Genomic DNA, 135,437 nt, shown 5'->3' with positions numbered 1-135,437 from the left:
AGTTATATAAGATTGGTATCATTTCTTCATTAAATTTTCAAAAGAATTTACCAGTGAAGTCAGTTGGGACTGAAGTTTTTGTAGAGGGACTGTTTTTAATAACAGATTCCATTTCTTTAAACGATATGAGAATACTCAGATATTACACTCCTTCTTGTATCAGTTTTTGATAAATTGATTTTTTCAAATAATTTCTCCATTTTATCTAACCTGTCAAATTTATTGACATAAAGTTGCTCTTAATTTCCTCCTATTATCCTTTTCTTATCTGTAGGATCTGTGGTGATATCTAAGTTTTCATGACTGGTATTGATAACTTGTGTTTTCATTCATTTTTATTCATCAGTCTTGTAAACATTATATTATTTTTTTAATCTTTTAAAAAAGATTGGTCATGTTGATTCGTGGTCGTGTTGATTCTTGTCTATTGCAGTTCTGTTTTTCCATTTCATTGATTTAGGGCCTTTTTAAAAGTATTTCTTTCCTGCTACTTACTTTTGGTTAAATTTGCTCTTATTTTTCTAAGCCTTTTCAGATTGAAGTTTAGGTAATTAGCTTTCACCTGGTCTTCTAGTTTGCACATTAGAACAATATATTTCCCTGTCCAGCCCTGCTCTGGCTATACCCCACACATGTTGATGGATTATATTTTAATTATCATTTCAAGTCAAGATATTTCTAATCCATTGTGCTTTTTCTTTAACACATGGGTTATTTAAGAATGTGTGGCTTAATATTTACAGATAACTAGTTAGTTTTTGTTATTGATTTCAACTTTAATTCCACTATAGTAAGAGAATATTCTCAGTGTGATTTCAATCCTTTGAAATTTTTTAAGACTTGCTCTGTTGCTCAATGTATAGTCTATTTTGGTGAATATTTCATGTGCACTTGAAAATAGTGTGTATTCTGCAACTGTTAGGTGAAGTGTTTTATAAACATCAATTGGGTCAACTTGAGTATTAATGCCATTGAAATCTGTGTTCCTACTGATCGTTTTGCCTGTTCTATTAGTTATTGAGAGAGGTGATTGTAGATTTGTCTTTATTGTGATTGTGGATTGTTTATTGCTCTTTAATTTCTGTAAAATTTTGCTTTTCATATCTAGAAGCTATGTTATTAGATACACATACATTTGTGATTCTTATGTCTTCCTATTGAATTCACCGTTTATATTGTGAAATGTCCCTCTTCATCACCACTAGAACTTCTTGCCTTTCCATCTTTTTTTGTGATATTAATTTGCCAGACCAACCTTATTTAGCTAATGTTTACAGAGTATGTAATTTTCCATCTTTACACTTTCAGCCTAACTCTGCCTTTATATTTAAAGTGTAACTCTGTGAAATAGTATATAATTGGATCTTTTCTTATTGAGTCTGACTATCTTTGCCTTTGAATTATAATTTGATCCATTTTAATTTAATGTCTGATATGACTGAATTTATGCCTCCACCTTGCTATTTGTTTGCACTTATGCCGTCTGTTCCTTGTCTCTTTGTTTCTTTTTCTTTTACTAATTTCTTTTGGGTAAATCAAAGAAATGTATAACTCCATTGTATTTCCTCGATTTTTTTTCCGGTGTCATCATTTTGTGATTTTAATAGTTTAAATGGACACAGATTCTTGATAAGCAAGGAGTGTGGTACTGAATAAAGAATCACATGGAAAAGTCATATAATTTGTAGGAGCCATCTTGTTGGTGAGGATGGTGTAGCAGAGAGACTCAGCATTGTGAACAGCAATGCAGAGCTGATCTTTGATGGCTTGGAGAAGTAAAGGCTGAAAGATTACATTCAGGCACACAGCACTTTGTCTAATATTCAGGAACATAACTCTGGCTCCTCCTCCATCTAAACCTTCTGAAATTTGTTGTCCATAAAAACTTCTGTTTATTTAAGCAAAATTCACAATTTAAAACTGAATTAAAATAGAATCTATGTAATTATAGTGCCATAAGTACATGATGAAAAGAAAAAAATGGAAAATAAGAAACATTAAATAGAAAAATATTGCCATGGAGCAGATGAAAATTGTGACAGAGTAGGTGAAATTGGTTCTGAACAGATAAAACTGAACTACAAAAGCCTAATTAGGCTGTTTCCTCTGTGATACAAAAACACAAATAGACATGTAAGAGCTCAGGGAAGTGTCCATACAAGCCAAAGAAATGAAAGCTTAGAAAAGAAATTGAAAAAGTAATCCTAGAAGTGAAGGTCCAATTAAAAGCAACACAAAAGAGAATGAACACTATGAAAAATATAATAAAGCATATAGAGAATAAGAAAGAGAAAAGCAAGAAAAAATGAAATAAAAAAGAATAAGTATTTTAAAAGGATTAGAGAGAATATGTTTTACATATGGAAGACAAAGAAGATCCAACCTGCATAACCTTCATACCATTAGAAAAAACAAAAAAACAAGGGAGGAAGGAGTGTAGAGAAATATTTAAAGATATAATTCAAGACAACTTTCCAAAAACAAAAGAGAAATTCAACCTGCAGATTATAAGGAATACCTTGTTCCAGAAAAAAACTCACAAAAAAAGATAATTATGAAGACATAATCTCTAAGGTTTCTGGTCTTCAAAGATAAATAATTCTTTAGACATCCTGTAAAAATATCATGTTATCTATATGTAGAGTGACCGTGTAATTTGTTGTCCTAACTGGGACAGTTGTGAGTGAAAGTGGGTGGGCATTATTCATCATTATATTGGTACAACAGCATAAACTGTAGTTGTCCTCAGGTGGTGAATATATATATATATATATCTGTATCTATCTAACCTCAGACTTCTCCACAGTAACATTCCATGAGCATTCCTAGCATTCTCAAGGAAAGTATGCATAACCTAAGAATTTTACACCTAGATCTGTAATTCCCATGAGTGCTGTTTCAAGAAATTACACAGAATGAACTTCAGCCAACCAAGAGATAGCAGAATCACATACAAAGCATTAATGAGCATTAAATCCATTTAAGAATATAACAGAGAGATTGTATATAACAAACTGAATAATAACACTAAAAATCTTAAGACTATAGAAGTGAAATAACTTAGAAACTAAGTGTGGGCAATGTGGAAAGAAGATGGAAAATAGGTTTTTTAAATTTTTTTTTAACCAGGGATAAAAAGATAACATCATTTAAACCTATTAAATGAGGTATAAGCATATTTAAATATATAAAAGTAAACATGTTTTAAAAATCTTGTACTTAAGTAGAATTACATGGTGGAAGGGACAGGGGAGATGAATGAAGTGAAAATATACTAATTTCTTATAGTATGCTTATAGTATGGAGTCAACAATGTGATATCTACAGAAAAAATATTCTCAGTTTGGATCACTAAGCCAAACTGTCTACAGGAGACATACCTAAAACTCAGTGACTCAGAAAGGTTTATTTGTTAATTAATAAGAGAAAGGAAACCAAAACAGACAAATCCTCTCAGGAAAAATGCCAAGAGGTTTAACCATGGGATTCAATCAAATAAACCCTAAAGGAATGGATAACTCAATTCTATCCAAATTGTTAGATTATAAAGTGAAGGAAATCTCAAGTCTTTTTGTGTGTGTGTGATATTAGCTTAATGTAAAACAAAAACCCAACTATGATAGCATAAACAAGAAAACTACAAAGAAATACCTTTTAAGACTGACAGCACAAGAATTCTAAATGAAACCTTGCATGACTATTACAATGACCAAGGAATTAAAGGGTGTGTCCACATTTTAAAATCTATTAAAATAATTCACAGTATTAAAGTATTAAAAGAGAAAAATAATTGACCATTTCTATAGATTTTGAAGAAGCATTTGATAGCAACCACTTTGAGCTAAGTTATCTTTTGTATACAGGAAGGCTACCGATTTCCTTATATTAAAATTTTACCTGACCACCTCACAGAATTCTTTTATTCTTCATGATACTTTTTCTTTTGATTCTCTTGGGCTTCCTCTGTAAACAATCATATAATCTGCAAAAATTTTGCATAAGTAGGACCCTCAGAAAACTGTCAAGTAATAGTTATGATACAGGACATCTTTATCTTGCCCTGACTTGGATGGCAATGCTTTGAGCATTCTCCATTAAGCTTCATGCTGCATATAGGTAGAGATTTAAGTTCATCATATTGTGGAAGTACCCATCTACTACTTTTATTGAGTATTTTTTAAAAAATCAAAGTGGCAAATATATAGTAAAGGCAGAGGATCAACCACTTAAATATGCTAGGACAAAGATTAAAAGACAAAAAACTGTAAAATCAACTATAACTACAATAACTAATAAAGGGACAAACACGAAGATGTAAAATATGACATCAAAAACACAAGAAGTGGAGGAGGGGGTAAAAAATGTAAATTTTTCAGAATGTGTTTGATCTTAAATGACTACCTATTTAAAACAAGTTGATATAGTTTTAGGTCAACATATATGAACCCCATGGTAACCACAAAACAAAAACCTACAATAGATACATAAAAACAAGAGAGAAAGGAACACAAGTATACCACTAAAGAAAATCATCAAACCACAAGGGACTAAACTAAAAGAAGAAGGAAAAAACAGAGAAGAACTATAAAAAACAACCAGAAAACAAGTAACTATACGGCAATAAGTACATACCTGTCAATAATCACTTTAAATGTCAATGGACTAAATGCTCCAATCAAAAGATATAGAATGACTGATGGAATTAAAATGACCCATCTATTTACTGCTAACAACAGACTCACTTCAGAGCTGAAGACGCGCACAGAGTGAAAGTGAGGGGATGGAAAAAGATATTTCATGCCAATGGAAATGATAAGAAAGTGGGGGTAGCAATACCCATATCAGATGAAATAGACTTTAAAACAAAGTCTATAAGACAAAGAAGAGCATTAGATAATGATAAAGGGATCAATACAAGAGAATATAACACTCATTAACATATATGGACCTAATACAGGAGCACCTAAATATATAAAGCAAATATTAATAGACATAAAAGGAGAAATTGACAATAATACAATAATAATAGGGGACTTTAACACCCACTTATAGCAATGGACAGATCAGCCAGACAGAAAATGAATAAGGAAATAGTAGTCTTAAATGACACATTAGACCAGAAGAACTTAATAGATAACTACAGGTCATTTCATCCCAAAACAGCAGAATACACATTCTTTTTAATTTTTTTTAAACTTTAAGCTTTTTTTTTTTTTAAGATTTAATTTTATTTATTTTTGACTGTGTTGGGTCTTCGTTGCTGCACACGGGCTTTCTCTAGTTGCAGCAAGCGGGGGCTACTCTTTGTTGCATCGTGCAGACTTCTCATTGTGGTAGCTTCTCTTGTTGTGGAGCATGGACTCTGAGTGCACGGGCTCAGTAGCTGTGGCTCACGGGCTCTAGAGGACAGGCACAGTAGTTGTGGTGCACGGGCTTTGTTGCTCCACAGCACGTGGGATCTTTCCAGACCAGGGATCAAACCCGTGTCCCCTGCATTGGCAGGCAGATTCTTAACCACTGCACCACCAGGGAAGTCCTACACATTCTTTTCAAGTGTACATGGGACATTCTCCGGGAAAGATCACATGCTAGGCTGCAAAACAAGTATCAACAAATTTAGACAGGATAGAAAGTATACCAAGCATTTTTCTGACCACAGTGGTATGAAACTTGAAGTCAATTATTAAAAAATGGGGAAGACCGAAACATATGGAGACTAATTAACGTGTTACTAAAAACCCGATGGTTCAATAAAGAAATCAAAGAGGAAATCAGAAAATACCTCAACACAAATGAAAATGGAAACACAACTTTTCATAATCTATGAGATTCAGCAAAAGCAGTTCTAAGAGAGAAGTTTATAGCAATAGAAGCCTTCCTCAAGAAATAAGAAATATCTCAAACAAACAACATAATCTATCCTCTAAAGGAATTAGTAAAAGGAAAACAAAGCCCAAAATCAGCAGAAAGAAATAATAAAGATCAGAGAGAAAATAACTAAAAAAGAAACCAAGAAAAAAAGAAAAAAATCAATGAAACCAAGAACTAGTTTTGTGAAAAGATAAATAAAACTGATAAATCCTTAGCTAGGCTCATCAAGAAAAAAAGAGAGAGAACCCAAATAAACAAAATAAGAAATAAAAGAGGAGAAATAACAAATGATATCACAAAGATACAAAAAATCATAAGAATATTACAAACAGTTATATGCCAACAAATTGGACAACCTAAAAGAAATGGACGAATTTCTAGAAATATGTAACCTTCCAAGGCTGAATGAGGAAGAAATACACAACCTGAACAGACCAATCAGTTGTAGTGAAATTGAACTTGTAATTTAAAAAAATAATAATAAAAAAACTTTCAGCAAACAGAAGTCCAATACTGGGTGGCTTCACAGGGGAATTCTACTAAACATATAAAGAAGAGGTAATATCTAACCTTCTCAAACTATTCCAATAAATTGAAGAAGACAGAACAACCCCAAATTCATTCTATGAGGCCACCATTACCCTGATACCAAAACCAGACAAAGACTCTACAAAAAAAGGAAAATTACAAGCCAGTATCTCTGATGAATATAGATGCAAAAATCCTCAACAAAATACTAGGAAACCAAATTCAACAATATATAAAAAAAGGATCATACACCATGATTAAGTTGAATTTATTCTAGCATCACAAGGATGGTTCAACATACGCAAATCAATCAATGCGATACACCACATTAACAAAAGGAAGGATAAAAATCACACGATCAACTTAATAGATGCAGAAAAGGCATTTGACAAAATTCAACATACATTCATAATAAAGAACTCTCATCAAAGGTGGTATAGAAAGAATATATTTCAATATAATAAAGGCCATTTGTAACAAACCCGTAGCTAACATGATACTCAATGGTGAAAATCTGAATGCCTTTACTTTAAAATGAGGAACAGGACAAGGATGCCCACTCTTGCCACTTTTATTCAACATAGTATTGGAAGTCCTAGTCACAGCAATCAGAAAAGAAAATGAAATAAAAGCATCCAAATTGGAAGGGAAGAAGTAAAATTGTCACTATTTGCAGGTGACATGATAATGTATTTATTTATTTTATGTTTGGCTGTGTTGGGTCTTTGTTGCTGCACGTGGGCTTTTCTCTGGTTGTGGCAAGTGGGGGCTACTCTTTGTTGTGTTGTGCGGGCTTCTCATTGCGGTGGCTTCTCTTGTTGCAGAGCATGGGCTCTAGGAGCACGGACTTCAGTAGTTGTGGCTTGCAGGCTCTAGAACACAGCCTCAGTAGTTGTGGCGCACGGGTTTAGTTGCTCCACAGCATGTGGGATCTTCCTGGACCAGGGCTTGAACCCGTGTCCCCTGCATTGGCAGGCGGATTCTTAACCACTGCGCCACCAGAGAAGCCCCAACATAATACGGTATATAGAAAATCCCAAAGTCTCCACCAAAAAACTATTAGATCTAATAAATGAATTCAGTAAAATTGCAGGATACTTTATCAATAAACATAAATCTGTTGCTTTTCTAAATGCTCATAGTGAACTATCAGAAAGAGAAAGCAAGGACTTCCCTGGTGGCACAGTGGATAAGGCTCCGTGCTCCCAACGCAGGGGGCCAAGGTTAGATCCCTGGTCAGGGAACTAGATCCCGCACGCATGCTGCAACTAAGGAGCTAACATGTAGCAGCTAAGGAGCCCTGGAGCAGCAACTAAGGAGCCCACCTGCAGCCACCAGGACCAGGTGCAGCCAAATAAATAAATAAATAAATATTTTTTAAAAAGAAAGAGAAAGCAAGAAAACAATCTTGTTTAAAATTACACCAAAAAGACTAAAATACCTAGGAATAAATGTAACAAGGAGGAGAAGGACCTATACTCTGAAAACTATGAAACAATGATGAAAGCAACTGAAGATGATACAAAGAACTGGAAAGATATTCCAAGTTCATGGATTGGAATAATTTATATTGTTTAAATGTCCATAATATGCAAAGCAATCTACAGATTTAATGCAATCCCTGTCAAAATACCCGTGACATTCTTTTACATAACTAGAACAGTGGAGCCACAAAAGACCCCAAATTGCCAGAGCAATTTTTTTTAACTAATTAATTTATTTTTATAGAAGTATAGCTGATTTACAATGTTGTGTTAGTTTCAAATGTACAGCAAAGTTATTCAATTATACATACATATATATCTATTTTTTTCAGATTCTTTCCCCTCATAGGTTATTTGAAAATATTGAGTATGGTTCCCTGTGCTATACAGTAGATCCTTGTTGGTTATCTATTTTATATATAGTAGTGTGTGCCTGTTAATCCCAAACTCCTAATTTATCCCTCCCCACCCTGCCAAAGCAATCTTGAGAAAAAAGAACAAAGCTGGGAGTATCACCCTCCCTGACTTCAGACTATACTGCAAAGCAACAGTAATCAAAACAGTATGGGTGCTTCCCTGGTAGTGCAGTGGTTAAGAATCCACTTGCCAATGCAGGGGACACGGGTTCCAGCCCTGGTCCAGGAAGATCCCACATGCCGCAGAGCAACTAAGCCCATGCGCCACAACTTCTGAGCCTGTGCTCCAGAACCCGCGAGCCACAACTACTGAAGCCTGTGCACCTAGAGCCCATGCTCTGCAACAAGAGAAGCCACCGCAATGAGAAGCCCACACACTGCAATGAAAAGTAGCCACCACTCACAGCAACTAGAGAAAGCCCACGCGCAGCAGTGAAGACCCAACACAGCCAAAAATGAAATAAATAAAATAAATAAATTTATAAAAAAAGAATTCACTTGCCATTGCAGGGGACACGGGTTGGAGCCCTGGTCTGGGAAGATCCCACATGCTGTGGAGCAACCAAGCCCATGAGCCACAACTACTGAGCCCACGTGCCACAACTACTGAAGCCCATGCACCTAGAGCCCGTGCTCCGCAACAAGAGAAGCCACCACAGTGAGAAGCCTGCGCACTGCAACGAAGAGTAGCCCCCACTCACCGCAACTAGAAGAAGCCCACATGCAGCAACGAAGACCCAATGCAGTCAAAAAAACAAAAAACAAAAAAAACAGTATGACACTGGCACAAAAACAAACACATAGATCAATGCAACAGGGTAGACAGTCCATAAATAAACCCACTAATAGTCAGTTAAAATACAACAAAGGAAGCAGGACTATACAATGGAGAAAAGACAGTCTCTTCAATAAGTAGGGCTGGGAAAACTGTACAGCTACATGTAAAAGAATGAATGAAATGAGAACATTTTCTTACACCAGATACAAAAGTAAACTCAAAATGAATTAAAGACCTAAATATAAGCCCTAAAATCATAAAATTCCTAGAAGAGAACATAGACAGAACACTCTTTGGCATAAATCATAGTAATATTTTTTGGATCTGTCCCCTAAGGCAAAAGAAACAAAAGCAAAAATAAACAAATGAGACTTCATTAAACTTAAAAGCTTTTGCACAGCAAAGGAAACCACTGACTAAACAAAAAGACAAATTAATGAAAGGGAGAAAATATTTGCAAATGATATGACCGATAAGGAGTTAATATCCAAAATATATAAACAGCTCATACAACTCAATATCAAAAAACAAACAGCTCAATTAAAAAATGGGCAGAAGACATGAACAGACATTTTTCCAAAGCAGATATACAGATGGCCAACAGGCACATGAAAAGATGATCAACATTGCTAATTGTCAGAGAAATGCAAATCAAAACCACAATGAGCTATCAGTCACACCTGTCAAAATGGCTGTCATCAAAACGTCTGCAAATAACAAATGTTGGTGAGGATGTATAGAAAAGGGAAGCCTAGTACACTGTTGGTGGGAATGTAAACTGATGCAGCCACTATGGAAAACAGTATGGAGTTTCCGCAAAAAAAACTAAAAATAGAACTACCATATGACCCAGCAATCCTACTCCTGGGTATATAACTGAAGAAAATGAAAACATTAATTTGAGAAGATACATGCACCCCAATGTTCATAGCGGCTTTATTTATAATAGCCAAGATATGGAATCAACCTAAGTGTCCATCAATTGATGAATGGATAAAGATGTGGTACATATATATACAGTGAAATATATCTCAGCCATAAAGAAGAATGAAATTCTACAATTTGCAACAACGTGGATGGACCTGGAGGGTATTATGCTAAGTGAAATAAGTCAAACAGAGAACAACAAATACTCTATGTTATCACTCATATGTGGAATATAAAAAATAAAGCAAACAATTGAATATAACAAAACAGAAACAGACTCACAGATATAGAGAACAAATTAGCGGTTACCAGTGGGGAGAGGGAAAGAGGGAGGGGTAAACAAGAGTAGGGCATTAAGAGATACAAACTACTCTATGTAAAATAAATAAGCAACAAGGATATATTGTATAAGATGGGAAATGCTATATATTGTAAATCAACCATGCTTCAATAAAAAATTAAAATTAAAAATTTTTTTAAATCTTAACTAAAAATCTATCATCAGATGGGGAATTCCCTGGCAGTCCAGAGGTTAGGACTCCGTGCTCTAACTGCTGAAGGCCCAGGTTCAATCCTTGGTCAGGGAACTAAGATCCCACAAGCCACGTGGTGCAGCCAAAAAATATATAATAATAATATATATCAGAAAAATAAGAGAAATATTGTAGCCATGAATCAAGAATAGGATGCTTAGGGGCTTCCCTGGTGGCGCAGTTGTTGAGAGTCTGCCTGGCAATGCAGGGGACACGGGTTCGAGCCCTGGTCTGGGAAGATCCCACATGCCACGGAGCAACTAGGCCCATGAGCCACAACTACTGAGCCTGCGTGTCTGGAGCCTGTGCTCCGCAACAAAAGAGGCCGCAATAGTGAGAGGCCTGCTCACCGCGACGAAGAGTGGCCCCCGCTTGCCGCAACTAGAGAAAGCCCTTGCACAGAAAAAAGACCCAACACAGCCAAAAATAAATAAATAAATAAATAAAATAAAAATAAAGGAATTCCTTTAAAAAAAAAAAAGAATAGGATGCTTAAAAGGGAACTAATTGGAGAAAAAGAAAGAGTCCTTGAAAACTGAAAATACGATAGATATAAATACATATGATAGCAAAAAAGAAAAAATAGTAAAAGAGCTGAAAGATATCTCTCTGAAAGTAGAAGGAAAAGAATATGTTCCACAGGAGAAGAAAAAGTAAGAAAATTAGAAGCTCAATGTGGAAGCTCCAATCTGGCTGACAGGAGTCCCAGAAAGATAGACTAGAGAAAATGAAAGGAAGGAAATTAGTAAATAAATAGTTCAATCAATTTTCCCAGAAGTGAAGAACACAAGTCCCCAAATGAAAAATTCCACTGAGTGTCCAGCGTGATGAATAGAAAAAGACTAACATCAAAGAACACCATGCTGCAATGTCAGGACATCAGATGGAAGGAGATATCCCAAGAATTTTTAGAGAGAAAAAGGTTACAAAGGGTCAGGAGTTGGAATGGAATTCAACTTCTCAACAAAACACAGATATCTATAAGATAAGGAAGCAAAAAAACCATGGGATCCAGGAATCTGGGATGCAACACAAGAGAGATGCTGTGGGAATTTGCAGGGTGGTGGTGAAGGAAAGTCCCATTTAACTGCAGAGCAGCAAACCTGAGGAGCACACAGTCCAGAGCCAAACAGGTGCTGGGGGAGTTCCACATCAGGTGTCCTCAGAAAGAAAATGGAACTAATACAGATGATGTGTGGGGAAATGGCTTTGAGTGGGATCTTACAGAGCTGTTATCTTTAGGTGAGAAAACACTTAACAATAGTTCATAAAAAGCAAAGCAACTGAAGAAATAAAGCAATTAAGTCAAATTAAAAACAGGTCGTTTTTACAAATCAGGAACTGTCATCATTATATACTCACTTGTTTATCAGTATATGGCCTTACGTCATTTAGTCATGAGTGAAAAGGTCAAATATGGATCTCACCACAAAAGAGCTAAAAGTGTCACCTACTATACTAGAAAGTTATTAGATAGATCTAAAATTGTAGACTCAAGAAATAGCAGTATCTGCATTTATTTTTACATTTGGAGGTACATACCAGAATAAGCAACTAAATACGTTGAAAGCAGATATCCTGGGAAACAGGAAGTGGGCAGAAACAGGAGACCACATTTTTTGTAGTGAGATTTTTCCCCATTAGAATTTTATCTCTGACTTTTATCTTGAAATTTTTCAAATCTATATAAAAGTTAAAGAATACTACAATAAGTAGCATCCATATACTCTTAACCTGGATTCCACGTTCGCTTTATCTCTCCCTCATTTTTTTCTGCACCACTTGAAGCGAGCTGAAAACATCACAAAGCTTCATTCATAAATACTCCAGCTGGTGTCTCTTGAGAAAAAGGACATTCTCCTCCATACACAGAATATCATCATCACATCTAAGGAAATTAACAATGATCCCCTCTGTGGATTGATAGACAATCCACAGTCAAATTTCCTTGATAGTCCCCCAAGTGTTGTTTGTATATCTTTTTTTTCCAGCCAGGATTTAATCACATTGCAGAGTTTGCATTTGGATGGTTTATCTCTTTGGACTTTTAAATGATAGAATGTTCCCTGCCCCACTAGGACTTTTCTGTTCTTTATGACACTGTCTTTTTTGAAGATAGAACTCTAGTTATCTTATAAAATGGCTCACATCTAGGTGTTTCCTCATGATTAGATTAAGGTTCCTATTGAAACTGTTCCTATGGGCATATATTACTTTAATATACAAAGTAAAACGGAAAAAATGAAGATGGTATTTGCGTACATTTACGAAAAAGACAACTCCTTCTCTCTTAGGTCTCCTTTAGCTGGAGTTTGATGCCTTCCCTGTGTTAATTAGGTCAGCATGTGCTTACTAAGTGTTCCCAACACAAGTCACTCCAGGAAGCAGGTTAAACACCTTTTCTCAGAGAGGCATAGTTTTCACAGCTTTTCATTTTAAACTTGTCCTAGTGGGGATTTTTTTCCCTCATCTACCCAAGAAATTCTGTTACTGAAAATTCTTGTGTCGGTTATCTCAACCACAAATGGAAGTTGTTTCTGCACAAATCCCTTAGTAGCTGAATAGATTTGATTCTCCGGTGTGATAAAGCAAGATGCAAAGACAGAGAAATGCGGAGGCCTGGCTTCTGGGCCCGGATCTGCCATTGACGCTTCAGGCGACCTTGAGCCAGACGGCCGCCTCTCTAGGCTCCAGTGTTCTTATCTATAAAAAGAAGGGGTTGGACCAAGTTGATAATGAAAGGTACCTTTCAAACAACGATCCTGAGGTGAGCAGAAAAGAAAGAGCTCACGGGCAGATAGCCGTCTGCACACCCAGTGGGTGTCTCTTTTTACCTTCCTGCCAGCCAGACGTGACCGCCCTCTGTACAAAACAAGTTGATCCTGGGGACTTCCCTGGCGGTCCAGTGGTTAGGACTCTGTGCTTCCACTGCAGGGGCACGGGTTCCATCCCTGGTCAGGGAACTAAGATACTGCATGCCACGTGGCTCAGCCAAAAACTAAACAAAACAAACAAACAAAACAAGTTGATCCTTGGTTGTGATGGGGAGAAGAGGCAGTAGGGGATGGTGCAGAGAAGAGCAAATAAGGGGCAATGATGCAAATACGAGTGCTAAAGTGGATGACAGAAACCCCCTGCCTTCCAGAGTAATCTATCTGATGATAAGGTGTGAGGCATGAACTTTGAGAAACAAGCCTGATGTTAAAAGCAAAAGAAACCTCCAAGTATCCTTGTGACATAGAAGTACTCAACAAATATTTACTAAATAGTGAAGGAGTTCAGGACACGCCACCCCAAAATATGTTGCTTTGGGATATTGATTATTTTGAGCTGAAGCCACTGGAAAGACAGCTCACGTGGGGAGATTTCTGTGAACTCCCCTCATCTGCCTAAAGTCAGATTCTCCTAAAGAAACTCAAATGTCATAAGTGCCCCCCCCCCAGAAGTGTCATCAGCAGGGAAGACTGACCGTTATCCCAGGAGAAGAGACCAAAAGTCAACACCACACCCAAACGTCCTCAGAAACTATCATATCTCCCATCTGTTCCTCTAAGGGCCCCTTCCTCTCTCCTGAAAATCATTTGCTCTTGCCTAAGTTGGCTACATCCTCCCTCCCCTTCTCCTGTTGATGGTATTTAAGCTCAAATCACACCAATTTACTGAGTATTCACTTTTTTTCTTGTGATGCCCCATGCACATAACATTAAAAATAAATAAGTGTGTACAGCTTTGCTGCTTACAATCTGCCTGCTATCTGTTTATTTCAAAGGCCCAGCTATCAAACCTAGGAAGGTGGGGGGAAAGGCCTTCCTCCCCTACAGGGGAATCTCCAGATTCAAGACTGTTGGTGAGCTCAGGCACCTTCAGCGCTGGTGTTATTTCCTTCAAATTGCTGCAAACACTTTGTAAATTCTCTCTCAAAACCTGATGGAAGGAAGGCAGAAGAGATGGAGAGAGCCCTGGACTGGGCATCAGGTGGCCTGCCTCTCCCCCGACTCTGCAGTTAAGTGGGTCAACTTGGGGCAAATCTCATAGCCCCCCTAGGCTGCCATTTTCTCATTTGTGAGAAGGACAGAGGTGGGAGGCGTAGATTGACTCACCTCTCCAATTCTTTACTGCTAAAAACTCAATGAGCCAATTCCTGAAACTTTGGGGTAAGCAAGAGATGATATTTGTTGCATGATGATTTGTACCATCATCCTATTGAATAACTGGCTGGATACCGACTTGATGGTGTTTCCCCATCTTCCTTTACTTAAATGATCTACTCCCTAATTGTTTCCCGCTCTTAAATGGGTATTAAGGAAATATTCAATTTTTTCTCTCTTGGCTTACAGCCATGGATTCTTGTCCCAGAGGTTTCTCAGCCTGTGAATAATTATCTGCTTTAAGTTAAGGATGCCCTGAAGGTAATAACATTGCTCATGGTTCAATTTTGCTTGTACCTCCTGTGTAAAGCTCTCCTCTCTAAAACATTCTGCAATGATAACATTACCAACAGTACCACTCTTCATTTACACAGAAATTTCCCCTAGAATGTCTCCCACATTTCTTATACCAGTGATCAGTACAGGCTCTCGTTAAGGAGTAAGGACAAGTAAATGTTGGAGGGGTTTTTTAAAACAGTTTTCTCATTCACTCCTAGATCCTAACGTCTTTGCTAGATCCTCAGAGTCTTTGGATTCTGGAGAGAAGGGAAGAGGACGGTACTCAGAGGTAGAGCCCTTTTTCAGGCAGAGGGTGGAATGCTGAGTCCTAGGTCAGACCTGTAGGAAGCGGGGCGGGGGAGATAATTGCAGCACTCATAGATATTTTTTAAAAATTTTTATTGGGGTATAGTTGATTTACAATGTTGTGTAGCACCCATAGATTTTAAGTCTTAAGAAATACATCAGTCAACCACAATGAATGGGCCTTTTTTGGATCCTGATCCAAACAACTTGTTAAAAAAAATTACAGGACAATGAAGGAAATGACTGGTTTGGGATGAAATTAAAGAATTGCTCTTATTTTAAGCCTCCATCATGATGTTAAGGTTCACGTTTTCTTTGAAAAGTTTTTAATCTTTTAGGAATTCTGACTGACATGATAATGCTGTCTGGCGTTTGCTTCAAAATAGTCTGAGTTGGGGGAGTGTGGGGGGGTTATATATGGAATAAGACTGGGCAAAAGCTAATAAGCGTTGAAGCTGAGGGATGGGTACATGGGCTTCGTGATAGGATTCTTTCTAACTTTATATCTGTTTGAACTTCTCCAAAACAATTTTTAAATGACAACCAGGAAAACAAATCTTTTCACAACTGAACAATAAGAGAATAAGGAAAAGCCAGATTTTGTGTCCCATTTTACATTAGGCAGCCTGTCAAGGTAGAAATAAACTCTTGCATTTTAAGGTAAATGTAAGGAATGGGAAATGGCAGCAGGAAGAAGAGTTCTGATGCTTTTATTTTCCCACATAACCCTAATATTGCCGTACATTTGAATAACGTTTTACAGTTTCAAAGTACTTTATATCTCATTCAATCTCAGAAAAAGCCAGGTATGTATATGTGTTGTCATATGTGACATCTGACAAAATGTCTTCATTATGTTGTTTTTGCAATTTTTTCTTTTTAGTGATTTACTTTAAACCTGTGAAAATATTCTTATTGCTGTATTAGTCTCTTAGTTGATACCTAAGGATTTATTTCTTGTTCTAGCTTTGCATGGAAAACTCAGCCTGAATGTCTATTTACAGTATTAGAATTCTTAAATGTTCCCCTATAATAATTTGGAGCAATTTTATTTTTCTTCTTAGTTTCTATTTGGAGGAATGTACGGTGGGGGGGGGAGTGGGTGGGAAACTTTCTTATTTTCTTTGAGTCCACCCAGCTGTTTTATTTTGTGTTCGCTTATTTCCCAGGCTTCCATTTGGAGTGTGAAGCCATCAAAAGTGTTCTGTTCTTTTTAATACTTTATCAGCATTTCCTTTATTAGCCACATTATCCTTTATCTCTTTCCTGTGAAAGCTTTTAAAGTACCAGTTGATGAAGCCATGTCTTTTGTTATTTAAATATTATTCCATCAACATTTACAAGTACATCATAAGAAGATTTAAGCACAATATCCTACCCTAACCCACACATTTTTAAAAATCTGACTTCTTTTCTCTTTTTCTGTGTATATCTCCCGTTCCAGGATTCCACCCACTGAGCACAGGAAACTACCAGAGGCCCTGGTATTAAAAATTCCAGACTGGTCACAGACCTTTAAAAGATCAAGAGAGGTAAACACTTTATCTTTATAAGGGCAACACATTCTTAAGTTAATACAAAAGACCTAGATGTGTTTTGCAAGCATTGATCTTGATGGAATCACTGGACAGCCATTGAAGGGGGCAATGAATTTCTATGCTGTACCAATACCATCCTATAAGGGTCTCTAAGCAGAGCCCTGGAAGAGAAGGGATCCCCAGGGTGAAGGCGTCTCTGGGCTCCAACAGAAGTTACTCTGTGACTCTGCAAATATTAAATATAGCTACATGAATCACACTACAAAATTCCAGTGTTGAAATCTGGTGTCAGGCATAACAATTTGTTCTCTCTCCTTGCTCATGAATAACAAAGAATCAATTGAAGAAATTTTGGTTTGTATAAAGAATTCTCTGATGCTTTTTTCCTCCCTCTGGAAGACACATTCTGCATTTGACATGACATATGCTTCTCAAGTGTTATTTTGTGTTTATTAATCTTTGAACTAAATTGTCAGTCCTTGTAACTAGAAAGACATTTCCCCAGAACCCTCCTGCCTTATGCTAAGGGTACACAACAGCTGATAAACTCCAGTGACCTCTGAGGGGACAGATGGGCTGTGTGGCTTTGAACATCCACGTGGCCTTCTGGACTATAGTTGACAGCATAACCCAGGTTAAAGTGGTTGGCAAAAATGATGAGGCTTTTTCCATACTTATCATGCTTATCACAGGGGTTGCGTCACCTACTCTATTGCTCTATCAAATCTCTTTCTTTATTATAACCTTCCTTGCCACTAACTTCCTCATTTGCATATGTCTGTGTATATTTTTCTTTATAATACAAAATAATCCATGCTCACTGCAATAGTAACAAAAGCTAACATTAATTGTTTGCTTCTAAGGTGCCAGACATGTGGCTAAAAGCTTAACTCTTGCCTCACCTAATCTTCAACAATTTACAGGATAGGTATTATTATCTTCATTTTGCAGATAAAAAAACATGAATATGTAGGACTCAGAAAGTTTATATCACCCATTCATTTTTCCTGAAAAATTTTCCTTCAGGCAAAAACAAGAATCCAAGAAAGAGAAGGAAATTCAAAACATATAAAAGTGGTGAAAAAAAAATGCTAGTAAAATTTATACTTAAATCTTAATGTTAAGACATTTAAGAAAGGATTTTTAAGAAATAAAACAGAAAAATGTAAAAAGAAAGTAAATGATAAACTAAAACTAAAATTTCATAGTATTGCTACAAACATGAGATGCTTAAGATCTTACCTTGCTCCAGAGGAAAAAGTTATACTGATTCACTCTAAATGCTTATAGAAAGGCATGTTTAAAAGGTTTTATTAAATTTAAGGGCCATCTCCTCAAAATGGTCAAGGTCATCAAAAACAAGGAAAGGCTGAGAAACTGTCACAGCCAAGAGGAGACTAAGAAGACATGACAACTAAATGTAATGTATCCTGGACCAGATAAAGGACATTTGACAAAAATTAAAGAAATATTGTTACCCAGAACCTGGGTTTGCCTATTGGTGGGTGTTGAGCCAAAAGACACAACGAAGGCAAAGATCAGGAAAAGGAAGGATTTATTATTATTTGCAGCAAGTAAGGAGCACACCGGGGATCTTCCCCAAAGCAGTGTCTCCCTAAACAGCAAAGTTGGGGAAGATTTAAGCTAAGGGCACATGCATATTCATGAAGGGGCTTGAGCAGAGGAGAATCCAGCATAGAATTGGGGCAAAGGACCACAGAGTCCAAGTTTTAGTAGTTTGAAGTCAGAAAAGGTCAACATCAGCCTTCCATCCTCCACCTGGATGCAGGCCTTAGCTCCTACAGAACTCAAAGGTATGTATCAGATTGTTACGTATACCTCTTGAGGAGGAAATACGACTCTGTTCTAATCACTTAACTATTGGTTTTTTTAAATTTATTTATTTGGCTGCACCGGTCTTAGTTGCGGCACACGGGATCTTCATTGCAACGTGCGGGATCTTTAGTTGCGGCATGTGGTATCCAGTTCCCTGACCAGGGATCGAATCCGGGCCCCCTGCATTGGGAGCACGCCATGGAGTCTGAGCCACTGGACCACCAGGGAAGTCCCTGAACTACTGTTTATTGACTGCTTTTCCATAGTTCCTGCCTTCTCTCATTTCCCTTAAGATCATTCATTACTGATCCTGTTCAAGGGAAAGCACTGTGGCCAGGCTTAGATCACAAAATGGCTTAGGCCAAAAATGGTTTCTCATCTGTCAAGAAAGCCATGCCTACCTGGTTCTCTTTCCCCGGGACCCCCTACTCTATCTGCTTACAATATGAATAAAAGTATGAACTTAATTTAATAAAATGTATCAATAAAAGATCATTAATTTTGACAAATGTACTACACTAACGGAAAATATTAATAATAAGGGAAACTGAGTATGGAGTATACAGGAATTCTCTGTACTGTCTTTGCCATTTTTCTATAAATCGAAAATTACTCTAAAATAAAAAAATTTGTTTAAAAATTAGAAACAACCTCATAGAGTTATTGTAAGAATTAAATAAAATAATCAATATAAAAAGATCTGCGGAGGGACTGGAATATAGTAAGCATTCAGTAAATATGAGCTTTTAATAAGGATTTAAAAATTAAGGGCTGTCAACAGAGGAATAGGAATAGCATGCATAACTTCCCAAACTATGGATGGTGGGAGGGGAGAGATAAAAAAAGAAAATTTAATTTATCCAATAAAAAACAGAAAAATTAAAGAAAGCAGTGTATTTACATAAAAACATAAAATAAAATATAAGGAATCATTAAATATATTAAATGCAAATGGGTTAAACTCACTATTTAAGGGAAAGATTCCACACACATTAAAATTTTTTTTAAAAAAAGAAAGAAAAAGAAAATAACAAGTGTTGGTGAGTAAAATGATCTGCATCCAATTCCAACAGGGGAGGGGAGAAGTTGGTTCCACCATGACCACCAAGCAATTAACTCAGTTCTGACAGTATTTACCCAGAGACAGCATCACTCCCACAGGTTAAGGGTTCAGTCTCACAAGATTGATTGCCACCCCAGTTCAGACACCAATTGCAAGTCCAGGTTGTCACCTCTGTTTCTGACCCACTGGCTAAATAGATGGGAGGTTCCAACACCCCCCTCCTTGGGTTCCATTAATTTGCTAAAGTAGCTCACAGAACTCAGAGAAACATTTTACTTACTTGATCACTTGTTTATTATAAAACGCTATAACTTGGGAACAGCCAGAAGAAAGAGAGATGCTTAGGGCAAGGTATGGGGAAAGGGCTCGGAGCATTCATGTTCTCTCTGAGTATGCCACTCTCCCCAAATCTCCACATGTTCACCAACCTGGAAGCTCTCCAAACTCCATCCATTTGGGTTTTTATGGAAGCTTCATTATACAAGCATGATTGATTGAATCATTGGCCATTGGCAATCTATCCAACCTCCAGGCCTTCTCCCTTCCCCGGTAGAGATGGGGTTGGGGGCAGTGAAACTGAAAGTTCCAACCCTCTAATCACCGGGTTGACTCCACTGGCAACCAGCCCCCATCCTTAGGTGGAGTCCAAAAGTCACCTCATTAGCTTAACAAAAGACCCCTATACTGCTCTCATCACTTAGGAAGTTCTAAAGATTTTAGTTCTGTGCCAGAAAAGGTGGACGAATACCAAATATATATTTCTTATAAATTACGATGTCACAGTGAAGATGTGGAGAAATTAGAACACTTGTGCACTGTTATTGGGAATGTAAAATGGTACAGCAACTATGTAAAACATTATGGAGGTTCCTTAAAAAATTAAAAATGCAATTATCATATGATCCAGCAATTCCACTTCTGGGTATTGTTGACAAAAAATCAATCAGTTGATCTAAGAAAGAAGTGGAAATATTTATTTGAGCCAAATTGAGGATTATAACCTGGGAACAGCCTCTCAGAAAACTCTGAGAACTTTTCTGTCGGTTAGGGGCCAATGTACAGTTACATAAGTTTTCTGAGACAGAGAGCTGTACATTAAATGACATATTATTGACAGTTTACACAATCTAGCGAGTAGTCCGTCATGGTTCATAGTGGCCCCTTACAAGATTAAGAAGGAATGTTATCCTTAAGGTGTTGTCTTGTTGGTACTAAGAGAATGTTGCTCGTTATGGCTGAGCAGGTATTTCTGCTGATAGGGAGGTTTGGTCAAAGCATAATGCAGATACACAACTCACAGTAGAGGGGAGAGAGGAGGCCAAAGGGCAGAGAAAGATTTTCCTGTTTAAATTTTTCTTGTCGTGCCATAAAATATGAATTTTATTTCACATATATATCCTAAAGAATTGAAAACAGGGTCTCAAAGAGTTATTTGCACACCCATGTTCATAGCAGCACTATTCACAATAACAAGAAGATGGAAGCAACTCAAGTGTCCATCAATGGATGAATGGATAAACAAAATATGGTCTATATGTGCAATGGAATATAACTCAGCCTTAAAAAGAAATTCTGACACAGGCTACAACATGCATGAACCTCAAACATATTATGCTAAGTGAAATAATCCAGACATTTAAAAAAAATACTGTAGGATTCCACTCATATGAGGTGTCTAGAGCAGTCAAATTTATAGAAACAGAGAGTAGAGTGGTGGCTGCCAGGAGCTGGGGGGAGGGGAAAATGAAGAATTCTTGTTTCATGGATATAGAGTTTCAGTTTTGTAGGATGATAAAGTTCTGGAGATTGCTTGTACGATAATGTGAATGTGGGACTTCCCTGGTGGCACAGTGTTTAAGTATCTGCCTGCCAATGCAGGGGACACGGGTTCAAGCCCTGGTCCGGGAAGATCCCACATGCCATGGAGAAACTAGGCCCGTGTGCCACAACTACTGAGCCTGCGCTCTAGAGCCCAAGAGCCACAACTACTGAGCCCGCATGCTGCAACTACTGAAGCCCACGCGCCTAGAGCCCGTGCTCCACAACAAGAGAAGCCACCGCAGTGAAAAGCCCACACACTGCAACTAGAGAAAAGCCCATGCGCAGCAATGAAGACCCAACGCAGCCAAAAAAAAAAAAAAAAAAAAAATATATATATATATATATATACATATATAATGTGAATGTACTTGACACTACTGAATTGTACAATTAAAAATGGTTATGATGGTAGATTCTACATTATGCATATTTTACCACAATTAAAATTTTTTTTTAAAAAAAGTATTCTCAAACTGAGTGACCAAATGAAAGAAACCAATCTGAAAAGGCTATTTACTGTATGATTCCAACTACATGACATTCTGGAAAAGGTAAAACCATGGAGACATTAAAAAAAAAAAAAAACAACGTGATTTTCAGGGGTTAGGAGAGAGGGAAAGATAAACAGATGGAGAACAGAGGATTTTTAGGGCAGTGAAACTCTTCTCTATGATACTGTAATGATGGTATATGTCATTACACTTTTGTCAAAACCCACAGAATGTGCAACACAAGAGTGAACCTTACGGTAAACTCTGGACTTTGAGTGATATTAACATGTATAAGTTCATCATGTTGTAACAAATGTAGCCCTCTGGTGCAGGTTGTTGATGGCTGGGAGGCTAAGCATGTGCAAAGGCAGGAGGTATGTGGGAATTCTCTCTACTTTCTGCTAAATTTTGCTGTTCTAAAAAATAAAGTCTATTAAAAAAATTTTTAACGCAGTAATATCATATTCATAAGACACATACTAACAAAAAAAAATTGAAAATAAGGGGTGATCAAAGGCAAATGCAAACTAAAAAGAAATATAGGTGGCAATATTAATAAAAGATAAAATATAATTTGATGACAGAGCACATTGACAAACAGATAAATGACTATTGTACATTGATAAAAGAGTCAGTCTCTCACAAAGGTATGACAGATGTGAGTCTCATCACATCTTATCAAAATATATCTATTTTAGGGCTTCCCTGGTGGCGCAGTGGTTGAGAATCTTCCTGCCAATGCAAGGGACACGGGTTCGAGCCCTGGGCTGGGAAGATCCCACGTACTGCGGAGCAGCTGGGCCCGTGAGCCACAATTACTGAGCCTGCGCGTCTGGAGCCTGTGCTCCGCAACAGGAGAGGCCGCGATAGGGAGAGGCCCACACACTGAGATGAAGAGTGACCCCCGCTTGCCGCAACTGGAGAGAGCCCTCGCACAGAAACGAAGACCCAACACAGCCATAAATAAATAAATAAAAACAAATACTTAAAAAAAATATATATATATATATATATTTTAAAACTCTTCTGGAGTGAGGTAAGAGAGAGTTTTCTCTTTTTGCCCTATACATCAGTATTGTATTCATATCTATAGTCAATCTACCATCCTAAATGTGCGCTCGTTTGGTGAAGGGGACTGAGTATTAAAATTTGAATAAACAACAAGGTCTTACTGTATAAGCACAGGGAACCATATTCAATATCCTGTGATAAATCATAATGAAAAAGAATGTATACATATGTATAACCAAATCACTTTGCTGTACAGCAGAAACTAATGCAATGTTGTCTATCAAATATATGTCAATAAAGAAAATAAAAAATAAAAAAATTTTTGGATAGAAATGTCAGTTTGTCCTCGAAAAGTGCTGTGCCAGTTAACATTTCTACCAACAAAGAGGGGTTTTCTCCATGCCATCTCTAATACTAAATAGTACCATTAAAAAAATTGTTAGCCTGACAAGAGAGAAAGTGGTATCTTGTTTTTATTTGCATTTTCCTGTTCAGAAGGGAAGTTGAGTTTTTTTCTTAGCCAGAAATGATAATGTAATCCAGTCGGTCACATTTTTTTCTTTCTTGTCTCTGGGTTTAATGTCTTACTTAGAAAGACTATTATGTGTATTCTCCTATATTTTCTGTTGGTACTCTTATTACTTTGTTTAGAATTTTAATTCATTTTAATTTCATTTTATTTATTATTTTTGAAGAAGCTGTCTATTCTACACAGTTCCCAGCTGGATATCCAATTATCCCCATACCACTTATTGAATTTACTTTACACCAAAGTTGAAATACCAACATTATCAAGTCAGTACATAAGTTTGTTTCTCTGCCTCTGTTACACTATTTTAATGACACTATTTTGGTAGTCCATTTTGAGAACTACTACAGCAATTTCTTCCTCATTAGTATTCTTTTCAAAGAAGTCTTAGAAGTTTTTAACATTTACTCTTCCAGATTAAGTTTTAAGTTTCAAAAAACTTCCTCTTGGGAATTCCCTGGCAGTCCAGTGGTTAGGGCTCTGCACTCTCACTGCGGAGGGCCCAGGTTCAGTCCCTGGTTGGGGAGCTAAGACCCCACAAGCTGCGTGGTGCAGCCAAAAAAAAAAAAACTTCTTCTTAAGATTTTGCTTGGAATTGCATTGACTCTATGACCATTTGGGGAGAAATGACATGGGAACATGAGACAACGATGGTTAAACAGGCACTAGACAAAGACAGCTTCTCTGCTTTGGCAAGTCAGTTCATCTCGTGAATCTTCAGTTTCTTTATCTTTAAAGCAGAGATGATAATAGTACCCATGTCCTAGGGCTATTATGAGAATTAAATGTGATAACGCATATAAAGTGAGTAGTACAGCACCTGCCACATAAGTGTTCAATAAATGTAACCCTCGTGGGGCTTCCCTGGTGGCGCAGTGGTTGAGAATCTGCCTGCCAATGCAGGGGACATGGGTTCGAGCCCTGGTCTGGGAAGATCCCACATGCCACGGAGCAACTGGGCCCGTGAGCCACAACTACTGAGCCTGCGCGTCTGGAGCCTGTGCTCCGCAACAAGAGAGGCCGCGATGGTGAGAGGCCCGCGCACCGCGATGAAGAGTGGCCCCCACTTGCCACAGCTAGAGAAAGCCCTCGCACAGAAACAAAGACCCAACACAGCCATAAATAAATAAATAAATAAATTTAATACTTGCTACTCTAACTAGCTCCTCTGACATCTCTCTGTATTCACTATAAAAAAAAATAAAAATAAAAATAAATGTAACCCTCGTATTCAAGTACAGAAATACCTTGGTTATATATTCTGAATGTCTTCTGGTAATGTTCAGTTTTCTTCACAGAGGTTGCAAACATTTGTTGTTGAACTTTTACTATATTTTAGCCCTTTGTTGCTATTGGGAATGGATTTTTTTCTTTCCTTTTAAGAATATTTTCTAGTTAGTTGCTGCTAGTATAGACAAACATCTTTAATGAAGTAAAGCATTTTTTTCTCTTAGCAGTTGGTATGGGGATGTATTTATCTAGGGATTGGTTACCTTAATGACCTCTACTGCTGGTGCCAATAGATTTTTAGTTTATTCTTTCAGATTTTCTGAGTAGATAACACTATGATCCACAAATAACCATTTGTTTTCTCCTCTTAAATATTTTCTCCTTTTGCATTGGTTGGAACTTTCAAAATGATTTCAAATAATGCCCTTAGTAGAGGACATCTTTATGTTCTCACGACTTTACTGGGAAATTTTTACATTCTCTTTTATTTATTTTTTTTAAACTTTTTATTTAATTATTCATTTTATTTATTTTATTTTTTTTGGCTGCGTTGGGTCTTCGTTGCTGAGAGCGGGGGCTACTCTTCGATGTGGTGCGCGGGCTTCTCATTGCAGTGGCTTCTCTTGCAGAGCACAGGCTCTAGGCGCTTGGGCTTCAGTAGTTGTGGCACGCGGGCTCAGTAGTTGCAGCATGCGGGCCCTAGAGTGTGGGCTCAGTAGTTGTGGTACATGGGCTTAGCTGCTCCATGGCATGTGGGATCTTGCAGGACCAGGGCTCGAACCCATGTCCTCTGCATTGGCAGGAGGATTCTTAACCACTGCACCACCAAGGAAGTCCCTACATTCTCTTTTAAAAAAACAACTCATGCTACGTTTAGAAGAGAAACAAATAGGAAATCAATAAACATTATGTAAAGGGTTTGGTTGCAAAAAATACTCTGATATTATGTTCCACATCAGAATAGATTCAGTCCAGTCACATATCTATACATTTTATTGAGCAAATAATGAAACTATAAAGAGCATAAGGTGTCAATTCATGAAATAAAGGTTAAACTATACTTGGTAGGTTCAGGTGAGGCAGGAACATAAAACCACACATGTTACTACATTCATTAAGGATTTTAAATTAACCTTTATAAAATTAATACATTCTCACTGAAAAAAATTTAAAAATACAGAAATATATAAAGAAAAGTTTCCCCTTCCTATATTCTTCATCCTATATCCCAGAGACATCCTTTGTTTACATGTCAGTGTGTATGCCTCTAGAAATTTTTTGTACATACACAAAAATGAGTAACATAATTTGGAAACATTTAACAACTTTGATTTAAAAAACATTAATTTTTAAAATTGAGCTTTAATTTGTAAACAAACACTGATTTAAGCATAAGATTAAATCCTTAGGCAGTCTGGTCAATTGGGAATTTAATAAAATCACAGCTAAATTTTGAGATGTTTTCCTGACAAAATCCTGTATTTAATATCTGCCCTGAGATTCTTTCTTTTTTAATTTATTTCAATTTTAAATTTTTTATATATATACATTCTTTTTTAAATTTATTTTTTATTGAAGTATAGTTGAATTACAATGTGTTAATTACTGCTGTACAGCAAAGTGACTCAGTTATACATGTATATACATTCTTTTTCATATTTTTTTCCATATGGTTTATCACAGGATATTGAATATGGTTCCCTGTGCTATACAGTAGGACCTTGTTTATCCATTTTATATATAATACTTTGTGTCTGCTAATCCCAAACTCCCAGTCCATCCCTCCCCCACCCCCTTCCCCCTTGGCAACAAGAAGTCTGTTCTCTATGTCCATGAGTCTGTTTCTCTTTCCTAGATAGGTTCATTTCTGTCATATTTTAGATTCCACATATAAGTGATATCATATGGTATTTGTTTTTCTCTTTCTGACTTATTTCACTTAGTATGATAATCTCTAGTTGCATCCATGTTGCTGCAGATGACATTATTTCGTTCTTTTTTATGGCTGAGTAGTACTCCATTGTATATATGTACCACATCTTCTTTATCCATTCATCTGTTGATGGTTGTTTCCATGTCTTGGCTATTGTGAATAGTGCTGCTATGAACATAAGGGTGCACATATCTTTTTAAATTATCTTTCTGCCTTTGAGAATCTTTTGCTCAGAGTGGAATAAGAAAGTTTTATTCTTAAGCTCTGATAATCCTGGCTCCTTTATAGTTTTTAAAAATTTTCTTGAAAACTTTTTTGCTCTCTATCTGTATCCTATCATTTGTGACCAAGTAAAAATACTTGGCACTTTAAATATTTTGCCCAGATAGCTCCTTAGGCAACTCCATTCAGTTTATGAGATGTATTTTCTGTTTCCTATATCACCACAGGGTATAGGTGTGCCAAACTTCATAGCATGAAGTTACATAAAAAGGGTTGCAGCATAGCAACATAAAAAGGGTTGCCTTTTTTTAATCCTCCACTAGTAATGTCCTCCCTGGTCTCCCACCTACAACAATATCTCCTCAAGGGACTTCAAGTTTATACTAATGATCTCCTCATGGGCCTTTCCAGCTTCTGCCCAGTGCTGGTCCTAAGGCCCATGCTGGCTGTTTTAGGTTTTTTGTTATGGGTAGCACCCCAATTCCAGACTCTACATTTCTGTCCCAGTTACTATTGCTGCCTAACAAATGAGCCCAAAACTTAGCAGCTTAAAACAACAATCTTGTTATGCTAATAGATTTTGTGGGCCAGAAATTCAGATGGGGCACAGTAACGATGGCTGTGTCTTCCTCATGATGTCTGAGGCCTCCGCTGGGAAGATGTTAAGGCTAGAGGGATTCAGAGACTAAGAGCTGGAGTCATCTGAAGACCCACTCACTTATAAGTCTGGTAAAGCTCAGAAGACTAGGACTGCTGAGCAGAACATCTGCATGTTGTCTTTCCCCTTGGCTTGATGTCCCCATGGCACAGTGGCCTGGGACGCAGCCCTTCTTCAGAAGCAGCTCAGGGATCTTAGCACGAGTGTGCCAGCAAACAAGACAGAAACTAAATCACCACTTATGGCCTAGCCTTGGAAGTCATACAGTTAAATTTTTCCCATACTCTATTGTTGAAGTCATCCCAAACCCACTAGATTCAAAGGGAGTGATAGACCTCATCTCTGGATGGGAAGAGTAGCCAGGACACATTGTTGAATACCCTGTGGGATGGAAGATATTTTTGCAGCTATCTTTGGAAAATACAATGTGTGACATAAATAATAAATTAGTAACAATATAGATGATTTGAACAATGCAAATGATGCAAATATATATACAGTGATCCACATAAGTTAATTACATCAGTTTATTTGCATGATTTGTATATACGTACATATTCGTATACACATGTGTGTGTGTGTGTGTGTGTATATATATATATATATATAAAACACTAAGTACAAAATATCCATTCTTCTGAAGTGTTCACAATATCTTTACCAAAAATGACAATATGCTGAGCATAAAGCAAATCTCAACAAATTTCAGAGGATAGTAATTATAAAGAGAATGTGCCCTGGCCCTAGTGAAATTTACCTAGACATCAGTAACAAAAAGGTAAACAGAGCATCCCCATATGTTGGAAATTAAGCAACACATTTCTAAAAAATAGATCAAAAAAAGAAATTCCAAGGGAAATTAGAAAATCTTATAAACTGAATGATTTTTTAAAATTAATTAATTAATTTATTTTTGGCTGCGTGAGTCTTCGTTGCTGCATGCGGGCTTACTCTAGTGGCAGCGAACAGGGGTTACTCTTCGTTGCAGTGCACGGGCTTCTCATTGCAGTGGCTTCTTGTTGCGGAGCACGGGCCCTAGGCGCGCAGGCTTCAGTAGTTGTGGCATGAAGTCTCAGTAGTTGTGGCGCATGGGCTTAGTTGCTCTGTGGCATGTGGGATCTTCCCAGACCAGGGCTCGAACCCATGTCCTCTGCATTGGCAGGCGGATTCTTAACCAGTACACCACCAGGGAAGTCCCTGAATGATTATTTAAATCATGCTTCTTATTTTATTATTATTTTTATTTTTTTAATTGAAGTATAGTTGATTTATAAAATATTAGTTTCCGGTTTACAACATAGTGTTTCAAAATTTTACAGATTATACTCTATTTAAAGTTATTGTAGGGAATTCCCTGGGGGTCCAGTGGTTAGGACTTGGCACGTTCACTGTGAGGGCCCCGGGTTCAGTCCCTGATCAGGGAACTAAGATCCCACAAGCTGGGTGGTGTGGCCAAAAAATAAAAATAAAATAAAAATTATTATAAAATATTGGATTTATTCCCTGTACTGTATAAATTACGATTTTTATATATCAAAATCTATAAGACTTCTGCTTTCTGCCATGATGGAGTAAATGGTGCCAGTCTAGCTTTCGCATTCCCCCATAAATGACTAGAAAACTTTAAAACATATATAAACCAAATGCTGTCAGATATCGCACAACAGTGCAGAACTGTGAGCCCTTGGAGAAAGAAGACAAACTTGTTCTGAACTGTGGTGCAGAGAAGGGGGGAAGGCAAGTTAGGATAGCCTTGCTGAGTTGAAGGAAACAGAGATTATAGTTCAGGAAGGCTGAAGCCAGGAAAGAGTTCTGGAAAGGAAGGCACTGTGCAGAGAAAGAACTCCTGCAACCTGTGTGGAGGCGCCACTGAGTCTTTGCTGAGTACTCGACTGCACATGGGGAGAGTGAATCCCCTTGAAGCTCCACAAAGAGTGACCAGAGAATTGTAATCTAAGTAACACCCAGAGCACACACAGAGCAGGAAGACCTTTCCATCTGTCCAGCCAGAGTAGAAATATGGGCAACATTCAGTGGAGACCCAAGAGGAGTAATGGTCAGTGTAGGGTCTGAAGGAGTCCTGGAATGAGGCTACTCTTAGTGGGTCAAGCAAAATTTAAAGACAGGCCTTGAAGGTATCGAACTGATAGCCTCAAGTAAACTAACTGCCAGCTGAAACAGTCTTTAAAAGATGAAAACTCAATCCAGACACTCTGCTTTGTGACACACACAATGTCCACCATTCAACTGAAAAATGCTAGATATGCAAGGGAGGTGTGACTATAATCAGGCAGTGGAAGGCACTCAGTAATGATGGATATGAAGGAACTAGTAGACAAGGACATTAAAACAAGTAATATAACTATATTTGAGAATTTAATGAATAAATGTGTATAATGAAGTGAGAAATAAAAAAGAAACAAATGAAACTTCTAGAGATGGAAATGCAATATATGAAATTAACTTTTCACTGGCTTGGACTAACACAAAATTAGACACTGCATAAGAAAATATCAGAGAACTTGAAGGCATAGAAATAGAATCCCTCTAAAATAAAATACATAGAGAGAAAGATGGGGAAAATAAAGAGGTTTTATAATCTACAGGAAATATAGACTGATTTAACACACATTTAATTGGAGACCCAAAAAGCAAGGAATGAGTAGGAAGCAGAAAATACATTTGAAAAGATAATGGCTGAAAATTTTTCCAAATTTGAAAACTATAAACACATAGACCCCAAAAGTTCAATGACCTCCAAACAGAATTCACTTACACACACACGCACACACACACACACACACACACAAACCAATTCAAATGTATCAAAATCTAATCACTAAAAATAAATGATAGAGGGAATATCTTTTTTTTTAAATTGAAGTATAGTTGATTTACAATGTTTTGTTAGTTTCAGATGTACAGCAAAGTGATTCAGATATACAAATATCTGAATATATATATATATATCTGAATATATATATTCTTTTGCAGATTCTTTTCCTATATAGATTTTACAAAATATCAAGTATAGTTCCCTGTGCTATACAGTAGGTCCCTGTTGTTTATCTATTTTATATATAGTATTGTGTATATGTTACTCCCAACTTCCTAATTTATCCCTTCACCCCCCCCCCTTTCCCCTTTGATAACCATAAGTTTGTTTTCTATGTCTGTGAGTCTGTTTCTGTTCTGTAAATAAGTTCATTTGTATCATTTTTTTAGATTCCACATATAAGTGATATCATATGATATTTGGTTTTTTTCTGTCTGATTTACTTCACTTAATAATGGTCATCTCTAGGTCCATCCATGTTGCTGCAAATGGCATTATTTCATACTTTTTTATGTCTGAGTAGTAGTCCATTGTGTGTGTGTGTGTGTGTGTGTGTGTGTGTGTGTGTTTGTACATATCTTCTTTATTCATGTATCTGTTGATGGATACTTAGATTACTTCCATATCTTGGCCGATAGAGGGAGTATCTTAAATGTAGCCAGAGGAAAAAAGAAAAAGTCTGAAGATAATACTACAGTAGATTTCTTGTCAGAAACTAGAAAAGCCAGAGGCAATTGGAAGGTATCTTTAAATATTAAAAGAAACTGTCAACTTAGAATTCTACACCCAGCAAAAATACACCCCCCCCCCCATGAGGGTGAAATAAAACTTTTTCAGACAAGTAAAAGCTGACCAAATTTGTCACCAGCAGACCTGCATTAAAATATTGAAGAAAGAAAGTTCTTCAGGCTGAAGGTAAATGACACCAGATGGAAACTTCGGTCCACACAAAAGAATAAAAAGCACTGGAAATGGTAAATATGCGTTTATGAGTTAAATATGATTTTCCTCTATAATTAAATTTTCATTAAAAGATAACTGACTGCCGAGAGCAGTGATTCTCAAGGTTTTCATTATAACCCTCCTAAGCAACATTTTTAGGCATTATCTAATTACCCCACGTGACAAGAATGTATGCTCTAGCACAATAATAATAACAATGTAGTGTGGAATTAAAAATATATGTAGAAGTAAAATATACAACACTAATCGCACAAAGGATGGAGGAAGTGGGAGTTTACCATGCTACATTCCCGAGGCGAAGTGGTCATTGTGGTCCTGACTTCTATTTGGTGGTAGTTGCAGATTTTCCATCTATATGAGTACATGATACATATCCACACTTTTTTTCTGACTGTTCATGAAGTTTTGAAATTAAATATAAGCAACAGATAAGTAATATCTAACATCACGATAAGAAATCCCATATAACCATGAGATATTTAGACTAGCATTTTCCAAACTTTTCTGCTTTAGAGACCAGTAAAATATACTGACCAGATTGTGTGGATTGGTATATGGCTATTAAGTTTTTACTTTGCCTATCACTTATATGTGGAATCTAAACTATAACACAAATGAACCTATCTAGGAGACAGAAACAGACTCACGGACATAGAGAACAGACTTGCGGTTGCCAAGGGGGAGGGGGTTGAGGGAGGGATGGAGTGGGAGGTTGGGATTAGCAGATGGAAGCTGTTGTATGTGGAATGGATAAACAACAAGGTCCTACTGTATAGCACAGAGACCTATATTCAGTATCCTATGATAAACCATAATGGAAAAGAATATTTAAAAAAGGAATGTATATATGTATAACTGAATCACTTTGCTGTACAGCAGAAATTTACACAACATTGTAAATCAACTATAGTTCAATAAAAAAATAAAAATAAAAATTTTTTTTACTTTGCCAAGTATGACTTTAAAAGACAAATAAAAATCAACGGCGCCGCCTCTTCCGGTGCCTGCCTGGACTCGGCGCAGGCGCGGCGCAAATTCCAGGCGCAGAGGCAGGCAGACAGCGGGACCTTGGCGGTGGGGGAACTGAGCCCAAGGAAGGGTGGTCGCGTTATCGCACCCAAGAAGGCCAAAGCTCAAGAAGGCGAGTGTGGGCGTGCGAGGGGAAAGAGATGGAGCGTGGAGGCTGGCGAGGGGCTGGGGAAGGAGAACTCTCCGCGCTGGGAGCCTGTTTTCCTCCTTCGCACAGTGAGTACGGAAACATTTCCTACCAATCAGCGGGCCTCCCAAAGTGAGGAATGGCGCGCACAAAGTGTTCAACCCAAGTGAGCTGCTTTCTCTATTACTGTCCTCCTTCATAGACCTCGAGAGGGAAGGCAGCCTGGGAAAGGAGTTACAAACCCCAGCTTTGCAAGAAGGCAGCGCTGGGTGCAAAGCACCGCTCCATCGACAGTTACTATTTCTTCACCCTGAGCCTCTTACCTGTGAAATGGTCGTACTGATAGCACTTTTCTCCTAGTGGTTCACAGGGCAGTGTGTGTTGCCTCTGGTTTTGACTGTCTTCTCTTCTCCCTAATAAGCTGGTTTATTAGCCAGAGGAGGCCCAAGTCTCATTGAAATACAGACCACTCTTCATATACGTGGGTCCCACGTTCACGAATTCAACCAACCCGAGGATCATAAGCTTAGTGCAGGATCCCTGATTGGTTGAATCCTCGAATTTGGAAACTGAGGATATGGAGGGCCCACTAAGGGATGTGAACATCCTTGGATTTTGGCATCTGCAGGGGAGTCCTGGAACCAATCTCCCGCAGATACCAAGGTACAACTGTAGGCTATAGTGGGTTTGGAAATAGAGCATGCATTTAAAGTCAATTGATTTTTGACAAAAGTGCCAAGACAATTGCATGAGAAAAGAATAGTCTTTTCAACAAATAGTGCTGGGACTCTAGGTAGCCACGTGCAAAAGAATGAAGTTAGAGCCCTACCTCACACCACAGACAAAAATTAACTCAAAATGGATCAAAGACCTGAATGTAAGAGCTAAATTATAAAACATTTAGAAGAAACCATAGGAGTAAATATTTAGGATCTTAGATTTGACAATGGATTCTTAGATACCATACCAAAAGCACCAGCAACAAAAGAAAAAATAGAGAAATTGGACTTCATCAAAATTAAAAACTTTTGTGCTTCCAAGAACATTATCAAGAGAGTCAAAAGACAACCCACAGGATTGGAAAAAAATACCTGCAAATCATATATCCAATAAGGGACTTGTATATAGAACATGTAAAGAAATCTTACAACTCAATAATAAAAAATTAAATAATCCATTTTTTTTAAATGAGAAAAGGACTTGAATAGACATTCTCCAAAGAAGATATACAAATAACCAGTAAACATATGAAAAGATGCATGACATCATTAGTCACTAGGTAAATACAAATCAAAACCACAACCACAATGAAATACCACTTCACATCATTGGGATGGTTATAAAAAAAAGGCAGGTAATGACAAGTGTTGGCAAGGGTCTGGAGAAATTGTAACCCTCATACTTTGCTCTTGGTAGTGTAAAATGCAGCAGTTGCTTTGCAAAACAGTCCGGCATTCCTTCAAAAAGTTAAACATAGAGTTGCCATATGACCTAGCCATTCCATTCCTAGGCAGACAGCCAAGAGAAATGAAAACAATATGTCCGCATAAAGACTTATACACAAATATTGATAGCAGCATTATGCATAATAGCTAAAAGGTGAAAACAATCCAAATGTCATCAACTGATGAGTGGATAAACAAAATGTGGTATATCCATACAGTGGAATATTAATTGGCCATAAAAAGGAATGAGTACTAATACAAGCTACAGCATGGATGAACCTTGAAAACGTTATGGTAAGTGAGAAAAGCTGGTCAGTCAAAAAGGCCATATTAGTATGATTCCATTTATATGAAATGTTCAGAATAGGGAAATCCACAGAAACAGAAAGCGACTTGTGGTTGCCAGGGGCTGGAAGGAGAACGGATTGGGGCTGACAGCTACTGGATGCAGAGTTTCTCTTTGGGGATGACAAAAATGTTCTGGAATTCGATAGTTGCAATGTTTACACAACTTTATGAACTTACACTAAATTTTATTTTATTTTGTTTTATTTTTACTTTAAAGGGGTGAATTTTATGGTATGTGAGTTATAAGTCAATACATTTTGTTTTTGACAACTTTTTTTTTTTTTTTTTTTTAATGGCTGTGTTGGGTCTTTGTTTTTGTGTGAGGGCTTTCTCTAGTTGTGGCAAGCGGGGGCCACTCTTCATCACGGTGCGCGGGCCTCTCACTATCGTGGCCTCTCTTGTTGCGGAGCACAGGCTCCAGACGTGCAGGCTCAGTAATTGTGGCTCACGGGCCCAGTTGCTCCGCGGCATGTGGGATCTTCCCAGACCAGGGCTCGAACCCGTGTCCCCTGCATTGGCAGGCAGATTCTCAACCACTGCGCCACCAGGGAAGCCCAGTCAATACATTTTTTAAAAAAGAAAATATAGTCCTGGTAATTCTGTGTGCCTGATGGTGATCCTCACATATATGAGACAGGGGTTTGGAAAAGCAGGTGGTTTCTCTGACCTGTTTATGTAAATCAGATTCTACTTTGATAATTACATTCTCTTAATCAATGTCTCAAAAAGTTTTGAGAGGGTGGGAGGGACAAAAGGGCACAAGGATATTCATACAGTAGAATATAATAGCAGTTAAATGAGCTAGAACACTTCATCAGCATGGATGAAACCTAAAAACAATAATAGGAAAGAAAATAAGTTGCAGCATAATATAACATTTGTTTTAAATTCATGAACATGGAAATCAATGTTACATATTGCTATGGATCCATACATTTGTAGTAGTTACACAAAAACCTGCCATGGGGACAATAATCACCAAATTCAGAATAGTTCTTGCTCCTGGGAGGGGTACAAAGAGGCCTTTGATTCCAGCTACAATATTTTAATTTAAAAAATAATCTAAAGTGGATACAGCAAAATGTTAGGATTTTTCAAATCCATGCAGTGACTACATGGATGTTTGTTATCACTAAATCCTCTATGTCATTATTTGTTAATAAAGCGATGTTTTCCCAACTTCAGGTCACTTTGCATAAGTGGTTTGTGAAATCAGCTTTGTGGCTCATAACAACACCTTTTAAAAAAAAAGAGAGAGAGGACTTCCCTGGTGGTCTAGTCCGGTTGGGGAAGTTCCGCATGCCATGCGGTGCAGCCAAAACAAAACAGAGAGAGAGAGAGAGAGAGAACATAACAGAAAATATCAGAATATTTACGGAAAAAGTTAAATATTGTTTTGGATAACTTTTAATTCAGAGTTTACTGTATTGCTATATAAAATATATTTCTTCCCGAGGGTACTGGACAAAATATTCAAAAGTCCTTTATATAATATATGAAGTTATAGTCTAAACATACTAAATAGGTTGAACAAAATTCTTCTTATGTCTGACCGTAAGCAATTTTACCGTGTTAGTCTTAAACAATTATATGATATGATATGATACTTTATTTCATAGTCAGTCACATCTGTAGAAGTACAATCCATAGAAGAAATTGTAGTTTGAAAGACCTTTGCATTTTTCTTTAAAATATTTTAAATTAAATATTATTTTAAGGTCTGAAGTACGCAACGTAATTAAAATTTAGCCTGGGTTGGGGATGTATTGATGTGAGGCCTCATCTATGTTTTTATTTCTTGTTAATAGCACCCTCACTGTGAAAGAATATGGCTCCATGGAAAACTGATGTCAACTATTAATTGGTTCATTGACTCAGCTATATTATTAGCTTTATTTTGGTGGTATAAATATTTCATATTAACAAGGAGATTTTTAGGTGCTATCTTTGTGATTCTAAACCTTTAGTCTCATTCAATTCATGAACACCTGGAGATGCAATGAAGGCAGTCATCAAGCTCTTAAGTGTAGAAATGGGTTTGGTTGGGGGTTTTGTTTGTTTTTTTTCCTTTTTTTGATCCCTGTATGTTTTGATGAAAACTGTCCTTGCAATGAACTCCTATTTCCATGAGGTAGAGTGGGTCTTCAGCACTTGGAACCAGAGGAGCCATAACTAAGGCAGTAGGATGAATTGCTTTGAGTACACGTGTGCTACAAGAGCAAAAGCCTACAGTGGAAAAACCAGTCAGGAGTGGAGTGTTGCAGAGTCCAATCAAAGTAAACCTGAATGGATAGAAGGAGCAAATAAAGCTGATGGAGGAAAGGACCAATGAAAAGAAATGGACATGCAGATCCTAAAAGGGCAGTTGGGGCTCCTGGCCTCAGGCAGACGCCCAAAAATGTGTCTACAGCGTGAGAGCATCCATATAATCAGGACAGCAATGGGTCATACAAGGAACAGATGGTCCCCTTGGGTTTTCCTACAGAGAACTGACTTTGACCACCTTGAAAATGGGTAGGGATGGAGGTGAAATGGACAATCACAACTTAAACTTTAAATACTTCTCCGCAAATCCACACCCCCGGAAAAGACCACTCTTAACCATAGTGAATATGTAAAGAATGAAATCAGATGCTCTGGAATACTCAACAAGCATCCTCCACCTCCACCTCCTACTCACTGCTCTAAATAAGAAGGTATGCATAGATACATGAAGCCTTTTAGAGCTACTGGAGAGCATCCAAGATGCTTTATTTTCTTGCACACATGCTTTCAACCTATTCGGAAAATATTCTACTTTGAGATAATGTTTCTTTTAAATCTACCAAATAATTTTTAATAAAATAAAAACCACTAGGTATATAGTCAAGTGTGTAGTTTTTTTAATATAAAAAAGCTATAGATCTTTGGATATTTTATTTTGGATTGCATCATCAGAGATGAATTGAACACAAACTCAAAGTTGCTATTTCCATTCAAGGGAAGGGGGGACACACACACCTGGTGTGTTTTTATTCACACACTAGCTGAACGGTGCTTGAGACCCACTCCCATTAGGGGTGACTGCCTTTGGAGTGACACGTTTAGATCTCTAATTTAAAAAGCTTCTTCCTACTTTTGAACGTTGATAGTTTTGTGTTATTTCAGAGGTAATCCCCTGAAAAACTTCCCATTGGTGTTTTTAGAATTTCTTTTTATGGAAAATTTTAAACATATAGAAAAGTAGACAGACTCGTACAATGAACCCCAGTCACCCAGATTCAACAATTATCAGCTCAAGGTCAACTTTGTTTCATCTGTACCCTCACCCACTTCCTGCCCTGTGGGATTGTTTAGAAGCAAATCCTGACATCATATCATTTCAAGCATCAATATTTCAATATGTAACTCTAAAGACAAGGACGGTTTTTTAAATGAAACATATTCATAGTTCCATTTTTGCACCTAAAAATTATTATTTCATAATTTCAAATACAGTCAGCATATTATAGTCAGTAATTCAAACCACATCGGTTTTTGAGGAAAGCTCTCATTTTGCACCATCAGGAAGACAATGTGGTCTGCCTTCCTGTCTGCAGAAGGAAGGGATGTGAGTTAAAACAAAGACAGGGATGGCCAAAGGGAAATATGATCGCACCTGGATTCGTGAGGACTCTGAATGCAGGGCAGAGCTGGATTAAAGAACCATAGAAGGACCCTTTATTCCAATAGTACTGGAGCATCTCAGGGGACTGAATGAAGCTCAGGAGGTCAGCTGGGCCCCAGAAGGGACTGAACTGGGAAATGAATGCAGTCACCCCAGGGGTGTCCTCTTCATCACACAACTCTCCTTTCTCCCTCCTAGATTTCTAGGCTGCTCCTTCTTCATGAGTAGAAAAAAGCAATGCTAAAGTTCTTGAGTTTTCCTCCTTCTCTGTATGAGAAACCAGCCCGCATTGAGATGGGAATATCTTAGTTATAATTGCAAGTTTCCAGGAAAAGGGGCTCCGATTGGGCCAGTTTGGGTAAAGTGTCCATTCTTGGTCTAGTCACCAGTTACTGAGGCAGTGGGTCACATGTTACAAACATGGCTATCATGTTTGTAAACATGGCTTACCCATGTGGTCTGGTGGGTGGGCAGAATCTCCCAGAGATAGCCAAGGGCCACTATCCACGGGCTGGGTTGTTGCCAAGGAGGATGGAAAGCAGAAGCATCTCTAGAGCTAAGGAACCCACGTGGACCACTGTGTGCAGGCAGGAGGGCATTTCTCTCTCCCCACGTGACAACAGGTGTCCTCCCCAGGGGAAGGGTTCTGTTCCGGGCTGGGTCGTCAAACCCAGTCGACCCTTGCTTCCCTCCCCGTCAGCAACGTTTCAGAACAAAGAATCCCCTGCAGTTTCCTCTCCAGGGATCCCAAGGTGAAGACCACCCTGCCGGTCAGTGAGCAAAGGCTTAGTCTGCCTCTAGTTCAGTCTTGTCCCATGGGGGTCGGTGGGGGGCATGAAAGAGAAAATGCTTTAACTACTATTTGTCTCCAGTCCAACACAGGTGAGACTCCTCGACCTGAAAGCAGGGCTAAGAGACAGGTAAAGAGGGCACAGTGTAAGATGTGGAGATGAAACACAGCTGGTGGTTTAGAAGGACTTTAAACTCAGCGGAGGTACCTAGGCAGCAAGGCCTTTACCTGCTTCATCTTCATCTTCATCTTCATCTTCATCTTCCATCTCCTTCATGGGGCACTCCTTATTCCCCTCCCTCCCTTCCTTCCTGCCTGCCTTCTTTCCTTTCTTTTTCCCTCCCTCCCTCCCTTCTTTCTTTTTCCCTCCCTCCCTCCCTTCTTTCTTTCCTCCTTCCCTCCCTCCCTCCTTCCTCCCTTCCTTTCTTTCTTTCCCTCTTTCTTTTTCTTTCCCGCTTTCCCCTCCTTCCTTCCTCCCTCCCTTTTCTCTTCTCTTCCCTTCTCTTCTCCTTTCTTTTCTTTTCTCTTCTCTTCTCTTCTTTTCTTTTCTTCTCTTTCTTCAGTGTTCCTTGACCTGTGTTTTGAGGACCATCAGCATAAAAATCCCCTGGGGGCTCATTAAAGAGTCAGACTCTGGCCTTCCTTCCCAGACGCCCAGTTTGGCAGCCTTAGGCCCCAGCCCAGGAACCTGACTTCTTAACAAGTGAGGAGATTTTTGATGCACACCCAAGTATGAGAACCACTTGCTGTGGACAGAAACACCAGTCAAGTTGACCCCAGAATGTTCCATTCATTCTTTGCCCTTTGAACAGGATGAATTTTCCTGATATAATTGCCCCACATTTCTGTGGTGGTAGGGATGAGTGTAGCCAGCATACCACAGTTGTTAGTGAAGGCATTTAAGTCTACACCCTAAATACCTTTCCTCCTGCCCTGGGAGCTGCCCTAAACAGCTGCCTGTTTCCAGAAAAGCCCGTGAAGCTGGGCTCCCAGTCATAACACCGTTCCCCCAAATCAGGGAAGCTTTTTGTTTGTTTCCCTCAATTTAACATACTAACATTCTTGAACGTGGCATTGGTACTGTGAATACACTAATATAATAAAAATTATGCTTAGAAATTGTACATTCTAATTTTGGAAACCTGATTTGATATAACAGTATCTAGATGTGTATGTCAAAGCACCCCTTTTGGAGAGATCCTCTCACATTTGGAAAGTACAATGGCTACCATGAATATTACAGGTGAGGCAACCTGTCTGTGCAACAGGCTGGCCCTGAAAGAATCATCTCTTTTAATTTCTCCTTTTTACAAAAACAGCTTTATTTAAAGTCAATTTAAACATCACTCTTATAAGGGTATGGTTGGTGAGTTTTAGGGAATTTATACATTTATGAACCATCACTGCAATCCAGTTTTTCTAACACTTCCATCCATCTGAAAAGCTACCTTTGCCTGTCTGCTCCCTGCTCCCACCCGTAGCCTCGGGCAACTGCCAATCTACACTGTCTCTATAATTTTGTGTTTGCTAGAAATTTCACATAAGTGGAATCTTTCAGTATGCAGTCTTTGTGTCTGACAACTTTCACTTAGTGAAAAGTTTCTGAGATCCATCCAGGCTGTTGTGTAGATCAGTAGTTTGTTCCTTTTAATTGCTGAGTAGTATTCCACTGGGTCGATCCTTTCAATGTCTTGATTTGCTCTCAACTCTCTGGAATAGCATGTTTTCACATTGATATGGTGGGAATCTTCTCAGGACTAGAAACTCCAAACCTAGACAATTCCTACCTGTCTCTGTGTTGTCAGTTGAGGAAACCTGCACATCCTTTTGATTGTGTGAATTGGCAGAGAATATGAGAGGATGTTTTTCCTAGTGTGGGTCCAACACTCAGCTGTGTTCCCAGATTTCAACTAAAGATACCTAGTTTTCAGTGAAAAATCATTGTATGTCTTTTTAAAAATATATAATTGTTTCTACAGGTTTTTTTCCTGAAACATGCTAGTGTCCTTTATCAGGTCTTATCACTTATAATATGCCTATGAGTTTGATCACAACCTTATACGTATTTTACTGTAAGAAGATCAATGTAAAACTACATGTCTGAGTGCAAACACATGTTTTATAGTTACCTTAATTCTTGGGTTCACAGTAATGGGCTGCAGCTCCTAAACCTGGTAAAAACTTGATATTCTATGGATGTGCTCCATGCATCTATTTTTGAGTGCATATTCTCTGGTTCAAATATCTTTGTGTGTATATTGCTTTGGAAATATTCTCTCAGCTTCCGAGGCATTCTCCAAACACTTTCTGACATAGCCAACATTCCGGGGTATTTGAGGAAGAGCTGCAGCTCTCTCACCACGATCCATTTCCGGCTGCACAGCTGAGTGGCCCAAAGAGGAAAGAGCATCTAGTGGTTTGGAGAATTTAGTTCAGTCGGCCCTGGAGGTCTTTATTTTTAACAGTATGATTAAACAATATTTCTGACAGCACAGGAAATTAGACACATATTTACTAAGTGCTTCTTTTGAAAGGGGTACAATGCTAGGGCAACAAAGCAATGATTTATATACTTCATTCATTAAAAAGAAATTTCAGCACCAACAATGTGCTAAGTGGGGTAGGAGATACAAAGTTGAGTGATTCTCATCGTCAAGGAGTGAACGACTTATAAGAGGAGATATGACTTTACTGTTATTCCTTAGCTGATTTGTGTTGCTGATGAACTTTGGACATCAACATGTTCTTTCTTTGGTTTGGTTTGATTTGGTTTGGCAGGAAAATAGTTTTTGTATTATTCTGGAGACAGAAATCTTTTGCTTCACCAGAATACAAGTTTCTTTCCAATCAGAAGAGCACAGGTTAAGTGGATCCAATTGTTTTCTGAGGGTGCATCTAAACACGTCTGCAGCTTAGGAGAAGCTCTTTCATCTTAACCTTGATGATATGAAACTTCTGTAACCATCACAGAGGACACATAGGATGCTGAGAACAACTTGGGTGCTGATTCCAGCTTTGCTGCTTATTAGCAAGGTGACCTTTGGCATCTACTTTGATCTCGCTGGGGCCTTGGTTATTTCATCTGGAGGAAACTCATGTCATTAAGTCCTTAGTTTCCTTTCAGCAAGAAGATTCCATGAGGCCTTTTTCACCGAGGGCACAAATCCCTGTCAAGTCCTTGTCTAATAATTATTATTAGACAACCTTCCTAAGGTTATTAGGTAACCTTCCTAAGGCTTTATGACTTTTCCATTCTTCAGGTGTTATACATCTTCTCTGTCCTTGAGTTTGTAATGGAGCAAAGTAAGAATCACATCACTGATACATATTGAAGTTTTAAATATTGATTTTGACTGGGCAGTAATGAGAAAATTAACTTTTATATTTCAGATATACACATATCTCCTTCTACCATGAAAATGAGAAAATCAGGTCATTAATGTAGGCAAATTAGAAGTGAGGCTTTTGGGTTTGTGTCACTCTGCCCGCCCCCAGTTTCAAGACTGGTAGACCATGAAGAAGGTGACAGAGATTGCACGATGTCCCAGTGTCCTGCTGTTCTTAAATAAGGGAAGGATAAAATCCCTGTCTTCATAATCTAAGAAGTAGTATTTGTTCATCCTTTATTTTCTTTTGTTTATTTGGTTGGTTCTGTTGGTTTGTTTGTTTTTTGGCTGCGCCGCACGGCTTGTGGGATCTCAGTTCCCCGACGAGAGATTGAACCCGGGCCACAGCAGTGAAAGCCTGGAATCCTAACCACTAGGCCACTAGGGAACTCCCATCCTTTATGTTTCAATGATTAACTTTTTAGGTGCCTGCAAAAGCTGCGACGAAGTCTTTATGAAGAACAATGGATGACAAAACACCAAATCATAAAAATTAAAAATTTAGTGTTTATCCTGCTGTATCCTTGTATATTCCTGTATCCTTCTATGTACATGATGCAAAGCAACTGGGCATAGGGAACACTGCTACGTTTTGATAAAATGTGGATAAAATTCAAATATTAGGTTTTATAAAGGTTTATAAATCTTCATTCTGATTAAGCAAATATCTGTTCTTCAATTTTTAAAAGGTGTATCAAGAAAATTGACCTGTAAGTTTAAATATAAAGTTTAGGTGTTAAGTCAGTCAGTCACCAATCAATTAGCCATGGAAAATATGATGATTATGTAATCAGAAAATATCCCTTTCTTGTCCGCATGCCTCAGCTGAAAATGTAAAGTGAAATGGCTGGATGTGATAAAGGCTTGGGATAAAGGCCAGTGTCCTAGAGAGGCAAGAGTTACCACAGAGAGGAAATGACCGGGGAGCATCTGACAGCCTGTGGGTGAGTTGGATTAAAGATGGAATCCAGTGAGTGATGAGCAAAGAGTTTTGCAAACGTGGATGTAAGTGGTATGAAAGTAAGTTTCAAGTAAATGTTGAAATTAGATCCTGCTGCAAATGACAGAAAATCTAAAGTAACACTGGCTTAAACATAATGTTTTCTCTTAACAGCCGTATGAAGGGTGCCTCAGTCAACAGGAACCCAGGTTCCTTCCACCTTGTTGCTCACCATCCTCAACATGAGGCTTTGCCTTATGGGCCAAGACAGCTCCTGAAGCCCCATCTAGGCAGCAAGAAGAAAGAGAGGGGCGGAGAAATGCTCTCCATTTAAGGACACTTTTCAGAAGTGACAAATACCACCTCCACTTACATCCCATTGCCTAGAATTTAGTCACACAGTCACAACTAGACACACAGGAGGTTGGGATTCTGGATTCTGGGTGCCTCGTGCTCAGTTAAGAATTGGGGTTCTGGGACTTCCCTGGCAGTCCAGTGATTAAGGCTTTGCACTTCCACTGCAGGTACTAAGATCTCACATGCCGCGTGGCGTGGCTGAAAAAGAAAGAAAAAGAATTGGGGTTCTATTATTGTAGAAGAGTGTATCTGTGTAGTGAAGAATTTAACCTTGCCCACAGAGAGGTCTGACCTTTGCCATCCGCTTCTGATAGGTCGCCATGCTCAATAGATGTGTCTTTGTTTAGGCTGGGGGCTGGCCATGGCAGAAAGTCTATGTAACTTAGGATGATTTAGGCAGGGAGCTTTGGGTGTTAGTTCAGCTTCGGGAGGGGCTTGGGGCTGAGATCAGCCATCTGATAAGTCAGCATTGCTACATGATGGAGCCCCAATAAAAACCCTGGCCTCGAAATTTGGGTGGGCTTTCCTGGGTGGCAATGTTCCACATGTGTTGTCATACATTGATGCCCGGAGAGTAACGCTATCCATGACTACACAGGGAGAGGACAGTGGAAGCTCCATGTTGGGTGCTTTCCTGGACCCAGCCCTGTGCGCTGCTTCCCTTGGCAGATTTTAAACTGTATCCTTTTGCTGTAAAAAACGATAGCCATAGGTAGAACAGTTTTCAGTGAGTTCTGTGAGACTCTCCAATGAATTATTGAATCTGAGGGTGCTTTTGAGACTCCCCCAAACTTGTAATTGGTCTCAGAAGTGAGAGTGGTTTTACGTGGATTATGCTGTCTCTAATTTCATGGCATCCCAACCGTTTCCTGGTGATGGCCCAGTGGAGCAAAAGGACAGGCTGTTTGTGGCCAAAGGCTGTATGTGCTCGAGGACTTACTCATCTGCCCTGAAAGTGAGGGTACCAATATCTGAATAAACTTGTAACTTAGTTGTGACATCCCAGCATGCTGCAGAAAAAGATATTCTGCTCTAGAAGAAGGGGAGGATGTTGGAAGAGGAAGGAAAACTGCCACAAAAGCAAACTTGCCCTTTTGCCCATATATCTATACACTTCTTTCTTCCCACACGTATACAGATGTATACCTTTCCCAAGAGCAGCAATTCCAACGTCCCTGCCGCTCAGAGACCTGCACTGTGGGTGGTATACAGAGCTCTCCATCGGTCCAAAGGGACTCTTTGTGGTCTGGAAACCCACAAACTAAAAGAAAAGTTATCTGCTTCAAAATGAGCAATATACAGTCATGCAGTAGGAAAAGCTAGTTACAATAAAACCTCCCATTTGGAAAAGGGGTTCATGGGAAACACCTGGAAGTCCTTGGCCCATAGCAGTGATCAAATCCTGTGGGAACAGGAGTGGTGAGAACCCCTTCTCTGCCAGCAGAGTAGATTCCTTGGTCAGCCCATCTGAATACCCTCTGCTCTGGACCAAAGTCTCTTCTTTTTTTTTTTTTTTTTTTTAATTAATTTATTTATTTATTTATTTTTGGCTGTGTTGGGTGTTGGGTCTTCGTTTCTGTGCGAGGGCTTTCTCTAGTTGCGGCGAGCGGGGGCCACTCTTCATCGCGGTGCACTGGCCTCTCACTATCGCGGCCTCTCTTGTTGCGGAGCACAGGCTCCAGACGCGCAGGCTCAGTAATTGTGGCACACGGGCCCAGTTGCTCCGCGGCATGTGGGATCTTCCCAGACCAGGGCTCGAACCCGTGTCCCCTGCATTGGCAGGCGGATTCTCAACCACTGCGCCACCAGGGAAGCCCCCACAGTCTCTTCTTGTTATCCTTCTGGCCCTGCCCGGCAGGAGGACTTCCCTGTCCCTTATCTTCAAAAACCACATCAGAAGTAAGCATTAGAGGGAATACACTTCTCAGGAGCTGAACAGATACGGGGTCCTAGGAGTTGCTTTACGGATTGCTGAGTCACCTGCGTTTGCAAGACAGTTTCTGGTTTCCTTAACAGTATAATGAACACCCTCACAAATTTAGTAGGCTTCTGATATGTTTGTTTCTGGTCTGTTCCATTTTAGGGTTGCCAGACTGAGCAAATTAAAAAAACAGAAAACACAGGATTCCCAGTTAAACCTAAATTTCAGATAAACAATGAAAAATACTCTAGAATTAAAATATTTGAGACATATTTTCCCTAAAAAATTATTCATGGTTTATCTGAAATTCAAATGTACCTGGGCATCCTGTGTTTTATTTGGCAACTCTATTCCGTGTTCAATTAACCAGAGCCCAAATACTTGCCTGGACAGTTTTTGTCTGAAGACTTTGGTCTTTTAGCTATTGGGCACTATGCTTCTCTTCAGCTTAATACCTTGAGGACACATGAAATGATGGGCTCGGTTGGGGAAGTAAAGCACCCTTACACTAAGGTTTACCTCTGCACTGGCTCTCACCATCGGGCAGAAAAATTGAAATATGAAGCCATTTGTAAAACTTGGAAGCCTCAGTAAAACCATCTTTCCAGGCTGCCTTTGCTTGGGGTATGGAGGCAGACCCCAAATTATCAGTTTATCAGTCAAATCAAATCGTAGACTCCAGGCAGGGAGGGCTTCCTTGACACGATAATATTCCTTGTTTACAGACTGGCTGACTTTCCCCCCAAGTTCACCTCTCTCTTGGACTTTGCAGAAAGTGGAAGGAAGCAGCCCAATGTGCTCCAAATTCTGATTTTTTTCAATCATTTTTCCCAGTGTGCAGCCTTGGTCAGCAGGTAATATGCTTTCTAAAGTAATACTGGGAACATGCCACCAAATGTCATTTTTCCTACTAATGGTTGTCATTTTTCCTCCCTGCAATATCTGAGCCCTCACCGTCCAATTGCTACCGCAGTGCTGCAACTTAGGTTCTGCCATGTGCGTCTTCCCATTTCTGGATACGCAACTCTGTATTAGTTATGACCAGATCAGCTGCCAGTGTTAGAAAGCACAAGATAACAGGCACTTAAGCAAGTGTATTAGTTTCCTGTGGCTGCTATAACAAATTACCGCATACTTAGTGGCTTAAAATAACACACATTTATTCTGTTACAGTTCTAGAGCTCAGAAGTCTGAAATGAGTCTTTTGCAACTAAAATCAAGGTTCATCAGAGCTAAGTTCCTTCTGGAGGCTCCAGGGAAGACTCTGTCTCCTTGCCTTTTCCAGTTTCTAGAGGCATTCTAGAACCTGCATTCTTTGGCTTATGGCTCTTCTTTGCATTTTCAAGGTGCATCACTCCAACCTTTGCTGCTTCCATCACTGCATCCCCTTTTCCTGTCTCTGACGTTCCTCTTCTAAGGACCCCTTTAATTAACTTGAGCCCACCTGGATAATCCAGGATAATCTCCCTCTTTCAAGATCCTTGACTTAATCACAGCTGCAAAGTCTCTTTGTAAGGTAACACATTCACAGTTTCCAGGGATTTGGATGTAGACATCTTTTTGGAGGGGAGAGGGGGTATTATTCTGTCTACTACAGCAAGAAAGAAGTTTCCTTCTCTCACACATAAATGTAGGCGGTCAGGGCCAGGATGGAGGGTCCATGGTCATGAAGAGCTCAGACTCTTTCTAAACTGTCTCTCTTCCATTCTCAGCAAGAAGTCTCCACCTCAAGGTCCAAGAGGACTCCTCAAACTGTAACCAACACATCCCAAGTTCTAACCAGTGGTGGGAGGAAGGGGGAAAAGAAGGATTTGCACCTTCTCTTTAAAGATACTTCCCAGGAGTAGCACACGTGGCTTCCACTAACATCCCTTTGGCCAGAACGTAGTCACGTGGCCACACCTAGTTACAAGGGTGATGGAGACACCCTTGTACAAATTCTTCTGGGCAACAACATACACAGCTGGGAAAAAAAATGGAGTTTTTACTACTCCAGAGGAAGGGGAGGACATGTACTGGGGGCATCTAGCATTCCCTCCGGTGTTCCTGACTAAACCTCTAAGATTACATGGACATTTTCAGAGAGTGAATTTAATTCACATGCAGGTGTGCTCAGTTCCAGAAGGAAGACAGTTTTTGCCTTGTTGCTTCTAGTCTCATGCAGATCTTTGGAGTAATGTAACAGGCATCCTTTGTGTAGCACCCAGACATCAATGTTCCCTTAAAAAAAAATCAGAGACAGTCACATAAATACCTTCCAGGGAAGAACATGAAATGGAAGTTTGATGTTTCCAGAAATAAACAGGAGTTTTCCCTCCAGCAACTTCCTGAATGATCTAGTGATTAGCAGTGAATGGGTCATTTGAGCTCTTACTGAATGGGGGCGCGGCATCTCAGAGTGGAAGGGAAGCTCCAGGGCCTGGAGAGCCAGGAAGTGGGCACTCTTCCCTGTGATGACTACAAGTTTCACAAAGGCCACATGGTCATACCTGCTGGGAATGCGGGTTTGGGTGAGACATGGGACCCTGAACCCCTCATGCATAGGGAGAACCCTTCTCACGCTCCCAGCTCATGTGTGAGCTCCCATCGGAACCAGCTACTAAATTGTCTCTGTTGGCCCACTTCTTTCCATCCTACATTATTACTATGATTATTGTCTAGTTACTAATATCTCTTGCTAAGATTACTACAGACATCTCCTGAGATGCTTTGTGTGATGTTCCTCCCCAATGTACTCTGCACACATTGCTGTCAGAAGGATCTCTCTAAAATGCAAAGCTGATCACCTCATGTTATAGGTTGCATTGTGTCCCTCCAAAAGAGACGTGTTAGAGTCCTAACCCTTAGTACTCAGAATGTGCCTTTATTTGGAAATAGGGTCTTTACAGAGATAATTAGGTAAAACGAGGTCATTGGAGTGAGCCCTACAATAATTCTTCACATTCTACTGGAATTATTTGTTCAACCATCTCTCTTCCTTTCTAGGCTGTAAACTACATGAAGGGAAGACTATATCTGTCTTCAGGATTTAGCATAATTCATAACTGGCACCCAGTAAATAGATGTGAGACAACTCACCAAAAGGAAGAGTAATATATGTTCCCTGTAAATTGTATAAGTATCTCTGCTTCCATTTTCACCCCAACTTTTATTTTAAAACTTTCAAACATAGAGAGGAACTGAAAAAATTGTACAGTGAACGGGCATTTACCACCTAGATTCTAGAATTAACACTTGGCTAGATTTGCTTTATCACATATCTATCTACCCATCAATCTCTCTCATATGATTATGAATTTTGAATCATAAGTGCCTTCAGGGTGCCTGGCAAACATGCTTGTTCAGTTTAGTAGATAGCTGTAGCACAGCAGACTACCAGTCTTCCTGAAAGTCATACCCTTGGCCCTTTGCACTAGTGCTAGGATCATGTGGATTTATAATTTTAAAATTGGAATTTTAAAAGTGGAGCTCTGCAGAGTTATCTAGCATTTCTTTTATTCCAGATCCTTACCTGTTTTCAGTTTTGGTGTGTATTTAGCAGAGAGTATCTAACAAAACATTTTGTTCTCAGTTTAGGATTAGTATGGGAACTACCCAGGAAAACCAAGAAGAGCTCCATGATGATGGAGAAAATAAACCAATGGGGCAAGATATAACAATTGTAAATATATATGCACCCAAAGTAGGAGCACCTCAATATACAAGGCAAATGCTAACAGCCATAAAAGGGGAAATCGACAGTAAGACAATAATAGTGGGGGACTTTAACACCCCACTTACACCAGTGGACAGATCATCCAGACAAAATTAATAAGGAAACACAAGCCTTAAATGACACATTAGACCAGATAGACTTAATTGATATTTATAGGACATTCTATCCGAAAGCAGCAGAATACACTTTCTTCTCAAGTGCACCCGGAACATTCTCCAGGATAGATCACATCTTGGGTCACAAATCAAGCCTAGGTAAACTTAAGAAAATTGAAATCATATCAAGCATCTTTTCCGACCACAATGCTATGAGATTAGAAATCAATTACAGGGACAAAAACTGTAAAAAATCATAAACCGATGGCACCATAACCGAGACAGAACAAAGGATAACTCATCTGGAGGATGAGCTCCTTGGGGGGCAGCCATTGGTCTGCTCAGTTAGGGTTAGAGTGGGTGAACCAAAAGGTGGAACTTACCTACAAGGCTGTGGTAGCACCTGATATCTCCTTGCCACCTGGCCTGCCTGGAATTCCAGGAAAACCCAGTAGTTTGTGGAGGAGACCAGCACACCACACTCCTGTAGTGGATACAGGAGCTGGAGTGGGGACCTGGCCACTGCCATATTTAAACCTTGAGAAGCTCCATCCCTGACAGGGCCTTAGGCATTCATGAGCAATGGCAGGAAATCAAGTTAACTTCTGTGATTTTCCTCATGAAAATCTTTTACAAGACATCTTGTTCTGTTCTCTTCTTAGTGGATTCACACTGTAGAATTTTGGATAACTCCAGTACACTAACTCTCAGGGCATGATGGTCCATTGTTGATACACTGTATGAAGTTTACAGTTGGCGCATCAGCAATATCTCCTTGGTAATTGACGTGGTAAACAGACACTCTACTTCAGGTAGGTAAATGGAAAGAAAATAACAAACCAGGAAAGGAGAAGCTTGGCACCAAATGTTAACTTTACACAATTTGAATTATTGGAAGGCTGTGGGAATGAAATTAATGTAGGAGATAAAATATATGGTCTTAACAAGTTTTCCTTTCCTTACAGCTTTTTTAATACCAAAAGTGTTTATGGTGTAGTATTCCTCAATTTGCCTATTTGAGAGATATTTTAGATGTCTCCCCCATAAATGGTAAGGATCTTCTCTAAGGAAGAATATCCAGAAATGAGTAAATTAATCTTGTGTATAACTTAACTCCATCTTGCCTTTCAATTACAAAAGCCAACATACCTCTGTTTGGCTTAGGATCATTTAAGTCAGTTTCTGGCTCTTGCAGTTGAAAGAATTCTGACTCTGCCCTTATCAATTCCTTTTTCCGCTTCTCAAATTTAATGGTAACTATTTTTTAAAATTTAATAGTAAATATGTTAAATTTGATGGCAAATATTTTTTAAATAATGCATGTTTATGAAAAGAACTAAAAAAGAACAAAAGGTACTCATGGTCCTAATCACCCCAGTACAGACACTGTTAATATTTTGGGGGCATTTATTTTTCTGCTAGGATTTCTGTGCTTTTTTGTTTGTTTGTTTAACTTAGAGACTTATGTTGCATGTATTTCTTTGTTTGCCTGTTTTTCACAGCTGTAATCATATTATAGCTAAAATTCTGAATTCTTTTTTAATTTTTATTTTAGCACAACCATTTTCTATGTTAGAATATGATCTGCGTAACTGTCTGACTTTTGAAGTCAACTTATGCAAATATATTTTATATAAAATAAGCCACACCCACCGTGTATATACACAGTTTGATGAGTTTTAACAAATGGATAACCTGTGTAACTAACTCGCACTCAAGATACAGATTATTGCCTTCATCTTAAAAAGTACCCTCCTGACTGTCTGTAGTCCGTCCCCCAACCTCCTCACAGGTGTCCACTGATCCATTTTATGTCACTATTGATTAGTTTGCCTGCTTGGAACTTATATTAAGTATGTAGTCTTACTCAGCATGTCTTGAGATTCATCCATGCTGTTGTATGTATCAGTAGCTTGTTTTTTAGTTGTTGTTGTTGTTTTGTCTTTTTCTTGTAATATTGTGTAGTCTTTTTCTGTTTTGTTTTTTTTTTTAATTTTTGGCTGCGTTGGGACTTTGTTGCTGCACGGGCTTTCTCTAGTTGCAGCGAGCGGGGGCTATTCTTCATTGCAGCACGCAGGCTGCTTATTGTGGTGGCTTCTCTTGTTGTGGAGCATGGACCCTAGAGCGCACGGGCTTCAGTAGTTGTGGCACCCAGGCTCAGTAGTTGTGGCTCTCGGGCTCTAGAGCGCAGGCTCAGTAGTTGTGGCGCACGGGCTTAGTTGCTCCGCAGCCTGTGGGATCCTCCCAGGCCAGGGATCGAACAACCCATGTCCCTTGCATTGGCAGGTGGACTCCTAACGACTGCACCACCAGGGAAGTCCCAATAGCTTGTTTTTTGTATTGATAAGTAGTGATCCATTGTGTGGATATACTGCTATTTGTTTGTCCATTCACCACTTGATGAATATTTGGGTTGTTTCCAGTTTTTGTCTAGTATCAATAATGCTACTATGAGCATGCAACTACAAGTCTTTGTGTAGACATATGTTTTCATTTTCCAGGTAAACACCTAGGAGTGATCATGCTAAGCCATATCATAAGGGTATGTTTAACTTTACAAGAAACTGCCAAACTGTTTTACAAAATGATTGTTTCATTTTGCATTCCCATCAGCAAGTGAGGGTCCCAGTTCCTCCACAACCTCACCAATACTTTTATAGTCAAACGCTTTCATTTTAGCTATGCTAGTGGTGTGTAGTATATCTCAGCATAATTTTAATTTGCATTTCCATAATAGTTAATGATGCTGATCATCTTTAAGTGTGTTTATTGGCTATTCATATTTTTTTCTCTTGTGAAGTGCCTACTGAAATCTCTTGACCATTTATTAATAAGGTTGTTTGTTAGACAATATAAATCCTCCAACTTTGTTCTTCTTTTTCAAAACTATGTTGGCTATTTTGAGTTCTTTGCATTATCGTGTAAATTTTTAAATTAGTTTATCCATTTTTATCAAAAACGTTACTGAGGTTGCTAAATGGGATCGCACTGAGTGGAAGAATGGACATCTTAATAATATTGAGTCTTGTACTCAATAAACGGAATATTTCTCCATCAATTTAGGTCTTCTTTTATTTCTTTAAGCATAACCATGTTTTTAGTGGCTGATAATTTCTCACTGATTTGAAGGTATAGTTTACCAAACCATGACTGTTTTGTCAATTAGGTTGTTTCCAATTTTTAATGACTAATAATTTGCTGTGAATACTGTGATGTTTAAGTTTTTTTTTTTTTTTCCAAATTTAGGATTATATTGTTTAGATAGACTTACAACAGTCAAATTACCGGGTCAAAGAATATTAACATTTAAGAAACTTAAGTATATATTGCCAAATCTTTTTCTACCTTTGTCGTACCATTCACATTACTATTATAAATGAATGAAGATGTTTGTTTCACCTCTTATCTGCCAATATTGAGTATTTTTTGCTAAATTAATCTCTGAAATGGAAGATTCTTACTAGCATTTCTTTGGGTTTTTTTTTTCTTTTAAGTTAAACATTTTTGCATATGTCTGCTTACTACTTAATTTCCTCTTTTGCAAATGTTATTCATATCCGGCATTTTAAAGTTCTTCTTATAGATTTGACAGTCAAAATCTTAAGAATGATCCCCCAATGACCTTCACCCTTGTATAATTTCATCCCTTTTGAGTGTGGGTAGAAGCTGTGAATACGATGAAATATCTCTCCCAGGATTATGTTGTTATGTGGCATGGTTAACCTTAAAATAGGGAGATTGTCCAGGTGGGCCTAAATGAATATCACAAGCCCTTTAAAAGCAAAAAGCTTTCTCTGGCTAGTAGCAGAAACGGAGTTCAAAGAGATTCAAAGCATGAGAAGGATTCGATGCACTGTTACTGGCTTCCAGGATGGAGGGGTCCCCATGCAAGGACCAGAGAGAGATCTCCAAGATCTGAGATGGTCCCTGCTCATAGTCCTACAACCACAAGGAACTGAATTCTGCCAGTAACCTGAACGAGCCTGGACGTAGATGCTTCCAGAGCCTCAAGATAATAGCTCAGCCTAGCAGACACCTGAATTTCAACCTTGAGTGACTCTAAGCAGAGATCCAGTTGAGCCCACCAAAACTTAATGACTGACAGAACTGTGAGCTAGTAAATGGGTGTTGTTTCAAATCCCTAAATTTGTGGTAATCTGTTACACAGCTTTAGAAAACTAATACAATCTCTATAATCAAGATACGATCTTTGCCATATATTTGTTGCATATCTTTCCCAATATGTTCTTTCCTTTTTATTATGGGTTTTCTCCCTTCATGTATCTTTTTTCCCTTTGTGATATTTTCTTATCAGTCAACCTCTAGTTAGAAAATCTTTCCATATCTATTCTCACCATATCAAAGTTTAAAAAATTCAATTATATTTTCTAGCTCTTCTGTGTGGCTTAATTTTTTTTAACCAAAATGTGGGGGGTTTTTTTGTGTTGTTTTTTTGTTTTTTTTACTGAACTAAAACATTTACATGGCCCCAAAGTCAAAATTCTATGGCATTCTGTGGTACATTCAGAGAAGTTTACCTTCCCCCCCTGTCTCCCCAACACTGTTCTGTCTTTCCTCCTTATTGAAGTTAAACATGATTTGGTTGCCTATTACTGTATCACAAACCATCTCAAAACTTAGTGGCTTAAAATAATAGCATTTTATTATTTGTCACAGTTCTGTGGGCTGAAAGGCTCAGCTGAGTGGTTCTTCTGCTGGTCTTACTTTGTCTCATTCATGTGACTGTAGTCAGATGGCAGTGGGGGTGGAACATTCAAGATGGCTTCATGCACCTGTGGAGCCCTTGGGGGAATGGCAGGAAGGCTAGTCTTAGAGCCTGGGGGCTCCTTGTAGCCCCTCAACGTGGTCTCTTCACCAGGGCCTTGGGACTCCTTATATGGTTCTCAGAGCTCCCAAAGTGCAAAAGCAGAAGTTGCCAGGCCTTTCAAGGCTCAGGCCTGGAATTCTCACCTCATGCTATTGGTTAAAGTGAGTCACATGTGCGAATATCTGTAAAATATGGCCTAGGCCTCTCCTTCCCACTTGCTCATTCCTTGTTGGGACTTTTTCTGGCTATTCTTGCTTATTTATTATTACAAATAAACTTTATAATCAATTAGCCTGACTCCAGGAATAAAGAGAAGATGGTATTGTTATTGGCATGGCTAAAGTTATAAATTAAGTAGGGGAGAATTAACACTTTGATGACATTGAACCTTCCTATCCATGAACATGATATGCTCTTCCTTCCATTCAAATCTGCTTTTAAGTCTTTTGCAAGACATTAATAGCTTTTCTCATACAGGTTTTTCACATTAAAAAAAAAAGTCCATGGGACTTCCCTTGTGGTGTAGAGGTTGAGAATCCACCTGCCGATGCAGGGGATACGGGTTCGAGCCCTTGTCTGGGAAGATCCCACATGCCGTGGAGCAACTAAGCCCGTGCACCACAACTACTGAGCCTGTGCTCTAGAGCCCGCAAGCCACAACTACTGAGCCTGCTCGCCACAACTACTGAAGCCCGCGCACCTAGAGCCCATGCTCCACAACAAGAGAAGCCACCGCAATGAGAAGCCCACGCACAGCAACGAAGATCCAACGCAGCCAAAAATAAAATAAAATAAACATTAAAAAAAAACTGTATTAAAAAAAAGTCTATGCCTAACTTGTTTTATCATTTCCTTTTATTATTATTATTATTATTTTGGCTGTACTGCACAGCTTGCAGGATCTTAGTTCCCTGACCAGGGATTGAACCTGGGCCCAGCAGTGAAAGAGCCAAGTCCTAACCACTGGACTGCCAGGGAATTCCCTGTTTTGTCATTTCCTGAACTCTTAATCCAACTAATTTTTGGCGGGAGGAGGGGATAGGAGAGCTTATGGTGAGATAGCAAAATCTAAATGAATTTTTCTTCTAACTATCAAGTCATTTAGTCTAATATCATTTGCTGAATAATCCTCTGTTTTCTACAGATTTGTGATAACTCGTTTATCATATATTAAAATCTTATATACTAATATATTGGTGTCTGTTCTGAGCTATCCTGTCCAACTGATCTTATGCCAGAATGATGTGCTTTTAACTCTTATAGCTCTACTTTGTGCTAAGTAGGACTCTTTTCCCTGCAATTAACTTTTTTAAAAGATACATCATTTTTTAGCATTCATTATGTTTTCAGAAGAATTTTAACATACTTTCATTAAATTTCCTCATTAAAAATTATATTGAGGGGAATTAATGAAGCCTAAAAATTAATTTTATAAGACTGGGCATTTTAAAGTATTTAGATATTCTATTCAGAAATACTATCCATCTCTCCATTTTTCATAATTCATATATCTTAATTCAGCCTTATAGCTTTATTCATGTAACTCAAGCATATGTTACATTCAAATTACTCCAAGTATTTTAGATTTTTATTGCTATTTAGAATACAATCCCCATTTTCATTTTATTTTCTAACTGGTTATTACTGTTAAATAGAAATGCCTATTGATTTTTGTATATGTAGCTGTTTTAAAATTTACAGGCACAACATATAAATGGCCAAAAAAGTAACAGTCTTCATTTCTCTATAAATTAACCCAGTTTAGCTCTCCAGCAATCATCTCTGCTGAGGGTGGGGGAAAAAAATCAATCTTACTGTTCAGTTGGAACTCAACTGATAGTATCTTACCTTCTCCTTTCACATCCCCATTCTCCTTCTTGGCTGGGATGGGAGAGCCGTGTGGTTCAAAAATGCCATGTACCACAAAAACAGAAATATAGATCAATGGAACAGGATAGAAAGTCCAGAGATAAACCCCTGCACCTATGGTCACCTAATCTATGACAAAGGAGGCAAGAATATACAATGGAGAAAAGACAGTCTCTTCAATAAGTGGTGCTGGGAAAACTGGACAGCTACATGTAAAAGAATGAAATTAGAACACTCCCTAATGCCATATACAAAAATAAACTCAAAATGGACCTAAATGTAAGGCTGGATACTATAAAACTCTTAGGGGAAAACATAGGGGAGAACACTGTCTGACATAAATCACAGCAAGATCTTTTTTGATCCACCTCCTAGAGTAATGAAAATAAAAACAAAAATAAACAAATGGGACCTGATTAAACTTAAAAGTTTTTGCACAGCAAAGGAAACCATAAACAAAATGAAAAGACAACCCTCAGAATGGGAGAAAATATTTACAAATGAAGCAACTGACAAGGGATTAATCTCCAAAATATACACAGAGCTCATGTAGCTCAATATCAAAAAACACAAACAATCCAATCAAGAAATGGACGGAGTATCTAAATAGACATTTCTCCAAAGAAGATATACGGATGGCCAAAAAGCACATGAAAAGATGCTCAACATCACTAATTATTAGAGAAATGCAAATCAAAGCTACAATTAGATATCACCACACACTGGTCAGAATGGCCATCATCAAAAAAATCTACAAACAATAAATGCTGGAGAGGGTGTGGAGAAAAGGGAACCCTCCTACACTGTTGGTGGGAATGTAAATTGATACAGCCACTATGGAGAACAGTATAGAGGTTCCTTAAAAAACTAAAAATAGAACTACCATATGATCCAGCAATCCCACTCCTGGTTATATATCCAGAGAAGACCATAATTTAAAAAGATAGATGCACCCCAATGTTCATTGCAGCACTATTTACAATAGCCAGGACATGGAAGCAACCTAAATATCCATCAACAGAGGAATGGATACAGAAGATGTGGTACATGTATACAATGGAATGTTACTCAGCCATAAAAAAGAATAAAATAATGCCATTTTCAGCAACATGGATGGACCTAGAGATTGTCATACTGAGTGAAGTAAGTCAGACAGAGAAAGACAAATATACGATATCGCTTACATGTGGAATCTAAAAAAATGGTACAAATGAACTCATTTACAAAACAGAAATAGAGTCACAGATGTAGAAAACAAACATGGTTAAGGGGGGAAGGGGAGGAGGGATAAATTGGGAGACTGGACTTGACATGTGCACACTACTGTATATAAAATAGATAACTAATAAGGACCTACTATATAGCACAGGAAACGCTTCTCATTACTCTGTAATGACCTATACGGGAAAAGAATCTAAAAAAGAGTGGATATATGTATATGTATATCTGATTCACTTTGCTGTACACCTGAAACTAACACAACACTGTAAATCAATTACATTCCAATAAAAATTTAAAAAACAAAAAAGAAAAGAAAATGCCATGTGTCTTGGCCAGCGACCCAGCTGCAGTAATTTGCAGTCCATTTCAGCAAAGGCAACACCACGCTAGAGGGCTTCTAGAGTAAGCTTGAGCTCTCTCCACCCAGCCCACAACGCACTCTTGCTGGATCTGCTCATCCTCTGCTCCTTCACGCTCACTCAGCCTCTCTGAGTTTTCCATCATTTTCTGCAGCCCTGTCCATCCCCATCTCCAAGTGGGCTGTTGACTTCAGAGGACAGATAGCCAGACCTCACCCCAGGATCTTTTTTGCTCCATTCTCTGTTCATACCCCTTCCTCTAGACCAGACACATTTCATATCTTTGGAAAAGTGCTCTTTATCACACATTTTTTGATTCAGGGTATAAATTTGATGTGAGGAATGTTGGAGGGCCCTACTAGGAATTACAGGGCATAAAAAATACTTCAGCTAATAGTTTAAAAATATTATCCCACTGCATATATTTATCTTGTCTTCTACTATGGAATTCAAAGATACATACAGAGCAGAGAGATGGTATAATAAAGCTCCATGTTCCCATCACCCAGCTTCAGTAATTACCAACATCTGTTTCAACAATCATCCTGCCCAGTCACAACTCCTCCCTTCTTCCTGCTGCTCCCCCTCGTCCTGGAGTTATTTTATAGCAAATCCCTGATTTCATATCATTTTACTCTGGCCAAATTTTCAAACAATTTTTTTTGTGGGGGGGGCTGCATTGGGTCTTCGTTGCTGCATCAAACAATTTTTAAAATAAATTTTCAAACTCTTTTTCTAATAATTTTTCTTCCTTTGGCTGTATCCCATAGGTTTTGATATGAAGCATTCTTACCTTGTTATTTTTTAGCTGGTTATTGTATTTTTATTTACTCCTTGACCTAATGTATTTGGGAAAGTATGTCTTAATCTCCAAGTGATCAAAGTTTTGGTGGTTAAAGTTTCTGTACTATACCTAGTTAATTGAATTTGAGAGTGTCTTTGTGACCTAGTGTACAATCAATGCTTATAAATGCATCATGGACACTCGAAAAAGTGAATTCCCTGTAATTCCATCTTATTTGCTAATTGCTCCTCTTAGTTATTTTGTTGAAATCCTCTATGTCTTTGTTTTTTATCTACTTGATCTCTGATACACTGTGTTGTGTTAAAATCTTTTACTTACTGTACCTATTTATCTTTATATGCCTGAATATTTTTGTTGTATATATTTTGTTACTATATGTTACAGGTTGAATTGTGTCCCCGCCAAATTCATATGTTGAAGATCTAACCCCCAGCACCTCAGAATGTGACAGAATTTGGAAATAGGGTCTTTACAGAGTTAATGGAGTTACAATGAGGTCATTAGTGTAGGCCCTAATACAATAAGACTGGTGTCTCTACATAAAGGAAGAATTTGGAGACATATACACATACAAGGGAGAACGCCCTGTGAAAGTCAAAAGACAGAAAAAGAAGACAATGTGAAGGGACACAGGGAGAAGACAGCGGTCTGCAAGCCAAGGAGAGAGGCCTGGAACTGATCCTTCCCTCATGGCCCTAGGAAGGAGCCGATCCTGCCAACACCTTGTTTTAAGACTTCCAGCCTTCAGAACCTAACATGAAAGAAAAATTTCTGTTGTTTTAAGCCACCCAATTTGTAGTACTGTATTTTGTTACAGCTGCACTAGTAAACTAATACACTATAAAATTCTGCCATAGTTTTAATAGTCTTCACTATCAATTGATAAACGACCCCCTAGTCCTTTCTTTAAAATCACCTTTGACTGTAACATTGTACCCCTGCTTGCTCTTCACATTTGATTGGCAGTCCTTTGCTCAGTCTTTTCATTAAGATCCTGTGCCTCTCTGCTATAACCCCAGGCCTTTGTTGAGCACACATTTGTGGCACGGTGATTGGTGATTGCATATGTGAGCTCTGGAATCAAACTGGGTGGCTGCCACTTGGTCGCTACGTGGTCTTCCAGTGCCTCAGTTTTTCCCTTTTACGAAGTGAGTAAACAGTACTTGTGCTTGTATTGTAAGACTGTTATGAAGATGGAATAAATCAAAACATTTAAAGTGCTTAGAACAGTGCCTGGCCCACAATAAGTACTTGATAGATATATGAGCTGTTATGAATCCTATTAACTTCCCTCTAACGAAGGTATTGTGAGATCACTTTACAGATGAAGAAAACTGAGGCTCAGAGAAGTTAAGTCAGGAAGCTAGCGTGACAGGATTGTTGCAGGAAGCAGGCTCGGGATGGAGATTAATGTTCAGGAAGCATATTAGGGGGTGAGCAACAGGTGTGGAGGGATAGGGTGAAGAAACAGGGTTGGGTTGGGCAGAGGGAGAAGTTGAACTGTCATGCAGTTACAACAAAGGCTCCCCATCCAATGGGAACTAAGTGGTTTAAAATATGTCCACAAATTTTTTGATGCTCCCTTCTAAAGGTAGAGCCAGATTCCCCTTCCTTCAAGTATGGGTTGGATTTAGTGACTCTCTTCTAATGAACAGAAGAAAAGTGAATGTGAGAAGTCAGGCCATACAAGGCACTGTAGCTCCCTGTTTGCTCTCCCTGTGGGATTGCCTGTTCTGGGAGAAGTTAGCTGCCATGCTGTGAGGACTCTCAAGCAGCCTGTGGACTGTCATACAGAGTGAAGTAAGTCAGAAAGAGAAAAACAAATATCGTATATTAACGCATATATGTGGAATCTAGAAAATAGTATAGATGATCTTATTTGCAAAACAGAAGTAGAGATACAGACGTAGAGAAAAAATATATGGACACCAAGGGGGGAAGAGGGGGGAGGTGGGATGAATTGGGAGATTGGGATTGACATATATACACCATTGATACTATGTATAAAATAGATAACTAATGAGAGCCTGCTGTATAGCACAGGAAACTACTCAGTGCTCTGTGGTGACCTAAATGGGAAGGAAATCCAAAAAAGAGGAGATATATGTATATGTATAGCTGATTTACTTTGCTGTACAGTAGATACTAACACAACATTATAAAGCAACTATACTCCAATAAAAATTGATTTAAAAAAAAAAGCAGCCTTTGGAGAGTCCCACATGATGAGGAACTGAGGCCTCCAGCCAACAGTCACGGGAGGGAGCCATCTTGGATCTCCCAGCCTTAGTCAAGGCTTTGGATGACTGTGGCCCTAACATCTTGCCTGCAACTACCTGAGACCTTGAGCCAGAACGACTCAGTGAAGCTGCTCCTAAGTTCTTACCCACTTTATTAACTGTTGGGGTAACTTGTTATGCACAGTAGATACTAATATAGGGAGCTTTGGAGCTGGAACTGTCCCAAACTGTGGTGAGGAAAAGAGGTCTTCATATCCTAAACTGACTAGTCTGTCCCCGCCCCCTCTCCCCCCCGGCTCCCCCCCCCCCCCCACAAGGGACCATGCCTTTGGGCAAAGCAGTTTTCTTAGCTGAGGGCAAGTTTTGAAGAGTGACTTAACTGAGAACTGCTGAGAGCAATACTCTGAGTAGGTCAGGGAACATGTCCTTCAGTCCTGAAAGAAGGTCTGAACAGAGCATCACAGCATCCACTAAAAGATGTTTAGTGGGGCCTCTCCTCTTGTCCCAGAACAAGCACTAAGCTCAAGGCTGAAAACAATATAGTATCCCATCTTCTAACAAAGATGCCACAATTGGAGACAGACACTTTCCCCACGGATTAATAAAAGCTGCAGATCTAGCCCTGCTTCCACGGAATACTTTCTCAATCCTCTCCTTCTCAGTCTATATCGGAAGGCAGGTGAAGGAATGAAAGGAGGTAGTTGGCCTTGGGGAGTGCTTCTGGTGGGAAGTGATGTAGTGGGGAGGCTGTACGATAATCTCTCCGCTATTCTAGGGCCTACTGGAAGGAGAGGCTGGTGTTCCATTTCCTACCTGCAAACCTGTCTAGTTAGCATTCTTGCTGATTTACTCCTGTCTGTGTTTCAGGAGGGAGCAAGAAGATGGAAGAGAGATGGCAGAGTGGAGAGCAGAGGCCACGGGCAGCCTCCAGTCTGGCCCTTTTGTGTGGCAAGGGTGCATGTTTCTCAAGAGTCAGGTGGACTCTGTGGAAGATAATTCGTCTCCAGCTTTCTTGCTGGACCCTCACCCAGAAGACTTGGTATACTGCTGGGTGCTGTCAGTGGGGTGATGGAAAAGATCAAGCTGAAGGTAGATCTTCCATGAAAACATATGGAGAGGACAAGGCCCATCAGGTCTTCCCATAGGTACCCCATGAAAGGAGTTTCAAACAAGAGCCAGTAATCCAGAGAAGCAGGGATCAACTAAGAGAGAACTCTAGCAGTGGCCAGTTGAGAAACTTGCCTCAACACAGAAGAAGCCAGGCCTTCAAGAGGATGTTGAGGAAGTGTCTGAGAGCCAGAACCATGACTTGTACCTTAGCACCCTAAGAATCTAGGACCCCACTCAAGCCGTGAGATCAACACTCTGACAGGGTCTGATTTTTAGTAACTGAATTGACCAGAACAGTATCACCTAAGGTGTGGTGAAGGGATAGAAAAGACTCAAAAGAGCAGCGATTGGAGAAAAATGGACTGTTCTTATGTTTGGAAGCCATCACACGGAGAGGGTCCAACAAACTGTTTACACTTATAACTGCCGGAACTAAAGCTCTTTGCAGTGCACCAGCATTCCAGAAAGATTGTGTGCAACCTACATAGATGAGTGAAATACAGCACACTTGTCCTCAACGAACAAGAAATGTTCTGTTACAAAATAAGTATAAAGCAGGTTTGCTGAAGCAAACAAGTCTGGAATGTGGTTCCTTGTAAGGTGTTTCTTTTCCTGTTTCCCTGCTTTGTCTACTGAGATTGACATTTTACCATTTGGAAATGATGGGTGAGTCTGGTGGAGAGGGATCCACGTCTTGAATTGCAAATAGACTAGACAGTGATTATTAAGTCCCTAATGAATTGTTTTAGAATTGCTGAGTTTGAGTTGTCAGGAAGATATCCAAGACCGAGACGAAGCCCTGAGGGCACAGAGGAGCTGAAAACTGAATATTGGGAAAACACCAATGTATCAACCTTCAAAAGCAATTGTAGCTATAGCCCCATCACTGTTGTCCTGTAAAGTACCTTACATTCCCAAGAGAGGCACTCGTGATACTAATTCAGGATACCGTTTTACGGAAAAATTCTCATGTAATCCTAAAAGTAACGCATTTAAAAAAACAAATATCAGAATTGTTTTTAAATAAACAAAAAGCACTGTATTAAGTCAGCTACCAAAACAATGAAAATTTACCTCTCTGCTTATTAGAAAATTTCTTGTTTAAAACATTGACAAGGGATTTTATTTCAATCAACGTAGCATGTTGCCTAGCACCGTACTGCTGCCCTGTCTGGAGGCAATCCTCCCACAAAGCAGTGTACTCCTTGTGTCTAGTCAGCTCTTGCTGGGAATAAAAGGAACACTAGGCAGGACCGTTTCTGCTTTGAGGTTTTCATTTCCATGCACTGCCGGGACCCAGGGCCTGCGAGCCGCGCCTCCCCACATTCTGCGCACGAATATGAATATTCAACACCCCATTCCAGGGCGCGCGCCGAGGGAGTACCCACAAGCCCCCGCGGCCCTGCGAGGCTGGGCGAGGTCACCCGCGCTCCCCGAGACCTTGGCCCCCGGCCCGGCGGCGGGGGCGGGGCGGCCGAGCCGCCCGCCAATCCACGCTTTGCAGGCAGGGAGCGCGGGGCCGCGGAACGGGCAAGGAGAACTGCCTAGCCGAGGACGGACACAAGGCCTCCGTCTTCAGAGCCCCCGAAAGAAAGCGAGGGAGGACGAGAGACGACGAGAGGAAGGGATGGGAAGGGAAGACAGCCCCCGGTTATCACCGCCTTAAAGCCAACTCAACAGCGTAACGCCTCTTTGCACCGCACAGCCTGACGGGAGCCTCAGCCTCTAGGTACAGGCTGCGCCCGCAACGCGCCCCTGACACCGCCCCCTGCCGCGGGGCACGCTGGGAGAGCCGAGTTTCCCCCTCCCTCTAGTAAATGGGCGAGCAGAAGGGTATTTCCGGTGTTAACGACTATCTTTACGGAAGGGGTGGGGTCAATCCTGTCCTGCCCTTCCTGGCCGGCGGGGCGAAGACTGACATTCTTCGGCAACCGCTAAGGCCCGCCCCTGCACCGGAAGGAGGAAGGCGGGGGAGTCGAACAGGCGTCAGGCGCGGGGTCACGTGTCGCAACTACTGGTGGAGAGAAGAAAAGGGCGGGACCCCGGACGGAGGGGCGGGGTGCCCTCCTTTCCCTTGGGTCACGCGCGGCAGGAAGTGGTTCCCGAAACGGAGTATTCGAGATGGGGACCGCCCTGGACATTAAGGTTAAAAGAGCGAACAAGGTTTATCACGCCGGGGTAAGTAGGGGTGGGTGTGCCTGCAGGTTCTGTTGTCTCCCAGGTCCCGCATACTTCTGGGTTTTCCTGGGCGGGGCAGGGCGCACCTCCAGGTAAGTCCCGGTCAGGTGCGGACCAACCAGGTGCATCCCTGCCAGGTGCGTCTCGCTTTAGCGGCTGGCTGCTTTGAGAACGGCCCCCGCCGGCGTCGCCGCCACGGTTGGGGAGGCATGCAGGGCCGAGAGGCTCCCCCAGGGCTGCAGCGCTAACCGTCGGGCCCCTTGAACATCCAGCTCGGCCTTGGGCCCCCCGGGCTTGAGCTGTCGCCTTGTGCACTGAGGGCGGAGGAGCTTGATGACCAAACGCCCCGTTCCTCACTTCTAAGTTCAGTGCAAAGGTCTAAGGCCAGAAAGGCAGAATTAACCTTGGAAGCAGAAATACGCACTTTAGGCCGTGCTCAGCTTTAACACCATACAAAAGTTATTCATTTCTCTGGTTTTGTTGTTTTAATAACATACAGAAGGAATAGCATATTAAAATGCAAGTCCAAAAAAATCTGAACTATGCCATTAACAAGTTTTGTGCCACTGGCTACTTAACCTCTTAGGGCGTCAGTTTCCTTATTTGCCAAATGAGGATGCAAGGTTCTAACTCAGGGAATCTCAACCCTTGCTATACATCAGAATCCATCACAAGGGAATTTAAAAATACGCTAATTGGGGTCTCACACCCAGAGACACCAGTGATTCTGATGTGCAGCCAGGGTTGAAATCACAGCTCTCACACTGTGTGGAATAAAATTGAGAGTAGTGGTTGGTCACGTGAATGCAGGGAGGTCTCAAAAGGGACGCTAAAGCCTTTCGGTGCAAGATATTTGCGGAAACCTAATACTTACGCAGATTCAATTGGTCATCTTCAGATTATTAATTACAGAGGGGAAAAGTTACCTTTGTAGTGGAGGAATCTGATAGTCACCATCCTAACCAAGACCAACAATGAATACCGCCTTTCCATCACTGTCACCACTAATGAGATTGACATGTTCTGGCATAATAATAGAGGGTTCTGCCATGAAAAACTGAGGATACAACTCACCTATGTAGCTTTCCTGCCAAAAATGCTTAGCTTCCCTCAGTTCATAAGGAAACAGGCATATTCATATTGAGAAACATTCTGTACAGTAATTGGCCTGGATTCTTCAAATATGTCAGTGTCATTAAAAAGAATTTTTTTAGATTCGAGAGATGAAAGGAATTTGAAAACCAAATACAGTACCTAATTTTTGATAAATTTGAATATGGGCTGTATGTTAAATATGAGTTTTGTTTTGGTGTTAATTTTCCCCAGTATGATATTCATATTTTGGTTATGTGGGAGAGTACTCCACATGCTGAAGTGCTTAGGAGTGAAGTGTCACAATAACTAAATTTTAAGTGGTCCAGCCATAGTGTGTGTGTGTGCACATGTGAGGAGAAAGAAAGCAAATGTGCCAATATATTAATAATTGGTGACTCTAGTTGAAAGTTATATGGATCTACTTTGTATTCTTTTTTTTTTTTTTTTTTTTGGCTGTGTTGGGTCTTCGTTTCTGTGCGAGGGCTTTCTCTAGTTGCAGCAAGCGGGGGCCACTCTTCATCGCGGTGCGCGGGCCTCTCACCATCGCGACCTCTCCTGTTGCGGAGCACAGGCTCCAGACGCGCAGGCTCAGCAGTTGTGGCTCACGGGCCCAGCTGCTCCGCGGCCTGTGGGATCCTCCCAGACCAGGGCTCGAACCCGTGTCCCCTGCATTAGCAGGCAGATTCTCAACCACTGCGCCACCAGGGAAACTGTGTATTCTTTATTGAGATCTAATACCATAAAATTCACCCTTTTCAAGTGTACAATTCAGTGGTTTTAATATATTCAGGGTTGTGCAACCATCACCACCATGTAATTTTAGAACATTTTTATCACCCCCAAAAGAAACCCTGTACCCATGAGTAGTCATTCCTCATTCCCTCTCCCTCTTAGCCCCTGGCAATCACAGATCTACTTTCTGTCTCAGTGGATTTGCCTAATTAGGACCTTTCATGTATATGGGATCATACAGTGTGTGGCCTTTTGTGATTGGCTTCTTTCACTTAGCATAATGTGTTCAATGTTCATGCATGTTGCAGCATGTATCAGTTCCTCATTTGTTTTAATGGCTAAATAGTATTCTGTTGTATGGATATGTCACATTTTATGTATCCATTCATCTGTTGATGGACATTTGGGTTGTTTTCACTTTTTGACTATTACGAATAATGCTACTATGAACATTCTAGTACAAGTTTTTGTGTGAACATATGTTTGCGTTTCTCTTGGATATATACCTAGGAGTGGATTTGCTGGGTGATATGGTAACTTTATGTTTAGTTTTTTGAAGACCTACCAAACTGTTTTCCAAAGCACCTGCACAACTTCACACTCCACTAGCGGTGTGTGACAGTTCCAATTTTTCCTCTACTTTGTATTATCATAACTTTTTTGTAGCTTGGAAAATATCAAAATAAGAATTGGAGGAGGCAGTGATAGGCGATATGTACACTTAACTTTAATACTTATTATTTTCATTCAGAAGTTAGCAGATTCCATTCAAAGATGTTATAGCAGCTGAGATGCTGGAATGTTTTCTGTGGTTTAAGATATGGTACCAGTAATGAAAAGTACATTCGAAACAGTTGAAGAGATGGAATCATCCATTTGACCCAGCTGGAAGTCTTAACGCAGCCAGGACCACTCCTTGTGGGTGGCAGGGTGGAGGGGGGTATTAGCTCTGCCCATCCGGTGCACATCCCTTCATGCCAGGATTAGGAACAAAGTCTTCACCTGTTGGCTTATGACAGTATTTCCCAGTCTTCACTTTTACACTTAATGTATTTTACTCTAAATGCATTTTAAAAGGAGACCTCATATGGCTACTGTGAAAGAAAACCCTGTGTAACTTCTTCTAAATAGAGGGTTGCTGTGTACAGTTGACCCTTGAACAACGCAAGGATTAGAGGTGCCAACCCCATGTGCAGTCAAAAATCTATGTTCCACTTTTGACTCCCCCCAAACTTGACTACCAATAGACTACTGTTGACCAGAAGCCTTACCAATAACATACACTGTTAACACATATTTTGTGTGTTATATGTATTATATACTGTATGCTTACAATAAAGTAAGCTAGAGAAAAGGAAATGTTATTTAGAAAATTGTAAGGAAGAAAAAATACATTTACAGAGTATTGTACTGTATTTATCAATACCATAGTTTATCTCTTTACAAGGTGACTCATCTGTCAGTACCTACATCAATATTGTCTTATATGATACAAAACACTGTAGATGCTATATGTATTACTACACTAGACATCAAAAATCAAGAGATAATGTGAAAAATAAATTCACATTTATTTACAGGTGTAACAATTCATGCCCTGATAATGAATAAGCGGCAGCATGTTTGCTTTGTGGTAGCCTAGCCTATACACCGATGAATGCATCATTAAAAAATTGTTATCACATACAGTATTACAGTCATATTCACAATACAGTATTGGAAACATTGTTACATTAAAAAAAAACTTACCTGTTATGATAGGCTGATACACAGTTTCTTCAATTACACAGAGGCATACTGTATGGAAATGTAATTGCTTGAAAGCAAAGTTGTGAAACGGTAAGAAAACTTACACATTAATTTTATATTAAATATCACTCACTCACCTATGCCTTTGTAAAGATAGACTAGTATCTGCATATATTTTATGCATTCGTGACATACCTAACTTTTTCTTAATTTTTGCCATGTTTCTAGGCTATATGGTTTTTCTTGTGAGTTTTTTCAAATCGTCACAAATCTCAAAAACTTTTTCCAATATATTTATAGAAAAAAATCCACTGTGGGCCCACACAGTGTAAACGCATGTTGTCCAAGGGTCAACTGTATATTTTCTAAAGCCAAAAAAAGTTATTAAATGAATAAATCTAATCACTGGACAAAAATATACACCTGGAAACGCGTGCCGTGACTCATGTGTTGGGTGGACTCCGTCATCTGTGGTTAAGGATGGGTAGAGGAGGCAACCAGCTCTGTCGGCTGCTCCCGGAGCCCCAGGGGGAAGGACCCTCCGAGGTCTCAGTGCCCGCAGACAGCGCGTGTCTTGAGCCCAGCTTGCACCATGGTTGTACAAGGGGGATCCTGTCTTTCTCATCCTCTCCACTCTTAGCTGGCGGCAGGTGGGACTAATAAATACAAGTTTTCAGTTTTCTCAGTACATCTCAACAGCATTGGTAAAGATTCGGTTGCTATAGCCTGGACTCATCCATGGGCCTGCCAGAGCGCAGCACCTGTAATTGTCCTGGTTTGCTCGAGGTGGCTGCCACCTGTGTTCTCAGGTTTTAAGTGCTTGTCATTCAAGTGAAACATGTTTGTCCATGTAACGACAGTCTTATGTTCCACCTGAGGGACTCGGGAAACACTGGTGTAGGGTTTTGTGAGCCTGGCAGCATCACTCCCATTTTACTAACGCGGAAACTGAGGCCTAGACAAGTTGAGGAATTTGCCCCAGATCACCCAGCTAATGACAGCCTGGATTCCAATGCAGGTCATCAGATTGCAAAGCGTGTCCAGCCAACACTCTTATTACACCTCCTCCCTAAGAGCGCCCATTTTTGTGCAAAATGGAGGAGCTTTTTATGTAGGAATAGTAGTTATTAGTTTCCTAGGAGTGCTATGAATAGCATTGTAATATTTCAGTTAAAAAGCTGCTGTGACGAGACTCCTCGGAACATGTGCAGCCAAGTCTGTTCCTGTGCTTTTCAGTATCTTAGTTGTTGTGGAAGCATTTGAAAATGGTTTTGATTCTGTGGACACCAGAGAACCTAAGTTATTCTTTTTTTTTTTTTTTTAATTTATTTATTTATGGCTGTGTTGGATCTTCGTTTCTGTGCGAGGGCCCTCTCCAGTTGTGGCAAGCGGGGGCCACTCTTCATCGCGGTGCGCGGGCCTCTCACTATCGCGGCCTCTCTTGTTGCGGAGCACAGGCTCCAGACGCGCAGGCTCAGCAATTGTGGCTCACGGGCCTAGTTGCTCCGCGGCACGTGGGATCCTCCCAGACCAGGGCTCGAACCCGTGTCCCCTGCATTGGCAGGCGGACTCTCAACCACTGCGCCACCAGGGAAGCCCCCTAAGTTATTCTTGGGTTTAAAATTGTCATTTGCGTTTTTTCCTAGAAAAAGATGCTCATTCAAAGTGGTGGTGTTTTTTAAAAAAAATCACAGTTGAATAATTTTTAAAAGTATAAACATAACATTTTACAGAAGGCTGGAAAGTGAAAAGTCAAGTTCTTCCTTTTTCTGACCCCTTTTTCTGTCCCTGGACGTATCTGCTGACAGTTTATGTACTATTCCAGACATTTCCTGTGAGTAATAGTTGCACGTGTACTCTGACACGCACACAGACATACACAAAACTTGTTCTTTTTGCTGAACGGTATATCCTTACCTTGGATACCTTTCCATATCACCACATCTTCATCAACTCATTCTTTTCAGACTATTATTTAATCAAAACAGATTTATTCAACCAGTGTCTGTGAATCTCCTTACAGGTTTGGAGAGAAGTAGGTAAAGAGAAAACAAAAGGTGCTAACGTACTTGTGCTCGAGTGGGTGCATCTCTGGTGGGTGAGGGAGCTCAGAGTAAGGTGTAGTCGTTTGGGGGTGGGGGAGGGCCCTTCTGGAGCTTCATTGAGGAAGTGAGGCTCCAGCCTACTTTTGAAAGCTGTGTGCGGGGCCGGGGCCTCCCTCCCCACCTGGCACTGTTTGTTTCCATCGGAAGGAACAGACAGTGCGAGCAAAGTGAGCAGGAGCTGGTAGACGTTTGGGGCGCAGTCTGAGTCCAGGGAATGGCTTCTTTCACTCTATTTCCCCGCCTTTCACTGCGGCTCATGCTCATCTCATTTGACAGTGATTTGTTTTTAATGTTTTTTTTTTTTTTTACATCTTTATTGGAGTATAATTGCTTTACAGTGTTGTGTTAGTTTCTGCTTTATAACAAAGTGAATCAGCTATACATATACATATGTCCCCATATCTCCTCCCTCCCACCCTCCCTATCCCACCCTCCCTATCCCACCCCTCTAGGTGGTCACAAAGCACTGAGCTGATCTCCCTGTGCCATGCGGCTGCTTCCCACTAGCTAGCTATTTCACATTTGGTAGTGTATATATGTCCATGCCACTCTCTCACTTTGTCCCAACTTACCCTTGCCCCTCGCCGTATCCTCAAGTCAATTCTCTACGTCTGTGTCTTTATTCCTGTCCTGCCACTACGTTCTTCAGAACCATTTTTTTTTAGATTCCATATATATGTGTTAGCATACGGTATTTATTTTTCTCATCCTGACTTACTTCACTCCGTATGACAGTCTCTAGGTCCATCCACCTCACTACAAATAACTCAATTTCATTTCTTTTTATGGCTGAGTAATATTCCATTGTATATATGTGCCACATCTTCTTTGTCCATTCATCTGTCGACGGACACTTAGGTTGCTTCCTTGTCCTGGCTATTGTAAATAGAGCTGCAGTGAACACTATGGTACATGACTCTTTTTTTAAAAAATATATATTTATTTATTTATTTATCTTTGGCTGCATTGGGTCTTCATTGCTGCACGCGAGCTTCCTCTAGTTGCAGCGAGCGGGGGCTACTCTTCGTTATGGCGCGCAGGCTTCTCATTGTGATGGCTTCTCTTTTTGCGGAGCATGGGCTCTAGGCGTGCAGGCTTCAGTAGTTGTGGCACACGGGCTCAGTCGTTGTGGCACATGGGCTCTAGAGAGCAGGCTTAGTAGTTGTGGCTCATGGGCTTAGTTGCTCCGCGGCATGTGGGATCTTCCCGGATCAGGGCTCGAACCCGTGTCCCCTACATTAGCAGGCAGATTCCTAACCACTGTGCCACCAGGGAAGTCCTACATGACTCTTTTTGAATTATGGATTTCTCAGGGTATATGCCCAGTAGTGGGATTGCTGGGTTGTATGGTAGTTCTATTTTTAGTTTTTTAAGAAATCTCCATACTGTTTTCCATAGTGGCTGTATCAATTTACATTCCCACCAACAGTGCGAGAGGGTTCCCTTTTCTCCACACCCTCTCCAGCATTTATTGTTTGTAGATTTTTTGATGATGGCCATTCTAACTGGTGTGAGGTGATACCTCATTGTAGTTTTGATTTGCATTTCTCTAATGATTAGTGATGTTGAGCATCCTTTCATGTGTTTGTTGGCTATCTGTATATCTTCTTTGGAGAAATGTCTATTTAGGTGTTCTGCCCATTTTTGGATTGGGTTGTTTGTTTTTTAGATATTGAGCTGCATGAGCTGCTTGTATATTTTGGAGCTTAATCCTTTGTCAGTTGCTTCATTTGCAAATATTTTCTCCCATTCTGAGGGTTGTCTTTTCGTCTTTTTTATAGTTTCCTTTGCTATGCAGAAGCTTTTAAGTTTCATTAGGTCCCATTTGTTTGTTTTTATTTCCATTTCTCTAGGAGGTGGGTCAAAAAGGATCTCGCTGTGATTTATGTCATAGAGTGTTCTGCCTATGTTTTCCTCTAAGAGTTTTATAGTGTCTGGCCTTACATTTAGGTCTTCAATCCATTTTGAGTTTATTTTTGTGTATGGTGTTAGGGAGTGTTCTAATTTCATTCTTTTACATGTAGCTGTCCAGTTTTCCCAGCACCACTTATCGAAGAGGCTGTCTTTTCTCCATTGTATATCTTTGCCTCCTTTGTCATAGATTAGTTGACCATAGGTGCGTGGGTTAATCTCTGGGCTTTCTATCTTGTTCCATTGATCTATGTTTCTGTTTTTGTGCCAGTACCATATTGTCTTGATTACTGTAGCTTTGTAGTATAGTCTGAAGTCAGGGAGTCTGATTCCTCCAGCTCCGTTTTTTTCCCTCAAGACTGCTTTGGCTATTCGGGGTCTTTTGTGTCTCCATACAAATTTTAAGAGGATTTGTTCTAGTTCCGTAAAAAATGCCATTGGTAATTTGATGGAGATTGCATTGAGTCTGTAGGTTGCTTTGGGTAGTATAGTCATTTTCACAATATTGATTCTTCCAATCCAAGAACATGGTATATCTCTCCATCTGTTGGTATCATCTTTAATTTCTTTCATCAGTGTCTTATAGTTTTCCGCATACAGGTCTTTTGTCTCCCTAGGTAGGTTTATTCCTAGGTATTTTATTCTTTTTGTTGCAGTGGTAAATGGGAGTGTTTCCATAATTTCTCTTTCAGATTTTTCATCGTTAGTGTATAGGAATGCAAGAGATTTCTGTGCATTAATTTTGTATCCTGAAACTTTACCAAATTCATTGATCAGCTCTAGTAGTTTTCTGGTGGCAGTTTTAGGATTCTCTATGTATAGTATCATGTCGTCTGCAAACAGTGACAGTTTTACTTCTTCTTTTTCAATTTGTATTCGTTTTATTTCTTTTTCTTCTCTGATTGCCGTGGCTAGAACTTCCGAAACTATGTTGAATAATAGTGGTGAGAGTGGACATCCTTGTCTCGTTCCTGATCTTAGAGGAAATTCTTTCAGTTTTTCACCGTTGACAGTGATGTTTGCTGTGGGTTTGTCGTATATGGCCTTTATTATGTTGAGGTAGGTTCCCTCTATGCCCACTTTCTGGAGAGTTTTTATCATAAATGGGTGTTGAATTTTGTCGAAAGCTTTTTCTGCATCTATTGAGATGATCATATGGTTTTTATTCTTCAGTTTGTTAATATGGTGTATCACATTGATTGATTTGCGTATATTGAAGAATCCTTGCATCCCTGGGATAAATCCCACTTGATCGTGATGTATGATCCTTTTAATGTGTTGTTGGATTCTGTTTGCTAGTATTTTGTTGAGGATTTTTGCATCTATATTCATCAGTGATATTGGTCTGTAATTTTCTTTTTGTGATTTTTTTTTAAGTGACTTTGCTATATTCTCTTCCCAGAATATTTATTTTCTTTGCCTTAGGTTTATTCTGCTCTTCTCCTGTGTTTTTTGTTTGTTTGTTTTCAGTTTTTTTGTTTTTTTGTTTTGGCCAAGCCTTGCAGCATGCAGGGTCTTAGTTCCCTGACCAGGGATTGAACGCATGCCCCTTGCAGTGGAAACACAGAGTCGTAACCACTGGACCACCAGGGAAGTCCCTGTTTTCGTTTTTTAGCTTTATAAGTTGGCTGTTTAGCTTACTAAACGGTAGCCATCTTTTTAAAATGCAGACACTTTTCTCTAAGTACAACTTTAGTTGCATCCTGTAAGTTTTTGTTTTTAATAGGTTGGTGAATTATTATAAAGCAGACACCCTTGAAATCCCACCCAGGTCCTACAGGAAAGGAGCAGGGGACCAGGAGAGAGGGAGAGATTGGAAGAAGTCGAATCACTGCCTGGATGCTGGCAGAAGGTGCTGTTCCAAAAGATGGTGCCGTGGCTTCATGGTTTAGCAGCCTCACGTTCTGTGGGGATGTGGGAAGACCCCAAAAAAAAGCTCCACTGCCCTGTCCCTCGAGATTTGATTCGTAGTATTTTTATGATTGTCAACTTAAATTTCTTCTAGTTTCCATTATGATCTTTTTCTTTGATATACGAGTTGCTTAGAAGTGTGTGTTCTAATTTCTGTTATAAAAACTCTCACTAGAGGCTTATAGTAATTCCCAAATTTAATATTTAAATTTTAGAAAAGTCCTTATGAGAAAAGTAACTTTAACCAGAAAGTGAGGTTGTGATGAAAAACAATGCTAGGAAATTCCAGTGGTCAGAGAAAAGAAAGACTAACACGGGATTGTTTTCTGTAATTTAGTAGTGACCTATAATGGGTTACCAGCATACTTTATATATACCGCAATCATCGCACTAATTAACTTGTGTTGTAATTAATTTGTTCTCTGAGTTGGCGTAACTAAAATAATTTGTTTATATTTGTATTCCTAGACCTTTCAGTACCTGCCACTTGGTAGGTGCTCAGAAACTTTATTAAATGATAGTTGAAGACTTAAAACATAGACTTTAAGCAAAATTTATGACTAATGGTTTTATGAATGCATTGATCAGAAAAGGAAAACTATTGTCTTATAGGTATAGTACAGATTTTGCTTTGTAATTATAAATAATATTCTAGACATAAATTCTAGACAGATGCTGGTAAGATTCTTATTTTGATGTATCCCCACAGCTACACATGACCGCCCCCCCCCCCCATTACTTGTATTTGCTTTAGGACAGTCATTCTTTTTCTTTAAATAAGTTTATTTATTTATTTTTGGCTGTGTTGGGTCTTCATTGCTGCACATGGGCTTTCCCTAGTTGCGGTGAGTGGTGGCTACTCTTCGTTGCGGTGCACGGGCGTGTCATTGCGGTGGCTTCTCGTTGCGGGGCATGGGCTTTAGGCGCGCATGCTTCAGTAGTTGTGGCACACGGGCTCAGTAGTTCTGGCACACAGGCTCAGTAGTTGTGGCTCATGGGCTCTAGAGCACAGGCTCAGCAGTTGTGGCACATGGGCTTAGTTGCTCCATGGCATGTGGGATCTTTCTGGACCAGGGCTCGAACCCGTGTCCCGTGCTTTGGCGGGCATCTTCTTAACCACTGCGCCACCAGGGAAGTCCCTAGGATGGTCATTCATAAGAGAATGGTTCAAATAAATGTGGGAATAGGGACTTCAGAATTCCTGTATATATGGTTATCTTCTAACTCAGAAATAGAAAATTGTCCAAAATTTGATTCCCCAGAGTCTTTGTCACAATTTGCACAGCTCAGAGACAGGAGACCTTCCTCAGAGCTTGAGCAATGCCACCTTCTCCCTGAGACGACTCACTGAATCCAGAAAGTTAATTTGTGTTTCCAAAGCCCCATATATGATACAGGGCAATCAGGAATGTGAAAAAAAATTCCCTGCTTCAGTATTTCCAGGGAAAATTCCTGGAAATTTTGAGGAAGAGAACACTTAACTGATACTGTTTTATGATAACATGGTACCAGTACAGCCCTTTCCAACACGCAGACTGCTTTAATCCTCACAAATACTGAAGAGATGGCATTTCTCTCCCATTTTATGCGTGAGAAGACTGAGGCTCAGAGAATTCAGTGACATGTCAAAGGCATTGATGTAAGAGTGAATGTTTGGAATCACGTCTTTTTATTCCCAAGCCTGGAACTCTGTGTGCCTTCTCCAGGTCTTAATTCTCATCCGGAGGATGGGGCTGATACCTGCTCAGAGGCTTTGTTGTGAGAATTAAACGAGAGAAAGTTTCAAGACGTTTACTATAGGTTTGACCTGAAGTAGGGGTCAAATGGTAGGTGGTGGTATCCTTACGCTTTTCCACGATCTCAGTTTGCACTTAGAATTGCTCTGTCTGCCTTGATGTTAATCATGTTGTTCATGCACCTTACAAATGATGCACCTTACAAATAGTAAGGGCTTATCAGATGCTGTACAGATTGCTGGATGTCTTCCCATGGTGAACTTGGAGAATGGAGGCCAGGGACCCAGGAGAGCATATAGAGATTACACCATTTTGGGCACTGCAAGCTGGGTGTGGCTTGGGCTTTGTCATGTACTTCTTTGCTTGGTGCAGTAGATGTGTTCTTGAACCAAAAGTTTGACTCAAATGCATTCTAAATTACATTATATTTTCAATGTACTAGAGCTTATTGGCTAAAAGAACCCTACGGTAAATCTTTTTGCAATGTAAATATAGTTCATTTGTTTTTATAAATTCAGAATGTTTTACATTCTGAAATCCTGGCACATGTACTCACGAAAATGACACTGTTATATATTATGGTCGTGAAAAGTATAAACGGGAGATTTACTGTCCAGCATAGCCAGGTTACAGTGATAAAGGATTTATGCACGGTGGGCTGATTACTGTTACCACAAGAACTTCTAGGTTTGCGTTTTGTCTTGTTTGGCTTTCATGTAATTTCTTGTTTAAAAAAGAAAAGTTTAAAGAGGAAAAATCCTTTATATGCCAGTTCATTATTATGAAGAAAAATTGCAAAGTTAGAATGGTATGAAAAAAAGCAGCCTAACTGTTCTACTTTGTTCTGCTGGATTCTTGATACATGAACGGTCAGTTATAGTTGAATGCTGGTGCAAATTCTTAGGGTAGAACTTTGAGCTAGGAGGGATCTCAAGGTAACTTTGTGGGAGGTATGAACCCATTAAGGAACGCAGTCATCTGAACCTTAAGTGGGTGTTTTTTCTCACTAATTATCTAATACTCCTGAAAAGGCTTGTCCCCTCAGTCATAGCCCAACCGTTATATAATGCATGAGAAGTATTTTCAGAGTCGTCCAATGCCGTTTGAACCCTGGGATGCAGTCAGAGTGTTCGTTAGTTCTCCGTTTGGTGTTTGTTGCAGCAGATTCTGTCCTGGCCTGAGCATTAGTGACGCCTGCCTGGCCCCTGTGGGCATGTCCATGTCTAGACTCGGGACAAGTCTCAGCATGTCAGGGACACCCTTGACACTCCCCTCCCCCTGCAGGCTGCTCTGACTCTGGCAGGGTGGTTGGGTTTTCCTCCGCCTTCTTCTTGATGCCGAGACCACAGTCCAGACCTCTGGCCTTGTGTGGTCCTGGGTTCAGCCTGTGCAGCCCGCAGTGCCCTCTCCGTGGGCCGAAGCCTGCAGTCTTTGATGCCACCCACCCCTGCAGTGATTGTCCCCCAGCGCTGAGCTGCTAGCTGTGCTGCTCGCAGGCTGGAGAGTCAGCAGCACCCGTCTCCTCCCGTCATTCCCCCTCTCTGACCCCCTCCCCACTGCTGCCCCAGCCTGAGATGGCAGAGCCCAGCTGCTCTCTTCTACAGATGTCCAGTCTAGGTGACCCTCCTTAGAGAGGGTCCCCGCTCTCAACTTGCCAGGAGCTTAATTGCTACTGTCCTGCTTACCTCCCCCTCCCTGGCCCTGCGACTCTAAAACCGGCGCCCTCTCCCTCCCCACCATCCTCCGGGCTCAGCCAACCAGACTCTCTGATATCCTCCCTGACATCCATCCTTGGCCCCCTCTCACTCCCGCCACTCTCCCTGCACCTCTGCCCCCGTGTGCTCTCCAGGCCTCTTGGATTGTCATCTGCCCTCTTAGCACAGGCAGGTTCCAGAAAAGTTGTAAGTTGAAGCCAGTTTTCTATTTGCTTTCCTTTTTCATCTCAGCTCCACTTTGGGAATTTTTAACCCCCTCGCTCTGAATATGTCTTCATTTCATTCAAAGATTTTAATCGGCAGTTGTTATCTGTAAATGCACTTCATTTACCAGACAAATCTGTGACACCACCCCCTCCCCCAGTTAGGGTTCTAGGCTTCGACTTCTGTTGGGAGAACAGACTTACTCGTTAGCCATCGGCCAAGTGGGCTGACCTGCTTCCCCTCCCAGTGAGCACATGAAGCCCAGACTGTTGCAGAAGAGCATTATTAGCAAATCAACAACTGATGGTATTATGCCAACAAGAAAAGCGCAACGTTCCAAAGCTCAGAAATAAACTTTGGCCTGTTTGGATGGAGGGTTTAGGGAGAGGTCAGTTCATGCAGTGACTTGCTTTAGGCCTGTCTGAACTCCTGCGTGGGGTGGTAGACCCAGCGAGCTGTACACTGTTGCTCTCTGGCCTTGGGGTCCTGGCTCTTTTCAGATACTTTTCCATATAGGCACAGTCAGGTAAAGGTATAATTTTTGTAAAATACTTTTGTGAAGTGAAGAATGCCTATCAATTTCAAGTATTGTCCTCTACTTGCACACAGGACTTTCTGGGCACATTTATATGGTGAGAAGCTCTTTAAAAGATTGCTTTATCCATTTCTTAGAAAGGTACAGTTTCCCAAGACTGAACCAGGAAGAAATAGAAAATATGAACAGACCAATTACAAGTACTGAAATTGAATCTGTGATTTAAAAACTCCCAAAAAACAAAAGTCCAGGACCAGATGGCTTCACAGGAGAATTCTAGCAAACATGTAGAGAAGAGTTAACACTTATCCTTCTGAAACTATTCCAAAAAATTGCAGAGGAAGGAACACTTTCAATCTATGAGTCCACTGTCACCTTGATACCAAAACCAGATAAAGATACCACGCAAAAAAGAAAATTACAGGCCACTATCACTGATGAACATAGACGCAAAATCCTCAACAAAATACTAGCAAACTGAATCCAACAATACATTAAAAGGATCAGACACCATGATCAGTTGGGATTTATCCCAGGGATGCAAGGATTTTTCAGTATCCACAAATCAATCACTGTGATACACCACATTAACAAATTGAAGAGTGAAAACCACATGATCATCTCAATAGATGCAGAAAAAGCTTTTGGTAAGATTCAAAAACTCTCCAGAAAGTGGGCATAGAAGGAGCCTACCTCAACATAATAAAGGCCGTATATGATAAAGCACAGCTAACATCATACTCACTGGTGAAAAGCTGAAAACATTTCCTCTAAGATCAGGAACAGGACAAGGATGTCCACTCTGTCCACTTTTATTCAAGATAGTTTTGGAAGTCCTAGCCACAGCAATCAGAAGGAAAAGAAACAAAAGGAATCCAAATTGGAAAAGAAGAAGTAAAACTGTCACTGTTTGCAGATGACATGATACTATACAGAGAAAATCATAAAGACACTACCAGAAAACTACTTGAGTTCATCAATGAATTCAGTAAAGTTGCAGGATGCAAAATTAACACACAGGAATCTGTTGTATTTTTATACATTAACAATGAAAGTGCAGAAAGAAATTAAGGAAACAATCCCATTTACCATTCCATCAAAAACAATAAAATACCTAGGAATAAACTACCTAAGGAAGCAAAAGACCTGTACTCCAAAAACTATAAGACGCTGAAGAAAGAAACTGAAGATAAAAGGAACAGGTAGAAAGATATACCATGTTCTTGGATTGGAAGAATCAATATTGTCAAAGTGACCATACTACCCAAGGCAATCTACAGATTCAGTGCAATTTCTATCAAATTACCAATGGCATTTTTCACAGAAATAGAACAAAAAATTTTAAAGTTTGTATGGAAACGCAAAAGACCCTGAATAGCCAAAGCAATCTTGAGAAAGAAAAACAAGAGCTGGAGGAATCAGGCTCCCTGCCTTCGACTATGCTACAAAGCTGCAGTAATCAAAACAGTATGGTACTGGCACAAAAACAGAAATATAGATCAATGGAACAGGATAGGAAGCCCAGAAATAAACCCACGCACCTATGGTCAATTAATCTACAACAGGGCTTCCCTGGTTGCGCAGTGGTTAAGAATCCACCTGCCAATGCAGGGGACATGGGTTTGAGCCCTGGTCCAGGAAGATCCCACATGCCACAGAGTAGCTAAGCCCATGCGCCACAACTACTGAGCCTGTGCTCTGGAGCCCACGAGCCACAGCTGCTGAGCCCACGTGCCACAACTACTGAAGCCCACGTGCCTAGAGCACATGCTCCGCAACAAGAGAAGCCACTGCAATGAGAAGCCCGCGCACCGCAATGAAGAGTAACCCCCGCTCGCTGCAACTAGAGAAAACCTGCATGCAGCAACGAAGACCCAACACCGCCAAAAATAAATAAAATAAATAAATTTATATTTTTAAAAATTAATCTATGACAAAGAAGGCAAGAACATACAATAGAGAAAGCACAGTCTTTTCAATAAGAGGTGTTGGGAAAACTGGAAAGCTACACATAAGAGAATGAAATTAGAACATTCTCTAACACCATATACAAAAATAAACTCAAAATGGATTAAAGACCTAAATGTAAGACTGGCTACTATAAAACTCCTAGAGGAAAACATAGGCAGAACACTCTCTGACATAAATTGCAACAGTATCTTTTTGGATCCATCTTCTAGAGTAAAGGAAATAAAAACAAAAATAAATAAATGGGGGCTTCCCTGGTGGCGCAGTGGTTGGGAGTCCGCCTGCCAATGCGGGGGACGCGGGTTCGAGCCCTGGTCTGGGAGGATCCCACATGCCGCGGAGCAACTAGGCCCGTGAGCCACAACTACTGAGCCTGCGCGTCTGGAGCCTGTGCTCCGCAACGAGAGAGGCCGCGACAGTGAGAGGCCCGCGCACTGCGATGAAGAGTGGCCCCCGCTTGCCGCAACTAGAGAAAGCCCTCGCACAGAAACGAAGACCCAACACAGCCATAAATAAATAAATAAAGAATCCTGGTCAAAAAAGGTGATGATTTACTTTCTTCTAGAAATACAAAAGGAGAAATGCCAAAAGACAGTACCAGAGTAAATCATCTTTAAAAATAAATAAATAAATAAATAAATAAATAAATGGGACCTAATTAAACTTAAAAGCTTTTGCACAGCAAAAGAAACCATAAACAAAAAGATAACCTACAGAATGGGAGAAAATATTTGCAAATGATGCAACTGACAAGAGATTAATCTCCAAAGTATACAAGCAGCTCATACAGCTCAATATCAGAAAAACAAACAACCCAATCAAAAAATGGGCAGGAGATCTAAAAAGACATTTCTCCAAATAAGACCAGGTGGCCAAAAGGCACATGAAAAGGTGCTCAACATCACTAGTTATTAGAGAAATGCACATCAAAACTACGATGAGGTACCACCTCACACCAGTCAGAATGGCCATCATCAAAAAGTCTACACATGCTGGAGGGAGTGTGGAGAAAAAGGAACCGTCCTACACTGTTGGTGGGAATGTAAACTGGTATAGCCACTATGGAGAACAGTATAGAGGTTCCTTAAAAAACTGAAAACAGAGCTACCATATGATCCTGCAATCCCAATCCTGAGCATATATCCAGAGAAAAACATAATTCAAAAAGACACATGCTCCCCATGTTCATTGTAGCATTATTTACAATTGCCAGGACATGGAAGCAATCTAAGTGTCCATCAACAGGTGAATGGATAAAGAAGATGTGAGATGCACACACACAATGGAATATTACTCAGCCATGAAAAAGAATGAAGTAATGCCATTTTCAGCAACATGGATGGACCTAGAGATTATCGTACTAAGTGAAGTAAGCCAGACAAAGACAAATATCATATGATATTGCTTATATGTGGAATCTAAACAAATGATACAAATGAACTTATTTACAAAACAGAAATAGACTCATAGACATAGAAAACAAAGTTACGGTTACCAAAGGGGAGAGGTGGAGGGATAAATTAGGAGTTTGGGATTAAAATATACACACTACTATATGTAAAATAGATAACCAACAAGGACCTATTGTGTAGCACAGGGAACCATACTCAGTGTCTTGTAATAACCTATAATGGAAGAGAATGTAAAAAAAGAATATTTATATATATGTGTAACTGAATCACTTTGCTGTACACCTGAAACTAACATGATACTGTAAATTAACTATATTTCAGTAAAAATTTTTTACAAGGATTTCCTTTGTCTTTTATTGTCTGTTTTGAAGAGACAGTCTACTCTCTCACTCGTAAGCAGGAGAAAATTCAGGCTCAGAGAAATGGAGCCTTTCTAAAGGTGATGGAAACTATATCTTATCCTTCATTTCACAAACTACAGTGAATGTTTCCTCATAAACAGCTCAAGAAAATGAACAACATTGTTTAGAATAAAGATTCCACTCCTCCTCGCCGCAATTCTAAGCAATGAGACTCTTTTATTAAATGAAATCTTATCAGTTAGCATTCTGAAATATTAATCTTAATAAATATAATATCCATTAAAATAGTTCATTTTATAAGCAGATAAAAGCAGAACTTTTTCATTTGAAGTAATCCCCCCACTCTGCCCTCCCTGACTCTTCCTCAAATCCCAAAGTGGCTGCTGAGGCATCTGCACACATCTGAAACTAACTGAAACTAACTACTAGTTGTAGGATGTAATGACTAGCCAGAGCCAACAAGGTTGAAGTTTTTCATATCATCCCATTTTATTTGATTTTATGCCAAAACTTACAGGCTCTGTTAACTTTTTGATATAACAGTGCATGCAACCAGGCTTAAAACATTTTGCTTTTATTTATTGGAGGATTTAAGTCAAAAAAAGGTAGCCTTCTAACTCCATACAGATCATAGACCCACCATCCATGAGTACCAAGGTTACCCATGGACTGACCATCCTTGGTTAGGCTTCTGCCAGTTTCCTCCTTGAAACCTGCTCACCTGGGGTTCTTGGGCCAGTAGACCCAGCAGAAGCTGATGGAGTCTGTCCTTCACTGTTCTCCCTGGTGTTTAAACTCATCCTGGGAAGGGTAGTATGAGATTGTAGGTAGCCTTTAACTCTTGATGGGAACCTGTACCTAATTAATCTATTCTGACCTTGGATTTCTGATGCCCAGAAAGAGCTTGCCCCTGAGGAACTGGAAGGGTTACACCAGCTGTCCTCCCAGCTGTTGGCAGGTTCTTGTGTTGTATGACATTGGCACTCATGCTTTCTAATGACGACTGGGTTCCATTAATCCTCACTACCCTGTCCCACCATGATGATATTCTTACTTAGGCTTACAGTTGTACTGTCACACACTAGGCATGACGTCAACCAAAAACTGGCCCTTCCTTTGTTTCATCAGAAGAGATCGTTTAAGACCATTACTCTAAAATGCAGATCATAATCTTTGGGAAAGGAGCACAAGTCCCATCAGTGAGAAAAGTAAGGGGTAGATGGGCAGAAATTCCCCTCTTCAATAATAATCAGGAAAAAAACTTTTTAAAAATTAAAAAAAGATATAATAGTGTCCATTTGTTTTGGATATTTCAGAAGAGTTTATATTTGTTTTGTACATTAAAAAAAGTTTTCTTTTAACTTGCTGAGAACATTCAAGTAATAGGAGGGAGTATCAGATGAGAAGTAATATTCTCTGTCCCCGCTTCACTGCTCTGTATGCATTTCCCAGGACTAACGCTCCACACTCCCAGCCTCTGCTGCGGGATGGAACGGTGGCCCCGGTCGGTGGCCCTGGGAGCTGCCGGGCCAGCCTGAAGCAGGGAGGCTGCACCTGTGCTGGGCAGCACGTGACTGCCCTGAGCTCTTCTGTGAGCTCCTGCTTTCAGCAGCCCTTGGCGTGGCCTAGTTTGCTTCAGGGCTCACCTCTCGCCCTCTGTTCCTGGAGTTTGCCTGTGCCTTGGATTTGGATGATGCACTGTCGGTCTCACTCATACTTGAGTTCCCTCTGACTGGTATTCAGTTTGGTGGTGGTTGTTCGTTATGTAAGTGTTGGGCTGGCTACTCAGAGCATTTTCTCTGGCCATCTGCCTGTATTCCATGGTCATTACTTTGGCCTGTAATCAGGCCATCTCCCAGACGCCTCTGCGGTCAGAGCTCCCCTAAACTCTTGGGTTTATAGTCTGGAGTCTTTGCATTCACTTAGGCCGATAGTGCCAAACGAGTATCAACACTATAAAGTTTCTGTGAGTTTTAATATTATTGAAATCTGAAATCTAGTCATCTGTATTAACTCATAATTTTGCTAATATGTAGTATCTAACACCTGAAACCACACAGCACACCAAGATTCGATTTTAATATTCCTGCGCTAAAGACCTCATATTTACTTACTCTTATTAATTTTTACTTTTCTGACTAGTATTGGCAATCTCATTTTGCCCCTTTCATCTAAACTTTTATTCAAGGGCTCAGGTTTCTTTTCCAGACTCTCAAGAAAATTTCAGGACTAGAAATTTCAGAGGTGGCTCCATCAGACAATAGCTGTGATTTTTGTCAGCCTATTTTACTGAGTATTCAGACCTATACTTGTACTGTACTGACATAGAAGAAACCTGCTTTGTTTTATCATATTAGTACGCCATTAGAATGCAGTACTGAAATGTAAGCCCACTGAGAACAAGGGCTTTACCTCTTTTGTTCACTGCCTTGTCCCTGGTGCCTGGAACAGTATCTGATGCATGGTACACATGCTAAAAATATATGTTGACTGAATGATTATATTATTTCTACTGTTTTGGCAGTAAGTGTATGTAAGCCACACAAATTAGTATCTCAGTATTTTGTTACAGTTCCATCGCTAATGAACTGCTTGATTTTTACTTAAAGAATATGACCTTGTTGTCAACAAGGTAGGATAACTGTGTTCCTTTCTATACTTGATTATCTTTGTGAGTTTCTTAATTGAGGTATATCACATACAATAGATTGCTCTTTTCATTGCAAGTTTCTCTGAGACCTTAGCCGCCATCACAGTCAAGATATGGAACAGTTCTGGCACTCCCCCAAATTCCCTCGTGTCCTCTGTACTCAGCCTCTTCCCCCACACCCGCCCCAGCCTCAGGCAAGCACTGATCTGGTTTTTTTTTTTTTTTTTTTTTCACACACACACACACTGTATTTTATTTTTACAAGACATAAATAGACTGACACCAAGCATTGTACATGGATGACCACAACAAAAGCAACAATGATTGCAATTACCAAACATGAAACACACTCATACTATGTCATAATATTGACCTTCAGTCCAGTAATCCTCCACTGTAACAGCTCCTTTACTTTGCAGTGAAAATTGATTTGTATATTCTTTGCCTCTGAGTCCTTGTGGGATTTTTTTTTTTTTTAAATTCAGACAGAAAGTCACAAAAATTATACTCATCCTCATCAGTTCACTCAGTCCCATGTAATTAATTTTTTTTCATCTTGATCTTTTGTTAGCACTTTTATGAGTTCATCAGTTTTTCATTAGAGTTCTGAAAATGCTTATTCATTCAGTTCAGCAGTACAGTCAGTTACCAGAAACCTGTACTTGTCAGAGTCTTTTCCATGAATTTCTTGAAGATGAAACCCTTTTATAGGAACATATTTGCAAAATCATCAGAGTACACCCAGAACTGTCTGTAAATGACAAAAGACTTAAAAAAGACCACGGTTAAAGATTTGATGAAAGTTCATAATAATGCAGTTGACAAGAAAATTAGTTATTTCTGAGATATACATTTTAAAGTAATAACTAGGATTATTACTTATAACATTATACCAGAACATATAAGATTTTTAGAAATTTCATGTAATGTCTGAAACATTTATATTAACATATTTCCATACATATTTCCATACAAATACAAATATAAGATTTTTAGAAATTTCATGTAATGTCTGAAACATTTATATTAACATATTTCCATACAAATAACCCAATGAAAGTTTAGTATTAGTTGTTTTGTTTGTTTTTTTATACTGCAGGTTCTTATTAGGCATCAGTTTTATACACATCAGTGTATACATGTCAATCCCAATTGCCCAATTCAGCACACCACCATCCCCACCTCACCGCAGTTTTCCCCCCTTGGTGTCCATATGACCATTCTCTACATTTGTGTCTCAACTTCTGCCCTGCAAACTGGCTCATCTGTACCATTTTTCTAGGTTCCGCATACATGCATTAATATACGATATTTGTTTTTCTCTTTCTGACTTACTTCACTCTGTATGACAGTCTCTAGATCCATCCATGTCTCAACAAATGACTCAATTTCGTTCCTTTTTATGGCTGAGTAATATTCCATTGTATATATGTACCACAACTTCTTTATCCATTCGTCTGTTGATGGGCATTTAGGTTGCTTCCATGACCTGGCTATTGTAAATAGTGCTGCAATGAACATTCGGGTGCATGTGTCTTTTTGAATTACGGTTTTCTCTGGGTATATGCCCAGTAGTGGGATTGCTGGGTCATATGGTAATTCTATTTTTAGTTTTTTAAGGAACCTCCATACTGTTCTCCATAGTGGCTGTATCAATTTACATTCCCACCAACAGTGCAAGAGGGTTCCCTTTTCTCCACACCCTCTCCAGCATTTGTTGTTTGTAGATTTTCTGATGATGCCCATTCTAACAGGAGTGAGGTGATACCTCATTGTAGTTTTGATTTGCATTTCTCTAATAATTAGTGATGTTGAGCATCTTTTCATGTGCTTCGTGGCCATCTGTATGTCTTCTTTGGAGAAATGTCTATTTAGGTCTTCTGCCCATTTTTGGATTGGGGTGTTTGTTTCTTTGATATTGAGCTGAATGAGCTGTTTATATATTTTGGAGATTAATCCTTTGTCCGTTGATTCATTTGCAAATATTTTCTCCCATTCTGAGGGTTGTCTTTTCGTCTTGTTTATGGTTTCCTTTGCTGTGCAAAAGCTTTGAAGTTTCATTAGGTCCCATTTGTTTATTTTTGTTTTTATTTCCATTACTCTAGGAGGTGGCTCAAAAAAGATCTTGCTGTGATTTATGTCAAAGAGTGTTCTTCCTATGTTTTCCTCTAAGAGTTTTATAGTGTCCAGTCTTATATTTAGGTCTCTAATCCATTTTGAGTTTATTTTTGTGTATGGTGTTAGGGAGTATTCTAATTTCATTCTTTTACATGTAGCTGTCCAGTTTTCCCAGCACCACTTATTGAAGAGACTGTCTTTTCTCCATTGTATATCTTTGCCTCCTTTGTCATAGATTAGTTGACCATAGGTGCGTGGGTTAATCTCTGGGCTTTCTATCTTGTTCCATTGATCTATGTTTCTGTTTTTGTGCCAGTACCATACTGTCTTGATTACTGTAGCTTTGTAGTATAGTCTGAAGTCAGGGAGTCTGATTCCTCCAGCTCCATTTTTTTGCCTCAAGACTGCTTTGGCTATTCGGGGTCTTTTGTGTCTCCATACAAATTTTAAGATGATTTGTTCTAGCTCTGTAAAAAATGCCATTGGTAATTTGATAGGGATTGCATTGAATCTGTAGATTGCTTTGGGTAGTATACTCATTTTCACAATGTTGATTCTTCCAATCCAAGAACATGGTATATCTCTCCATCTGTTGGTATCATCTTTAATTTCTTTCATCAGTGTCTTATAGTTTTCGGCATACAGGTCTTTCGTCTCCCTAGGTAGGTTTATTCCTAGGTATTTTATTCTTTTTGTTGCAATGGTAAATGGGAGTGTTTCCATAATTTCTCTTTCAGATTTTTCATCATTAGTGTATAGGAATGCAAGAGATTTCTGTGCATTAATTTTGTATCCTGCAACTTTACCATATTCATTAATCAGCTCTAGCAGTTTTCTGGTGGCAGTTTTAGGATTCTCTATGTATAGTATCATGTCATCCGCAAACAGTGACAGTTTTACTTCTTCTTTTCCAATTTGTATTCCTTTTATTTCTTTTTCTTCTCTGATTGCCGTGGCTAGGACTTCCAGAACTATGTTGAATAATAGTGGTGAGAGTGGACATCCTTGTCTCGTTCCTGATCTTAGAGGAAATGCTTTCAGTTTTTCACCATTGAGAATGATGTTTGCTGTGGGTTTGTCATATATGGCCTTTATTATGTTGAGGTAGTTTCCCTCTATGCCCACTTTCTGGAGAGTTTTTATCAGAAATGGGTGTTGAATTTTGTCAAAAGCTTTTTCTGCATCTATTGAGATGATCATATGGTTTTTATTCTTCAATTTGTTAATATGGTGTATCACATTGATTGATTTGCGTATATTGAAGAATCCTTGCATCCCTGGGATAAATCCCACTTGATCGTGGTGTATGATCCTTTTAATGTGTTGCTGGATTCTGTTTGCTAGTATTTTGTTGAGGATTTTTGCATCTATATTCATCAGTGATATTGGTCTGTAATTTTCTTTTTTTGTAGTGTCTTTGTCTGGTTTTGGTATCAGGGTGATGGTGGCCTCATAGAATGAGTTTGGGAGTGTTCCTTCCTCTGCAATTTTTTGGAAGAGTTTGAGAAGGATGGGTGTTAGCTCTTCTCTAAATGTTTGATAGAATTCACCTGTGAAGCCATCTGGTCCTGGACTTTTGTTTGTTGGAAGATTTTTAATCACAGTTTCAATTTCATTACTTGTGATTGGTCTGTTCATATTTTCTGTTTCTTCCTGATTCAGTCTGGGAAGGTTATACCTTTCTAAGAATTTGTCCATTTCTTCCAGGTTGTCCATTTTATTGGCATAAAGTTGCTTGTAGTAGTCTCTTAGGATGCTTTGTATTTCTGCGGTGTCTGTTGTAACTTCTCCTTTTTCATTTCTGATTTTATTGATTTGAGTCCTCTCCCTCTTTTTCTTGATGAGTCTGGCTAATGGCTTATCAATTTTGTTTATCTTCTCAAAGAACCAACTTTTAGTTTTATTGATCTTTGCTATTGTTTTCTTTGTTTCTATTTCATTTATTTCTGCTCTGATCTTTATGATTTCTTTCCTTCTGCTAACTTTGGGTTTTGTTTGTTCTTCTTTCTCTAGTTTCTTTAGGTGTAAGGTTAGATTGTTTACTTGAGATTTTTCTTGTTTCTTTAGGTAGGCTTGTATAGCTATAAACTTCCCTCTTAGAACCGCTTTTGCTGCATCCCATAGGTTTTGGGTCGTCGTGTTTTCATTGTCATTTGTCTCTAGGTATTTTTTGATTTCCTCTTTGATTTCTTCAGTGATCTCTTGGTTATTTAGTAACGTATTGTTTAGCCTCCATGTGTTTGTCCTTTTTACGTTTTTTTCCCTGTAATTCATTTCTAATCTCATAGCGTTGTGGTCAGAAAAGATGCTTGATATGATTTCAATTTTCTTAAATTTACTGAGGCTTGATTTGTGACCCAAGATGTGATCTATCCTGGAGAATGTTCCGTGCGCACTTGAGAAGAACGTGTAATCTGCTGTTTTTGGATGGAATGTCCTATATATATCAATTAAATCTATCTGGTCTATTGTGTCATTTAAAGCTTCTGTTTCCTTATTTCTTTTCATTTTGGATGATCTGTCCATTGGTGTAAGTGAGGTGTTAAAGTCCCCCACTATGATTGTGTTACTGTCGATTTCCTCTTTTATAGCTGTTAGCAGTTGCCTTATGTATTGAGGTGCTCCTATGTTGGGTGCATATATATTTATAATTGTTATATCTTCTTCTTGGATTGATCCCTTGATCATTATGTAGTGTCCTTCCTTGTCTCTTGTAACATTCTTTATTTTAAAGTCTATTTTATCTGATATGAGTATAGCTACTCCAGCTTTCTTTTGATTTCCATTTGCATGGAATATCTTTTTCCATCCCCTCACTTTCAGTCTATATGTGTCCCTAGGTCTAAAGTGGGTCTCTTGTAGACAGCATATATATGGGTCTTGTTTTTGTATCCATTCAGCCAGTCTATGTCTTTTGGTTGGGGCATTTAATCCATTCACGTTTAAGGTAATTATCGATATGTATGTTCCTATGACCATTTTCTTAATTGTTTTGGGTTTGTTTTTGTAGGTCCTTTTCTTCTCTTGTGTTTCCCACTTAGAGAAGTTCCTTTAGCATTTGTTGTAGAGCTGGTTTGGTGGTGCTGAATTCTCTTAGCTTTTGCTTGTCTGCAAAGCTTTTGATTTCTCCATCAAATCTAAATGAGATCCTTGCCGGGTAGAGTAATCTTGGTTGTAGGTTCTTCCCTTTCATCACTTTAAGTATATCATGCCACTCCCTTCTGGCTTGCAGAGTTTCTGCTGAGAAATCAGCTGTTAACCTTATGGGAGTTCCCTTGTATGTTATTTGTCGTTTTTCCCTTGCTGCTTTCAATAATTTTTCTTTGTCTTTAATTTTTGCCACTTTGATTACTATGTGTCTCGGCGTGTTTCTCCTTGGGTTTATTCTGTATGGGACTCTCTGCGCTTCCTGGACTTGGGTGGCTATTTCCTTTCCCATGTTAGGGAAGTTTTCGACTATAATCTCTTCAAATATTTTCTCGGGTCCTTTCTCTCTCTCTTCTCCTTCTGGGACCCCTATAATGCGAATGTTGTTGCGTTTAATGTTGTCCCAGAGGTCTCTTAGGCTGTCTTCATTTCTTTTCATTCTTTTTTCTTTAGTCTGTTCTGCAGCAGTGAATTCCACCATTCTGTCTTCCAGGTCACTTATCCGTTCTTCTGCCTCAGTTATTCTGCTATTGATTCCTTCTAGTGTAGTTTTCATTTCAGTTATTGTATTGGTGATCTCTGTTTGTTTGTTCTTTAATTCTTCTAGGTCTTTGTTAATCATTTCTTGCATCTTCTCAATCTTTGCCTCCATTCTTATTCCGAGGTCCTGGATCATCTTCACTATCATTATTCTGAATTCTTTTTCTGGAAGGTTGCCTATCTCCACTTCATTTAGTTGTTTTTCTGGGGTTTTTTCTTGTTCCTTCATCTGGTACGTAGCCCTCTGCCTTTTCATCTTCTCTATCTTTCTGTAACTGGGGTTTTTGGTCCACAGGCTGCAGGATCGTAGTTTTTCTTGCTTCTGTTGTCTGCCCTCTGGTGGTTGAGGCTATCTAAGAGGCTTGATGGGAGGCTCTGGTGGTGGGTAGAGCTGACTGTTGCTGTGGCGGTCAGAGCTCAGTAAAACCTTAATCCACTTGACTGTTGATGGGTGGGGCTGGGTTCCCTCCCTGTTGCTGTGGTGGTCAGAGCTCAGTAAAACCTTAATCCACTTGACTGTTGATGGGTGGGGCTGGGTTCCCTCCCTGTTGGTTGTTTTGTCTGAGGCAACCCAACACTGGAGCCTACCGGTGCTCTTTGGTGGGGTTAATGGCAGACTCTGGGAGGGCTCACGCCAAGGAGAACTTCCCAGAACCTCTGCTGCCAGTGTCCTTATCCCCTCGGTGAAACAGAGCCACTACTCGCCTCTGCAGGAGACCCCCCAACACCAGCAGGTAGGTCTGGTTCAGTCTCCCCCAGGGTCACTGCTCCTTCCCCTGGGTCCCGATGCACACATTACTTTGTGTGTGCCCTCCAAGAGTGGGGTCTCTGTTTCCCCCAGTCCTGTCAAAGTCCTGCAATCAATTCCCACTAGGCTTCAAAGTCTGATTCTCTAGGAATTCCTCCTCCCGTTGCCGGACCCCCAGGTTGGGAAGCCTGACGTGGGGCTCAGAACCTTCACTCCAGTGGGTGGAATTCTGTGGTATAAGTGTTCGCCAGTCTGTGAGTCACCCACCCAGCAGTTATGGGATTTGATTTTACTCTGATTGCGCCCCTCCTACCATCTCACTGTGGCTTCTCCTCTGTCCTTGGACGCGGGGTATCCTCCTTGGTGAAGTCCAGGGTCTTCCTGTCAATGATTGTCCAGCAGCCAGTGGTGATTCTGGTGCTCTCGCAAGAGGGAGTGAGAGCACGTCCTTCTACTCCGCCATCTTGGTTAATCCCCCACTGATCTGGTTTTAATCCCTATAGTTGGCCTTTTGCAGAAGGTCACATACGTGACATAAATACGGTTATACGACACGCAGCCTTTTGAATCTGGCCTTACCACTTAGCATAATGCCTTTGAGACTCATTCAAGTTGCTGTGTGTGTCAGTAGTTTGTTCCTTTTTATTGCTGAGTTGTCTTCTCTTTCATGGATGTACCACTGTTCCTCCATTCACCCGTTGAAGGACACTTGGGTGATGAGTGAAGTTACAAGAAATATTTGCGTATAGATTTTTGTGTGAACATAATCTTCGATTTCATTTGAGTAAAATCTAGGAATGGGATTGCTCAACAGCATTGTCTTGGTTTTAATGATAGATTGGAGATGATGCATCTCTTCAAAATTCTCCTTTCTAGAACCTTAGTAAACACCACACAATATTGGCCCATTACTTAATATGTGGAGAAATATCTGGTGATTGTTTATTCTGTTTTAAAACAAGATGGAAAACAGTTGTTTTACAGAAAAATGGAGATGGGGACACCTAAGAAGTTGAAATCTCCCCAATGGGTCTGATTTCCCTTTTCCAACCAAAATGGGTCTCTCAGTGCCCCTAAGAAGGACTAGAGTCTTTCAACAAGCAAAAGTCCACTTGTGTTTTCCCACCTAGCTCAGTGATTTACCTTGTGATTTTTTTTGTTAGTGAACTGCTTAACACATTTGATTCACTGTCTGTAAATGAAAGGGCAACTCACTCTTGGGGTACAGGATCTCTAGACCAACGTGGTATAAGAATCCCAGGCGGTTCTAAGAGTATCGCTGAAATGTTAGGAAGGAAGGACTTGTTCAGAGACTCAGAGGACTCCTGGGGACAACAATGGCTGTTGAGGCTCCTCATGCTGCTTGGGACCATCAGAAAGGAAAATATTAGAGAGAGAGCGGCTGAGGCATTAACTCAGGGACTTTTACTTCGCTAGCAGTTTTGTTCAAGTCCAAAGTAAGAGGTAATCCGGAGAATGGGACTTTCTAGCGTACAATCTTTAGATCTTTTCCTGAGGACGACCACTGTGCCCTTGGGTCATCAACATTTAAGGGGCTAGAACTTTGTACATTTTTACACTTAGAGGTCACCCAGTCTGGGATTGATCTTATTTTTAAATTGATATATTATGTTACCAGTTAACATCAGTGCAGATGGTTTAAAACTCATGAGTCCGGAATGGATGCATCTGCCCTCCTTTGTCCATCAAGGTCCTCTCCTATGGGGCAACTAAAAGCTCTCGATTTCTTGTCATTTCTGCCAAAGATATTTTATGCATATACAAGTAAATATATATAAATGTTCTTTTTCTCCCTATTTTTCACAATGGTGCAACATGCAGCCTTTAAAAAAAAAAGAACATATATGTACTAATATGAGTATCTCCAAGATATTAAAGAGAAAAAACACCATTTTCTTTTTTTTTTTATAAACTTTTTTTTTTTTAATAGCTACTTTATTTATTTATTTATTTATTTTTGGCTGTGTTGGGTCCTCGGTTCGTGCGAGGGCTTCCTCCAGTTGCGGCAAGCGGGGGCCACTCTTCACCGCGGTGCGGGGACCGCTCTTCATCGCGGTGCGCGGGCCCCTCACCATCGCGGCCCCCCCCGTTGCGGGGCACAGGCTCCAGACGCGCAGGCTCAGCAGTTGTGGCTCACGGGCCCAGCCGCCCCGCGGCATGTGGGATCCTCCCAGACCAGGGCTCGAACCCGTGTCCCCCGCACTAGCAGGCAGACTCTCAACCACTGCGCCACCAGGGAAGCCCCCATTTTCTTATTGTTGGAATTTAGGTTGTTTACATTCTTTTGTTATTACAAACAATGTTGCAATGAGTAACTACTGTTCATAATCATTTCAACGTGCAAATGTCTTTGAGGAAAATTCCTAAAAGTGGTATTGCTGGGCCCAGGTGTTTGTAAAATGTTTTCGGTTTTGCCAAATGGCCCGTACAAGATTGTGGTATTCTCAGCTACCCTCAGCAATGTATGAGAGTGCCTGTTGCCCCCTCCCCTACCATAATATGATCATATATTTTGATCTTTGCTAATCTGATAGGTGGAAAATGGTACTTAGGATAGTTTTAATTATCATTTCTCATGTTATCATTGATATTGAGCATTTTTTCATGGGCTTAGGAGCAATTTGCTTTTCCTTTTCTGTGACCTGTTTTGATATCATTCAATTTTGCTATTAGGTTGTTAGGTGGTTTTTGTTTTGTTTATTTTTTAGGAGTTCTTAAAATATTAGAGAAATTAGCCTTTTACCTGTTATATTAAGTTGCATTATTTTTCTAGTTTATCATTTATATAAGTGATGTTGCTTATAATCACTTTTATGTAACAAACTATTTTTGGTTGTATTTGTAGTCATTTATTATTCAGAGTTTTGAGTCATTCTTAAAAAGGCCTTGCCCACTTTGATATGATAAAAATCATTCTCTGTGGTTCTAAAATTTTGGTTATTCAATTTTTACATTTAAGTCTTTGATGCATTTAGAACTTTTTACCTGCAAAGGTTTGCAGTATGGATCCAACTTAATTTTTTTTTTTGCCAGTTTTCTGGACAGTTTTTCCCCCCAGATCTCTGGCTGGTTTTCCAGCATTATTTAGTGAATATTCCAACTTTTCCATCTGGATTTAAAATGCTTCCTTTATCATCTATTAAATTCCCATATATCTGGGTTTATTTCTGGAGTTTCCCTCGTTCCATTGATCTTTCAGCCTGTACATGCCCTGCACCACACTTTGTAAGTTATTGAGGTGTTATAATGTCTCATAGGGCTAGTCCCCCTCATTTCTCCTCATTTCAGAATTTATTTATTATTCCACATGAGTTTTAAAATCAGCTTGTCTAGTCTGTCTCACCCCAGCCCACCTCTAAAAAAGAAAAAACAATTCTGATGTTGTTTTCTTTGGATTATGTTACCTTTATAGACTGAAAGTAGACACATAAAGGGTGTAAAAACATGGTGTGGCTTTCCATTTGTTTCTTTTGTGCCCTTCAACTGTGTTTTAAGTTTTCATCTTCTAAGGGTTTTAGACATTTCCTGTTAAATTGATTTATAATGTTTTAACTTTTTGTTGGTTTTAAAAAGAAAGTATTTTCTTCCAGTGTATCTTCTCATTGATTGTTGTTGTGTACATGTTGCCTTATTGATTTCTGTATATTAATTTTGTACCCAGCTATCTTCTTTCCTGAAATTCTCTTCATGTTGATAGTTTCCAGTAAATTCTCTTGGGTTCTTTCAGACATGCAATCATGTCATCTACAAATAATGATAATTTTGCTTCCATTTCAGTTCATACTTCTTTCTCTGGTTTCATCGCATTAACTAGTACATACAGTACGTTAATAGTGATGATAGTGGTCATCCTTGTTTTATTCCTGACTTAAATGCAATGTATTTCATTTCCCATTAAGTTTGATGCTGGCTTCTGGGTAAGGAAATGTCCTTCAATTCTTATTTTACTAATAAGAATTTTATCAAGAATGGATATTAATTTTAGCAAGTGACTTTTTAGCATCTATGGAGATAACTATACGATTTTTCTCTAGAGAGCTATTAATAGTGAGTTGTGTTAGTAGTTTTCCTCAACAGTTGAGCTAGCCATACATTCCTGGACTAAATCCCACATACTTACGGTGTAATATTCCTTTAAGTTGCTACTGGATTGTATTGCTAATATCTTTTTTTTTTTAAACGTCTTTATTGAAGTATAATTGCCTTACAATGGTGTGTTAGCTTCTGCTTTATAACAAAGTGAATCAGTTATACATATACAATATGTTCCCATTTCTCTTCCCTCTTGCATCTCCCTCCCTCCCACCCTCCCCATCCCACCCCTCTAGGTGGTCACAAAGCACCGAGCTGATCTTCCTGTGCTATGCGGCTGCTTCCCACTAGCTATCTATTTTACATTTGGTAGTGTATATATGTCCATGACACTCTCTTACCCTGTCACATCTCACCCCACCCCCTCCCCATATCCTCAAGTCCATTCTCTAGTAGATCTGTGTCTTTATTCCCGTCTTGCCACTAGGTTCTTCATGGCCTTTTTTTTTTTTTCCTTAGATTCCGTATATATGTGTTAGCATACTGTATTTGTTTTTCTCTTTCTGACTTACTTCACTCTGTATGACAGACTCTAACTCCATCCACCTCATTACAAATACCTCCATTTCATTTCTTTTTATGGCTGAGTAATATTCCATTGTATATATGTGCCACATCTTCTTTATCCATTCATCTGTCGATGGACATTTAGGTTGCTTCCATGTCCTGGCTATTGTAAATAGAGCTGCAATGAACATTGTGGTACATGACACTTTTTGACCTATGGTTTTCTCAGGGTATATGCCCAGTAGTGGGATTGCTGGGTCGTATGGTAGTTCTATTTGTAGTTTTTTAAGGCACCTCCATACTGTTCTCCATAGTGGCTGTATCAATTTACATTCCCACCAACAGTGCAAGAGTGTTCCCTTTCCTCCACACCCTCTCCAGCATTTATTGTTTCTAGATTTTTTGATGATGGCCATTCTGACTGGTGTGAGATGATATCTCATTGTAGTTTTGATTTGCATTTCTCTAATGATTAATGATGTTGAGCATTCTTTCATGTGTCTGTAGGCCATCTGTATATCTTCTTTGGAGAAATGTCTATTTAGGTCTTCTGCCCATTTTTGGATTGGGTTGTTCGTTTTTTTGTTATTGAGCTGCATGAGCTGCTTGTAAATCTTGGAGATTAATCCTTTGTCAGTTGCTTCATTTGCAAATATTTTCTCCCATTCTGAGGGTTGTCTTTTGGTCTTGTTTATGGTTTCCTTTGCTGTGCAAAAGCTTTTAAGTTTCATTAGGTCCCATTTGTTTATTTGTGTTCTTATTTCCATTACTCTAGGAGGTGGATCAAAAAGAATCTTGCTGTGATGTATGTCATAGAGTGTTCTGCCTATGTTTTCCTCTAAGAGTTTGATAGTGTCTGGCCTTACACTTAGGTCTTTAATCCATTTGGAGTTTATTTTTGTGCATGGTGTCAGGGAGTGTTCTAATTTCATACTTTTACATGTACCTGTCCAATTTTCCCAGCACCACTTATTGAAGAGGCTGTCTTTTCTCCACTGTATATGCTTGCCTCCTTTATCAAAGATAAGGTGACCATATGTGTGTGGGTTTATCTCTGGGCTTTCTATCCTGTTCCATTGATCTATATTTCTGTTTTTGTGCCAGTACCAAACTGTCTTGATTACTGAAGCTTTGTAATATAGTCTGAAGTCAGGGAGCCTGATTCCTCCAGCTCCATTTTTCGTTCTCAAGATTGCTTTGGCTATTCGGGGTCTTTTGTGTTTCCATACAAATTGTGAAATTTTTTGTTCTAGTTCTGTGAAAAATGCCAGTGGTAGTTTGATAGGGATTGCATTGAATCTGTAGATTGCTTTGGGTAGTAGAGTCATTTTCACAATGTTGATTCTTCCAATCCAGGAACATGGTATATCTCTCCATCTATTTGTATCATCTTTAATTTCTTTCATCAGTGTCTTATAGTTTTCTGCATACAGGTCTTTTGTCTCCTTAGGTAGGTTTATTCCTAGATATTTTATTCTTTTTGTTGCAGTGGTAAACGGGAGTGTTTTCTTAATTTCACTTTAAGATTTTTCGTCATTAGTGTATAGAAATGCAAGAGATTTCTGTGCATTAATTTTGTATCCTGCTACTTTACCAAATTCATTGATTAGCTCTAGGAGTTTTCTGGTAGCATCTTTAGGATTCTCTATGTATAGTATCATGTCATCTGCAAATAGTGACAGCTTTACTTCTTCTTTTCCGATTTGGATTCCTTTTATTTCTTTTTTTTTTTTTTTTTTTTTTTTTTTTTTTTTTTTTTTTTTTTAAACATCTTTATTGAAGTATAATTGCCTTACAATGGTGTGTTAGCTTCTGCTTTATAACAAAGTTAATCAGTTATACATATACAATATGTTCCCATATCTCTTCCCTCTTGCATCTCCCTCCCTCCCACCCTCCCCATCCCACCCCTCTAGGTGGTCACAAAGCACCGAGCTGATCTCCCTGTGCTATGCGGCTGCTTCCCACTAGCTATCTATTTTACATTTGGTAGTGTATATATGTCCATGACACTCTCTCACCCTGTCACATCTCACCCCACCCCCTCCCCATATCCTCAAGTCCATTCTCTAGTAGGTCTGTATCTTTATTCCCGTCTTGCCACTAGGTTCTTCATGGCTTTTTTTCCCCTTAGATTCCGTATATATGTGTTAGCATACTGTATTTGTTTTTCTCTTTCTGACTTACTTCACTCTGTATGACAGACTCTAACTCCATCCACCTCATTACAAATACCTCCATTTCATTTCTTTTTATGGCTGAGTAATATTCCATTGTATATATGTGCCACATCTTCTTTATCCATTCATCTGTCGATGGACATTTAGGTTGCTTCCATGTCCTGGCTATTGTAAATAGAGCTGCAATGAACATTTTGGTACATGACTCTTTTTGAACTATGGTTTTCTCAGGGTATATGCCCAGTAGTGGGATTGCTGGGTCGTATGGTAGTTCTATTTGTAGTTTTTTAAGGAACCTCCATACTGTTCTCCATAGTGGCTGTATCAATTTACATTCCCACCAACAGTGCAAGAGAGTTCCCTTTCCTCCACACCCTCTCCAGCATTTATTGTTTCTAGAGTTTTTGATGATGGCCATTCTGACCGGTGTGAGATGATATCTCATTGTAGTTTTGATTTGCATTTCTCTAATGATTAAGGATGTTGAGCATTCTTTCATGTGTCTGTAGGCCATCTGTATATCTTCTTTGGAGAAATGTCTATTTAGGTCTTCTGCCCATTTTTGGATTGGGTTGTTCGTTTTTTTGTTATTGAGCTGCATGAGCTGCTTGTAAATCTTGGAGATTAATCCTTTATCAGTTGCTTCATTTGCAAATATTTTCTCCCATTCTGATGGTTGTCTTTTGGTCTTGTTTATGGTTTCCTTTGCTGTGCAAAAGCTTTTAAGTTTCATTAGGTCCCATTTGTTTATTTGTGTTCTTATTTCCATTTCTCTGGGAGCTGGGTCAAAAAGAATCTTGCTGTGATGTATGTCATAGAGTGTTCTGCCTATGTTTTCCTCTAAGAGTTTGATAGTGTCCGGTCTTACACTTAGGTCTTTAATCCATTTTGAGTTTATTTTTGTGCATGGTGTCAGGGAGTGTTCTAATTTCATACTTCTACATGTATCTGTCCAATTTTCCCAGCACCACTTATTGAAGAGGCTGTCTTTTCTCCACTGTATATGCTTGCCTCCTTTATCAAAGATAAGGTGACCATATGTGCGTGGGTTTATCTCTGGGCTTTCTATCCTGTTCCATTGATCTATATTTCTGTTTTTGTGCCAGTACCAAACTGTCTTGATTACTGTAGCTTTGTAATATAGTCTGAAGTCAGGGAGCCTGATTCCCCCAGCTCCATTTTTCGTTCTCAAGATTGCTTTGGCTATTCGGGGTCTTTTGTGTTTCCATACAAATTGTGAAATTTTTTGTTCTAGTTCTGTGAAAAATGCCAGTGGTAGTTTGATAGGGATTGCATTGAATCTGTAGATTGCTTTGGGTAGTAGAGTCATTTTCACAATGTTGATTCTTCCAATCCAGGAACATGGTATATATTTCCATCTATTTGTATCATCTTTAATTTCTTTCATCAGTGTCTTATAATTTTCTGCATACAGGTCTTTTGTCTCCTTAGGTAGGTTTATTCCTAGATATTTTATTCTTTTTGTTGCAATGGTAAATGGGAGTGTTTTCTTAATTTCACTTTCAGATTTTTCATCATTAGTGTATAGAAATGCAAGAGATTTCTGTGCATTAATTTTGTATCCTGCTACTTTACCAAATTCATTGATTAGCTCTAGGAGTTTTCTGGTAGCATCTTTAGGATTCTCTATGTATAGTATCATGTCATCTGCAAACAGTGACAGCTTTACTTCTTCTTTTCCGATTTGGATTCCTTTTATTTCTTTTTCTTCTCTGATTGCTGTGGCTAACACTTCCAAAACTATGTTGAATAATAGTGGTGAGAGTGGGCAACCTTGTCTTGTTCCTGATCTTAGTGGAAATGGTTTCAGTTTTTCACCATTGAGGACAATGTTGGCTGTGGGTTTGTCATATATGGCCTTTATTATGTTGAGGAAAGTTCCCTCTATGCCTACTTTCTGCAGGGCTTTTATCATAAATGGGTGTTGAATTTTGTCGAAAGCTTTCTCCGCATCTATTGAGATGATCATATGGTTTTTCTCCTTCAATTTGTTAATATGGTGTATCACATTGATTGATTTGCGTATATTGAAGAATCCTTGCATTCCTGGGATAAACCCCACTTGATCATGGTGTATGATCCTTTTAATGTGCTGTTGGATTCTGTTTGCTAGTATTTTGTTGAGGATTTTTGCATCTATGTTCATCAGTGATATTGGCCTGTAGTTTTCTTTCTTTGTGACATCTTTGTCTGGTTTTGGTATCAGGGTGATGGTGGCCTCGTAGAATGAGTTTGGGAGTGTTCCTCCCTCTGCAATATTTTGGAAGAGTTTGAGAAGGATAGGTGTTAGCTCTTCTCTAAATGTTTGATAGAATTCACCTGTGAAGCCATCTGGTCCTGGGCTTTTGTTTGTTGGAAGGTTTTTAATCACAGTTTCAATTTCAGTGCTTGTGATTGGTCTGTTCATATTTTCTATTTCTTCCTGGTTCAGTCTCAGCAGTTTGTGCATTTCTAAGAATCTGTCCATTTCTTCCAGGTTGTCCATTTTATTGGCATAGAGTTGCTTGTAGTAATCTCTCATGATCTTTTGTATTTCTGCAGTGTCAGTGGTTACTTCTCCTTTTTCATTTCTAATTCTATTGATCTGAGTCTTCTCCCTTTTTCTCTTGATGAGTCTGGCTAATGGTTTATCAATTTTGTTTATTTTCTCAAAGAACCAGCTTTTAGTTTCATTGATTTTTGCTATTGTTTCCTTCATTTCTTTTTCATTTATTTCTGACCTGATCTTTATAATTTCTTTCCTTCTGCTAGCTTTGGGGTTTTTTTGTTCTTCTTTCTCTAATTGCTTTAGGTGCAAGGTTAGGTTGTTTATTCGAGATGTTTCCTGTTTCTTGAGGTAGGCTTGTATTGCTATAAACTTCCCTCTTAGCACTGCTTTTGCTGCATCCCATAGGTTTTGGGTCGTCGTATCTCCATTGTCATTTGTTTCTAGGTATTTTTTGATTTCCCCTTTGATTTCTTCAGTGATCACTTCGTTATTAAGTAGTGTATTGTGTAGCCTCCATGTGTTTGTATTTTTTACAGATCTTTTCCTGTAATTGATATCTAGTCTCATAGCGTTGTGGTCGGAAAAGATACTTGATACTATTTCAATTTTCTTAAATTTACCAAGGCTTGATTTGTGACCCAAGATATGATCTATCCTGGAGAATGTTCCATGAGCACTTGAGAAAAATGTGTATTCTGTTGTTTTTGGGTGGAATGTCCTATAAATATCAATTAAATCCATCTTGTTTAATGTATCATTTAAAGCTTGTGTTTCCTTATTTATTTTCATTTTGGATGATCTGTCCATTGGTGAAAGTGGGGTGTTAAAGTCCCCTACTATGATTGTGTTGCTGTCGATTTCCCCTTTTATGGCTGTTAGTATTTGCCTTATGTATTGAGGTGCTCCTATGTTGGGTGCATAAATACTTACAATTGTTATACCTTCCTCTTGGATCGATCCCTTGATCATTATATAGTGTCCTTCTTTGTCTCTTGTAATAGTCTTTATTTTAAAGTCTATTTTGTCTGATATGAGAATTGCTACTCCAGCTTTCTTTTGATTTCCATTTGCATGGAATATCTTTTTCCATCCCCTGACTTTCAGTCTGTATGTGTCTCTAGGTCTGAAGTGGGTCTCTTGTAGACAGCATATATATGGGTCTTGTTTTTGTATCCATTCAGCCAGCCTGTGTCTTTTGGTGGGAGCATTTAATCCATTTACATTCAAGGTAATTATCGATATGTATGTTCCTATTCCCATTTTCTTAAATGTTTTGGGTTTGTTATTTTAGGTGTTTTCCTTCTCTTGTGTTTCTTGCCTAGAGAAGTTCCTTTAGCATTTGTTGTAAAGCTGGTTTGGTGGTGCTGAACTCTCTCAGCTTTTGCTTGTCTGTAAAGGTTTTAATTTCTCCATCACATCTGAATGAGATCCTTGCTGGGTAGAGTAATCTTGGTTGTAGGCTCTTCTCCTTCATCACTTTAAGTATATCCTGCCACTCCCTTCTGGCTTGCAGAGTTTCTGCTGAAAGATCAGATGTTAACCTTATGGGGATTCCCTTGTGTGTTATTTGTTTTTTTTCCCTTGCTGCCTTTAATATGTTTTCCTTATATTTAATTTTTGACAGTTTGATTAATATGTGTCTTGGCGTGTTTCTCCTTGGGTTTATCCTGTATGGGACTCTCTGTGCTTCCAGGACTTGATTAACTATTTCCTTTCCCATATTAGGGAAGTTTTCAACTATAATCTCTTCAAATATTTTCTCAGTCCCTTTCTTTTTCTCTTCTTCTTCTGGGACCCCTATAATTCGAATGTTGGTGCATTTAATGTTGTCCCAGAGGTCTCTGAGACTGTCCTCAGTTCTTTTCATTCTTTTTTCTTTATCCTGCTCTGCAGTAGTTATTTCCACCATTTTATCTTCCAGATCACTTATCCTTTCTTCTGCCTCAGTTATTCTGCTATTGATCCCATCTAGAGTATTTTTAATTTCATTTATTGTGTTTTTCATCATTGCTTGGTTCCTCTTTAGTTCTTCTATGTCCTTGTTAAATGTTTCTTGCATTTTGTCTATTCTATTTCCAAGATTTTGGATCATCCTTACTATCATTATTCTGAATTCTTTTTCAGGTAGACTACCTATTTCCTCTTCATTTGTTAAGTCTAGTGTATTTTGACCTTGCTCCTTCATCTGCTGTGTGTTTTTCTGTCGTCTCATTTTGCTTATCTTACTGTGTTTGGGGTCTCCTTATCACAGGTTGCAGGTTCGTAGTTCCCGTTGTTTTTGGTATCTGTCCCCAGTGGCTAAGGTTGGTTCAGTGGGTTGTGTAGGCTTCCTGGTGGAGGGAACTAGTGCCTGAGCTCTGGTGGATGAGGCTGGATCTTGTCTTTCTGGTGGGCACGTCCACGTCTGGTGGTGTATTTTGGGGTGTCTGTGGCCTTATTATGATTTTAGGCAGCCTCTCTGCTAATGGATGGGGCTGTGTTCCTGTCTTGCTAGTTGTTTGGCATAGGGTGTCCAGCACTGTAGCTTGCTGGTCATTGAGTGATGCTGGGTCTTGATGTTGAGATGGAGATCTCTGAGAGATTTTTGCCGTTTGGTATTACGTGGAGCTGGGAGGTCTCTTGTGGACCAGTGTCCTGAAGTTGGCTCTCCCACCTCCGAGGTACGGCCCTGATGCCTGGCTGAAGCACCAAGAGCCTTTCGTCCACACGGCTCAGAGTAAAAGGGAGAAAAAATAGAAAGAAAGAAAGAAAGAAAGAGGCTATAATATAGTGAAGTAAAATAAAGCTATTATAAAGCAAAGCTATACAGACAAAATCTCCCCCAGAAGCATATACATATACACTCACAAAAAAAAAGGAAAAGGGGAAAAATTTATATATCCTGCTCCCAAAGTCCACCTCCTGAATTTGGGATGATTCGTTGTCTATTCAGGTATCCAACAGATGCAGGCACATCAAGTTGTTTGTGGAGTTTTAATCCGCTGCTTCTGAGGCTGCTGGGAGAGATTTCCCCTCCTCATCTCTGTTCGCACAGCTCCTGGGGATCAGCTTTGGATTTGGACCCGCCTCTGCGTGTAGGTCGCCTGAGGGCGTCTGTTCCCCGCCCAGACAGGACGGGGTTAAAGGAGCAGCTGCTTCGGGGGCTCTGGCTCACCCAGGCCGCGGGGAGGGAGGGGTACGGAGGAGGCGGGGCGAGCCTGCGGCATCAGAGGCCGGCGTGACGTTGCACTAGCCTGAGGTGCGCAGTGCGTTCTCCCGGGGAAGTTGTCCCTGGATCACGGGACGCTGGCAGTGGCGGGCTGCACGGGCTCCTGGGAGGGGCAGTGTGGAGAGCGACCTGTGCTCGCACACAGGCTTCTTGGTGGCGGCAGCAGCAGCCTTAGCGTCTCATGCCCGTCTCTGGGGTCCGTGCCGATAGCCGCGGCTCGCGCCAGTCTCTGGAGTTCGTTTAGGCGGCGCTCTGAATCCCCTCTCCTTGCGCGCCGCGAAACAAAGAGGCAAGAAAAAGTCTCTTGTCTCTTCGGCAGCTGCAGACTTTTTCCCGGTCTCCCTCCCAGCCAGCTGTGGTGCGCTAACCCCTTCAGGCTGTGTTCACGCCGCCAATCCCAGTCCTCTCCCTGCGATCCGACCAAAGCTGAGCCCCAGCTCCCAGCCCCGCCCGCCCCGGCGGGGGAGCAGACAAGCCTCTCGGGCTGCTGAGTACTGCTCGGCGCCGAGCCTCTGTGCGGGAGTCTCTCCGTTTTTCCCTCTGCGCCCCTGTTGCTGTGGGATCCGCGCTGTTAGCCGCGGCTCGCGCCCGTCTCTGAAGTTCGTTTAGGCGGCGCTCTGAATCCCCTCTCCTCGCGCACCAGGAAACAGGGAAGAAAAAGTCTCTTGCCTCTTTGGCAGCTGCAGACTTTTTCCCGGACTCCCTCCCGGCTAGCTGTGGTGCACTAACCCCTTCAGGCTGTGTTCACGCCGCCAACCCCAGTCCTCTCCCTGCAATCCGACCGAAGCCCGAGCCTCAGCTCCCAGCCCCGCCCGCCCCGGCGGCTGAGCAGACAAGCCTCTCGGGCTGGTGAGTGCTGGTCAGCGCCGAGCCTCCGTGCGGGAAGTGCGGGAATCTCTCCGCTTTGCCCTCCGCACCCCTGTGGCTGCGCTCTCCTCCGTGGCTCCGAAGCTTCCCCCCTCTGCCACCCGCAGTCTCTGCCCGCGAAGGGGCTCCTAGTGCGTGGAAATCTTTCCTCCTTCACAGCTCCCTCCCACTGGTGCAGGTGCCGTCCCTATTCTTTTGTCTCTGTTATTTCTTTTTTCTTTTGCCCTACCCAAGTACGGGGGGAGTTTCTTGCCTTTTGGGAGGTCTGACGTTTTCTGCCAGCGTTCAGTGGGTGTTCTGTAGGAGCAGTTCCACGTGTAGATGTATTTCTACTGTATCTGTGGGAAGGAAGGTGATCTCCGCGTCTTACTCTTCCGCCATCTTCTCTCCTCTGTCTGCTAATATCTTATATAGGGCTTTTGCACTGGTATTTATAAGTGAGAAAAATCTAGTTTTCTTTTTGTATGGGTGTGTTGTGTGTATAGATATTGTCTTACTGTGGTGTCACTGATATATTTGCTTTATTTTTTAAAAGAAATTCTTTACTTTTCTGTGTTTTGGAGTAGTTTAACATTGGAATTTTCTGTACTTTACACATTTGGAAATGATCTGTGAAAGTCTCTGGGCCTGGTGTTTTGGGGGGGCTTATGTATAACTTTCTCTGATTTTTCTATGGTGATTTATTTGCTTAGCTTTCCTGTCTCTTTTGGAGTTAGTTTGGGTAAATTATATTTTCCTAGAAAAGTAATTCACTTTACCAACTTTTCAGATTTACTTATATGCAATTGAACAATGTGTTCTTTTATTCTTATTTTAATTACTGCTATATCTTTGATATTTTTTATTTCTCGATTAGATTAATAATTTGCTTTGCAAAAAAAAAAATAATTTGTTTTTTTCCCTAAAGAAAGACCTGTTGGACTTACTCCATTCAGGGTGTGGAGGTCAGCATGTTGTATATTGAGTTCAATTAGTTATACTTTATTGATGTGTAACTAAGGTCCTTATATCTTTTCTTCTTTTTGTCCTCTTTTCCATCCTGGCTAAGGGGGGTAAATTAACATTTCCCACAATGAATGTGTTTTACTCAATTTTCTCCTTGTATCCCCTGTGGTTTTTGCTCTGAGTGTTGATGCTGTGTTATTTGATCCACAGATAGTGATGCCACATGTCTCTCCTGTGGGCTGTACCCTTTAAAATCATACAGTGCCCTTCTTTGTCTGGTTTAATCCTTCTTTCTCAGAACTCAGCCTTGTCTGATATTAAGATTACGGCCCGCGATTTATTTCTTCCATTTGCTTCATATACCTTTGCTTATCCTTTCTTCCTCAACCTTTCCAAATCCACCCTCACCTCTGCCGTTTTTAGGTGCTTCTTTGTCGTACAACATAAAATTGGGTTTTGCTGTGAGATAAAATCTGAACGTCTGTTTTTTAATAGGTATTAATTTAGCCTGTTTATTAATATGACATGTTTGGCATTAATTCTGCCACTGGTGCTATGTTATCATTTGAGGGAATGGGGTTTTTTTTTAACATTTTTAAAAAATATTTATTTATTTATTTGGCTGCACTGGGTCTTAATTGCGGCAGGCAGGCTCCTTAGTTGCGGCATGCGTGTGGGATCCAGTTCCCTGACCAGGGATCGAACCCGGGCCCTCTGCATTGGGAGCACAGAGTCTTAACCACTGTGCCACCAGGGAAGTCCTTGGGGTATTGTTTTTTAAGTAGCTTTTAGAACATCTGCCTCTCTACAGTCTTATTTGCTTTATGTTGTTTGTATGATCTTCTAATAATTTGAAGTTTTATTATAATTCTTATCCTTACAGCTTTTTATTGTACCCAAAATCTTCTCTGTTTTAGATGTTATTTATTAATTCTCTACTATGAACAATGATGAAATTAGTATAGTTCCTCTTCTTCTCCCTTCTCTTCTACCAACTGATCTTAGTTATTTACAAATATTACCTTTATTGGTGTTCAACTTGTTAACTTTATTTGTACAACATTATTTGATTTATTAACTTTAAATCAGCACCGTGCAGTAGAACTCTCTGTGAAGATATGAATGTGCTGTTTATCTGCCCTGTCTGTTGTGATAGCCACTAGCCATAATGTGGCTTGCAAGCAGTTGAAATGTAGCTAGGGCAACTGAGGACCTGAACTTTAAATTTTCCTTAATATTAATTAATATAAATTTAAGTTTAAATAGCCACATATGGCTAGTGGCTACCGTATTGCAGAGCATGGTTTCAATGGTAACGTTTTTAAACCCCAGCTGTCAAGGACAAGGAAACCGTGTACATTGTACTGCCTCCCACTTTCTAGCCCCTTAGTTGCCCACCTGGTGTTATTTAAGTAGTTTCTGCAGTGTCAGGACGTGTATTTTGCACTCTGCTCTCTCACCACGATCATCACGTACCTCTTCGTCTTATTCTTTCAGTTGAATGGATCCAGTCCTCACAGTTGGTTCTTTTGATGCAGGGTTTCTCTTGAAGAGTTATAGTTCGCTATCTAATCAGTTCCTCAAGAAGGCTTTTTATGCAGTGCTCCTTGGGGTTTTGTTTGTTTGTTTTTGCACATTTACTACTTCTTTTATATGTGAGCAACTGTTTAGGTAAGTATAAAACCCTAGTATCATCACACTTTGTTTCCTTGAGCATTGTAATGAGTATTGCTGTACTTTCATTTTGAATTGTATTTTGCTGTGAAGAAGTCTGCTTTTCCCCCTCTTGTAAGTGACTTTTCTTTTGCCTGACTCCTAAAGGAGTCTTTCTTTTTTTAAGTAGAATAGTTTTACTAGAGTCTATCTTTTTCTTAACCGTTCCTAATCCATTTGCTTTTTCAGTATTTAAAAATTACATCAGTAAATATGTTGTGTTCCATTATTTCAGTTTTCTTATTTGGGAACTTCATTGTGCATATGTTGGATGTTCCTCATGGTCTCTTGTATTTCTCTTTTTCTCTGGTGATTCTTTTTAATTCTTTCTTAAATTTTCACAAGATTTGTTTGAATTTTCTCATTTCTGAGAAAATTTTGAGCCCCTTTCAGTTTCACCTCCTTTTCTGTGATGGTTTTGTTTTATTTTTTCCTTCCACTTCTTTTCTGAGCTTTTCTTATATTTTTTTATCTTTTTCTCACCATCTTATCCCTGAACTCTTCGTAGCTCTGTCTTGTGTTCATCCCTCATAGAAGCAATTGCATCATTACATTAAAAAATTCACGGTGAAATGCATGTTCAGAGTTTCCATCTGCTTGACGGTGCTGTTTTTTTCTGGTGGGTGGTCATTTATTCGTTCAGTAAACATCGAGTGCCTGCTCTTGCTGTCACTCTACCCTTGTGGAGTTTACATTCCAGGAGTACAGATGATAAGTAAAATAGATAAGCACTTACGGAGTATTTTAGAAGGCGACAAGTGCTGCAGAGCAAAGTTAGGGAGGGGGGATAAGTGAGTGTTGGAAAGGGGGTAGTGCAGTTTTAATAGGAGTGGTCGGGGAGTCCTCGTGAAGATGCTGTCATTTGAGCACCAACTTGATGGAGAGGAGGGAGCGAGTGTGAGAGAAAAATTATCCATGGCCCTTGTTGAAGATGGTAAAGCAGACTTTATTCAGGGGGGAACTGTTGCGATAGATGTAGGGACCACTGCAGTGGGGTCTTGCAGAGGGGAAAAGAGGCTCGACTCTGAGTGTAGTGTAGGCAAGTGGGAATTATCGCCAGGGAGCAGAGTGGTGGGGGGGTCGCTGGATGGAAAATCACTGAGAAGAAACATCAGGAGGGTAAAGGAATAAACCAGCTCGCAGGGTTCTTGCTGAAGGCAGGCCAGGTCCATCAGCCGCCCCCCGGGGCCAGGAGAGGTGGAGAATGAGGAACCTGGTCAGGTGTTGAGGGTGATGGATATGGATGGAGGATGGTTAAACTGACCTAGCAGAATTCTTGCTACAATCGGACAATGCAGAGAGGAACACGGAAATCAGAAGCCGAGGCCTAGTTGAAAAAGAGCTCAAGAGAGGCTGAGTAGAGTTTGGTCAAGGAGAGGGTCTCTGTCACGAGCCACGTGGGTTCTGGAAGAAGAGCATCCAGGTTGGGGGGGGGAGTGTGTGCACACGTCCCGAGGCTGGAGGAGGGGCCAGGAGGGTAGAGAGGAGAGGCTGAGGGGGAGGGTTTAGAATCCTTGCATTCCTGGAATAAACCCCACTTGATCATGGTGTATGATCCTTTTAATGTGAGGGGAGGGCTTAGAGATGAGGTCGCACAGGTGGGGCCGTGGAAGTGACTGGCATTTACCCTGTGGAGTTCCTGTACGTAGAAGAGCCACGTGGTCTGCGCTTTGTGTGTCCAAGCACCTCTGCTGGTTCTCTCAATGCCTCCTTCTTGCAGGAGATGGTTTATTCCTAGCCCGCGCGGGCTGAGGTTTGACGTGTGAGTCTCTCTAACCTTTACCCCCGCCCCCCGTAGGTGAGAAGCAGCTGGGGGGCGGGTCACGGCTCCTGCTTGCCGCGTGGGGTGTCGGGAGGCTCCCTCCCAGATGCCCGTCACCTTCCAGAAGCGGCTTTTGACTGCGCGGCCCCTGCTCGTCTTTACCTATTTCACGGCACTTAGCCGTCTCCTTGCTTCACCGAGAATGGCGTTCGTGGTTTTGTGTCTTGTTCTTCTGGGTGATTTCCAGGAGGCCGGGCGGGGGCGTTGCTGACTCGATGCCGCCGTCCTGCAGCCCAGAGCCCTAATTGTGGGTTCGGCATTGGATTCCCGAGAACAAAGAAGAAAAGAGCTGTGGAGTTCGCTAGCGGCCTCTTCCGTTTAGAGAATACAAAGTTACAAGCCGCAGCCTCTCAGCCCCCTCGGGAAGCCTCGGCGGTGGCTTCTGCGGAGAAAGCCGGCGGCCCGTCAACCGGGGAGAGCCGGAGCCTTTGGGCGCCGCCGCTTCTGGTTTGGCTCTGGTGCCGGGTTCCAGGCCTTCCTCTGGACTCGGCTCCTCCGGCAGAGCCTGGAGCCCCCCTGCTGCGGGCTGGCCACGGGCGCCGCGCGGGACGCACACACCCCCCCCAGGGCCCGGCTTCTGCCGATGCTGGTGGGAGCGTGGTGTCTGCGGGTCCCCTCTGAGGGCCACACGGGCGGGCATCTGTCTCCTCGTGTCGGCTGCACGCACACGAGTGCGGGGCCTGCGTCTCTCTGTGTTCCTTAACCTTTCTCAGGGCAAGGGCCTCCTTGCTGATGCGACAAAAGCCATGGCTCTTCTCCCCCCGAAAATCAGCACACACTGTACATTGTTTCCGGGGGTCATTGTCATCCTTACGTCCAGGAGGGGCTCCTCTTTGAAATCATGGCCCTCAGTGAGGGACCCCCACTTATCCCGTCACGGTACCAGCGAGGTACCCTCGCTCTCCACCGCCCTGATCTTCTTTTCTCCCTGTTGAGCCTTCTAGGTGGAAGTCTGAGCGGGAAGTTCTTGGTGAGGTCTTGGGTTCTCCTTAATTTCAGTTATACAGGTTATTCTCTCCTCTCTCACCAGGATTAACCGAGAATTGTCTGGTACACCTAAAACAGATACAGTGTTGTATGTCCATTATACCTCAATTTAAAAAAACAAAAGGAAGTGTCAGTCGTCTTCTTACCATGGGTCTTAACTCCTTGTTGAAATAACTTTTTTAAAATTCTTGGCTCCATGGGTTGTACTTGGACTAATTCTTTATCTTTCTTATGTTGGTAGGAATTGAATGGACCTGTGTATTGTTAGAATGCCTAATTTATCTGCAAATATTATATTAATTTTTTATTCTCCCTACTGTATTTCTTAATTGAAATCAAGGAATGACAAAAGAATCATAAAATATTTACTCTGCTAATTTCCAGGGTACTTCACTGCTTTTTCCTTCTTATGCCATAGGGATTAAGGAAGGAAACAGTTCTATTGATGTCGTGGTTATAATATGGTATTCAGTGGTCAGCCCAGATCCTGTTCCCATGAGATTAACTGAATACTTTACGATTAAATAGAAGCAGAACCAAGTACTATTGTGTTGTTTAATTGATAAAGTTCATGAAATTGTTTTCTCTGATTTTAATTCTGGGACATACTAGTAAAGCATATTTCTTAAAATATACTAGTGGATTTAAATTCTTAAAAATTAAATTTTTATACTTCATTTAGGTTGTACAAAAATTAATAGAGTTAATTTTAATTAAATTTAAAAGTAAAATTAGTATTTCAGAAGGGTTTTCATTTAAATTCTCTTACGAGCTTCTTATGTTAAGAACAAAATGAGTTCTACCCCTTGATTTCTGCTTAAAAGGGAGCTGAGAGTGTTTGTTTAATTTAGACTTCAGGGTTTTGGGATGGGGAATGGGAAACAAAGCCAAAATACTTAGCATGTTTAAGGGACATAGAATAGTCCCCGCTCCCAAAATTTCACATAATGTGAGAACTTGGGGAAAGTTTTTTCACCATATGACTAGAGAAAATAAAAGGTAAACAGATTTAAACACCAGGAGGACAGATTTTTTTAATGCTTTGATCTGTGGGGCCATTTTTAATTTTTGTTGTTTTTCTTTTTTCGTCTTTTTGTCAACAGTTCTGCCATCACATTACCATTTGAGAATAGTCACAAACCGTTTCTCGAGGTCATTTCAGAAACACGTTGTTTTGTATTTATTGTGGATTTCCTTTGGTGGGTGCTAGTTAATCTCCTAAACTTCCTGCTCCACGCAAACCCCAGTCGCAACTTGAGACCATCAAGTCCACGGTGACAGGAAGGAATGTAGTTAATGTCCATATTCTATGACTCAGTGATTATCTCCAGAGAAGTGAATGGATGCTCTGTTGTGAAGTCTTTCTTAAATGATTCATGAACCAGGGAAATCTGGGCTCGACTGTCCACCAGCGGGACACAGAGGGGCTGGGGGGCTTAGTGAAGGGCCGTGTGGCCGTCGGGTGGTATGTCCACGACCTCCAGGCCCCCACGACGCTCTCTGGGCAGAGGACACCCGGCCAGCAGCCGTGCTCAGTTAACTCATGCGTTTGACAGTGTGTTATCATCTTAGTCAGCATAATTGAGAAAGAACCTAAAGAAAAGGGTCTTATTGTGTTATATTCCTTCTGAGGAGATCATCATACACGCTCCTGTGTAATGGTCTGTGAATCTGCCATTCCCCCAGGCCCTTCTCTTTGCCCTTTTGAAATCAGACATTTGTTTGGATTCTCCAGCGGGAACGAAGGTGTGTCTGGAAGGCGGTGATGGGATGAGATTCCTCGCCTTGCACCCCCGGGACCCCCCAGGGCTGGCCCTTCCCCATCCTGGCATCCAGGCATCTGGTCTGTGATAAACACTCAATGAGTGTCTGCATCTTTGAACAAATTGATGGTTACGGAGGCTGACTTTGCTAGTAAACCAGGTGGATGAAAGAGCCGTGCTAAGGTGTTGGGTGGCTGTCTCCCCTCCCCCAGGAAATGCTCTCCGGGGTGGTGGTCGTATCTGGGAAGGATTCGGTCCAGCACCAGGGAGTCTCCTTGACAGTGGAAGGAACCGTGAACCTCCAACTCAGCGCCAAGAGTGTGGGTGTGTTCGAAGCATTCTATAATTCTGTTAAGGTAAGAATGCTTGCGTTGCACGTTTTTAGTTCGTTTTTCAAATGTCTGTGGTGGTTTTCACTTGCTGTCTGGCTCGTTATTTGTCGCTATTTTGCAAGGAATGGTGGTAGTCATACTTTTACTATTTACTAATCAAACTGAAAAAACATTCAGATGTTTTGATTTTGAATATGTTCTGTTATTGAAAGTCTGCTTGTTTTTATTCCCATTAGATAGGATTAGGGGAACTTTAGGGGGGACTAATTTCAGCCATTAAAGAGAGCAGAGCTCTCTGAGAAGTTGTTCCTGGGCCTTCTGGCACTTACCTTCCTAAAACAAAACTGTTATTTTAACTGTTATTTTAATCCAGCTGCTGTTGGATATAGCATTCAGGTAAGATGCAGGTAGAGCCATTCTTTTCTGTCACTTAAAGTTCTGTGTTCTAGAAGGTGAACTCTTTTTTCTATACTTATAGTTTCCTTTTCCTGAAGGACATATTATTAACTCTTTAAGTTTTGAGGGGGAAAGAGTTGAGAGGAAAGAAAGGTTCATTAAAAGTATTCAGATTCAGGGCCTTCCCAGGTTTTTCCACAGTTTTCTTATTTTCTTCCATCGACACTTAGAGACTCACTTCAGAAGCTGTGGATTTTCTCAAAGTGATTGTAAATCAATGGCTTAGAGTACCTTAACTAAGTAAGGTGCAACACCTGCCTTTTAGGCAGGTTCCGAGTGTGAGTACTGTTTCCCTCCCAGGGCCCAGCCAAGGAGGCCTGCACGGGTGCCCAGGGCTGCACGAGGGCCCCGCACCTTGCCAAGTGCCGTGCACGTCTGCTTCACTCTGAAGGTGGAGGTGCCCGCCGGAAGGGTCGTTAGGACAGTCAACTGATATATTTCGCGATAAGGGAGGGAAGTATATCAGTTCACTTCCTACTGTGCACCAAACACCTAAGCATCCAATCCTGCAAATGAACCAGAGATCTTGGGCTGACTCACCGCTGACAGGGCACCAGGATGGTAGCGGCCGAGGGCTGGGGTGTGGTGTCTCAGGAGATTATTTAATAGACACAGTAACGTGAAAGAAAGTGCATCCAGAAGTGCTTGTTGATGGACTGACTTGGGTTTTCTTTACAGCCCATCCAGATTATCAACAGTACCATCGAAATGGTGAAACCAGGAAAATTTCCCAGTGGCAAAACAGAAATTCCTTTTGAATTTCCTCTGCACGTGAAGGGTAACAGAGTTCTGTATGAGACTTACCACGGCGTGTTTGTCAACATTCAGGTGAGAGTTTCCTCATCCTGTGTAGCTGACTTCACAACTTTTCTTCTGCAAAACAGCTTGGTCTTTCTTTCACTGAAAGTTCATAGGTGGACCCAAGAATTTAATACTGTATTTATTGCTGAGCCCTCCCATGTATATTCTGTATTGATTTCTCACTTTGCCCTGAAGAACATATTTTATGTATGACCATTATCTTTGATGGGGATCTAGGAGGACCCAAGCTGTAGCTTCTTACCAAAATTCCGTTGTTTCTTTGGGGCTCAGTTCAGGCCACACTGACACTCTAAGGGGTGCTTTTATTGTTGGTAGTAGACATGCTCTCACTTCTCTCTGGCACCCGCACTAACTCGTCTATTTTATACGTATAAATATCTCTTTGTTTCATACCCAAAGGCTCCCGCTCTGACATAGGCTTGTATTCTTTATTGAACAAACCTTGTAAATGAGGGGGAAGTGGATTTATGACTTCCCGTCTACCTCCGCTGGTTCAGGGTTCTTTCACAGTCCCTATTGTTGTCTCAGGCGCAGTTTGGAGTCATGACTCAGAGCGAGAGAAAGAGAGCCTTTCCTTTATTCAGCAGAAAGAAAGGTACTTTTGTGATATCAGCCTTGCAGCGGTTCCCCTGCTGGATGAGACAAAAGTATTTTGTCTTATGTATGTGCAAGAGGGCTGGCAGTTAGGAAATTTTTTGATTTATTAATTTTTAGCTGATAATTTGGTCTTGGTAGAGACCATTCCCCTGCTTAAAATATAGCACTTTTAAAATAAAAATCCTCCAAACACTTGTGAGAGTTCAACCAAAGGTTTGTCTGTATGTGAGTTTTATGTATGGCCTAAGAGATCAGTCAAGAAGAAACTCATGTAGTATGATGTACTCTATCGCAATAAATACCTTTCTGTAAAGAAAAACTTTTCTAGTCCTTTGTTATCGGTGCACCTGTTTCAGGCAATAAATATACTGAAGGCTTTGGGCAGCTCATAAGAAGTAACAGTAAAGTGTCTAGGTTCAGAGGAGATCCCTTGCATAGACATACAGATCGCTGCTGTGGAGACCCGCATCCTCTGACCAGCTTTCTAGGTTGGGAATACTTTCACCATGAAAGAAAGTATTGCCTTTTTACTTTTTAGCAAGACTGAAAATATCTCAAACGTTGCATTTTCAAAATTATTTTTATTCTCTTGCCAGAATCAGCATCAATCTGCTTTACCCATACAGTAGTTCTTTGATGCTGCTTATTTAGTAAAAGAAGCATATATTCATTAGAAACTGTGAACAGAATAACATCAGATTTTCTGTGGTCATACTTCTTACTTGTCACTTTCTTTTCCTGTGTTTATCATTCTTGTTAAAAGATTAATTTGTTTAAAATAAAATTGGAAATCTCACGCTTTTCCAAATATTGCCAAGAAACCAGACAGATATACATACAAAACTTGGGTTCCTGTGGAGCTGTGTGTAAGTTGGAAACTAGTTAAAATGCAGAAGAAGAGTTAACATGTGGTTAATTCTTTAGTAAGGTAAATAATCACGCCGACCCCCTTTATTTTGGTCATTAGATTTTACCACTTTGAGGATTAACCTCAGAATGCTACAACTTGGAATTCTGCACCTCCCCAAATATCTCATAAATTTCTGAAAACGTAGAGATGTCTTCTCAACCTCAAATTTATAAGAGCTTGTCACCTTACACTTACCACTAGATTCAACATTTATTAGAATTTTGCCACCTTGTTTCATCTGTATTTATTTTTTTTCTGAATCATTTCAAAGTTAGTTACAGAATCGTGACAATTCATTTCAAAATACTTCAATATCTATCACCAAAAAATAGGGACATTCTTCTACATAATCCCAGTTAACTATTTTCACACCTATCAGAATGAATAAAAATTCCCCAATATCATCAAATTCTCAGCTCTTATTCAGATTGTCATTGCTTCTTTTGAGAAATACACTTCTTGAGAGAAACTAGAATTATAGCTTCTTGATCTCTTTTTCATTCGCCAGTTCACTCATTCACTCAGTCTCTAGATGGGGCTTTTTCTAGCCTCCTTGTTGGACAGTGGAGCAGGTGCCCGGCAGAGAGGTGCCACACGGGGCGTCACCTTCTCAGTGCCATCGCTTATCGAGCTTCCCATGAAGAGTCCCGGGTGCGTGACTTGGGATAGAACGTGTTGTTGTTGAGCCCTAATAACATCTTTCTCAAATTATACGGGTGCAAAGACATTTTACATTTATCCTCTGAATTGTGTTGTAGTAACATAATGTAAAAACAGGAAAAATCATAAGACAGAATAAAGGATTTAAAATGTAGCCAGTATTAAATTGCCAACTTGCAGGGGCTGGTTTCCTTGTAACTTCTTGCAGGGCTTGATCCTGTTTGCTCTGATCCTTCTTCGCAGCCACGTTGCCTCCATCTCTCACCCTTATGAGTAGATAGAGCGCACAGGAGGCTGTCAGCCTTTCTGGTCGTCCTCTGTGCAGCCACTTTTTCCTTTAAAGGTTGTTTAAATCACGGGGAAGTTTTATTGTGGTTGTTTTACTCTTGTGGCCGTACTAGCAAGGTTTTATACTGTAAAACACAAAACACAGCAGTACCAACATGTCTGCTGAAATTGTGTATTCAGAATTAAATGACGGAGATGCTCGTCCTCCTTGTTCACAGTGGAAATATCCTTTCCAGGAGTCTGCTTTAAATCTGTTGACACACGTTTTCTTTCCTCGTTCCTGTCCTGTGTTTACTGACAGTCGAAAAAATCAAATCTTGAGAGTTCCCTGGCAGCCCAGTGGTTAGGACTCCGCGCTTCCACTGCAGGGGGCACGGGTTCGATCCCTGGTCGGGGGGGACTAAGATCCTGCATGCTGTGCATCCATAAAAAAAAAACAAAAAAAGATCGAATCTTGCACCTCCTCTTGGAGCCCTGCTCAAGTCTGACCCTCCTGACCCCCTCTGACCGCCTGTAGTTCACACCATGTAGATCACTCCTTAATAACTGGGAAGGATCATGATAGAGCGAAAAGATCCAGGGCTTTGCAGCAGACAGATCTGGGCTGGAGTTACAGTATTGCGTAAAGATTCAGAGCATGGGTTTCAGCAGCAGGCAGGCAGGTATAAATTCAGATCCCACCTCTGTGACTCCAGGCAGCCTTCATGACCCCTCTTCCTGGGGGGTTGATGAGGCCTTGGTGTGAAGTACTTAGCGTAGTGCCTGGCGCATAGAACATGCCAAGTAAATATTTTCTGAATGATTAAATAAATGAATTAATGGTGACTATCCTTATATTTTGTCAACAGTTCTTACATTTGTATCATCAGAATTAATTGAGAAAGTACATGTGAAAGAACTTAACGTGGGACTTCCCTGGTGGTCCAGTGGTCAGGACTCCACGCCTCCACGGCAGGGCCCACGGGTTCCATCCCTGGTCCGGGAACTAAGATCCCACAAGCTGTGCTGTGTGGCCAAAAAAAAAAAGAAAAAAAATTTAAGAACTTAACACAATTCCTAAAACATAACCTCAGTGTTTTTCCTCTTTTCTCCATCTTTCTCCCCTTCCCCCCACTTACCACAAGCTGCCTTATATTACTAATTATTGCTTTCACACTTAAAAACCTTCAGTGACCAAAAGTTGGTGCCCGTTACTCACACTCTCTCATCTGCAAGTTATAGAAATCCAGCTCAAACTGGCTTAGCCAAAAAAGGGGTATTGGATCATGGAACTCTCAATTCCAGGGGACCGTCTAGGCCAGGACGGACACCGGTTGGCCCCCAGCTTGGTGTTCTCGGGGGTGAAGTTGGCTGTTGGCCGGCGGCCGCAGGCTTACACTCTGCTGGCCTGGCAGCCCCAGCAGAAGGGACTGTTTCCCGTGGCCCAGCAGCAGTCCTGCCTTTCTGGTCACTTCCACACCCCCGTGGGATGGGGAGAAATCAGCCCCGCCCAAAGCCCTGAGACTGAAAATGAGGAAGGGACGTTCCCATTGGGAAAACGATCGGGGAGACCATCCAAAACCTGAATAAAATGCTGCCCATTCTAGGCAGTGTGTGGGCTGTACAGGAGAAAGACAGTGGACATGCATATGTGCATGTATATATTGTGCATTATACACACAAACATAGCATATACATATATGGTACAGCCCTCACTGAGCTTGCCTGGTTGGGGAGACCAGATTGAAATCTCGATAGAGAATATCTATATCTATATCTGTGTATATATATGTGAAGGCCCTTGCAGACAAAGGATGATTTTTTTTTTTCTTTAATGTTTTAATCTCCCAGGAGTACCTTGAATACATAGCAGCTTCTTGTTTAACGTGGACAGATTGGTCATAATAGTTGTAGCTTCTTGACTCAACTGTGCATGTAGTTCCAGTTCTACAAGTTATTTTAATGTTTTTCTCGGATGATTAAAACAAGAGCTCACTTTATCAAACATACGTTCTGTGATTTTTTGTTTAAAGTTAGCATTAAGACAGTGATCGTGCTGTAGAAGTTTGTTACCGCACAGTCTCTCGCGGACAGGGCTGTGAAGGAACAGTCTCAGGTGCAGCCGAGCTTTCGGCTCGGGGCCCATCGCAGCAGGTGCACCGGCAGTGGCTAGTTAGAAGGGCGGCACAGGGACAGCAGAGGAGCTGAATACGGCCAAGTTCAAAGCAAGCGTGATGCTCCGTCCCTTTGCTGTCCACGTTCTCTTGCTCGCAGGATACGTCTGTGCTGGCAGATGGGGGAGGGCCGAGGGGAGGAACAGGACTGGCCATTGGGGAAGCTGGCTAACGGACTCTGGGGCTTCCTTATACGCTTCTCTTTACGTTTGCATACGTTTGAGTTTTCTAAAATGACAATTTTGCAAAGACTTTCCCCTCTTTTTTCCTCCTGTGAGGAAGAGCTCATTTTGAGATGCCCTGGAGGCCCGAACTCAGGACTCTGAGCCCTGTCACTAGCACCGCTTCTCTTCCCCACGTGGCGCGCAGAGCTCTGCCCTTGCCCCGGCGCCCAGCGCGGTGCTGCCCACGCAGAGAACCCAGCGAGTGAGAGCGACCTGGGGGCTGACCCACGTCTCCCAGGTGGGCCTGTGAAGTCTAGATGCCGTCCAGGGCTTTGCAGTCCTGCTGCCTGTGTTTTCTCATCCTTACTACAAAACAGCGCCGTTTTACCCAGAGCTGCTGTGTGCCGGGCCTTGGCGTATCACACGCTACCTCGTTGGGGCCTCACTAAGGTAGTGTTAGCGAGCAGGAAGCGGAAGCTCAGAGAGGTTGTGTTACTTGTCTGGGCTCACCCAGTAAGGCCGGCGACCGGAAGTGAGCGAGCTTCTGCTCCTGCAGGCCTGCTCTTCCTGCTCTGCCTCTCTGGTCTTCCCTGTGTCCCAGGTGAGACTCTGCACCTGTGTTCCAGGGGGTCCAGCTACAGGATGGCCGTGAGAATGGGCTGAGGAATAACCTTAAAGTGTTTTTTTAATAGCAGTGTTTTTGTTCTGAGCATTAACTCCCCCTATTATGTATATTAATTTCATATAACACATTAATTGGACAAAGTTTCCCTAAAATATGTTGATTGACTTGCCTCTTCGTAAGTAATTCCAAGATGAAAGCAAACCATCTAAAAGGATGTATCCTCCTCTGCCTTTCCCTCCAGTATACCCTGCGCTGTGACATGAGGCGGTCCCTGCTGGCCAAGGACTTGACCAAGACCTGTGAATTCATCGTTCACTCTGCTGTAAGCTGCACTCGGGGGCTCTGGGTTCAGCAATAGGGATCTTCTGTGGGGTCTGGGACTGGACCCCACTTACAAGCAATAAGTTAGCCTGGTAGTGTTTCGTGCATGCTGGGGAGAGACTCGGGACTCCTGGGTTAGAGACGGGACTGTATTTCTCCCGGCATGGCCGGTGTCAGCATGTGTGTCATTCCCCTGGGCCAGAGCCCTGTGGGGTGATGCCACGGGCCCAAAGGGGTGCTGCACCTGAGGGGTTTTGTGCCGCAGCTGCGGAGCCCCGAGCTGGGGAATCCGCCTTTGTTACAGCAGGCAGTGAGCAAGCCTGCGCTTTGTCCTGGAGGGAGACATCACCTTGTCCCTCAAGGCAGCTTCAGCGAACAGCTGGGAGAAATGGCCCAGCCCAGGGAAAGAAGGCCAGGGCCTTGCCTTCTCGGCCTGTGCAGCAAGAACGTGCAGGGATGCTCGGGCTGGGCTGGGGAGCCTCTCCCGACACCTTCTGCTAGTACTTTGCAGTGACAAAGTGTCCTTAAAGACTCCTCTCACGTGCCAGTGCTGCAGGTGACACGTCGTGGTGAGTAGTCATGCCCACGGCCCTGGATTCCTTTGTGTCTCAGCCTCTCCAGGTCCTTTGGGGCAGGGCCTTTTACACTATTATGAAATGTCCATGGGTATCTTTTAGTGATGATTAAGTGAAAATGTAAGACAGGTTTCTTGTGCATAAGATTGACAAAATCACTGATGCACTTGCATCATTTTTGTGACTTTTTAGGATTTCCAATATTTGTAGTTTCCCTATTTATAAATTTTTAATAATCATAGTGTTAAGTATTTCTTTCAGCGATTCAGTATTTTATGTAAAATATGATGAAAATATTTATCCTTTTTGGAAGTTAACTTGATTTAGATGGATATTTTCCTTTTTTCCATCAAGGGTTTTCAAAGTGAAGCAAAAAAACTTTTTCTCATGTAGATAATCCCCTAAAAAAGTCACATACCATTTTATGTGCTAAATAAAAAGCGCCTCCAACTTCGTGAAGAAGAATGAGCCCAAATCCAGCCCCCCGCCCAGAGCTGGGCCCGCAGACCCTGGCCCCCGGCCCATTGATGACCGCAGAGCCCGCTTATAGGCCAGCTCGTGCTTCCTCCCTGCTCCTGGGCGTTCACCCGCACTTGGACTTCAGGAGTCTTCGTGACTGATTTCACTAGAAGCCAAACCATGCTGTGACCTGTACTACATGAAGTTAAATATTCCTTTATATACTGTGAGGAAGAATATATTATTCCCTAAAGAATATGTTCATGAACCTATTAGTAAAAAGGATATATTCAAGAAGAATATTTCCTAGAATAAGCTTCTGGTGAGTGAGTGAACTTGGCAAATTGGTCGGTGCCCTTTCTCCTCCACAGCTCCGCTGCCATCTGGGCGTCAGTGGCCTTTTGGCCCCAGCCCATGAGTAAAAGACACTGGGCAGGCCCCGTGAAGCTTGGCTGTATTGATGGATTCTGCACTTCTGTAATGCGGAGATGATCCTTGTTAACTAATTACGGCAACATGCAATTAATTATGTTAACATATAATTACTTATGTTATAGGTGTGATTCTTCCTGGTAGACAGTTGTACAGCTGAGTGGCTAACAGCACCGGCCTTGGAGCCGGGCTGCCTGGGTTTGGATCTCACCTCTGCCCTGTACTTGAGCCACCATTTGAGCCCTCTGTGCCTCACTGTCATCTGTGAAGTGGGACCAGGGCCAGTAACAGCACTGCACAGGGTCACGGTGCCGATTCAGTGGCTTTTATTCTCAGAAAGAGGTTCAAAATAAATGTCTCCCAACAACACTGCTCTGTTTTTAAATTCTGGACCTGAAAGGGACCTTAGAGACTAAGAAGCCTGTCCCCTCATCTTACAGATGAGGAAACTGAGTCACAGGGATGAGGACCTTGGACAGCACACAGCCTTCCTTGTTTCTTGGCAGAACTGTGTTTAGAATCCAAGCATCCTGCCTCTTAGCGCCAAGGTCTTCCTGGTTCACGATGCTACCTTGTGTTTCCTTAAATGGGGAGAGGCAAGTCTGACCTGTGGACTCTCTACTGATTTTGGTTTCTCCTCCTCTTGTAGCCTCAGAAGGGGAAACTGACTCCGAGTCCCGTGGACTTCACTGTCACACCTGAAACCTTACAGAATGTCAAAGAGGTAACGTGTTCCTTACACGCCAGTGCCAGGGAGGCTTTCTTAGTAACCGGATCCCACTGACAGACAGTCGCCCACCTGTTCTTTACTTGGCTATCAAGTCATCAGCAAGAGGAAATTTTTGTCTCTACCTGAAATAGTCTGTATTTTCAACTTTAATTTCTTTTTAAATTCAGTAACTACTTAGCAGAAGGATGGTTTTTAAAAGAGAGGGTATATGTTTATAATTTTTTACTGTCTTCTCCCAGTTTTACTGCACTGTGGTCAGAGACCCCCTCCCCTGAGCCCCAGGGCCGCCTCTGCCTGTCACGGGGGCCGCAGCCCCTGGTTTCTCAGCTGGGCCCCTGGTCACTTGTCTTTTGTGGACGTGGCTTTTCCTCCCTACCCTAACCCTGCATTCTGCTCCCTGGACCCTCCTGACTGGGGTCGGGTCAAAGGCCAATTTGGGAGGATTATTGGCTTCATCTCGCGGGAGGCACAGCTGAGGCGGGGGTGTGCCATGGGGAGCCTTTCAGAAAGTCCATTGAACATCTCTCCCTTCTCTGGTTTCTGGAGCAGTGACCCCAGTAGGCCAGTCACGTTTTCTTCTCAGGAATTTGAACCTTGATTGGAAACTTGCAGTTGCCTAAGAGAATTTTACTGGGAACTGCTACTGCTTTTCCTTTTTCTAAACAAATAGCCTCTTTTAGTGTTTTTTAGAATTCTGTCTTGAATCAAGACTTTTTTAGAGTTCTTTGCCTTTGGGGGCCACCAGGTACAGAGCACCCTTGCTCTTGACCTCCAGTACAGGGCACCAGCCACGCATGACCACTGACCCTTGAGGTGGGGCTGGTCGGATCGAGATGAGCTTCAGGGGGAGGTACTGACTGGGTTTCAAAAAATCGGTATGAAAAAGAGAATGTAAAACATCACTCATAACTGTAAACTACTGATTATGTGTGCAATTGATAATATTTTGGATATATTGATTAATTTTACCTGTTTCCTTTTACTTTTTTTTTTTTTTAATTTTTATTTATTTATTTATTTATGGCTGCATTGGGTCTTTGTTTCTGTGCGAGGGCTTTCTCTAGTTGTGACAAGCGGGAGCCACTCTTCATCGCGGTGCGCGGGCCTCTCATTATCGCGGCCTCTCTTGTTGCAGAGCACAGGCTCCAGACGCGCAGGCTCAGTAATTGTGGCTCACGGGCCTAGTTGCTCCGCGGCACGTGGGATCTTCCCAGACCAGGGCTCGAACCCGTGTCCCCTGCATTGGCAGGCAGATTCTTAACCACCGCGCCACCAGGGAAGCCCTCCTTTTACTTTTTTAATGTGGCTACTCGAAAATTTTAAATTACACAGTTGCTTCACATTTGTGGCTTCCATTATGTTTCTGTTGGACAGTGGTGTTCTCAACTCTGAATTATCTGCAGTAACTGGGACACAGCCATAGGAAAGACCGCTAGGACAGATGTCTCTAACTCTTCAGTTCTGTTTTTCCCGTGGCATCGTCATTCACCCATGACCATTTTCCTCTGTCCGAAGAGAAAAGGTCCATAGGTTTTTTAGTCAAGCATTGAAGAAAATTGTTCTCTTTAAATTTCCTTGAAATAAAGTTAATGTCTTGGTTTTTCAAAATTGCATAATTGGGAACATTTGAAAATTGATTATCTTTTTAAAACCTCTTTTTTTCCTTTTGGTGACTGGTTGTCCTTAAACACTGTCAGCAACTTCTTTAGACATTTTTATGTCGTGTCCTTGGTGAGCAGGAGCGTCCCAGACCTGACCTAGGCAATCAGGATGCTTCCGTGAGAGAGCTGGTCATTCTGTGCCAGCAACATCAGGTGCCTTACGTCTGTAGATAGCTGTTGAATAATTCAGTCTGTTACTCAAGTTGACAGAAAATGTAAGTACTGTTGTACCTTTTTTCCCATTTTGTAAACCAGGGTCCCAGTGGATTTTATAAAAGTTACCGGACCCTGTTTTCAGTTTTTATTTATACCAAAGTGACTTGAGTGACTTCTCCTGGCGCCTCCCACTCCTGATGTGTCTGCTTTTGTCTTGTTTTAGAGAGCCTTGCTTCCCAAATTTCTCATCAGAGGACATCTCAACTCGACCAACTGTGTTATCACACAGCCGCTAACGGGAGAGCTGGTGGTGGAGAGCTCGGAGGCCGCCATCAAAAGCATCGAGCTGCAGCTGGTGCGCGTGGAGACCTGCGGTAAGGTCCCCACCCCGTCCCCGCCTCCGTTCTTCCCCCTCCATCCTCCCCACCCCGTCCCCGTCCCCCGTTCTTCCCCCTCCATCCTCCCCACCCCGTCCCCGTCCCCCGTTCTTCCCCCTCCATCCTCCCCACCCCGTCCCCGTCCCCCGTTCTTCCCCCTCCATCCTCCCCACCCCGTCCCCGTCCCCCGTTCTTCCCCCTCCATCCTCCCCACCCTGTCCCCGTCTCCCGTTCTTCCCCCTCCATCCTCCCCACCCTGTCCCCGTCCCCCGTTCTTCCCCCTCCATCCTCCCCACCCCGTCCCCGTCCCCCGTTCTTCCCCCTCCATCCTCCCCACCCCGTCCCCGTCCCCCGTTCTTCCCCCTCCATCCTCCCCACCCCGTCCCCGTCCCCCGTTCTTCCCCCTCCATCCTCCCCACCCCGTCCCCGTCCCCCGTTCTTCCCCCTCCATCCTCCCCACCCCGTCCCCCGTTCTTCCCCCTCCATCCTCCCCACCCCGTCCCCGTCTCCCGTTCTTCCCCCTCCATCCTCCCCACCCCCGCTGCCGCCAGCCCTTAGCCACGAGCTCGCCTCTCGACTCCAAGAAACGTACGTTTGAGGAGCGTGGGATGTGGAGGGAGGGAGGACTCCGGGATCCTGCAGAGACGGGGGGAGAGCAGGTGAGTGGGCTGATGCAGGTTCTCCTAGACTCACGCAGGGCCTGTGGCTCAGCCTGTCTGGACGTTTGCTGTGTTCTGACCGCGTGACGGTTTCTCCCTGTTCCAGGCTGTGCAGAAGGGTACGCCCGCGATGCCACAGAGATTCAGAACATTCAGATCGCCGACGGGGACGTGTGTCGGGGCCTCTCTGTCCCCATATACATGGTCTTCCCCCGGCTCTTCACCTGCCCGACACTGGAGACCACCAACTTCAAAGTGGGTACGTGTGCTGCCCTTGGGGTGCCCCCGGGAGGGGTGCAGCCACCGGAGGGGACGGGCCTGCTGGTCCACTGGGGTCAGATGCAGCCCAGAGCACCCAGTCCTTCAGTCACTCAACAAAAACGCAGGCAGAGCAGCTGTGTGGCGCTGAGGGTCCCCGGTGAGCAGTCCCGGCTCCGAGGAACTTGTGTCGCCACCCCCAGGGAGACAGCGTGGGCCGGGTAGGTGACCACGAGCTCTGTGAAGGACACTAAGCCAGGGACCAGCCGGCCAGGCGCATGAGGAGGTCAGGCCGGCTCCCTGCTGGGCTGGCATCTGACGGAGACGCAAGACCTGAGACAGACCAGTGTGAATGGTAGTCTTCCCGCGGGCTTTAGCTCCAGCAGCTGAGGGTGTGTCGGTCGTTTTCCATGAATGCGTGGGTAGATATTTTGACCACAAGATCTGAATCACGTGACAGATGCAGTTTTCTATACTGCTTTTCCTCCCTTCACTTTATATTATGCACCTTTCCATGGTTTTAAGTATTCTGATAAAGTATTTTGATGGTGCATTCATCCTAATAAAATGCTCATGCTTACGAAGTTCAGTGGAGAGCTTACTCCCCACCACAGAGACACAGCAGGATGGACCCTCGGGCCTCTGCCCTGGCTGACACGACCTTCTGCAGACTGACCGAAAGACCTCAGAAGTGTCCCCGGGCTCTGTGTCATGCGCAGGCTCACTGGTGAATAGATAGAATAAGGAGCTTTTGGTAAATGATTGTTTTTATACCCGTTTCATTGAGAAATGGGAACATAGTCCCAAAGGCCAATGTGTTTTCTTAATGTCATATTCCCCCTAAATCTTCTAACATACATCATTACTAGTCCAGAGACAATCTTTTTTTTTTTTTTTTAAATTAGACTGTGATTTTACTTTTTTTTTTTTTTTGATTTTACTTTAAATAATTACAAATAATGTAATTTAAAGTTGAAGAAAGTAGAGGGAATTCCCTGCCGGTCCAGTGGTTAGGACTTGGCACTTTCACTGCCGTGGCCCAGGTTCAGTCCCTGGTCTGGGAACTAAGATTCTGCGAGCTGCATGGTACAGCCAAAAAAAAATTGAAGTAGAGTTTCATCACCGAAGTTGAGTGTATGCTCTTTGTTTTACGAGAGGGAAAGGTGGTCACACCTGGCATCGCGGGGTGCTGCTCGGACCTTTCTGTGCCCTCGTGTGAGCGTGAGCCCCGGAGCAGCGCCGGCCCGGCCGGCTAGAAGCACAGTCTAATACCAGTGGAGCCCTCGAGTGCTTTATCTGAAACGTTGTGTTGTAGTGAGAACATAATGGGGTCAGGACGCCCTTGTCAATAGAAAAGAGGGCGACAGACCCAGCTGTTCACCGAATACGGAAAAGCATAGCACGGTCGGCTGAAAGATGACATAGGGTCAAAGTTGACCCGAGCTAACAAGGTACCACGTTTTCCCTCAGAAACTGTGTATGGTTATTGAATAGGTAGTATATGCCCACTGTACACAATCCAGAGGCACCAGGGCCTCGAGTGCAGAGTCAGTGCCTGCAGCCACCCGGATCCTCCCGGCCACAGCCTCGTGCCAGCCCCGCGCGTCCCACCGGGAGTGCTCCCTGGCACCAGGTGCTCCCTGCCACGCTGCCCACTGTGTTCTGAAACGGGTGTTTTTTCGGGAGCATACACTGCAGCGCTACATGAGCCGTGGTTGGTTGAATCCGCAGATGCAGAACCACAGCTGTGGAGGAACTGCTGAATAAGGGGCAGCCTATAAGCTCTATGCGGATGGTCAACTGTGTGCAGGGTCGGCGTTGTTCAGAGGTCGGCTGTACTTTGATTTGAGGTTGAGGAGGAGCTTGTCTGTTGATTTCTCAACTTGGTTTTCCTACCTAAACTTCAAAGAAGGTCCAAAAATTATTTTTTTCTGCTATGCTATGCATTAGGCACCTCTACTTTCTGTGTGTTATATTTGTCAGACTTACTAAGTGTCCACATAAGATTTAATAATGAGGTGCCTGTGATTCTTCCATAGAAATAAGGCCCTCAGTCCATCAGCCAGGACATCACTGATGCTTTTGTCCTCGTGGCTCCTGTTTCGTTTGTTCGGGGGCTTGCACAGTGGCCGCCCCGTCAGCTGGGGGGGTCCCACAGGGAGGAGGTGGCCCACGGTCATTGAGCGCTGCAGCCTCTCGTAGCCCTGGGGTTGCCGTCACGTGGCTGGTGAGGTCGGGCTCCGGGTCTCGGGTGCGGGCAGGGTGAGCCCCGCGTCCTGCGTTAGGCGCCCATCTGGGTGTGCCCCTTCACCTTGACTGCAGGGGCCTTTGCACGGCCAGGCCCGCGGCGTCCTCCGGCCCAGCTCACGGTGCCCCCCCCCCAGGGAGGACAGCGAGGTGGTTAGAGGACCTGGGGAGGGACGGTGCAGGGCAGGGCCAGGGGCTGTTCCGGTGCGGGACCGTCATCGAGGAAAGAGGGAAGGGACAGGGTGCATGCTGCTGGTGCACAGCTCCTGCCCCGGCTGATTCTGGGTGACGGTGACAGCCACACACGGGGACGTTGTCCTTGGGCCGCAGGCGGGGCCTGGACGAGCTGACCCCAGCCCCTTCCCCAGCTGAGCCCCACGCTGCGGTGCTGCCCGCCTCGCTCTTCATGCTGGGGAGGGACCCCAGCTGGACTCTCTTCGGGGGCTCCCTCCTCACACGCGCCCCTCTTTCTGTCAGTAAGCTTACCCTTAGCGGCTGGAGAGCTGGGGAGAAGACTCTTGTTTGCTGAAAGGTAAAAGAGGAATGTTTGAACAGGTGTTGTAGGGAAATCAACCAGTATCCAAAGGAACTACAGTTAGACTGCTTGCTGTTTCTGAACATTGTTTCTTGCCTGGGCTGGGAGACGTGTCCCCAGACAGCGGCGGGCCAGTTTGGAGTCCACTCTTCCATTAAGAACTGTAGGAAATGTAAAAATAAAGCCAAAGAGTACACGTGAATTGACAGGATTCTAGAAGATTCTCTGTAGTAAAGACGAAGGACAAGGAGAGTGTTTGGGGAAGCTGAGGCCTTACAGCATGTTCCAAGGTGAGAAGACCAGCTTACTTAGGCAGTCCCGCCAGTGTAGCCGTCTACACTGACTCTCCCGGACGCTTGGGGTGATGTACGTGCAAACCCACACAGCCCCCGGTGCTCCCTCTCTGTCAAGAGCTCGCCGCGCCCATGGCGGGGTTGGTGTTTGGTTCCCGCTGCTCAGGGCCGGTGGGCATAAAGCCTGTCCTTTCTCTTCCCAGAGTTCGAGGTTAACATCGTTGTGCTGCTTCACCCTGAGCACCTCATCACAGAGAACTTCCCGCTGAAGCTCTGCAGGGTGTAGCCGGGAACAGGTGGAAATGCAGCCGTGCCGACCTACGGGAGCTGAAGCCGGCGGCACCGAACTTGCTTTCTTGATGGTTCTGTATCAGAAATGAGTCTGACCCTTCTTCCTCATTCCCTCGAGGCCCCTCTAGTCAGAGCTTCCCTTTGAAATTCGTCAGGATTTCTTCATGGCGTTGGCAAGATTGCATCCCAGACAGTAAATTTCCTGTGACTCCTGACTAACCTGCTCCTTTTTAGGTTCAGAGCACAGTTGTAACAGAGTCTGAACTTTGCTGGAAAGTGAGGTCAGGGACAAAGGAAACCGCCTGTCTGGCCGATGGTTGTGGCCAGGGCTCCCGACAGCTCCCCGACCCCGCAGGGTGGCGACAGGCGTGCTGGTTGCTCATGACGTTGGCGGACGCCCGCCAAGGAGGGCGCCGTGGTGCCCGCTGCAGATGCGCAGAGTGTTTCCCACTCTGTTCTCTTTTATAACATTTGTCGTGATAACTTCAGAACTTCTGGGGACCTGGGGAAAGTGTGCTTTGCCCTCCCGGGAGTGAGGGGATCTGGTGACCACGGCTGGTGCTGGAGTATTTCTGAGTCTCAGGACCTGGTGGGAAGTTGCCTGCTGCCGTCTTCCCAGAGTCCGTTTAAGTGCGAGGTTCTGTCGGGGATAAAAACACGTGTCCACGCCCGTCGTTGTTGCCTGGGTTCTGAGTGGCAGGGGACCCGGGCCCAGGCCAGCAGTGAAGACCCCTCTGTGCTGGGCGGGACCTGGACCTGATGAACTTGGCCCACCTCCATCCCACCTGAGGGACCTGCGTTGGTGGGGTGGGGGGAGGTAGTTTGGCCTGAAGCCATTTTCTCCCTCGCCTCCTGTGGGGACTTGCAGTGTAGGGTGGGTCTGTTGCAACACATTTCTTCCTTCACATCCTGCTGTTGTTTCTCTGGGCCCACAATTAACCTCAGAAGTAAGCCGCGCACTGTGCACGCTGCCTGGCCTTCCTCTCCTGAGGGAATAACTATCACCTGAAGAGCTGCCAGCAGCCCGGCCGCCTTTATCATTTTGTTCAACCTCGAGGGGCCCGGGTGAGGGCCATTTCCTTGCCCTTCTTGGACGGGCACCTCCACCATCAGTTATTAAGGAAAACTTGGACGTTTGGGTGTCTTGGGCAGCAGCAGTCCCACTACTGCCCTGGCTGGAGCTGGGGGTGTCCGTTGTCAGGTTCTCCCGTTACAGCAGGGGCAAGGGGAGGTGAAGGAAAGAGGCCGTGAACCTAAAACAGTACGTTTTTTTGGGAAATGCCGGGTTAGGCAGGAGCACCTCTGGCTCTTGGAGCTCCAGCGGAAATGGGGCCTCGCTCTGGTTCTCAGCCACATCGTGAGTTCCACAGGAAAGGTGGAGAGGTCGGTCAGAAATAAAGCGTTTAAAAAAGAAGCCAAAATATCGTGCCTGACTTCACCCAGAGCTCATGTCCCGAGCCCACCTGCTCCGGTAGCTGGGGGGAGGAGGGTCCCTGGTGTCATTTCTGCCTTCTTCGTTGAGGCCCATAATTCCCGAGCCTGAGTCTGAATTACCTTTAAAACCTTTGGGGTAAGACTACCCCCACCTGCTGGCGGCGCTTTGGGCTGTGGCAGATCACCAGTGCTTCCACAGCCCCCCCTCTGATTCCCTTCCAAGTTCAGAAATAGAGTTGCATTTCCGTGGAGCCATGCCCACTTTACTGGGGACTGACTTCCAACTCCTTTGCAGCGGGGTGTGGTCATGTGACAGGGAGGACCTGGGCCCCTTCCCGCGGCTGGCCGAGAACAGGCCTGCTCCCCACCCAGACCGTGCCGAGCACAAGGAACGTGTGAGCAGAACAGCTGGCCTCCCGCCTGTGTCGCGGTCACCGGAAAGGGAAAGGAATGGGTCCTCTTCAGAGCACGGGATTGCCGGGTGTCTGGGCTGCAGCAGTCCTGCCCTTTCCTGCCCTGGAGCTTGTGACGTAGGGTCCGGTCCCACCCGTGCCTCTCGTACAGCCCGAGGTCCACACGCATGTAGGATGAAGAAATACTCCTTCATCTTCATGCCCACCCTCTGCATCAAGATTCTTAGGGGTCCAGGACCTTGCCCGGGCCCAGCTGGTCAAACACCAGGGCGGGTGTAGACCAGCACTCCCCGGAGCTGTTGCTGATCTCATCCAGCCACCCCAGGACCCAGCTGACCCAGCCCTACCCAGTAAAACCTCCCTGACCAGAGTGGAAGGAAAACAGGCTGGTTTTCACTGTCACTAACTGTTCTAGAGATCTAAAAGATTTGGTTAGGTTTTCCTGGGAGAAGTGTCAATGCCAAGATAAATTCTGTGATGACAGCTGTGACGCAGCCCTTTCATCCTGTGTTCTGGGAGGAGAGATGCCACAGGCTGGCGAGTAGGGTGCTACTGTTGTCTGGTGCTGGTTCCCACACATCCTTGAAACCTGCAGGAACTGCTTTCTCAAGTGAGGCCGCCCTCCCTGAGGGCTGGGCCGCTCCCACTCAGGGGGCTCCACGCAGATGGTTTGCAGTTGCTGGAGTGTTGATAGATACCAGCCATGTCTGTGCATCTAACGAGAGCAGGAGCTCTGTGAGCATTCATTGTTATTCTGGATCAGACCCTGTGCTGAGTGCCATGCATGTATTATCTTAATTGTGTAGCAACACTATGAGGAGGGAACTCTTATCCCCATTTAAAGATGAGGGGATTGCGGTTGATGGAAAGACACAAAGACATAATTTGTGCCTGCTTCTTCAAGACTCATCAGATTTGGGGGAGCATCTGCTTATTGAAGACCAAGGGCTGAGATAACACTAGAATGTTTGGTTGCTTGTCATCTGGATCAACTGTCCTTTCTCCAAAAGAGGCCTCTGTTTGGTTCCCTTGACAAAGTCCAGTAGTGGCAGGAGGCTCCGTGAAGGTCCACGAAGAAGCAGCTCCAGAGAAAAGGATTTCTGAGAGATGAGGTTTGTTCAGCAAGGGCCCCACGACAGGGGATGTGATCACTGTCTCCCATCTCGATCAAGGATTAGAGTTTTAAGACCACAAACTCTGGGTCTTATGTGACAGAAGTGGGAGGAGCTTTTCTGTCTTCAGATGAGCAGCCAACTGGGGGAGGCTGGGCCAGCAACCCAGACCTACTGCTGCTGGATACACCAAGAAAGGGGTGTGCTCAGACTTAGCTGTGGAAAAGTGGTAGAAAAGAGCAGAAAAATAAAATTCTTAAATACTCATTTTTGTTTTAAAATAGCTTCAACATCCGTATATATTAAGAAAACTCAAATTCAAAACCCAGTACAGTGAAAGAGCAGACAAGTTTAAGAATTGAGTATTTACTTCCTAAAATGTTCACCACCATGTTCCTTTATATTTTACAGAAAATACATACTTTTCAATCCATGGAAAATTTGCAAAAATCAATGATACGTTCTTGCCACAAAGAAAAAAACTCAGTAAAATGTTAACATGTAGAAATTGCCCAAGCCACATACTCTACCATAATGCAATAAAATTAGAAATTGATACTAAAAGGAAAATAAAATTCAGTATAACCACATGTAAATTTTATAACATTCTTCAAAGAGGAAACTAAAACTTCATTTATGGACCCTTTTAGATTTAATGAAAATGAGTATACTATTTAGCAAGAGCTTTGCACTATGGCCAGTGCTGCAGTCAGAGGAAAATTCATAGCCTTAAATGTTTTTATTATACCAGAGAGAATGAAAACTAATGAGTTAGGCATTCACATTAAAACTCTAGATAAGCAAAATAAATAGGAAATAATCATGATAAAACCAGGAACCAATTGATATTGATATGAAATTTAAAACACTGGAAATTTATAAATAAGTCCACAAGTTTATACTTTGAAAAGCCTAATTCAACTGGCTGATCTTTAATAGAACAAAATGAAGTGAAGGGAGAAAAATATGTAACACTAGGAACAATTTCATATTAAAAGGAACCTGATAAGAATTATAATATTACAGTATGTGCATTTCCTGCTAATTTGCAAATGTCGATAAAACGCAGAGTGACTCCAGAAAAGATGGGGTACCAGAATAAAATGGTAGCCTATGGAAGAAATTGAAAAAACTGCCAAAGAAGTATCACTGAAAAGGTGCCAGGCCCCAGATGTCTTTACGGCAGGTTTCTATCAAAGCTTTAAAGATTAGATAGTTCCTCTGTTATTTAACCTTTTGCAGGATATAGAGAAGGATGAAAAGCCTTCTAATTTATTTTATGAAACCAGCATAGCCCTAATATAAAAATATGATGTTATCAGTTAGGATTAGGTTTAGCTGTGAGTAAGGGAGACCCAAAGTGAAGAGTGGCTTAAACAGGACTCGTATAAATGTCCACAGGTAGGTCAGAGCTGGCATAGCAGCTCAGAGCCAAGATGTTCTTAGAGATCCAGGCTACTTCCAGCTCACTGTGATACCTTTTCTAGGGTGTGACCGTTGTCTTCATGCTCTAAGATAGTAGCAGCTAGCTCCAGCCATCACATCTGCATTCCAGGCATCAGAATGGGAGAAAGGATGAAGGTGAAAAAAGGTCAAAGGTCAAGTACCAACTCTATTGAGGATCATCTTGATGGATGCCATAAGGTATATGTTATTTTAACCTTTTATTTTGGAAATTTCAAATGTATAGAAAAGCACAGCGTCATATAGATTATGTCATACCCAAAAGATGTCTATTTGTTAACATCTTTATTGAAACATAATTCATGGACCATAAAATTTACCCATGTAAAGTACACAATTCAGTAGTTTTAGTATACTCACAGAGATGTGGAACCATCACCAAAATCTAAGTTTAGATTATTTCCTTCACTCTAAAAAGAAAGCCTGAAGCCATTAGCAGTCAGTCCCTTCCTCTTCAGCCCCAAGCAACCACTAATTTACTTTCTGTCTCCACAGGTTTGTGTATTCTGGGTATTTCATGTGAATGGAATCATACATTGTGTGGTCTTTTGTGACTGGCTTCTTTCACTTAGCATAATGTATTTAAGGTTCATTTGCATTGCAACGTTTGTCACTACCTCATAACTGCTTTATTTTTGGGGGGGGTGGGTAGCATATTTTAAGATTTATTCAGTCCCATAGTTACTTTCCAAAGTTGTCCAAGAAAGCTAAAAAGAAGCAGTTGGGAAGGGAAATGATGAGACGTTTGAAGTTTGAGTCAGTCTGATCTCAGTATGTCCATCCCAGCTTAGTTCTAACTCATTTGAAGATAACTGTAGTTTTTCCCTGGTTTAAAATGGCAATTCACAAAGTAAGAATCAATCAAGCTGTTTCCCAGTGAATGACACTGAGCTTCACCAAAAAACTACCCTCAAGGAGCAAAAAGGCTACAAAGTAAGGAATCATTAAACTGACATTCCTGAAATGGGGAATTCCTTGTCAAGGTGAGCCATCCATACACTCATTGCATTTGAGGCAGCTACTGAGAAATCCTCAGCAAACCTAGAAATGAATTACTTAGTTCCCACAACCAGCCAAAGGACAGGTGCACACTTTCTGCCTGTCTGTGCACCACATACAAATGCACTACCACGTGACAACGTGGGGTTTTACAGTTTTTTCCACAGCAAGACAGTAAGTCTTTCCACAAAGTCTAGAGCAGGGCTTTGGTTTTGGTTCTTTCTGGTATTCTAACATTGATACCTGTTGGGACATTGTGAATAAGAGGTTAGTATGAGTGCTTTGCCGTGTCACCATGAGCCCGGGTTCAGCCATAGTCGTTGTGGTTCTGAACTGCAGTACAGGGGTCTCTTAGAGTCCAGTCTCTTGCCCTCTTTGGCTCTCTGTCTCTCTCTCTGTCACATCTACTTCTGCCTCTGCTGACATCTTGGCATGCTGGCTGTCAAGTGCAGCGCCGCCTCTTAGTCTCCTCCCAACGGCCATGCCTGGACCAGCCCCTCAGCCGCCTCGTGCTCCTTCTGTCTTGGCCTTTCTTTCCCTCCCCCTCCCTCGTAAGTTTTTTTTTTTTTTTACATTTTTAGATGTATTTTTTAAATTAATTTATTCTAACAGTCATTAATTCCACAATTATTTATTAAATAGTTTTATATGTGGGGCATTGTACTAAGAACTAGGGCACTGAGATACTTATTTCTTGTGTAACTCTAAGCAAGATAACTGAATTCCATAAGCCACAGTTTTCTCATTTGTAAAATGGGACCAATGATAATACTTATTCATAAGAACATCATGAGAATTAAATGCAGTACTATATGTATATATGTATATTACTGCATTTTATTTATATAGTGTTTGAATATATACATAGGAATACATAAAGTACTTGAATTAAAAAAACTGTAGAGTCTTAAGTTGTCACTCAGTAGGTTGTTAATTTAAAAAAAATTTTTATTGAAGTATAGTTGATGTACCATATTATATAAGATACAGGTGTATAATATAGTGATTCACAATTTTTAAAGGTTATACTCCATTTATAATTATTATAAAATATTTGCTATATTCCCTGTGTTGTACAATATATCCTTGTAGCTTATTTTATACCTAATAGTTTAGATGTATTTTTAATTAGTGGGTAACGACCATCTTTTATGAGAGGATTCCAAATGGTTAGTTCACACATGCATTTTCTTTATAGAGTAAAAAGCTGGAGATAAGCGTTTGTGATCTACAAATAGAACACTCTTAACTTAAAAAAAAATTCATGCAGTTTTTTTCAGATACAAGAGCCAGATGTTTTTGTTTGGACTATCAAATGGAAATGAACTGCCTGCATTCCTGGGCGTGCAGACCTAAATCCATTCTAGAATATGGATATAAATATATTCCATGGCAGCTTTTATTTATATTTGAATAGACTACATGGAAGTTAGAAAAATGTTCTACCACAATAAGTATAATAACTTTATTGAGTACTTATTATGTGCCAGGTGTCTTATGCTATAAACTTTACATACTTATTTCATGCTGTCATTATCAGAAGCTTGTAAAGTAGATATTATTTTTTCATTAGTCATTTTAATTTTATTTTATAAGTTGGCTGATTTTATTGAGGTATAGTTGATTTACAATATTATGTAGGTTTAAGGTATACAGACAACACATTGATTCACAATTTTTAAAGGTTATACTCCATTTATAGGTATTATAAAATATTGGCTATGTTCCCTGTGCCATATAACATATCAAGCTTTATATTCTAGCTTATTTATTTTATGCATAGTAGTTTGTACCTCTTAATCCCCTGCCCCTCTTTTGCCGCTCCCCATTTCCCTATCCCCACTGGTAACTACTAGTTTGTTCTCTATATCTGTGAGTCTTTTTTCTTTTGTGTTATATTCACTAGTTTTACTTTTTAGATTGTATATATAAGTGATTAACATACAGTGTTTGTGTTTCTCTGACTTATTTCACTAAGCATAATACCCTCTAAGTCCATCCATGTTGTTGCAGGTGGTAACAATTCATTCTTTTTTATGGCTGAATAATATTCCATTGTTCGTATATATGTGTGTGTGTGTGTGTGTGTATGTACACACACCACATCTTCTTTATCCATTCATGTATAGATGGGTGCTTATTTGCGTCCATATCTTGGCTTTTGTAAATGCGGCAATGAATATAGGGGCATATATATCTTTCTGAATTAGTGTTTTGTTTACTTCGGATAAACACCCAGGAGGGAAATTGCTGGATTGTATGGCAGTTCTATCTTTAATTTTTTGAGGAACCTCCATTCTGTTTTCCATAGTGGCTGCACCAATTTACATTCCCATCAACAGTGTACGAGGGTTCCCTTTTCTTCACATCCTCTACAACTTTTGTTATTTGTAGACTTCTTGATGATAGCCATTCTGACAGATGTGAGGTGATACCTCGTTGTTTTCTCCACACCCTCACCAATACTTGTTATTTATTGTCTTTTTGATAACAACCATTCTGACAGGTGTGAGGTAATATCTCATTGTAGTTTTGATTTGCATTTCTCTTATGATTAATGACATTGAGCATCTTTTCATGTGCCTGTTGGTTGTCTGTATGTCTTATTTGGAAAAAATGTCTATTTGGGTCTTATGTCCATTTTTTAAATCAGGTTGTTTGTTTTTTTCATGTTGAGTTGTATGAGCCATTTATGTATGTTGGATATTATCCCCTTATTAGTCATATCATTTGCAAATATATTCTCCCATTCAGTACATTGTATTTTCATTTTATTGGTTTCCTTGGCTGTGCAAAAGCTTTTAAGTTTAATTAGGCCCCATTTGTTTATTTTTGCTTTTTTTTCTTTGCCTTAGGGGACAGATCCAAAAAAATATTGCTATGACTTATGTCAAAGAGTGTTTGCCTATGTCTTCTAGGAGTTTTATGGTTTCAGATCTTACATTTAGGTCT

At 41.2% G+C, this 135,437-nt stretch overlaps 1 protein-coding gene across 3 annotated transcripts; it reads left to right on the top strand.

The window, feature by feature from the left end:
- Window positions 1-63,082: 63,082 nt before the first annotated feature.
- VPS26C (VPS26 endosomal protein sorting factor C) lies at window positions 63,083-133,424 on the top strand. Of its 3 annotated transcripts, XR_005019723.1 has the most exons (9): window positions 63,083-63,810; window positions 111,275-111,418; window positions 112,529-112,678; window positions 118,311-118,391; window positions 120,506-120,580; window positions 122,627-122,777; window positions 123,546-123,698; window positions 126,976-130,022; window positions 131,510-133,424. XR_005019723.1 is itself a non-coding variant. In XM_036851026.1 (8 exons), exons 1-8 carry the CDS (start codon window positions 63,754-63,756, stop codon window positions 127,056-127,058), a joined length of 894 nt encoding a protein of 297 aa, XP_036706921.1. In that variant the 5' UTR covers window positions 63,083-63,753; the 3' UTR covers window positions 127,059-131,058. The 3 variants fall into 3 exon arrangements, 2 of the variants coding, with proteins under 2 accessions (XP_036706921.1, XP_036706922.1); XM_036851026.1 differs by lacking the exon at window positions 131,510-133,424 and having other exon boundaries at window positions 126,976-131,058; XM_036851027.1 differs by lacking the exons at window positions 111,275-111,418; window positions 112,529-112,678; window positions 131,510-133,424 and having other exon boundaries at window positions 63,168-63,810; window positions 126,976-127,114.
- The last annotated feature ends 2,013 nt before the right edge of the window (window positions 133,425-135,437 follow it).

This window comes from Balaenoptera musculus, chromosome 4 (genome assembly GCF_009873245.2).
Source record: "Balaenoptera musculus isolate JJ_BM4_2016_0621 chromosome 4, mBalMus1.pri.v3, whole genome shotgun sequence".
In the NCBI taxonomy this organism is placed as follows: Eukaryota; Metazoa; Chordata; class Mammalia; order Artiodactyla; family Balaenopteridae; genus Balaenoptera; species Balaenoptera musculus.
This window is presented reverse-complemented; position numbering and strand designations above follow the sequence as displayed.

Excerpts from the sequence above, each read along its gene's own strand:
- VPS26C (XM_036851026.1), top strand. The coding sequence starts at position 63,754 with ATGGGGACCGCCCTGGACATTAAGGTTAAAAGAGCGAACAAGGTTTAT. Across the intron at positions 112,679-118,310 it reads GCGTGTTTGTCAACATTCAG|TATACCCTGCGCTGTGACAT; the intron begins GTGAGAGTTTCC and ends CTTTCCCTCCAG. Across the intron at positions 123,699-126,975 it reads GACCACCAACTTCAAAGTGG|AGTTCGAGGTTAACATCGTT; the intron begins GTACGTGTGCTG and ends TTCTCTTCCCAG.